Below are 144,179 nucleotides of genomic sequence, written 5' to 3' on the forward strand. Positions count from 1 at the left end.
AATGTTACATTAATAGGGCAGCTAGCTGGCACAGTGACTAAAGCACCAGCTCTGGATTCAGGAGGACCTGAGTTCAAATGTGGCCTCACACACTTGACATTTACTAGCTGTGTGACCCTGGGCAAGTCACTTAACCCTCATTGCCCTGCCCCACAAAAAAATGTTACATTATAATGGAGAAGATAACATATATGTATGTAATAATTTTTTTTTGGTTTGCTGTCATTTTTCAGTTGTGTCTGACTCTTTATGACCCCATTTGGTATTTTTTTTTTTTGGCAAAGATATTGGAATGGTTTACCATTTCTTTCTTCAGCTCGTTTTACAGATAAAGAAACTAAAGCAAACACGTTTAAATAACTTACTTAGGGTCACACAGCTAGCAAGTGTCTGAGGCCAGATTTGAACTCAGGAAGATGAGTCCTCCTGATTCCAGGTCTGGCACTCTACACCATGCCACTTACCTGCCCGTACTGATTCATTAATTGGAATGTAACTTTAGGCTGTAGTATCAGGAGTGGGTGGGAAATAGACCATGACCATCCTCCCAGAGATGGTGTTTGAACTGAATCTGGAGGGAAGTCAGTGATTCTAAAAAGCTGAGTTAAGGAGGGAGAGCACTCTGATCATATTGGAGACATAAAATATTGATAATTGTCCCTGTATTTGTTGCCATTCTCTTCTACTTTTATCATGATCTTCTCTATCTCTTACCTACTTCACTCCCCAAACAATAGATTGCTATTATTTCTATCTACAATACACATAAATATTCCTATATAATTATTAAAATATTATTTTCAATTCTATTGCATGTTAGTTCTGGAGATCTCTGACCACCCTAAGGAGCATCATTCTGTTGTCTCCAAAGATAATCCTACAATTGAATGATTCACGCTTAAGTTTCTGCTTTAAAGTTAAAAGATGGAGAGAGTGAGCTCTACCAGGAGGGTTGGAGTGGAATGGGGGAGCAAGTATATACATAGCCTAGCTGTGTACATACATACATGCACACTTACATACATGCACACACATATACACACATTCACATACACATGTGTATGCACACACACATACCTAAACATATCTGCATACACATATATGCATATGTGTACAAATATATTATAGGTACTGAATAATGTAAATGAAACATAACCTTTGAGGGAAAGATTCTAGACTGATGTGATGGAGGAGGGCATAATAGAAGACAAATGGTCTGCAAAAGGTGGTGTTTGAGCTGAATCTTGAGGGAAGCCAATGATTCCAAGAAGCTGAGGTGAGGAGGGAAGGTTCTCTATTCATGTTGGACATTTTAAATATTTCTAAAACTTAACTCTGATTATGTGCCAATTGCTTAAAAATCCCCTCCGGCTTAACATTATGTACTGAATAAAGGCCCAACTCCTTAGCCTGCCATTCATTCAAGGTCCTCCATAATTCTAACCCATCCTTCCTGTTTAACATCATCTATCTACACCTCAGCTTTTTGTATGCTCACCAGTGTGACAGTGCTTTAGTCATACTGAAGTATTTGACATTCCATGAACATGCCCTGTGGTTTCCTCACTTTGTGCCTTTGTTTATGGTGTCTCTGTCTGGTGTACCACCTGCTCATAGCCACGTATGTTTGATTCTTCCCCTTTCTAAGAACCATTTCAAATATCACCTTATCTTTGAAGTCTTCCTCCCTGTTCATCTCTTCTTCCCGATCCCTTTCTGAGTTGGAAACAATCTTCAGAACTCTCATAGTACTTTGTGCTTCCATTTTCATACTTTTACTACATACATTATGTTTTAGGGTTTTGTGTATATTTTATTTTTCCTACTGAGTGTGATGAAAGAAAAGGAGCTGCATAGTTATGTAAACTGCATAGTGTATGTAGAATTTATGATATGGAAGACCAAAGGTCAAATTTTAATACTTCCTGCTCATGTGACCATGAGTGTCACTTAATATCCTCAAACTTCTCTTTTCTCAGTGATAAAATGGAGATACCTGCAGTAGCTCCCTCACACAACACATCAGCTGGCTTAAAATAAACACTTGGTAGATGATTGTTGATTTCTTGGTTTGACAGGGTTGTTGGAAATCTCAGATGAAATAGTATCTGTATAGTGTCTTGTAAACCCTGAAGGAATGTAAATATAAATAATTTTATTTAAAGCAGATACTAAATGACCTTACCCCTTTTGTATTCTAATCCCTTACCATAGTGTCCTTTAGTCTCATATTTGCTGAATAAATGATTTTTTGAAACTCCCTATGTCATTCCCTGAATGAAACATTTACTACTGTGTCTGATACAGGGTCCTATGGGCACAGCACCCTGTCTAATATCGCCTCTTTCTTGCACCTTTAGGAGTGCTGAGATTGTTCAGTTGAAGAAACTGAGAAAGGAGTGAAAATAGGACAAATAAGAAGTACCCAAGATAGAGAAATAGCGTACATTAATAAAGTAGAATGATATAAAAGGATAGGTCATTCGTATGGAACAATATTTAATTTATAAAGTGGAAGGACCTTAGAGCTCATCTCATCTGACTTTCTGTAAAATACAGAAATCCTTTTATGGTATCCCAGACATGGGATTAATACAACCTTTCCTCAGATACCTCCAAAAGGGGCAGCTCATTATTTCTATAGCCCATCTAAAACCAACCTATGGCATATTCAAGACTGAGGTCATGTTCCTATGCTCTAGGCACATGCCCCTGATATTGAACTCAGACAGGGTCATAGAGTAAGGAAATGGAAGATTGATAAGATTTCTATCTCCATCATGACTATGTGCCTGAGCTTGAGTATTGCACTTCCCTGTTTCCATAGTTCATATCAAACCTTTTCCTACAGAGCCTTTCACAATAAGAGATGGTAACTTTCCCTCCAAACCCTTGTCTGGATTTTTATGTTAATCTCAACACTGAGAATACTGGCAGGTTACAAATGGAAGGTGAGACATTTAGCCTGGAAGATCTGAAAGCAGTTTAGGATCATCAGATATGAGAAATGGTTAGTTATAACCAAACCCCTGGAAGCCCCTTGTTTCGTTTAGGGCCAGCTGTCAAGAAACCAGTGTGTGGTTTAGAGGAACAAGGACTCCATGACAGTCAAGGACCTTAAAAGTTAGTCATTCACTCACTCAGTAAACAGTTATTAAGCATGCATTGTCCAATCAACATTGTGCTAAGCAATATAGTTTACAAAGAAATACTAAGACCCTCTTGGACTCAGGCATTATTATTATTATTAGTAGTAGCATTTATTTTTATCATTGTTTTTATTGTTGTTATTGTTATTATTATTCCTATAATAGCAAGAAACAAATCCTTACAAGGCCAGCCCAAAATGAAGAAGTGATTCAGGACATTTAGGCAAAGAGGCAGGGGTGGAGGGAAGTGTTAGGAAGAGGCATGTGGAAGAGGCAAATGAATATTAATATTTGATGGGAAGAACTTGAGAGATTCCAAGGCAGCTAGCTGTCCAGAAGGCTACATGAACTCTCTTTATTCTCTTCCTATAGAAAGAGTTCATCATCAGGGAAAGAATTTTATTTTTTCCCCAATAATTGGAATAAAATTAATGAGTCTCTTTATTTGCTAGGAGACTATGTTGATAGTTAGAAGACTGAGTGGTAGGTGAGCCTGCTATACTTAATCACATAACCACAATCCCCAGCATATATTTCTACTTCCTTAGCCTGCTTGACTTTTATTTGCAAAACACCTCTCTGACAGTGTGTTATATTGAATGTCTAATTGATGGAGCCTGTCAGGTTTTATGCTCTATAAATGCCAAGTACATTTTCCCAAAGTATGCTCTTCCCTGATCTATTCCTCCAACTTAAGCATTAGGCAGAACCTTAACCCCTTAGGAGATTCTAGAAACAACTATTGTTTCAAAGATTCAATCTCTTATTTGGAGGTGGAAGGAACGACCAAAGAGGCAAGTCTCAGTACTCATTATAACCCATTTATTCACCTGAATAAATAACTATGAGATTTCAGACAGAATCAATCTATCAATTAATTAATAGGTATTTATTAAGGACCCACTGTATGTCAGGTATGACATTAAACACTGGGAAAACATAGATCATTTAGTTCAACCACTTCTTTATATAGATAGGGAAACAGACCCAGAAGAATGAAGTGACTTTGCTAGAAGTGAGAGGTAAGTGAGAGGTAGAGTCAGGATTTGAACACACATCTTCTGAACTCTAAATCTCTTTTTATTGTACTCTTTTAATTTTACCATGCTATTCTTCCATTGCCTCAAAACTCCTCCCACACCAATGAGGAGAATCAATATCCTGATCTATGACAGCTGTCATTAATCACGTCTTTATTTCTTCTTTTCTCTTTGGGATTCCAGAGCTCTGCTTCTCAGACTTTAGTTTCAGTTGTGGTTCCATATCATTTCTTTTGTTTTAATATCTTGTTAGAGGGTGATGCTGAGTTGAGAAGATGTTATGGTCTGGAAAGGGGAATAGGAAGTAGAATATTTGGGTTATAGTCCTGCTTTTCCCACTCATCTTCTATATGAACAGGTTATTTTCCCCTCTCTAGGCCTTAGTTTCTTCATCTAGAAAATGAGGACCTAGATGATCTCTAAATTGTCTTCTAGTGCTTGAGTCCTTGACCTAATCCATTTACTGTAAAAGAAGTTAAATTAGAAGAGAATGATTTATTTAAAGGCAGACATTTTTAAATACACATCTTGAGAAAGAACCAAAGGCCTGAGCCAAACCCTTCAAATCCTTGAGAACAGGAATGGACTTAAAGCTGAACTTATTTCAAATCCATATTGTAGGAGACAGGGGCCCTAGCATTTGCCGTGGTAATTGGATAAAGTGGTAGTTCATCACATATTTTATTCTAGATTAAAGTGACAAGGGGAATATGTGGGAAGTAAACAGAGTTGGAGTGATGAGGTTATACCACAAGCAAGGTCATAGAAGAATGTGTTTGCAAGAAAGAGGGGGCGGGGAGGGAATGAACGAGAATGAGAACTGTTGGAACTTTAGAACAAGACTTTCTAAATTCTACTAATTTTGGAGACTTGGGTCCTAGTCCTATGTTCTACCCTTCTTACTGTGACATTGAGAAAATCATTTGTTCTCTCTGGATATCAATGACTTTATCTCTAAATTGGTCATCATAACCATAATAGCTAGCCTACTCTTTGCATCTAGGTAGCACAGTAGACAGAATACCAGATATAGGGTGAGGAAAACCTGGGGTTAAACATGGCCTGAGACATTTAACTAGCTGTGTGAACCTGGACAAATCATTTAACCTCTGTATGCCTCAGTTTTCTAATCTGTAAAATGGGAATAATACCTACTTCCCAGGGTTGTTATGAGGGTCAAATGAGATAATGATTGTAAAGCATTTATCTCACTTTCTGGTACATAGTGAGCACTATATAAATGCTAGTTAATACTAGTACTTTCCTTCTATCTCTCAGGTTTATGATTCTAATCATAGTCATCTCTAAATTATAAACTTGTTGGGTTCTTTTTCTGGTGGGGTAGTGGGGTCTGGATCCTTGACTTCCTTGGTATGTATAATTCTCTATGAGCAAACTCCCTCAACCAGTGGAGATTGGCACATGTTTTTGAGAGTTGCCTGAAGCACTGAAATGTGAGTTAACTTGTCCAGAATTACATAGTCACTGATGAATCAAAGTCCAGACTTGAACACATCAGTCAACATATATTAAACATAACATGTGTGTTTTTAAATAGCTTGTATTAAACACCTACCATGTGTCAGGCATTGTGATAAGAGTTGAGGATATAAAGAAGGCCCAAAAAATAACAGCCCTAGCTCTCAAGGAGTTCCATTTCTAATGGGGGAGAAAATTTGCAAACAACCACAAACAAACAAGATATACACAAGATAAATTAGAGTATAATCTCAGGGGGAAGGAACTAGAATTGAGAAGAAATGGGAAACAGTTTTCGAGGAAGATTTGAGTAACTGAGACTTAAAGGGAAGCCCAGGAAGCTACAAGGCAGAGATGAAAGAAGGCATCCCAGAAATTGGAGACAGGCAGAGAAAACATTCAGAGTTGGGGCATAGCATGTTTTGAATGAGGAACATCAAGGACTCAGTCATTGAATCCCAGAATACATACAGGGGATAAGGTGTATGTTAGAAACTTGACTGGAAATTTAAGAAGTGGCTGGATGTTGGAGGTCTCTGAGAACCAGTGGGTTTTATATTTGTTACTGCATGTAAAAGGAGGCCACTCCTAACTCCAGACAAACTCTCTGTCTACTAAAGCAAAATCCTTTCTGTTCATGGCAAAATTTTAATTCTAGGTCACCTTTTGCCAGATGTTTAGTAAACTTAATCAATGCAAACCAATTAAATATTATTTGTAGTCCTGGCTCTCCCTAGATAGCTATGCTACTTGGGGCAAGTCACTTAAGCTTTCCATGGTTCAGGTTTTTCATATAGAAATTAGGGATGATAATTCATGATGGATATAAAACTGGCCCTAGGGTCAGGAAAGTCTGCATTCAAGTTACCTCTTTGCTACAAATTCATCATGTGGCCCTAGGAAAGCCACTTACACTCTCAGTCCTTCAAGCAGCTTGCTATTGTTAAAAATTTCAGAGAAGATGTCAATCCCCATTGATAAAGGGAGGAAGTTCTTCACACAGAACTGCCTATGAAAATTAATTTACACATCTCATCTACAGACAGAAAATGGGAGGGGGAGAGACAGACAGACAGAGAGATGGAGACAGAAACACAGAAAAACAGACAATAATTGAGCAAGAGAAACAGATGGAGAGAATTTACCTACTTACCTCAGGGATTCTATGATGATCAAATGAAATGAAACATGTATAATATATTGACAATTCAGAGCACAGAACACAAAGTTGTTTACAGATTTAAGGGATTGATATTTAGGTTGGAAACTCAACATGAATAGAGTGCAAAACTGAAAGAACCCTGTTAGCACAGAATCTTAGAGTTGGAAGCTCCTTGGAGACCATCTAGTTCAATATCATACAGGAACCCCTTCTCTAGAAAAAGACAACATAAAATCACCTTATGAAATTCAAACTCACCTGGAAGGGGATGAAAGTGGGGACAAAACTCCATCAAGCACTTTCATTCAATAGATTTTTTTTGTTGGTATTTTTTGTTTTTTTCAGGGCAATGGGGGTTAAGTGACTTGCCCAGGGTCACACAGCTAGCAAGTGTCAAGTGTCTGAGTCCAGATTTGAACTCAGGTCCTCCTGAATCCACAGCCAGTACTTTACTGCACCACCTAGCTGCCCCTCCCCCCCATTCAATAGATATTTAAGAGTTGTGACTAGTGGGGCAGCTAGATGGCGCAGTGGTTAAGCACCGGCCCTGGATTCAGGAGTACCTGAGTTCAAATCCAGCCTCAGACACTTAACACTTACTAGCTGTGTGACCCTGGGCGAGTCACTTAACCCCCGTTGCCTGCCAAAAAAAAAAAAAAAAAGAATTGTGACTAGTAACTCTAATCTTTGGGATTTTTTCCTCTGTAGAAGATGTCTCAGCACCATGATGGGCAGCTTGGAGTTGGCATCTCAGATTGGAACAAATTGGTATGACAACTCCACAGTAATCAGATTTCAAGATACATACCTCAGAACTGAATTTAGCCTTGCAAATATCCTCAAATTATCCCTCAAACAACACAAAGACACCAACTTCTTTCTACTGGTACCTCCATTTCCGCCCCCCACCCATGGGAATATAAAAATCATCTGACCTCCCACTACATCACCTCACTCCTTTCTTTCAACTACCTTTCTTTCAAAGCTCCTCTTCTAATCTTAAAAGGGATATAGAATTAAGGGACTGTGATTTCAAATTATGCTTGTGTTAGGCCTTTTGAAATTGAGGGCATCAAACAAAGAAGCAGATGGTTACTATTAAAGTCTGTCGCTGTAAAATTGGTAAAAACCTTGAAAATTCATATTGTTATATTCCACTGGCAGTTAGAAATACTTTCAGTGTTTAAAGTGATTAATAAACTTCTTCTTGGTCTCATCGAAGTAGAAATGGAACATTTTCAGTGTGAGGCATTTAAGGGAAGAAAGTGCATTTGGATCTTTCAGGAGTGTAAATATCTTATGGTCTGCAAATAAGATGGTTAACACTTTAGTGATTTATGCCTTTACTCACATTTGTTGCTTCAAAATAAAGGTTTAGGAGCAAGTAGTTTATAATTACTAATGGAAAAAAAATAGTAGACCCATGGGTAGTTCTTTGATTTCAGTTTGTTCCCCAGAAGCTGGTATATCTCACCATCAAATGGATCATCGTTTCATAGCCAATCTGCTATTTTACAAAGATTATTCTCAAAGTATTGAGTTTACATAATTTAGCATGATTTTACAGTTACCTTTTATATCCTAACTTAGGGACCTCAATTGAATCTAATTATTTTTCAATTGAAAAGGAGATTTTTTTTTTTCAGACAGAAGTTATAGATCAGGACTCATTACAAAGGCATCTCATTATTTTTAATGAGCAACTTCATTATATCTGATTCTGCTGAGAACAGGGCATAATTCTGCCAAGGCAGAGATGCTTGTTAAACTTTGGTGGTCAGAAACATATGACTTACAGTCAGATTTTAGAATAACTGATTATTAAGAGTTAGGCAATGAACGTTTAGGATTCTGGGGTCTGCTCAAAGGTAAGCTGAAGGAGTCAAGGAAGAGTATTGTTCTGCCAGGAGGGTGATTGTGCTGTGATTACATTGTGATATTTGTGCATTCACACAAGAAAAATTCAGTTCTTCAAAACAAATGATGAGAGTATAACTTCCCACTAATGGAAATACAGTGAATTTGTTGGAAAACATCCAATATTAAGGAAGTACAGAGAAGTAATGAGATAGCTCAAAACCTCATGAGAAAGTATCACCAATATCACTCCTTGAGCTTCTGGATATGCTTGGAAAATATTTGAAGATAAACTATAAAAAAATAAAAAGACAGCATCTTCTATGCCATCCTGGAGTAAGGTTGTGTGTTCAGAATTTGATTCTTCATTACTTCTTTTTTTAATTTAAATTTTTTTGTGGGGGGCAATGAGGGTTGAGTGACTTGCCCAGGGTCACACAGCTAGTAAGTGTCAAGTGTCTGAGGTGGGATTTGAACTCAGGTCCTCCTGAATCCAGGGCCGGTGCTTTATCCACTGGTCCACCTAGCTGACCCCTTCATTACTTCTTAAACTCGCAGAAATTTGCCTTCTGAAGTTTTATACTTTTTCATTCTGCAATCTGAAAACCAAAGCAATAGATGGACATAGTAACTTTTTGACCCTGGGTAAGCCCCTTAACCTCACAGTGTACTAGGTAACTTTCCAAGATTCTAAGTTGCAGAGAAGGTGCCAGCCAGCATTGGTAAATTTTCACCCAGTTCTTCTTTAATGAAATTACACATGCAGTGACCAGCACTGGAATATACCTGGCTATGTGAATTTCATCAAGTCATTTAACCCCACAACACCCCCAGGCAACTTTCTAATGATGCTAGAAAAAATGCCAGTCTGTCTTGGTAGAAGTTCCTCAGTGAAATTACAGATCTGTTAACAATTTCACTAATTTAGCTTAGAATAGTATCTAGAACACACTAGGTACTTAATAAATGTTTACTATTATGATGATGATGATTCAATGAAGCACACTAAATATTCAGAATGAGAATATACAATAAGAATGTTGATGAGAAATAATATTATGAGGTCCATTGTTACTATTACCGTGGTTCAATTTCCCCATTCAAGAATATTCACTGTCTCACAGTTGCTTACTCTCCTGGTTATTGTTCAGTTCCACTCAATCCAATGAACATTTATTAAGCTCCTCTCATCCCCTCCTTTCACCTTCCCTCCCCTCTCCTCCTTTCTCTGTTTTGTTTTAATCAGCCAAAAATCACCTTCCCACTCCAACCCATTCCATTTGAGAACACAAGAAAAACAAAACACATTACAAACATGTATAGTCAAAGAAAATACATTTCCAGATTGACCATGTCCTAAAAAATACTTCTCATTCTGTATTCTGAGTCCTTCACCTTTCTATTAGGAGGTGGGCAGCATGTTTCATCATTAGTCCTTTGGAATCTTGGTGAATAGTTATGTTGATGAGTTTAGGACTTTTATACACCATGACTTGTACATCCATTCCCTAATTTATGGGCACCTCTCAGATTCATATTCATTTTCACTTTAAATATATTTGTATGTCCTTAGAATGTGTTTTCCTTAAGACTGTAACCTCCCTTAATCTACCCCCTCAAATCCCCCCTCCCCCCATTCTTTCCTACTTCATTGTTGATTGAAATGAGGTTTTTTAGTCAATGTTGGGTATATTTTGTATTTGTCAGAATCAGATCAGAATGAGTTTCAAGTATCAACCACTCCTCACTGCTCTTTGTTTTTATTTATGGCATTCAAATAGTCCAATGATTATTAACCCCACACTATTTGTGTATATGTCTACTTGTGCCCATTGATTATATGAAATAATTTCCCCCAGCCTTCTTTTCTTTTCCTTCCACCTTCCTTTAATGTATGTGTTTCCCCCTTTCTTTCCATTCTTTTCTTAAGGTCATCAAAACATAAGAGAAGCTCTCCCAGGCTTTGTCTGATTGAATTCCCTCTCATAATGATAGGGATCAGATGGATTGCATATATTACTTCCCCCCTGTTTGAATGTGAGAAGTTTATACTTGTTTAGTCCCTTTGTTCATCCATATATACCATTTTATTTCTCTTAAATCATGTGTTTTTACTTGAAACTTTCGCCACAGCTCTTTTTTTCCATTAGAAATGCTTGGAAGTCTACCATTTCATTAAAAATACATTTTTTTCTCTTGTAGTTCCAATTTTTCTAAGTAAGCTATTCTTGGCTAAAAGTCCTTTACCTTTTAGGATATAATATTTCAAATTCTCCATACCTTTAAAGTAGTGGCAACAAGATCATATGTGATTCTGACTGTGGCTCTTTGGTATTTGAACTATTTAATTCTGGTTGCTTGAAGTATTTTTCTTTGACCTGGAACCTCTGGATTTTGGCTAAGAGGTTCCTAGAAGTTTTCTTTTGGGGGATATCTTCCAGGATGTGATCATTGAGTTCTTTCTATTTTATCTTTGTTTTCTAGTTCTAGGACATCTAAATGGTTTTCTTTTAAGGTTTCTTAAAAAAGGATGTCTAGGCTTTTTCTTTTCTAGTCAAGGTGTTGAGATAGTCCAATGATTCTTATTTTTCTTTCCTTTCATTTGATTTCTAGGTCATTTGTTTCTGCTGTGAGATATCTTATATTTTCTTCTGGTTTTTGTTTTGTTTTGTTTTGTTTTTTGGTGAGACAATTGGGGTTAAATCACTTGTCCATGGTCACACAGCTAGTAAGTGTCAAGTGTCTGAGGTTGGATTTGAACTCAGGTCCTCCTGATTCCAGGGCCAGTGCTCTATCCACTGTGCCATCTAGCTGCCCCTTGTTTTTTTTTTAATCATCCCTTTGATTTAGCTTAATTTCTATCTCTTTGATTTAGTTTGTTGCCTCATGAAGTTATTGGTTTCTATTTGGTCAATTCTAATATTCAGGGAGTCTGTTGCTTGTTTTTGTGTCTTTTGTGCTAAGCTGATAAATTCCTTTCCAATTCTTCCATAGCTCTCATTTTTTTCCTGTTTTTTTTTCTTCAAATGCTTCCATTCCATTTATAAAAGTATTCTAACTCTTTTTTTGAAAGAAAATATTTCTTCTAGAAATTCTAAGTCCAAGCTATGTGGACTCTTGTTTTGAGAATTGCTGGTACCATAATAGCTCATTATACCTTTTTTTTTGTTTTTTTCCTTTCCTTTCCTTTCCTTTCCTTTCCTTTCCTTTCCTTTCCTTTCCTTTCCTTTCCTTTCCTTTCCTTTCCTTTCCTTTCCTTTCCTTTCCTTTCCTTTCCTTTCCTTTCCTTTCCTTTCCTTTCCTTTCCTTTCCTTTCCTTTCCTTTCCTTTCCTTTCCTTTCCTTTCCTTTCCTTTCCTTTCCTTTCCTTTCCTTTCCTTTCCTTTTCTTTTCTTTTCTTTTATTTGGGGCAGTGAGGATTAAGTGACTTGCCCAGGGTCACACAGCTAGTAAGTGTCAAGTGTCTGAGGCCACATTTGAACTCAGGTCCTCCTGAATCCAGGGCCAGTGCTTTATCCACTGTGCCACCTAGCTGCCCTCTGTTCATAATACATTTGAACAAGCAGTCTTTGGACTCATCAAAGTGTGTGTGTGTGTGTGTGTGTGTGTGTGTGTGTGTTGTCCATTCTTCACAGCCTATTTCCTGACATCAGACTGGGTTAGGGCTGCTGTCTTCCATCTTTTTTTGAGAGTAAGTCTGAGCTGGTCTTGTTAACTCTTTCTTTGGCTATTGTGTTGTGTTATTCCAGGCTATCAAGGGACAACTTGGGGACCTGCAAGTTTTCAATGTTCCCAAAGTGATCTGATTCAATGCAAATCTATTTGCTGGCTGCCCACCCTACCTCCACACCTCCTTGTGTGAGCTCTGCAAGTTCCTAACCTGTGTTTGGGTATGAGCAATACTAGAATGGTGCTGGACTCTACCTCTATCAGTCAGCTGGAAAGCTCTGTTGACTCAGAATGGCAGAATTATAGGCTCCTCTTTGGTTTGGTATTTCCACCCTGGTTATTCTTTTGCAGACTAGTTTAGAGTCTGGAAGTCAGACCCTGTTTAGCTATTGAGTTCTGAGCCATGCCACTGCTGCTGCTGCTAATGGCAGCATTTAAACTTCCTTCTTTCTGAGTACCCTACCTCCAACACCCAAAGTTTTTTTTTTTTAATAAAACAGTAATATTCTCAGACTTATGTGTTAGAAAAATTATCTTGACAACAGTTTGAAGGATGGATTGGAGAGGGAAAATCAGGGATGTCTTTTAGATGGCTATTAAAATAGTTCTCACTTAAAAGTATTTTAATAGCTTTCTTTTGGGGGGGTTGGAGGTAGGGAAATGGGGGTTAAGTGACTTGCCCAGGGTCACACAGCTAATAAGTGTCAAGTGTCTGAGACCAGATTTGAACTCAGGTCCTCCTGAGTCCAGGGCCAGTGTTTTATCCACTATACCACCTAGCTGCCTCCTTGATAGCCTTCTAAAGAGGAAATGTGTACCTAACCTTGTATCATGGAAGTGGAAACAGAAATAAAATAATAATTTTAAGAAACATTATGGAAGGATACTCAACAGACCTTACCAACTGGTTGGATATGAATAGTGAGTGGTAAGAGAAAAGAGTGACTCCAGGCTTTCAAACCTTGGGCTATTAAGAAAAAGAAGGTGCCTACAGGAGAAATAAATATTAGGAGAAATAACATATCTTTGGAGGGAAGGTGATGAGGTCAATTTTGGATGTGTCTAGTTGCAGGTGTTTTGGCATGATCAGGTGGAGATGTCCAGAAGATATTTAAAGACATAGGCTTTGTACTAAATTAGAGAAACTACACTTGGAAATACAAGTCTGCATAGAGATGGCAATTGAAGAAATTAGAGTAGATGAAATCTCTAAGAGAGAATATGTAGAGAAGAAAGATCATCATTATCCTCTTAGGTAAAACACAACCTCTTTAACTCTCAGTTTCCTAATCTATAAAATGGACAGTTCAGGTTAGATTACACCTTAATAGCAATAGTCAGAATTTATAAATGGCTTAAAATTTGCAAGGCATTTTGAATTTTATCTCACTCAATTTAAGCAAAACTCCTATATGCACTTGCTATAATTATCCCCATTTTCAAAATGAGAAAAACTGAGACTAAGAGAGATTGTTACAGCCTGGTTCACTGTGACTGAGGCAGTATATGATTTCACCTTTTCCAGACTTAAGTACTTTATTCAACCAAGCTATCGCTAAGTTCCCTTTCAGTTCTAAATCTATTATGCTACGAAATCTCCTAGTGAAGGGAGTTTTCGCATTGAGAGTTCCATGAAATCTTAAAAGCAAAGGTCGGGATCAACTAAATAAGATCTCTAGCTCCTTTTCTTTCTCACTTATACTAGTTCACATTAGAGTAGAGCTATCTGACTCCTTACGTGTTGTTTATTGCCCCTATTTTCCACATCAAAATTTCCTGGTTGGGGTTTTGTTTTTATAGAGGACCTCTACTATTATTTTTTCCATGCTATGTGTATAGCATCTTCTATTTTGTTTAACAACCATAGCTGGACAGTCTTCTACCTTTCTGTCCTTTATCAGTTTATTTCTTTTTTAATCAGAAGAGCTTATATTCAGGAAAGTACATTCTGCCTAGCCCTTGTTGAATACCCTCTGTTCTTGTCTAAAAACACCACTCATAGTATATACAGGTTAGATACAGGTTAACATCAGAGAAGACAGAACTAGCAGTGGCAGTCATAGCAAAGAGAGATTGGGAGGGGAGGGTGAAGCATTTTTTTCCCAGAAAGCATTATTTTAGCTAGATTCTAAGGGGTGAGGGTAAGGGGAGATAGTATTCCAGTCATGGTTGAAAGCCAGTACCATGGAGTTTATGAACAAAAGTGATGTAGTAGAAGACTGGAAAAAATAGAAATAATAAGGTTGTGAGGAACTTTAAATGCCAAAAAGGGGAATTTATATTTTATCTTAGAAGTGATAAGAAGCCCATGGAGTTTATTGAGTAAAGGGGTGACATGTTTTATCCCAAAGATATCCCCCAAAAGAGAAAAAGATCTATTTGGACAAAAATATTTATAGCAGCCCTTTTTGTGTTGCCTAAGAATTGGAAATCATAGGAATGTCCATCAATTGGGGAATGACTAAACAAGCAGTAGTATATGATGATGATAGAAATTTATTGTGCTATAAGAAATGACAAGCAGGATGATTTCAGAAAGGCCTGGGAAGACTTATATGAACTGATGTATAGTGAAATGAGCAGAATGAAGAGAACAGTGTGCATAATAATAGCAATATTGTCTGATGAAGAACTGTGACTATTAACTATTCTCAGGGATACAATGATCTAAGACAATCCCAAAACACTAATGAGGAAGTATACCATCCACCTCCAAATAAAGAACTGATATTGATTGAACACAGACTGAAGCATGCTATTTTTTCACTTTTTCATTTTTTCCTTTTATTCAAGTTTTCTCATACAAAATGACTAATGTGGTAATGTTTTACATGATTATGCATCTATAACCCATATCTGTTTAACTCATCAGGGAGGAATAAGAGGAGGGAGGGAAGGAAGGATAAAATTTGGAACTCAAAACTAAAAATAAAAAGGTTTATTGTTAAAAAATAAAGTGGAAAAGAAAGGGGTGACATGGTCAAACTTGTGCTTCAAGAAAATTCCTTGGGCAGCAGATTGCACAATATATTGGAATATTAAAATCTAATTAGGCTGATTAGGAGGCTATTGAAACAATTAAAGTGTTAATTGCTGAGGGCATAATGTAAGGCATTGCTTATATAAGTGGAGGGAAAGATATGTACATGTATAAGAGTTGTTGAGGAAACAGAAGTGGCAAGATTTAGCAACTAAATGGATATGTGAGTTGAGTGAGAAAGAGCAGTTGAGCTTGTGAAACTAGGTGACTTGAAGGTCTTTTCAACAATAACAGAGGAGTACAAAAAAGGGGTTTGTCTGGAGAGGTGGGGGGAGCCAATGAATGTAGTTTTGTAAATATTGAGTTTAAAATGTTTACAGAACAATGTTTAAATTTCAGTAGGAGGTTGATGATGGGTAACTTTAATTCAGGAGAGAGAATAGAGCTGGATATACAAGTCTAGAAGTCTTAGGTAGGGATTACATGAATCCATGGCAGCTGCTAACATCACCAAGTAAGGCTTTAGAGGGAAAAAGAGAGCTCAGGATAGAAGCATGGAGCATACCCATAGTTATGGGGTCTGACACAGATGAAAAATCTAGCAAATGAAGGTAAAAAAGGAGTCATTATACAGGAAAGAAGAGAACTAAGAGAGAAGTTTCACCAAAAAAGCCAGAGAGGAGAGAAGGTAATACACTGTCAACTTCTGGCAAGAGGACAAGAAGAATGAGTTGTTAAAAAAAAAAAAATATATATATATATATATATAGACCATTGGTAACTTTTTTGGGGGGAGAGGCAATCTGAGATAAGTGACTTCCCCAAGGTTACACAGGTAGTGTCAAGTGGCCGAGGCAGGATTTGAACTCAGTTCATCCTGACTCCAGGGCTGAGATCATTGGCAACTCTTGAGAGAATAGTTTCAGTTGAATAAGGTTATAATGTATATGGTAGAAAGTTCAGAAGAAAATGAGAGTAAAATGAAGGCACTGAGAGTAGATAACATATGGTTTTGTTTCCATTTTTGTTGTTTCTTTGTTTGATTTTATTTTTATCAGGATGGGGGTAATTTAGGCAGGCTTGTAGGCAACAAGAAAGGAACCAGTGGATTGGAAGAGTTCGAAGATTAGAGATAAAGAGGTGTATGTGTATGTGTGTGTGTGGGGGGGGAGTATGTGAAGTAGTATAACAGCCTACTTTCACTTTATCAAGGAATTATGGTGAAGAAGTGCTTTGTAAACTATAAAATGCAATAAAAAGTGAATGATTATTAATATCAAAGAAAAGGACAATGTCACAAAAGCAAAATTCATAGACTCATAGTCTAGAAGAAATAATGAAAGTTTATCTAGTTTTTAATTATGCAACAGACCAAAAGAACATTAATGTGTAGTTAGGATATCACAAAAAAATATAGGAAAAGAAATGTCCTTCTGTGTGTGTGTGTTTTCTTTAAATATAGAATCATTCAATCATAAAGTTTTGAGTCAGAAGGTATCTTGGAAATAATTTAATCCAGCCTTCATATTTTAAAGATAAGTAATCTGAGGCCCAGAGAGGTAATTTGCCAAAGTGATAATGTTCCATTGTGGCAAAAGGAGGATGTGAACCCATTGACTCTAGCTTTGAATTTAGGGTAGAAACTTAGTGTAAAAAACTGATCTTTAAATATGTAGCAAAGATAATGTTGCTTGTTATTTTATATGTAATTCTTTTTTTTTCCTCCAGCAAACATTAATAGCATTTACTAAAGATGGAAATTTATCCACTTTAAAACTCATGCTTAAAACACCAGAAAGCAGTTTTTTTCATTGCACATAAAATGACAGTCTTTTGGTGCCACCCTTAACTAATCCATACTTCAGCTGAGCAATTCAAAGTATTAACATATTAGTTATGGAAAATAGGGATGTTTTATTGGCCTTGTTTCAATTATATATACCATTTTCTAAGAATCCTATAACTATCTAGCTTGTCAAAGCTATATACTAATTATTTCAAATGTTTTTTTCTTGTCCTGTGTAATTATGTTTTGTAATAAACCAAGTAGACTATAACATTTTTAATAATAGGAAAAATACTTTTTTATATTTAGAGAAAAATCCATTATAAGTAGATAACATATAATTATTTCTCAGCTTACTCATTATGGTCAAATAACAGGTTTCAGAATGAAAATGAAATAGGCAAATCCTTTGTTACTTCTTCAGTACCATGTTTGCTAAGTACCCACTATTGAGTAATACCTGGATTAGAGGAATTAACATCATGTAACACCACCAACTGGGCCCCTGTTGTGAAATTTAAGTATACTACTTGTGAACTTCAAACCCTATTTCACTCATATAAGGACTGTATAATTGGGCAAAACCTCTTAACTAGCAAATAGTCAATTATCATTAGAGCTGAACTGTGAACAGAAGTTCAGTTCATGAAATTTGCTAATTGTTCTTCCTGCTGCAGCTATTAGCTGGAATTTGGGCCCTTGTACCCCATGTGCACTTAATGTACAATACTTAAAGAATACAGATTATGGGTTGCAGCTGTCTATCAGGGGTTAACATATCAACCATGCCCTAAAATGACCAATCAATTCAGGGAAATAATGGGCCAATTTTTATGGAGTGTTATAGAGAAATATCATAGTAAATTATTTCAATTCAATTAAACAAATTCGTTGAGCAATTCTTTTGCAGTGGGGTTATAGTGTCTTTAGGATGGCTAGTAACTCTTGTGATCAGCTACATAGGTCAGGTAGTTAGGCCCTGGATTCGATTTCATTAGTATTTAATATGTTGTAATTCAGTGAATATTTATTAAGCATCTTCTATGTGCAGAACACTATATTTGGCTCTGAGAAAGACACAAATTTCACTGTTTGCAAATCTTTTATGATTCATTCAATATTCAAAGCACTGTGTTAGAGAGTGGGCAAAAGATGAAGATAATCAAGCTAGAATTTCTCTCCTCTTGGAGTTTAGAGTCTTGTTTATAACAAAGCCAAGAAAAATAGTAGGCACTAGGGACAGCTAGGTGGCACAGTAAATAAAGCTCAGTCCCTGGAAGACCTGAGTTCAAATCTGACCTCAGACACTTGACAGTTACTAGCTGTATAACCCTGGGAAAGTCACTTAACCCTCTTTGCTCTGCAAAAAAAAAAAATAGTAGGCACAGGCTACATCCCACCATGTAAGTGGTGTGGGGTGAAAGATGTCATGAGAAAAATATATGAACTGAAAAAAAAATGAGCATAGTGAAAAGTAGGAATAACTAACTAGTGGACAACCTATATTATATAATAGTATGACATTAGTATATACCCAATAGGAAGAGAATGAGAAGAATACCCTCATCATTTTAAGTGTGCATCCTGGAAAAGTTTTATGGGAGGGCATGAAAAGAGGTAGACTGAATGGGCAGGCATGGAAGGGGTGAAAGATGCATTGTTTTAGGGAATATTCACATCACTGAAATCACAGATGCATTGGAAAATAGAAATTCTTTGAGGTCAGGGGCTATTTTTCTTTTTCTTTCCCCACATCCTCAGCACTTAGCACAGTGTTTGATAAATATGAAGCACTTTATAAATGTTTAACAAATAGGAGAATGACTAAATTATTGAAACACTGAAGAGAAAGATGAGGAGGCATTCTCTCTTTCACTGAATGCATGCCTTCAGAGGATAGTCTTTGTTCAGAACAAAAATGATTGTTCTTTGACCTAATGATCCAAGGATCAGGCTTAGCCCCATATTTTTAAAGGAACTTACCTTGTAGCACATTTAGAGCATGGCATTCATACTGAAATATTTCATTATATATGATAATATATAAGTGCTTGTACAATCATCTGAGCTATGTGACTAGACTATACATTTTTACTTTCCTGAGAGTATATTCTTTTTATTCAAATTAATTGGTTGTTGTTGAATTACAAAGTATATCTTATTTTTTTAATTTGTTGCAAATGAACTGCAACTATTTTTCACAGGGTATTTTGTTAAGAAAAAAGGCACAGGGAGCCATTTGAATTTCAAATCTCTGGCCCATCAAATGTGAAATGAATATTTAAACATGAACAATGAAATTAGACTACATATTTGAAAAAAATATTTCTGCTTGCAAAAGTCAGAATTATACAGCCACGACCTTTAAAATAAAATGCACAGTTTGAGATAACAGAATAGTTGCCGATTATGGCTTCTGGAGAACTCTGCCACAAAGTGATATATGCCCATTCATCTTTCCTTTCAAAGAACAAAAGGCATTCAAAGGACTAGACAGGTGTTCAGGAATGCTGAAAAATAGAAATGACTTCTACCTTTTCCATTTTAATGTGCTTCTCCTGAAGGTAGACATTAGTCCATACACAATCAGGTCTGAACTGCCACCTTCCATTAGGGTCAGGGTGGCTATCAAGGGAATATGAAGTCTAGAGAGATCCTTAGGCCTGTTTTGTGTTCTTTTTTAACTCCATACCCTGATCTGATTACTTAGTTGTAGAATAAAAAAAATAAATAAAACACAACAAGCTTGTACCAAAATTGATTTTGTCAAAGGTATCCTGATAAAACAGAAGTATCTTAAATTTTATATTTTTCCTTCATTATGTGGTATAATGTTGAATTTATAAAGGATATTTTGGTGCTTTATTTATTTCCCAGATTTGATTTTGTAGTGGATTTGTTCTCCATTGCAATAAGAGGCCCAATAAATTAACCTAGAAGTCTCAGAAAATAAATATTTTAATAGGATAAGGACACAGACCAATGAAGGGAAGAAATGGGAACAGACAGGGAGTACAGTGATTTGGGGTTACTGGATGAGACAGGCAAACAACTCCAACTTTACCCATTACATCAGTCCTTTTTTGTCTTACATGCCAAGATGACTTATATGGCAAAGATGGGAGTGATGAGGATTAAAAAAATATTTCTTCAACTCTGATCCTCTTAGTTTCTTTTATAGTTTTGCTAAATAGAGTTCTCATGATGAATTTAATGGCACCCAGGCTAGTAACTCAGGAGATATGATAGGATTGAGGTAAGGCACATTTTTTCCATCTAACTGTGCCTTCTGTCTTCTGCTGGGAAGAGGAAGAGGAAGAGGAAAGAAGGCCCAGTCCTGGGTATGACTTTTATCTACACATCTAAGTTGCAAAACTGGGCTTTTACTCATTTCTCTCAGTTCACTAATTGAACCAAGGGAGTTGGAATATTTCTTGGTCCCCATTGCCCACTTACAGATTCTCCCTCTATATCAATCACTATTTTCTTTTCTCCTGAAGAAATTTCTTTTTCTTTAATGTTCATAAAAGTCACATCTTTCATTCAATCAAAATCCTGATAGTTATTATCAACAGACCTCCAGGACATTTCTCTTCCTCCCTCATTGTGTTCAGTACCTGGATCACAATCTTTCTTTTTTTCCTCAAGCACTGCCCTCATACAAGGGAATTTCAACATACATATCAACACTCCCTTCAACACCCAAACCACTCAATTTTTCAATATGTTCATTTATTCCACCCATCTTAGCCACAAAGACAGACCCTTGATTGTGTTACCACCCACAAATGTACTGCTTCTGTGTTTAAGAACTCGGGAATCCCTTTATTTGGCCATGAGCTATTGGCTTTCAAACTCTTACTCTACCTTCCCATACCAAAGTCTACTCTTTGTCTACACTATGACCTCTAACCATTGGCCTTCTCAATTCTTTCCCAGATCATCACTCCTATAATAACCACTCTCTCCTTTTTTCTTAATCTTGACCCTCTGATAAATCACTTTATTGCTACACTGTCCTCTTCTTCTGAGTCCTTCATCCCTTTATCATTTCACCAATTGTGCTCTATCAAGCCTCACTCTTGCATCAGTTAAATCATTTACTGCCTTTGCTACAAATATGTGCTACTGAACTAAAGTGAAGAAAATCACACACACACACATACATTCTAATGGGTTCCACTGCAAATTTATATTACATAACCTGAACTAGGTCCTTACTGCAGCAAGGGAATTCTTCTCTAACTTCTTTGACAACTCACTATCCCACTCTCCACAATGGATCTTCCAAACCTTTTCTTGTCTCCTTAATACTCCCATGGCTCTCCCTCCTACCATCCTCTCAGCTGAGAACCTTGCATGACATTTTATAGAAAAGCATTGAGGCCATTTGCAAAGAGCACCCTTTTCCAAACTCTTTGTTATCTCACATGACTCAGATTATTTTGACCATTATCCTCTTCTTTACCCCTGGCTCACATGATAAGGTTGTCCTACTCCTTACCAAAGCAATCCCTTCTACCTACCCAAGGGATCTTATTACAACCTCTCTCCTTCAGCTGATTGTTCTCTGTTTTCCCTACTCTATTAGTTATCTTCTATTTTTCCCTATCTACTTACTCCTTCCAAACTGCCTCCCCTGTTCTGAAAAAAACAAAAAAGAAAACTCATTTGATCCTTCCATCCCCACTCTGTATTATACTTTATTTGTTCTGCCATTTGTGACTGATCTCCTTCAGAAGGCTACAACAGATACCTCCACTTTCCTCTGTAAAGAATTAATTGTTATTTGAGGTTTTTATGCCTTAGCGTGCACTGGTTTGGGGCTCTGCAAACTGCAGGTTGCTCTGCCCACTGATTGTAGCCCTTGCCTTGGCACTGGCACCTCACCTCATCACCACTCATCGAAGCCTACATGGGCCTGGCAAAATTGTAATGATTGGAGGCCTAGTGAGGGCAGTCAAGTGACTGTCAGAGCGGCCATCCCATTGACTGGGGCTGTGTGGGGTTTTCTAGGTTTGGGGGAGGAGAATTGGGCATTCTAACTGGATGCTGGAAAGACAGGAGGTCTGTGGTGTATGCTCAGCTGATTCCTGGGCGGTGGTATCTTTTGAGGTTGTATAATTTCCCTTTCCCCATTTTATTTCCTTTCCCTTGATCCTACTGATCCTGTTTGTGTGTGTGTGTGTGTGTGTTTTTGTTTGTTTTTGCTGGGCAATTGGGGTTAAGTTACTTGCCCAGGGTCACACAGCTAGTAAGTGTTAAGTGTCTGAGGTTGGATTTGAACTCAGGTACTCCTGAATCCAGGGCCGGTGCTCTATCCACTGTGCCACCTATCTGCCCCATGTGTGTTTTTTTTTTTTTAAGTTCATTCTTGTTAAAATAAATCCTGTTCTGTTTTGAGGGAGGCTGCCAGTCTCCTTCCTTGCCCCAATATTGTGACAAGCCGCTTAGCTAACACTCCCCAATTAAAAATTGGTCCCCACACCTCTTACTCTCTTCTTAACCTCCTATGGTCCTGCTTCCAATCTTATCATTCTATGGAAATTGCTCTCTCCAAAGGTTCCAGTGATTTTGTAATTGTAAAATCCAATGACCTTTTCTCAATTCTTATTCTTCCTGAAGTCAAGAACTGAATTCAGATCTTCCTGACTCCAGGTCCAATATTCTATCTACTCTTCCAGTATGTCCTGGGAGTTTGGAAAGGTAGAAGATTCAAGGATAAGGATAATGAGTTCAGGTTCAGACATGTTGAGTGTAAGATATATGAAAAGGCACTTGAGGAAGTGAGATGGGAGATCCACAAAGAGAGGCTGAGCAGATAGATTTGAGCAGATAGATTTGATAATCATCAGCATAGAGATGATAAAGCCAATTGACCTGATGAGATGACCAATTGGGGTAGCTTGAATGGGTTTATCATTGTTTATTTATTCATTCATTCTTTCTTTCTTTCTTTCATTTATTTATTTATTTATTCAGTCATTCATTTGTTTATTTATTTATTTTTAGTGAGGCAATTGGGGTTAAGTGACTTGCCCAGGGTCACACAGCAAGTAAGTGTTAAGTGTCTGAGTCCAGATTTGAACTCAGGTCTTTCTGAATCCAGGGCTGTATTTTATCCACTGTGCCACCTAGCTGCCCCCTTTGTCTCTCTCTTTCTTTTTATGTCCCCATTTCTCCTCTGATATTGCTACTACCCTGCTGCAGGCACATATCACCTCATTATAGCCTATTGGTTGGTCTCCGTGCCACAAGTCTCTACCCATTCCAGTCCACTTTCCCTTTAGTTGCCATAGTGAATTTCATAAAGTTCATGTCCAATCATATCATCTCCTTAATAAATAAAATCTAGTGTCTCCCTATCATCTCAGAAACAAATATAAAATCCTCTGGCATCCAATGCCCATCATGACCTAGCCCTGCTCTCCACCTTTTCAGTATTCTTATAATTTTTAATCCCCTATCCTATGTACTCTTCAAGCCAGTGGCGTTAGCCTCCTAGCTATTCCACAAACAAGATATTCTATTTCTTGGGTCTGAGCATTTTCTTTGGCTATCACCAGTGCTTGAAATCATCTTCCTCCTCATTTTGGTTTACTGGCTTTCCTAGCTTCCTTCAAGTCTCAAATGAAATCCCACCTTCTAGAGGAGGTTTTTTCCCAAATCCCTTTTAATTCCACTGCTTTCCCCCTGTTAATCATTTCCTATTTATGTTTTACATATTTTTCTGCATAATTATTTGTTAGCTTCCCTATTAGATTGTGAGATCACTGCTCACAGAGGGCAACAAATATTTTACTTTCCTTTTTTTTTTACTTTCCTTTTATCCTTAGCACAGTGTCTAGTGAATAGTAGACAATAGATAGTTTTTGATTGTTTATTGACTGAGAAAATAAACAGTTTTGGCAATTCAGATAAGAAATAAGAATGAAAGATGCTGAGTGTTAGCAGGGGAAAAGGATTTCTAAAAATAGATTTTAAATATCTAAGGACTTTGTCCAATTGTGTTAAGGGTCTAGATTCTGTTTAAAAATATCCTATTGGCATTATAAATTAATGATCTACAGACCCCTTCCAAAAGAACAAAATTGAATCATGGCTAATGGCCTGCAGATGGCGGAGGAGAACAGTAGCTCTGCTAAGAGCCCCAACAGAGTGATGGCAGCAGCAGAGTGTATTAGTGGTGGGTTCAGGTTAAAGTTTTGAGTTTTTCTGCATGTATGTACATATCCTTCCAGGCATGTTCTCTGGTCACATGTTTCCTATGTATGTATTTCATCTTCCTGTATTGATCTGTGGGAGAGTATGCCCCTGTTTATTGGGAATGTTCTCTTTCTTCTTTGCTATGCTGTTTGATTAAATGTATTTTGATTTTAATTTGATCCTCTAGTTAATATAGTGAAAATCAACACAGTGTTAGGACTTTGAGATAATATTGACCTATACACTGCCTTAAATCTGGGACAGCTTTCAAAGGGTCTATATATGAAAGAGTCTCAGAATGGAGGCCTGGCTATATCTAGGATTGCAATTTGCTGGAGGAAAATCCAGTGAAGAACTAATCCATTCCCAACCCAGTCAGTACTTTACTATTTTTTTAATCCCCTCAACCCATCTCCCAATCATCATCAGTGACAACTGAGCAAACTGATAGGAAGGATGAAGAGCATGGGCACATTGTTGGATGTTCTATAACAACAACAAAATGGCAATGTGGTCTAGTGGATAAAGTCTCTGCTTTAGACGAATCTTTATCTGTTTGTTTATTTATTTTTATTTTTTAGCAGGGCAATGAAGGTTAAGTGACTTGCCCAAGGTCACACAGCTAGTAAGTGTCAAGTGTTTGAGGTCAGATTTGAACTTAGGTCCTCCTGAATACAAGGCCAGTGCTTTATCCACTGCACCACCTAGCTGCCCCCTGAAGAAAAATTTTGCCTCTGAAGATTAACAGTTTTGTTACCTTAGACAGCTCACTTGGGTTTCAGATTCCTATCTATAAAATTACGGCATGGGATGAAACAATTGCTAAGGTTCTTTCTACTTATGGCCTACATATGATTTAAGCATTACATATCATTAAATAGTCTTAAAATAGAAGCAAATGGTGAACTATGTGTGCATTTCCTAAATAGGATGTTTCCTTGGTTGTGTACCATTTTTAAAAAAGTTTGATTTTATAGAGTCCATATTTAAGCCGAACACATGAATGCAGTATCGGAGTGCTGTTATTTACATGTGTTTATTTTGCATTTTAAAAAAATAAATGGCATATATGTGAAGATTTTTACATCACCTTATATGCATGTATCTCTATGATATGTGTTTGTACATACATATATATATATACCTACAATTATATATACATATGTGTATACACACATGTGTGATAAATGATTGACTTTTCCCTTTCCACTATTTGTATTCTGGAATTATCATCATCATGTGTGTGTGTGTGTGTGTTTGTGTTTGTTGTGTTTTAAAAGATAGCAACGTATGAGAAAACTGGGACACTAGAGCTGTGGATTGATCTAAACATTCTAGAGAGCAATTTGATACTATGTCCAAAGGGCCATAAAACTGTGCATACCAATTGATCCAGCAATATCACTGGTAGGTATGTATCTCAGAGACATCCAAAAAAAGGGAAAAGATCATATTTATACAAGCATTTATGGCAGCTCTTTTGTGGTGCCTAAGAATTGGAAACTGAAAAGATGCCTATTAATTGGGCAATGGCTAAACAAGCTGGGGCATATTATTGTAATGGAATATCATTGTGGTATAAGAAAGGACAAGCAGGATGATTTCAGAAAAACCTGGAGTTACATGAACTGATGAATACTGGAGTGAACAGAACCCAGAGAATGTTGTACACAGTAACAGCACAATGAGGTTCAATAACAGAAATGTGAATTACATAGCTATTCTCTGAAATAAAATGATGCAAGACAATCCCAAAGGACTAGTAATGAAGCATACTCTCCCACTCCTTAAAAAAATAAAAATGATATTGTTTGAATCCAGACTGAAGCATGTTATTTTTTACTTTTTTTTTTCATTTGAGTTTTGTACAAAGTGACTAATATGGAAATGTTTTACATTATTGCACTTGTATAATTTATATCTGATTGCTTACCATCTAAGTAAGGTAGGTGGCAGGGGAGAGATAGAATTTGGAATACAAAATTTTAAAATAATGTTAAAAATCATTTTCACATGTAATTGATGGAAAATAACATATATTTTAAAAGATAGCAGGGGGCGGCTAGGTGGCGCAGTGGATAAAGCACTGGCCCTGGATTCAGGAGTTCCTGAGTTCAAATCCGGCCTCAGACACTTGACACTTACTAGCTGTGTGACCTTGGGCAAGTCACTTAACCCCCACTGCCCCGCAAAAAAAAAAAAAAAGATAGCAAGAATAGCAGTACTGATCTTTAGGTATACAAAATATTCTATACAGATGATTTATGGTCCTAGATTCTGGTTATATTTTTTTAAACTGGCCCAAGGTCATATGTACTATGTAACAGGTATTGTACTAAGTATTTTACAAATATAATTATATTCTATTTAAATGCCTAGAATGCTTTAAGGGCACTGTGATAGGCACAAGGAAGACAAAGGTGAAATCCTGTGTTCCCTGATCTCAATGATCTTCCATTCTAATAGGTATGAAACAACAGATATAGGAATAAGAATAATAGAAGGTAGAATGTGATATAGGGCAAATAGGGAGATCTACACAACCTGTTCAAGTATCATTTGAATACTACTTACCATCAAAACCAATAGATCAGCAATTTGAGCAGTCATATAGAATGATTTAATAACATCAATAACCTGAGCAGTCTCTTGATATTAGGCCATTTCCATAACCCAAATTCCCACGTAGCTCAATGGCCTTTTACACTGACATGCAGCCTTTCATTAACTACACAGAGTGATGTGTAGCAAAGAGGAAATATGCTTAAATAATTTCCTTCTGTTGAAAATATGTTTAGCCATTTCTAATTAGATCTAGCTGTTAACCTCCCACCTAAAATTCCTTAGAAAATTAACAAGTATCCTTATCTGTGCTATCCATTGAAGCAATCAGTAACAAAATAAACAAGATTTGTTTTACATTCCTAGGGAAAACCATACTTACCCCATTACTTGTCATCTGAACACTTGACTGAATTGTTGTTTTAAATCATTCATCATTTGAGAATTGAACAATTTTCATTATGTTGCTGGAAAATAAATCAATACCAAGAAGAATGATGGTATGATTATAGTAATTATCACATTTGATATAGATAGTTGCTATTATTTAATTTGTTTCTAATTCATTATAGAACAAGTCAAAATCCCATTAGTGAGTATGTGAAATGAAGCTGTGGTAAGAATTTCTCATTCATGGAAGGAAGAGGGAATGAACATTTGGCCTGGAAATGATTAATCGGAAATTGATTCCCCAAATTAGTAAGGAGATAGTAAGGGATCACTTAGTTGCCTTTGATGAATTTGCCACTTACTTCATGTAAACTATATCCTTGAGTACTGAAAAAAATAGAGGATATAGTTGATGTGTCATCGTCAGTCATATATGAAAGATCATAGAAAATGCGTGAAGCAATATAGATCTAGAGAAGAGCAACTTTATTTTCAATGATAGATATAGAACATAATCTTAGGGAAAATCATAGGTTAGTAGATGTAACTTTGATTTCTGGGAAAATTCAAGAAAGAACAGATATATAAAGAAAGGATTAGTGAAGATCTAGAAAAGGAAGAAAGTGGTTACAAAGATTCAGAATGACTTCAACAGCAGGTCATGCAGGCTAACCCCCTATTCCTTTGCTTAGGGTCACTAAAGTAGTAGATAAAGTCAGTGCTGTAGAGATATTTTGTCTAGATTTAAGCAAAGTCTTTGATAAAGGTTTTTCACATTATTTTGCAAAAAAGATGGAAAAATGATGACAAAACAACAATTAAGGAGATTTGGAACTGGTTGAATGACCTGATTCAGAGAGTAATCTATAACAATTTAACTTCAATTTGTCATTAGGCTTCCAATGTAGCTCTGTGCTTTTTAAAAACATTTTAAACAATGATTTGGATAGAATCATAGGTGGTGTGCTCATCCAATCTGAAGATGACATAAGGACTGTAAACTATTAAACTGTTACTGTATAATAAAATTGTCGTATGATAAGTTGTTGACAGGCTCTGAGCCAAATCTGAGAAGATTAAGTTGAATAGGGGTAATGTCACATATATTTGAATATGAAAAATAAAACTTCAGAAATGCAGGATGGGGAACCCAGGGTTAGACATCAGAGTTTGGAAAAGATCTAGGTGGCTTACTGAACTAGAAGCTACATGCTTTGGTAGAAGCACATCTGCTGTATTGAGTTCCATTGTGTGTGCTACAATTAAAATATAGCTGGTTAAAAAAAGAAAAAAATGTAGTGGTTAATGTCTATTGTAGCAGATAGTGCATCTTACCTGCAATTTGTATTTCCTGTAGTGATCTGCACAGTGTTTTAACCATACAATACTCTCAACAAATTTGTTAAATTAAATTGAAGAATAAACCATGCTTGCTGCTGATAAACCACTGTGACATTCCATTCAGCTTGTCCCAAGAAAATATGCTTCATGATAAGTGTGGCAAAATCAAGCAATTGAAATAAAACTTACAATTTCTTTGGTATGATAGGGATAGCCCAGAAGTATAGTAGAAATGACACTGTTATGATTCCAGAGCTATGAGCTCTAGTTGTAGTTTTGCTGCTAATTTGTTTTATATCCTTCAATAAATTGATTGACATGTCTGTACTCTGCTTCTTCACATGTTAAATGATAGTGCTAAACAAGATATCTTCTAAGTTCTCCTTTAGTGATAGAGATTCTATGATTATAAGATATGCTCTTAAGAGTGCATTTAGATACACTATACTCTTCTTGCATGATGACATGGTGGAACTTTAAAAAATGGGTGTTCAGTGAAGTTCTCATTCCCACAAGAATAAAATAACAGACTTTTATGAACACTGTCATAGGTATCAAGCTTAAAGAATTTACAACATGTGAACCATTTTATGTTTGGAATATTATGATCTATCCTGATTCCCTCTGTAGCTATGCGACCCTGGGCAAGTCACTTAACCCTGTTTGCCTCAGTTCCTCATCTGTAAAATTAGTTGGAGAAAAAAATGGCACACCACTCCAGTATCCCTGTCAAGAAAACTCCAAATAGGGTTATGAACAGTGAGACATAACTGAAACGACTAAATATATACTCCACTCATTTTCTCCCCTTTTTATGGTTATCATTACCCTAAAGTTCTCTCACCCCTACTTCTAATGAGTGTTTCCCTTCTATCTCCTGTTCCTATGCTTTTTTATCTGTATTAACTACATTCAGATTATGATCAGAAATCTGACTTCCAAAGGATCCCTCAGATTCATTGTGTTTTCAGCTATCCTCTATTACTTGTTAGTCACATTAAATAATACCCACTGTCTGCTCTCAGTGTGCTCTAATTCCAACTCTACTGTGGGCAAATTTAACTTTGTTGGTATTTTTATTTTTACTCATCCCTTTATCATTTTGTCCTAAATGAAAATTACCTTGCCCCCCCAAAACTCATGAATCCTGGTTCACTTTGTGTGTGTGTGTGTGTATGTGTGTGTGTGTGTGTCTGTCTGTCTGTCTGTCTGTCTGGTGGCAGAGAGAGAGAGAAACAAAGACAGAGACAGACAGAGACAGAGAGAGACAGAGACAGAGAGATAGAGTGAGAAACAGACAGAGACAGAGACACAGAGACAGAGAGGGCAAGTAGGAGTGGGGGCAAGGGTAGTTTCAGGCTTCTTGGTCTTTGCTGATGTTTATAAACCATTTTTATTTCCTTATCATTAAAAGAAATAAAGTACGCGTCCTATGACCATGTCATCTTCTTCAAATCATTGATGCATTGGCTTATGACATTATATAATCAATTATCATTTGCCTAGTAGACTTCTACTTCCAAAAGATATTCTTCTCAAACATGTCAACCAATTCTCCATCCACATCAATGACTCCTCTCTTTGGCCATCTTATGAAACTGACCAGATATTATAAGCTCATCTGAAATTCTGGTAATAATTTTAATATGATCTTAAATTGAAAGTAATTAAGTAAAAAGAAGCACCTTTTCCAATCTTTATTTCTTCTAGTTTCATATTGTTTTGCCTATGACAAGCATTTTTTCTTCATATTGGTATTTAGTAGTTAAAAAAAGAAACACAACTTTTTTCCCACCTTTGGATGACTGTAATCAGTAACAACCCCTCCAGCTTCCAAATGCTTCTAAGGGTCTTTGCTTGTTTTGTGGAATATTAATTAGGCTCTTTTGTAGCAATAATTAATATTTTCTTGGCATTTGGTGATTCTGTTTCTGTTTTGACTGTACGTTTCTTTGTGCTTCCTTGTGACTGATGTTTCATCATGGGCTTAAACTGATCTTTGATATGCCTGATTTTCCCACACCAATAGCTGCTGCCACATCTCTAACAGTCATTGAAGTGTACTCTTTAAGAACTACAGTTTTTGTGGTTTTTTCTTTCCATATTGTCCATTCTAAAATTAAAACAAAATAAGGCACTTATATATGGATATAGCATGAAATCTAGCAATCAACTAAGAGAAAACTAAGTAAAGGTTAATTCATCTTGAATCATTATGATATGGTCTTATTTTCTGTATCAGCAGTCAGTAGAAACAATCATACACAATCATTAAAGTCTCCAAATGAATTCATAATAAAAATAGTGCTTGTCCCAGGTAATTTGTAACCCAAGGTATTTGAAGGGCAGTGATGTGGGAAAATAGTTATATTTGTTATAGTTTTTCCAGACATCAGATCTAGGAGGAATTTAGTGGAAAGTGAAGAGAGAGAGATTTAAACTCAATTTAAGGAAGAATTCTCATTGGTTAGAGCTATCCTAAAGTGGGAAATGATAATTCCGGAAATCATTATCTAACAACAGAAGTCTTTAAATGAAGGCAAGAAGAGTAAGTGTTAGAAATTTATAAGGGGGGGGGCAGTTATGTGGCACAGTGGATAGAGCCCTGAATTCAGGAGGACCTGAGTTCAAATCCGGCCTCAGACACTTGACACTTACTAGCTGTGTGACCCTGGGCAAGTCACTTAACACCAATTGCCTCACAAAAAAAAAAAAAAAAAGAAAGAAATTTATACAGGAGATAACTAGGACTGGTTGGACTTCTGAGTTCCTTTTGAACTCTGAGATGTTATCATGTCACCTACTATCTTATTTCACCAATAAAATCTGTTCTCTGCCTTCATGGGGGCTTTCTGTCACTCAATTATTCCTCCTTCCTCCTGTCTATTATTTCCCCCATCTGCAATGAAGTTGGGCATCTAGGTGGTACAATGAATAGAGTTCCAGACCTGGAATCAGGAACACTTATCTTCTTGACTTTAAATCTGGTCTCAGACATTTACTAGTTGGTTGTGTGAATGGGCAATTCATGTTGTTTGTCTCAGTTTTCTTATCTGAAAAATGAGCTGGAGAAGGAAATACCAAACCACTCCAGTATCTTTGCCAAAACAAAAACAAAGGGGGTCACAATGAGTTGGACAACTGAAATAACTCAGTGACAGTACAATAATAACATTGTATTTCATATCCTTTGCATTGCAAAAAGGTAAACTTCAAAACTCTGTATTCACTTTTCTTCCAAACATTTTGCAAAAATCTACTGTCCTGGGGGAGCTAGATGGCACAGTGGTAAAGCACCGGCCCTGGATTCAGGAGTACCTGAGTTCAAATCCGGCCTCAGACACTTAACACTTACTGACTGTGTGACCCTGGGCAAGTCACTTAACCCCAATTGCCTCACTAAAAAACAAAAACAAAAACTACTGTCCCATTGAATTATCCATACTTTTCATATTATGTTCTTCTACTTCCGGGTCATTAAGCATTTCTGGAATAAGATTTATAACTGATTCAATACATAATCTGTTGTCCAACTTTAACCTAGGCCTTAGCTAATACTAATCATTTTGCTTATCACTAATTTTCTCTTTAATAGTCAACTAAGGTGGTAATTTCACACATTTTTATCCTGCCCCAATTCTGTAGTTTCTTTCTCTACAGCAATTTACGAAGATGATCAATATAATCCATTATGAAAGAGGTCATTTTTTGCCAGGTTTACTTCAAAATATAAATATCCCTATATATAGTTTCCAGTCTATCTTTCAAGTTCTTCCTATTTCTGCCTATCATTTTTTCACCTTATAATTTATATACATTAAGAATTTCTTTGTCATTCTGTAGGAAAGCCTTGAAAAATTTTTCTAGCATATTGGAAAACATTAATATTATACTGATGTATAGCAATTAAGATCAATATTTTCTGTTTTTTATTCTTTGAATGCAGAATCATAACTAGGATCTTAGTGCTAAGGCTATGCCTCAGGGTACTAAAATTTAGAAGGTAATACTAACAGGACTTGTTCTCTTATTGAAGCACATAAGCAACTGAGATTAGCAACTAGTTATCAAGAATAATTAGTAAAATGATGAGCTACCAGATGGCAGTGTTTTGATTGCAGGCCAAGTGAGGTCTTTCTCTTCTTCCTCTCCTTCACTTTATGGTATCCTAAGGTCTGTGTTTCCTGAGTTCCTCCCAATGCCCTGTTATCACCACTAATTACACCTGGGTGCCAAAATGACCAGTTATATCTCTACTTAGAAGGAAACCAAATGTCTAATGTTGGTATTTTATTGTAGCATTCAGTTCCATTTACCATCCATATTCCTTCTTATCTAAGAAAAAACAAAATCAAATCTTTTACTGTAGAAGATTGTGTAGTAAACCAAAAATACATAAAACTAAACTTTAATGCTTTGAGGAAATGAAGAAACATTAATCACTGTCATCCTTATAGTAAACCTTTATATGTTTAAAGGGAGTTCTAATGTTTTCTCTCAAGCTTTTAATTTTTAGACTAAGGCCATTTCCTCTCTCTGGTCTTCCCCACCCCTAGCATACTTTATTGACTGTATCTCAGGACCTTGCCTAGGCAGGAATTATTCACAACTTCCTTTTCAATTTGCCATTCATCTGTTAGGAGGAGGAGGAAAGATAGCTGAGTCACATTTCCAGAATTGTTAAGTATCTTAAATAGTTCATAAAATGATAGAATTTGAGAAGCAATGACCATTAGAAATTATTTTAGAAATGAAGAACATGAGTAACATCAGGTTAAGGGACTTCCCCAAAGTCACACATGTAGTAAGCAAGAGAACCAAGATTTCAACATAGGCTCTTTGGCTCTAAATATAGTCCTCTCTGCATTATAGCACAATTACTAGAATCCTCACTGCCACAAAAGCCATCCTTTGAACATATATCTAAAGATGTAAAGAGAGTATAGCATGGTTAATAGTGTTGGGGTTGGATTCAGGCAAATATGAATTCAAATCCCAACTCATACATCCATTAGCTATGATTCTGATAAATTTAATTCCTGTGTTTCTTGTACAACTTTCTGGAACTTATCTGCTAAATGATGGATTATGAAATGCTTTGGTGAGAGTTCCTGCACTGTACCAGGAAATGCTTATACTGATGAAATCTAATTTCCTCCATGTCATCACATATTCCAATTAGCATAGTGCTTGACACATGGTACGTACTCAATAAATGCTTGTTGACCTGATGCTATGAAAAACACTACATTCTCAGACGAATCAGTATTATTGATAATATAGTATTTTATTATTTTCCAGTTATATGTAGAGATAGTTTTCAACATTTGTTTCTATAGGATTTCTAGTTTCAAATTTTTCTCCCTCCCTCCCTTCCCTCCCCAAGACAGCAAGGAATCTGATATAGGTTATATATGTACAATCACATTAAACATATTTCTGCAATAGTCATGCTGTGAAAGAAGAATCAGAGCAAAAGGTAAAAACCTCATAAAAGGAAAACCAAAAAAAAGTAGAAATAGTATGGGGCAATCTGTATCTGGAGTCCACAGTTCTTTTTTCTGGGTTTGGAGAGCATTTCCCGTCATGAGTCCTTTGAAACTATCTTGGATCATTGTGTTGCTGAGAATAGTCAGGCCTATCACAGTTGATCAACACACAATGTTGTTAATACTGTGCACAATGTTCTCCTGGTTCTGCTCATCTCACTCAGAATCAATTCATGTAAGTCTTTCCAGGTTTCTCTGAAATCCACCTACTCATCATTTCTTCACATTGATTTTTTTTAAACTTTGTGTTCTAATTTTCTTCCTCCCTCCCTCCTCAACCTTCCCTATGGAATCAAGAAATTCAATATAAGTCATACATGTACAATTATGCCAAGGATCTTCACATTACTAAAGTTGTGAAAGAAAATAGACAGAATTACTTTAGCAAGAGTAGCTAACAAATAAAATTATACTTCAGTCTGTTTTCAAATACCATCAGTTCTTCCTCTATTGATGGTCTGCATTTTTCATACATCCTTCTAATAGCATCCTGCTCATCATTTCTTTCACAGTTACTATTGCTAACTCTATTTCTCTTCATTTGATTCCCTCCCCTTGAAATCTACTCTATTTTCTATCTTTTCACCCTATCTCTCCTCAAAAGTGTTTTGCTTTTTACTGCCCCCTCTCCCAATCTCCCCTCCCTTCCTTCACCTCTCCCCCACTTTTCCCCTTCCCCTGCCATTTTCCCTCAGGGCAAAATATATTACTATCACCACTTGAGTGTTTATGTTATTCTCCATTTGAGTCAAATCTGATGAAAGTAAGGCTCACTCACTCCCCTGCTCCTTCCCCATTTTCCCCTCCACTCCATAAGCTTTTTTCTTTTATTTTATTTGAGTAACTTTACACCCCTTCCACCTCTCCCTTTCCCTTTCTTCCAGTGCATTCATCTTACCCCTTTACTTTCTTTTGAATATGTCATCATGGATCAGCCAGGTGACACAATGGGCAAAGCACCAGCTCTGGACCCAGGAGGCTCCAAGCCCAAATCCAGCCACAGACATAAACCACCCCACTCTGCCTACCCTACAAAAAACAAGGATAAATCCTTTACAGATATCATCTCTTCATATTCAATTCACACCTGTGTCCTCTAAGTATATTCCTTTCAGTTGCCGTAATATTATTTTTGGAGGTATGTGGACAGGTTTTCTGGAGCTGGGAGAGTCATAGCCTTTCTTCCACCATTTTCAAGACTCAGTATTATTAGTCAAACCAAAGGCAGTTGAAAGATAAATGGCTGGCTGATATATATTATTCATGGTAACTTGTTTGTGATGTTAAGATAAATAGCATTAGAGATATAGTTAAAGACATACGGCACTGGACAAAACAAAACAATAAGCCAATAGTACATCAGAAGTTAAAGAAAGCATATGGCAAGCCTCAGTCTCACATTTGTATCCAAAAATTCACAAGCACTGGAGGAAAAACTCTAGGACATTGGGTAAAATGTGGAGGACTTAGAGAAAGATATGAATAAGAATGGCATAGGATGGGACAGAATGGGTACATTTTACTTCCTGCGTAGAGAGAGAAAGAATATACCTCAATGAAATCACAAATCCTTTGAATTTTTAGACCATGTATAATAATTTAATATTCATCATCTATAGAAAATACTTGTTTTTATTAATAGCCAAAATAGTAATAAAATGAACACATTAAAAAGTATTTATTATGAACTTAGGCAAAAAGGGTAAAATGACTTGCCTAGAGTCACAGTGCTAGTATGTGTCTGAGCCCAGATTTGAACTCATGAAGAAGAGTTTTCCTGACTCCAGACCTGGCACTCTAGACACTGTATTATCTAGCTACCCTAAAAAGTAATTACTAAGTACCTTCTATATTATTCCAGGCAATGTATTAAGGACACAAAAACAACAAAAATGAGAACAGTACCTGGCTTCAAGAAGCTTATATTCTAATAAAGTAGACTGCATATACTTATATAAGTGTATATAAGATATTTAGAAAGTAAATGCAAGGCAGTTGGGGGGAATTTCCAGCACCTTGAGGCGTTGGGCTAAGTCTTGGGTAAAAGGCAGTAAACCTTTGAGATAAGATTTGAAAGAAGCTCTGGATTCTTAAACAGCAGAGGTTAGGAGGAAGTATATCCTAGGGATGGAAGATATGAGTTGATAAATGTTTGTACTACTATAAGAATGGTAGGAATGAAAAGAAAGAAATGGATTTGAAAGTCATCATAAAGGAAGATGTTACAAATGCAATTCAGCTCCAAAGTGTTACTATCTATGAGTGAGCTATAGAGCTATTCAATACAGCATTGTACATCACTATAAAGACAGATGAGGGAGAAAATTCATTCTGGTACAGAAATCCCTCTGTGTTTGTGTTTGTGGTTGTGTATGTGTGTGTGTGTGTGTGTGTGTGTGTGTGTGACTGCAAAGAATGGTTTTGTCAAATGAATAGAGAGTATGCATTTTGCATACTGAGAGCAACATTTGCAGCAAGCAGTTGTTTAGTAATTGCATGTTTGTATTTCTGCCTAAACTTTCTGATTGTGTTACAATTGAAAAGTTTGGAATCATAAGCAAATGCCAGTTCTGGAAGATACATGTGCCAGATTAGCTGTGTGGAGGCTGAGAGAGAAGGAGGACTGCTCATTCATTCCATCCTAGGAAGCTAAACTTGTATATTGACAGAAATCAATGTATTTTCCTGTTGATCTCTTTTGACACCCTTACTATAATGAATCTTTTCCAAGATGGAAGGTGTTCTTGATCTTTAGGAGAGTGCCTTTATAACAGGCAGATATTATTACCTTGAAAATTTTATGGTGATTTTTCACAAAACATGTTTTCAGAGCCTGTTGATTAGCGTGCACAATGACCACCTGTCTCTAATCTCAATAGATCCTCAGGGCACTTCCTCATATCCTGACATATTCATAGTTAAAATTAGTGTTGGCAGTAATATATTTTCACCAGTGATGACAAAGAATACAGTTTTCCCCTGTGGGCTACCCTACTTCCCCTGGGTTTGTTGGTTCTCACAGCCTAATAGCATCTCTCTGTTGGATGCCCTGCTGATCAGTGAGCTTTTTGCCATATGTTGCCTATTTCTCATGGCAATGGGAATGTGGCTTGGGGGGGAGGGGTTGTTTGTCTTCTGCTCCATGCTGTGCCACTTAATTTAGCTGACATATTATAGCTTGTCACCTGCTCTTATAGCTCTCAGTCAACATCTCCAACATCCCCAATTGAACTTATACATTAGTTTGGGAAGTGTCCTTGATTTAAATAATCACTCCCTCTTCAGAGTTTCCTAGAACATTTTGTCTGAAATACTCTGTTGTTCTTATCACTCTCCACATTGTACCTGGTACATATCATAACCCTCTGTGACATTGCCATATGTTATAGTAGTTGTTGAACGGTTGTTTTTGTTGTTTATGTTGTTGTTGTTGAACTGAATTCATCTAGTATTTGGTAGACCCACATTTGACGGGGCTGGGGTGGAGAGAGGAGGGATATACTTTACTAGTTTCATTTATGTTATTCTGATGGAGTTCCAGTGTTTTGGGCTGGGCTGTATCTGAGGAGCTATTTGTATTTTCACCTTTCATCTTATGTTCTGCTGTTGAATTCTTATCTCAGAATCTATCTCTAATGGTTTAAAGTTGCAATATGAGATCTCAGGACATGAGAAGTAGAATGCCTGCATACTGAATAAATCAGGAAGATTCTGTGAAGATTGAGCTGGAATAGGCTGACATGAACTATAGTGGAAGAAAGATGCAAGGTAGGGAAAATGATTAGTAAGTCAATTCTTGTTCATTTATAGTAATACAACTGGACTAAATAGAAAGATTAGTCTCACAATACGTTTCAGAAAGGTCAGCTAGGTGGCACAATGGATAGAGCACTGGCCCTGAACTTGGGAGGACTTGAGTGTAAATCTCACCTCAGACAATAACTTAGCTGTGTGACCCTGGACAAGCCACTTAACCACAATTGCCTTAAACATCCAGGGCAATCCCCAGTCATCCTGATGTATGTCCTGCCACTGGACCCAGATTGCTCTGGAGGAAAGAATGAGTTTTTTGAGAACAAAGGACAAACAACAACAACAACAACAACATTTCAGAAAAAAATGCTAACTTTTTTCAGGCTACTTTAAATCAAGATACTGAGTAGTTACATTGGATTACTTGCATTTTAGCCTCTTCTCCTCATCTTAGATAACTATATTTTTCCCAATAACATACTATACTACACACACACACACACACACACACACACACACACACACACACACTACTTCTCATACACATCCCGGCACATTCCTTAGGAATATCTATTTTAATGAGAAAAGTAACAAATCATTGAAAACAAAGTAGATGTCTATTAACTGGGGAATGGCTAAACAAATTGTAGCACAGGAATGTGATAAAATATTACTGTATCATGAGAAATCATTAATACAATAATTACAGAGAAGCAAAGAAAAGATCTACATGAAGTTATGTAGAGTGAAATAAATAGGACCAAAAACGATATATACAATGTAAATGAAAAACAGAACAAAAAAAACCAACCACATTCAAACAATCAAAAGTGAATGAAGGGGCAGCTAGGTGGCACAGTGGATAGAGCACCGGCCCTGGAGTCAGGAGTGCCTGAGTTCAAATCTGGCCTCAGACACATAACACTTACTAGCTGTGTGACCCTGGGCAAGTCACTTAACCCCAATTGCCTCACTAAAAATAAATAAATGAACAAACAAACAAACAAACAAATAAATAAGTAAATAAATTAATAAATAAAAAGTGAATGGAGATGGGGCAGCTAGGAGGAGCAGTGGAGCAGCTAGGAGCACTGGCCCTGGAATCAGGAGGATTTGAGTTCCAATCTGGCCTCAGACCCTTGACACATACTAACTGTATGACCTTGGGAGGTCAGTTAATCTTGAAAAAAAAAGTGAATGGAGCAAAATTATAAATAACTTTTTTGACAGCAAAGAAGGGAAAGAAGACTCTCAACCCACCCCTTCATGGAGGTAGGAGATATACAGATTTTTCACATTATACATGGTTCTGGACTTGTTTAATGTATTTATTGGTCAGTTGTCCTGATTTTTTGTCTTTTTTTTCCATTTGTTTTATGGGATGTTTATGTGATGGCTCAATTGGAGAAGGTAGAGGAGAGATATCAGAGAAAACTATGATGATGTAAAAATAAAAACACATCAATAAAACTATTTTTAAAAAAGAATTAAGTAAAAATAGATAGGCATTAACTATGGCTGACAGCATATGCCTGTATGTCTCCAGAATAGAAAGCTTAATTCATTAGTCCTCTGCAATCAATGTGATTACACTAATATGAATTCCAATCTGGACCAATAAAATCTAGCTCAATCCAATCCAATTCAATTCCTATCTCATACATTTTATTCCATGCTCAGGTTTCTTCTTGAAAACAGAGGTTTATGTATATTTATCTAGTATGTCATCATTTTTTTTAATTTTCTTTTTTTTGTTTTTTTTTAGAATAGAATTTTATTTTCCAAAATATATGTAAAAACAAATTTTAACATCAATTTAAAAAAAAAATTGTTCCAACTTCTCTTCCTCCTCTATTCCCAACCCCACCCACTAGAACTCAAGCATTTCAAAATAAATTATACATGAGTAGTCATGGAAAACATTCCCACATTAGCTAGGTTGTGAGGAAAAAACAGTCAAAAAACTCCCAGAACTTCAGACTGAGGAATTGTCAAAGAGAAAAAACATTTTTTTAAAAAATGTGTTTCCAGGGGCAGCTAGGTGGTGCAGTGGATAGAGCACTGACCCTGGAGTCAGAAGTACCTGAGTATGTCATCATTTTAATAATTCTTTTGCAATACTGAACCTAGAGGAAAGTAGAAAAAGAGAGAGGTCATAAGAAGGGAAAAATTAGAATTTGAGAACTAATTAAGGGAGAAACAAGTACTAATGATGACAATATCCTAGCAGTATTGTCTTTTAAAAGGCACTGAAAGTAATTGGAGACATGAGACCAGAATGTCACATGCATTGCCATGAAGAGAATAGAAGAAGAAGAAGAGAGAACAACAGAACTGAATCAGGTTGTAGTTTCAGAGAGTGTGCTTGTTTGTACATTGGCTGCTTGAGCACCAAGCACCAACTCAGATAGTCATCTCTACCCTCAGCTAGCACAGGTCCTAGTCAGAATGCTGACATAGGTAATTCCACTGTGGTTATGGGTCTGTCCTCCTACTGAGCTTCCTTATTATTCCTATTTCCACTCTCAACACCCTGCTTATCTTAGGTCATCTTGAAACCTTGAAACATCCCAGACTAAAATATGGACCATTGCTTTTGCTGCCTATACATAGACCTAACTCTATATGTCAATACACAGGGAATATATACGTATATACATATATACGAATATGCATACATATACACAGATGTAAATATACAAAAATACCACATATTTTGATCTTAAACAATTGTCTAGCATAAGTTTTATCAACAACATTTATTAAGCAGTGTACTAGGCACTGTGCTAAGAACAGGGAATACCAATAAAATGGAAAATTATTTATAAAAAGCAATCTTGGCTCTCAAGAGCTCAGAGTCTAATGGGAGAGACAACATATAATTCCATACAAACAAGACATCAGTAAATTGGAGTGAATCATGGAAAAGGGGCATTCTAATTATGATGACCTGGGAAAGGCTTCTTGTAGAAGATGGCACTTTTAGGGCAATTAGGTGGTACAGTGGATAGAGAGCCAGGCCTAGAGTTAGGAAGACTCCTTTTCATGAATTCAAATCCAACCTCAGATGCTTACTAGCAGTGTGACCCTAGCCAAGTCACTTAACCCTGTTTGCCTCAGTTCCTCATCTATAAAATGAGCTGAAGAAGGAAATGGCAAATCACTCCATTATTTTTGCCAAGAAAACCTTTAAATAAGGTCACAAAGAGTTAGACATGACTGAAACAAAAACAATTCAATAACAAGAAAAGATGGGACTTTAGCTGAGACTCAAAAGAAGCCAGCACAGCTAATATGAAACCATGTTGTTCAGTTGTTGTTGTTTTTTCACTCATGCCATATTCTTATTAAGTGACTTGCCTAGCATCACACAACTAGTACATTCTGAGGCTGGATTTGAACTTAGGAAGATGAGTGTTCCTAACTCCAGGCCTATTATTCTATCCATATCACCACCCAGCTGTCCCCATGTATATGTGAGAAGGGAGAGAATTCCAGGCATGGAAGTTAGCCAGTGAAAAAGTCCAGAGAAAGGAGATTAGGTGTCATGTGCAAGGGACAGCAAAGAGACTACACACAAAGTGTGTAGGATCAAGTAAGGTGTAAGAAGATTGGAATGGCAGGAAAGGGTAGGGCTATGGAGTGATTTATAAATAAAAGGTAATTCTATATTTGATCCTGGAAGGAATATGGAGCCATTGGAATTGATTGAATAGGAGCAGGGGTGATATGTATCAGAAAATATATTTTATATTGAAGTGGAGGATATATTAGACTGGAGAGAAACTTGTCAGACATATTAACCAACAGGCTATTACAACAGTCCAAACATGAGGTGATGAGGGTCTCCATTAGAGTGGTGAAAGTGTAAAAGAAGAAAAGGGGCAGATTCAATTGAAGGTATAAAAGTAGAAACAGTGGTATTTGGCAACTTATTGGATATTCAAGGTGAGAGATGACCCTTAGTTTTTGAGCCTGAGTGCCAGGAAGTATGGTGATACCCTCAACAGTATAATGGAGGTTTGGAAGAGTGAAGAGTTTTTTAGGGGAACAAAAGAGTTCAGTTTTGGACATGCTTAGTTAAATATGTCTGAGACACCAAGTTCAAGATATTCAATAGGCTTTTGGTGATATAAGACTGGAGGTCAGGAGAGAGGTTATAGCTAGACCAATAGATTTGGGAATCATCAGTAAATAGATGATAGTTGAATCCATGAAAACCAATGAGATCAACAAGTAAAATAAACTGATTGAAGGGAAGGCCTTTGGAACCTTGGAAGATACCTATAGTTAATGGATATAACCTAGTTGATAAACCAAAAAATTTAAAAAAGAGAAGAAATCTTCAGACAGGCAGGAGGAGAACCAGGAGAGACCAGTGTTTCAAAAGCCTAGATAGAGAGATGATCAAGGAGAAGAGGATGCTTAACAGTGTTAAGCTTTGCAGGGAGTTCAGGAAAGATGAGGATTGAGAAAAGGCTATTAGATTTGTTAATTAAGAGATAACTTTGGAGAAAGACATTTCAGTTGAATATTGAGGGTAAGTGACATTTCCAGGGTTACCCAGCCAGTATGTGTCAGAGGTGAAACCTGAATTCCATTCTTTTTGACTCTGACTCCAAGGCCAGCTCCATGTTCACTATGCAGTGCCTACATTTACTTCCATTTATATGTACCTAATATAATATGTATGTATGTATGTATGTATGTATTGCAGCACATGCATATATAACAGCATCTCTAATTCTACCTTACACATACATACATGTATTACATAAAATGTACTGCACATAGACATATGTGCTTATTTAATGTACATAACCTATAACCATGTGCATATGTGTACATGCTGTAGTCCAGTAGGGAATTCCCTACAAGGAAATTACCTTGACCAGTAAAGATAAAGGTTAGTGTTTTTGTGTATGTGTAATACAAAGTATCCCAAAAGTATAAGTCTCTATCCCCCCATACACACACATATGTAAATGTCTATGTGTATATATGTACATACACACAGGCAAGATCACAAATGTATAAGTGAAAGGTTTCTCAGTGACCAAGGAGTCATTGATAGGAGTCAGTTGATCTGGAACCAAGGTCCAAAGTTAAAAATCTTGCCCAAAGTTACACAGGTGGCTGTGCTCAAGGTAGGATTTGAGTCCAAAACCATTGATTATGAATCTAGCTATCTTTTTACTGCATAGTACTACCTATGTGTATTAATGCAATGTATGTGTGTATGATAGATATAAATTAAATCATAATCTCTGATCCAGCACAACCTTGCAACACTGTTGCCAAGAGTAAATGACAAAGTGCAAATAAACATTGACCAATGTTTTCTTTGATTTAAAAAATAGTGTTAAGGCAGATACTATAATCCCCATTGCACTGATGAGGAAACTGAGAAAGACAGGTAGTGATTTGCTAAAAGGTCATGCTGCTAATTAATGTCTAAGTCAGATCTTCCGAATGCTACTTTAGCATCTATTCCATTGTACTGTCCTTTCTCCTCAATGGAGAATTACCTCATTGCTCAGTGGAGCAATACCTCTAAGAGCAAATAATGTTTATTTCCCTAACAGGTCAGTGAAAAAGACTCAGTAATGGGATACGTGCATTGGTAATGCTTCGTGACAGCAAATATGTTTATATTTTGAGAAATGTAAAAGTGTTTTATTCAGATCATTGTAATAATGCTAGCCATGAAGAGATGATGAACATGGATATTTACATGAGAAAAAGTAATATTTTCATACAATTTAGTAAGCCACGATTTTTTCTTTTTTGTGACATCTATCCCCCCAAAAAGAATACAGCCTGTCTTATTTCTTGTACCCTTCATTTGTAATATAAAACAACATGCTAAATTAATTAAGTTGCATTGATTAGACTTCTACTGCAGCCAGTAATTATTTTGCTTTCCAATCTACTCTTCCCTAAGAGTGAGAATTAAAGACATGGTATAATTAAAATGAAAGGAAACATCTTTTCTTTTAACTTTACCTAGTAAGAATTAAGATAAAAGGCAAAAAAAATGTTACAGCATGATGGCTTGCTGTGATTCAATGACTATATTATAAACCAAAGAGGTAGTGTTGCAAATAATGGATATAGAGCCAGCCTCAAAGTCACAAATACAGGGGTAGAAGTCAGACCTATGCTACTTGCTGGGTGACCCTTGGGCAAATCACTTAAACTCTTAATGCTATCAGCTACTCTCTAAGATGCTTAATTTCGAGTAGGTGCAGACTTACATTGATATGGGAAATATTCTCATATAGAAGTTGCCTATACCAAGTAAAATCATATGTTCAGACCCTATCCTCATTATAATCATGTAGATCTCTGTTTGGTAATGTTTCTTTTTAAGATAATGAATATGTTCGGAATTCTTAGAGAGACAATGACATAGATTTCATGATTGCATTTATTTTCCACTCTTAACATAAATTAATCTAGCTCTGTCCTCTCTGGTGAAAACCAATACATTTGGTTCCATTCGTACTAATAGGCTTGCAAGTCTTGCTGATTTTCACTCCATTCCCCTCTGCAAATGTGAGTTCTAGCTACAGCCTGGGAATTTGAGAATGGAACTTTGCTTCCCCTGGTTTATTTAAGTGTAAAAAGTCAGTTGGATCTTCTCAATGCCCCCTCTAGTTTGGACCAAAGAACAGGGAGTCTATTTGTCTCCATTACTATGCCCCACCACAATGTCCTCGATGAGCTCATTAGTCTTTCCCATTTATAAATTTTATAATTTTCGTAGAAATGAGAAATGTTCCCTTAAATATATTCACTCAACCAACAAATATTTATTAAGCCCCTACTATGTTGCAGGCATTGTGCTAAATGGTAAGGATACAAAAAGAAGTAAAAGAAAGTCCTGACTTCAGGGAGCATTCAATACAAAAAGAAGACAACAAAACAAATATACAGAGCAAGTTATACCCAGGATAAATAGGAAATAAATAAAAGGGGAAATACTAGAAGTAAGAGGGTTTGAGGAATCCTTCCAGTAAAAGAATGAATTTTAATTGGAACTAAAAGGAAGCTATGAAGTTCAATGGGCAGAAATGAGAAAGGAGAACATTGTCCAGGCATAGGCGACAGCCGCAGAAAATTTCCAGACCTGAGAGATGGAGTGTCTAATTTGTGGATCAGCCAGAAGGCCAGTATCAATAGATTAAAGAGTACGTGTCAGGTATGAAGTAGTAAGAAGACTTGAAACATAGTAGAAGGCTAAATTATGAGGAACTTTGAATGCTAAATAGAGCATTTTGTATTTGATTCAAAAGGCAATAGTGAGTCGCTGAAGTTTGTTAAGTCATTTCAAAGGCTGTACTAAAAATTTTTGAAAGGTTGATATACATGAATGCTTCTTTAGGAAGCCTCTGTCCCTTGGCAGAAAGGGATTTGGGGCTTTAGCAGAAGTTCAGTGTAACTTAACATACAGTTTGTGCCCTGAAACAGTCTTGCACCTTTATTTTGCCATAGAATGGCAAGGTATGTAAGTAGCATTGACTATGACAATGTTACATGTGAGTAAGAAAAGGGTTTCAACTACATATTATTAGACCCCAGTGGTTCATGGAAATCCAAGACATGGCACTTGTTTTCAGGCATTTCATTTTGGAAACACAGAGGAAATATCTTATTTGGGGGCCACCGACTTTGTCTTTTGCCTGGCAAGCTATCTCTGAAAAGAATGACTGTGCCAGAAAGTGTGGATGACTCAGTGAAACTCTTCTTCAACTTAGAAAAAACAATGTCACTATAAATGCTGTACTGACAATGGCCTTGCTATACACATGCATACACTTATACATATACACATATATACATACAGGTATGTGTCCATATGCACACATATGTATATATTATATAATACTACTTATTTAATAATAATAATAATTCTAAATAATAATGTTATTATTAGGTAAAAGACCTTGAATTCCTTGCACTACATAGCATTCAGAGATTACTATGGTTTGTTAGATATTATAGATAAATCAAGGGGAAGACATAATAAGTAACCCATAGAATGAGAGCTAATAAAGCCTTAAGAAATTATTTATTTCCTCAGATGATAAAGACAAGGTATAAAGAATTTAAGTGATTTGTCTGAGGACATGCAAAGAATGAAAAAAATGAGCAAAAACTCATTATTTAACCAAAAACTCCTGGGAAAACTGGAAAACAGTATGGCAGAAACTAGGTATAGAGCAACATTTTATACCATATATTAAAATAAGGTCAAAATGCATGCAGGATTTACATACAAAGGGTGATATCCTAAGAAAATTAAGAGAGCATGGAATAGTTTTTATGTCAGATTTATGGACAGAGGAAGAATTTGGGACCAAAGAGGAGATATAAAGCATTACAAAATGTAAAATAGATAATTTTTATTATATAAAATAAAAAAACTTTTGTACAAACAAAACTAATGTATGCAAGATTAGATGGAAAGCAGAAACATGGGAAAGAATTTTGAAATAAATATCTCTGATAAAGGCCTCATTTCTCAAATATGTAGAGAATTTAATCAAATTTATAACAATACAAGTCATTCTCCAAATAATAAATTTTTAAAGGATATGAACAGGTAGTTTTATTATCTATAGTCATAGGAAAAAATGCTCTATGTCACTACTGTTCAGAGAAATTCAAATTAAAACAACTCTGAGTTATCACCTCATACCTATCAGAGTGGCAAATATAACCAAAAAAAAAGGAAAATGTTGGATGTTGGAGGGGATGTGGGAAAACTGGGATGCTAATCCACTGTTGGTAAAGTTGTGAACAGATCCAACCATTCTGGAGAACACTTTGGAACTATGCCAAAGGGCTATAAAACTGTGCATACCAACTGATCCAGTAATACCACTGCTAGGTTTATATCCCAAAGACATACCCCAAAAAAGAAAAAGACTTATTTGTACAAAAATATTTATAGCAGCTCTTTTTTTGTGGTGGCTAAGAACTGGGAATTAAAGAAATGCCCATGAAATATGATATTCCAGAGCACAAAGGAATTGAGATTACAACCCCAAATCACCTACCCAATAAAAATGCATATAATCTTTCAGGGGGGAAATGGGACTTCAATGAAAAAGAGGACTTTCAAGTATTTGTTATGAAAAGACATGAACTGAAAAGGAAATTTTACTTTCAAATACAATACCCTGGAGAAACATAAAAAGGTAAACATGGAAAAGAAATTAAGAGGGATGTTTTGTTTTGGATTGGTTTGGTGTGGTTTGGTTTGGTTGGGCAATGAGGGTTAAGTGACTTGCCCAAAGTCGAGTGTCTGAGCCCATATTTGAACTCAGGTTCTCCTTACTCCAGGGCCAGTCTTCTATCCATTGTGCCACCTAGCTGCCACTAAGAGGGATATTAAAAGGTTAAACTGCTTACATTCCTACATGGGAAGATGATACCTCTAACTCTTAAGAAATATATCAGTATTAGGGCAGATGATAGAAATAAATTTAGACAGAGGGCAAAGGTGAGAATTGACTATGAAGGGATGATATCTGTAAAGCATTTATTTTTTGTTTATCTTTTTATTTTTGTGGGGTGGTTGGAGTTGGGCAGCACACCCGAGTCTAGCAGTGGGTGAGTATTTTGTGACTGGGGCCAAATTTGTGCTTGCATCTTCCTGGGTCCAGGGTGGGTGCTTTGTCCACTGTGTCACCTAGCTGCCCCATGATGACATGTTTAAGGTAAAAATGAGGGGTGAGAGGATTGGGGAAGGGGCAAGGGAAGAGGTAGAATGGGGTGAAATCCCACATGAAAGAAAGGGCTTATGAAGTGGGGGGAGAGATAGGGGAGGAGTGGGCAATGAATGAGCCTTACACTCATCAGAATTGGCTCAAAGACCTTAATCTCATTAGAGTTGGTTCAAGGAGAAATTATATACACACTCCATTGGCTGGAGTAATCTTTCTAACCCTGCAGGAAAGTAGGAGGGGAAGGGGATAAAGAGGGAGGGGTAAAAGAAGGGAGGGGAGATTGGTAGAGGGGGCAGTCAGAAGCAAATCCCTTTTGAGGAGGCATAGGGTGAAACAAGATAGATAATAGAGTAAATATCATGGGGAACGGAATAGGATGGAAGGAAACAGTTAACAATAGTAATTGTGAAAAAGAGAAATGGGAAAAATGTATAAAAATATTTATAGCAACTCTTTGTGGTGGCTAAGAATTGGAAATCAAAGGAATGCCCATCAAATGAGGAATGACTAAACAAGCTGTGTGGTATATGATTGTAATGGAATATTATTGTACTATAAGAAATGACAAACAGGATAATTTCAGAAAAACCCAGAAAGACTCATATGAACTGATGTATAGTTAAGTGAGCAGAACCAGAAGAACATTGTGCACAGTGACATCATTATTGTTCTATGAGCAATTGTGAATGACTTAACTACTCTAAGCAATACAATGATCCAAGACAATCCCAAAGGAGTAATGATGAAACATACTATCCACCTCCAGAGAAAGAACTGATGTTGATTGAACACAGACTGAAGCATGCTATTTTAAAATTTCAGTTTATTTCATTTTTTTCTTTTATTCAAGTTTTCCTATACAAAATGACTAATATGGTAGTATAACCTACATATGATTGCTTATCACCTCAGGGAGGGAGCAGGAAGGGAGTGAAGAAGGAATAAAATTTGGAACTCAAAACTTTAAATAAAAATGTTTACTATTATTAAAATATGTAATTGATAGGGATTTATTAAAATGACTTAAACATTGAGAGCTCGTTATGGAAAAAATGGCAGGACAGATATTAGAATGTAGTTGTCCTGACTTACAGATATTTAAGACCTTTTCTGTTTACTCTCATGCAGTATGGAGGTATGAAAGGAAAATATGTGGATGGGAGTGAGCAAGCAATATCAGAAGCCACTGAAGATTGTGAAGGCACAACTTAAGGGATTTTGGTTACCTATTTAAAACAACAGTATACTCTGTGTGACTCTGGAGAAGTCACTTAACTTCTTTGTCTCTCAAGGACTCTTCTCTGCTATATGCACTGCATTGCAATTTCTTCACCAATCAAAGAAGCAATTATTCAGTATTTCTTAAGTATCTACTATTACCAAGCACTGTGGTAAAGGATGAAGAAACAGACAATATAGAAGCAGTCCCTGTCTCCAAGAAGCTTACCTTTTTGAAGGAGAAAACACCTACATATATAAATATATTCACAGAGCATTTACATACATTAATATATATGCAAATTTATCACAACACTACAAAAAATTACAACATATTTTATTTTTTGGTAGGTGAATATTAGATACATCATCATTTGGGGTGATGAGAAAACACTTCCTATAGATGGCTGTAGTTGAGCTGAGCTTTGAGGGAAACTAGGGAATAGAGGCAGCTAGGTTGCTCAGCAGATAGAGCACTGGGCCTAAATTCAGGAAGACCTGCCTGAGTTCAAATCTGGCCTCAGACACTCACTAGCTATGTGACCCTTGGCAAATCACTTAACTTCTATTTGCCTTATTTCTCTGGAGAAGGAAATAGAAAACCACTCCAGTATCTTTGTCAAGAAAAAAATCCATAATGGGGAGTAGAGGTAGAATCTGAGAATTTACCAGGACTTCTCTATGCTACTGAAATGATAGGTCCATGGAGACCAAAAAAGAAATTATCTTATTTTGTTATTTTGAGCTGGTCATATGTGTGTGTGTGTGTGTGTGTGTGTGTGTGTGTGTGTGTGTGTGTGTGTGAGAGAGAGAGAGAGAGAGAGAGAGAGAGAGAGAGAGAGAGAGAGAGAGAGAGAGAGAGTGAGCTTTATCTTTTCTTGTCCTGGCTAGAGGAGTGATGTGGATATTCATTGTTCTCCAAGAGGAATGCTACTGAAGAACTCTGCTCAGTTCTCTTTCTATGAGGTCAAGTCTCTGAACTCTCAATTCTGGGATCAAGCACATGTCTCTCTGCCATTTGCTTCTGTCTATAGGTTTCTGTGCAAAAGAGTCTATGTACATGTAAATGCTTTCCAATCAGCTGAAGAGATATCTACTCTGATACTCTCTGGTCTGTTTTCTGAATAGGGAAGGGGCAAAATTGATTTTTTTTTTAAAATAGCAGACATACTGAAAGTAATCTGTCACTATCTCTTTATAGGCTGGCATAAAGTGATTGCTCCTCTGAAATTTCAGTACTCCTGAGAATCAGACAATCGATAATCCTTGTGGCAACCTCAGTCAGTAGTAGCCAATCAGAATTCATGCCCTGTCCTCTCAGCAAGATTCCAAAGGGTATGACCACATGTTCCATGAGGATATACCCAGCAGCCTAAGGTTAACTATAATGTAAGATTCCCAAGTTGAATAAGAGACTTCATTCAAATGATCAGGACATTCCTCTGATCAACCTCCTTTAGAAAATAAAACTTGCCAAAGGGTTAAAAAAATGCTCCTATGGAATATTTTAGATATTGTTGTGGTTATACAAATTCAATTTACAACTTATTCCCAAGGCATATATCAAGCAAAGCTCACCTCTAGTTCAGAGTTGGTATGAAATCCCTCCTTAAGATGCTATTCCCACTGTGGTTACTTTTGGAAAATGCACGAAACATTTTGTAATGTTATAGAGCTCTCAGTGACTATTCCAGTCTTTCTTCCTCTCACGCCCCATGTAAAGGGAATCCCTGAGACAACACTCTGTAGAGAGACAGAGACCTCTTCAGTAATTTGGGTCAAGGGTTAACCCAAGGCTGCTGGTGTGTAGGCTGCCACCAGGAAAGAGGACAGAGTTTGACTGGCTAAGGAGAATCATCTTAGTGTAGCAGTTAGAAGAAGTTAAATTAGCTGACAGGTTATTATTTTAACTGACTGTTGTTGCTAACTAGTTGTTTTAATAAGTAGTTTCTGGATGCTGAGGAAGTCTTAGTGATTAAGGCCAAAATCCTAATATCCTTATCCTAGTCATTGTTCTTTTTATGTCTTTTCTCTTCAGTTAGATAATAAATTGCACAAGAGCAGGAAATATATCTCAGTCTTCTCTGAGAACATAGTAGGTACTCAAGGAATACATTTTGATTCTCAGGGAGTCTATGAGTGAATGTACTCTCACCTTCATCCTAATATCCTTAGGATCATGTAATGATTGAGTCATAGAATGTTAGCGTCGGGAGGAACCTTAGAAGTCATGTAATCTAAGCCTTCCTCTTTTAAATTCTTCACTGCATTTTTGTCATCATTATTGCTATTATGCTACACCAATATATTTACTTACCATTTTATGCTTAGATGTCTACATGTGTATCCTTTTCTTGCACAGCCTCAGGCTGAAGGTACACAATGGGATGCTAATTAAAATGTGTAACAGAACTAATAGCATTAATAAGGCATTAGATTCTAACAAGAGAAATACAGCCTCCTTCTAAACTACCCCTCCCATGGAGGGCCTGACTGAACGGTGATAAATTTAGTAGCTCTTGGACAAAGAGAGATGTAGAATTTCAAAGAGTGTGTTTCTTTGTAGAAAGAGGTAAACTACAAACTTCTATAGAGACAATTCTGATTTGGCCACTACTAACCCCAAAGCTCATCACATTCTTACATCCATCATGTATATAATGTTACCACTTAAATACATCTATTCAGCTACTTAGTCAGTAAGTCATTCATTTAACACAAATCACAGCATGGTAAAATCACAGATTTTTAATCTAGTTTAAATCCTAATTATAACAAAACATTCCATCCATAAACCCAGAATCCCCTGTCCCACCAAGCACACAGTGTTGGTTGAGAACTTGAGTATGAACTCATACACAGGGAGTGCATATCCCCAGGACAACTCAAAACACTGGGACTACAGGTCTTGATATCCATTCTCTTCTTAATGTACAGTCTGTACAAAAATTCCTGGATGTGTATGGTGTCATTGTTAGACAAATACCTCCTTGGCTAGGTCAGGCCATGTAACTTCTCAGACACTCCCATTCATCTCATCCACTGTGTAGGTCCATTTTCCTGTTTTTCCTCCTTTTCTGGCAGGTCCTGGTCACTCTTAGCAGAGATTCTTAGGCTGGGTCTTTCAGAACTTTTCTAATTCTTCATGCCTGGCTGATCTGAAGGATTTCTACCTCTGAGGATTTAGAAGTAAAGCATCTCTTGTACCAACAAGCTCTTCTGGACTTCATGTGGTAATATAGAGAAAGGATAGTGAATCCTTTTTTCCACCAATAAGCTCTGAGATCTTTTCACAGACCCACATAGTGGTCTGAAGCAGGTTCCATAGATAATATGAGGTCTAACTTCTAGCTGATGATGATTTTTTAAAAATCCTCTTTGTTCCATAATGAAGAAAGGTACATTCGTCTAATAGTTATAAAATTGTTATTCAATACCAGGTGGCACAGTGGATAGAGCACTGGGCTTGAAATCAAGAAGACTCATTTTCATGAATTCAAATCTGGCCTTAGACTCTTACTAGCAGTGTGAACCTGGGCAAGTCACTTAACCCTGTTTGCCTAGTTACTCTTCTTTTTTTCTTTCTTTATTTCTTTCTTTGTTTTGGTGAGGCAATTGGAGTTAAGTGACTTTCCCAGAGTCACACAGCTAGTAAGTGTTAAGTGTCTGAGGCCAGATTTGAACTCAGGTCTTCCTGAGTCCAGGGCTGGTGCTTTATCCACTGTGCCACCTAGCTTCTCCATTCCTCTTCTTTAAAATAAGCTGGAGGGGCAGCTAGGTGGCGCAGTGGATAGAGCACTGGCCCTGGAGTCAGGAGTACCTGAGTTCAAATCCGGCCTCAGACACTTAACACTTACTAGCTGTGTGACCCTGGGCAAGTCACTTAACCCCAAATGCCTCACTAAAAAAAAAAATAATAATAATAAGCTGGAGAAGGAAATGGAAAACCATTCCATTATCTTTGCCAAGAAAACCCCAAATGGGGTCACAAAGAGTCAGGTACAACTAAACTTTGGTCAGACAGTGACTAAAAAGTCAGACACAAACAACAATAACCAGGTTCAGATAGTTCTATGGACAATAAGGAACTACTGACATAATTTGAAATGAGAAATGATGTAGTCAGGCCCTACTAGAAAGGTTATTTTGGCAGATGTGGAGAAAATAGATTAGACAGGGGATAATAAAGAAAGAATAAAATTAAGAACTTGTTTTTATGTCACAACATTCTAAGTGAAAGATGATGGGATCTATTACAATATTGTAGAGGGAGGTAATGGAATTCCAAACTATACTCCTGTCCAAGTGAGTAGAGAAAAGGAGATGGATATGAAGCATGACACAAAGATAGAATACTGGGATTTTGTACTTTGTTGGACATGGAGAATGAGGATGAGGGGATAGATCAAGAATGACTGTGAGCTTACAAGACTGCATGTGGACAGCTCTCTTGAAAGTATTTGATTACTTCTCTTGACTTACTTCATAGACATGACTGCATAATTTAAGTTCTTTGAGTCTACATTTAGTTTAACATGCTTAAAACAAGAATAGCAATTTTCATCTCTTTTTATCGGAGTCCTGTTTAGTCAGAAAACATTATAAAGAGTTTTTAAGTCAGTTTACTTATTATAATGTTCCCAATAAGATCTAGTCTAGGTTTATGTATTGGTACCTCTGGCTCTAGGCATTACCAAAAATTCCTTTGGAATTTTCCATGTTGAGAGTCTAACGTAGTCAATTCCTGGTTTGCCACAGTTGTCCTTGCCTGATTTTCAGAAATAAAATATCTAAATAGCCTGATGTTTATGCAGTAAATAGTTATCTCATAGTGGGCTGAAGATAGTGCAGCTTTACAGTTTTAAAATTGTTTTGGGAAGAGGTCAGCTTGATTTTATTTCTTTGTAATCTGATATTGTTATCATGAGAAGCAATTAATTTGCTATATTTTATGCTCTTGTTGTAATCTTTGTCATAAGACTTAATTGTAGCATTATGCAGTTATGATTTGAGGAGATAAATAGCATTACAGTGCTTAGGAAAAATGAGGTTGTTTCCAAACATAGGCAGACTGGAAAATTTACTAAAAGACTGGAATGGGTCTGCTAATGAGGTTAGCTAAAGCAGTACTGATGAATTGTTGCCACTCCTAGTATTTTCCCTGCACCTATAATACTAACAATAGCTCTGTGCTTTTGAAATCTATATTATTCTCTGATCTCCCTGTCATACTAGGTGACACAGTTATTGTTAGTAATCAATTCAGTGGACTGTCAGATAGACTCTAAAAATTGATCATGTCACCCCTTGGCAATTTTCTCTTTACTCATCCAAATCCCAGTCCTACCTTTTGTTTATAGGGCCTATTTCCTATACATATTCTTCTATCCTCTCTAACTAGTAATGAAGGATATCTAGGGTGTTAAGGGAGGACTAGCAACTCTGTTCTGAGGGCTCATGCAGCCCTTTCCAGGGCTGCTTATCCACCTTTGGTGTCCTATTGCCACCCAACTTTCAACTGTAGCTCCCAGAAGTTGTAGCATGTGCAGTGGCTACGTCCCTGGTAAAACCATATTGGCAGAAGGGCTAAACTAGATTTAAGTTAGCCTGTAGTCCTCAAACCTGTCAGGGAGTTAGGGTGATATCAAAACCAGATACATGAAGACTTTCCCCCATGCAGAATAGATGGATGTGAACATTTTGTTCTAGTGGCCATGAAGGTTGCTGCAGCAGGTACTATGGAGAGCAACAGAGCTTGGTCAGACATTAAAGATGCCAAAGTCATCCACTGTATCTCAGACCATTGCCAGTCATTCTGACTTTTGTTTTGCTTTTTTGAAGTTTGACTTCAATGACTCTGGAAGAGAGAGGGAGGCCGATGACTTTGTACAACTTGGCCTCACTTAAATCCAATTCATGTCCAATTCAAGACATCACCCCATGATGTTTGTACCTCTGTAATATAGTTATTTGATGCTATAGTTATCTGTGTATTCTCCAACTAGATTTTTATGTGCATGAAAGTTGGGATTCTGTCTCATATAAGCTTTGTTTTTTGTTTTTGTTTGTTTGGTTTTTTTGGTGAGGCAATTGGGGTTAAGTGACCCCAGGGTCACACAACTAGTAAGTGTTAAGTGTCTGAGGCCAGATTTGAACTCAGGTCCTCCTGAATCCAGGGCCTGTGCTCTATCCACTGTGCCACCTAGCTGCCCCTCGTATAAGCTTTATATCTATCTCAGTGCTGTAATTCATAAATATTTGTTGAATTGAATTGGACTATAGACATGGGTATTCCATAGATATGTATAAATTTCTTTTTAATTTAAAGTCATTGAATTTTTTTTTCTTCTTTTTCCTTTTTTTTTTTTTTTAGTGAGGCAATTGGGGTTGAGTGACTTGCCCAGGGTCACACAGCTAGTAAGTGTTAAGTGTCTGAGGCCAGATTTGAACTCAGGTACTCCTGACTCCAGGGCCGGTGCTCTATCCACTGTGCCACCTAGCTTCCCCCTTCTTTTTCCTTCTTAAGAACTTCCATACTTCTTAAGAGCATGGAAATTAATTGAAAAATAGAAGTCTTTTTTTCCATTCCATGGGTAAATGAAAAGAGGCAGCGTATAGGACACAGTGTCTTGACTGCTAGATCAATTCCTTCTTGTGCTCAGTCTAGTAGATTGCTCTTCAGGGATGCAATTTGGCTCAAAGGTACTACCATCTACAATTGCTATGGATATCGTTGGTGGCTCCTCTGACCTTTAAAGCTCACAGGATTGTAACTTGATCCATTCTACTTCTGATATTCATTACTGTGACCTCAGGAAAACATAATACCAGGAATGCATCAAACACAATGAAGACAGGAAAACAAAACAAAAAACACAAGTGCCATGCATTCATAGACATGTAGCAAGAGAAACCCCAAGGTCCCCTTCTCCACCTAACGTTTTTAGCATTGCTTGCCACTAAGGAAGGGAGCATTAATCTACTCAAACCTTTTGTATGCATGCTCAGTTCTTCCTTATTAGTCAATTAAAATAGTTTTGTCAACTCACAGTAAGTTGAAAAGAAATACTCAGGGGATACCTATGTGTCCTTTGAAGCAGGGAGAGAAAGGGTTCCTTTATCACACATTTTCAGACATGAAGTCATTTTACTTCTAGATGAATCAGCAACAAATAGAGTACATTGAATATACTTTAAGGCAAGGTTTTTTTTTAAACCTTTTGCACATATACATTTATATGTATGTATATATACATATATGTATATATACATATATGTATATTTGTGTATGAATAATAATTATATTGAATATAGTTATATATGCATATATATTGAATAGAGTTCCCTATGTTATTTTATGTGTTTTATTTTATAAATTTAAATGATTATTCTGAACTGAGGTTCATAGGCTTTACCATGGGGCACAGGGGTCCATGACACATACACATAAATTAAGAACCTCAGGTTGAAGGAGTTGTATCTCTCTGTCCAAACACCCTTTCAATTTCACTCTCCCCCTCCCCACCAATGGAGTTCTCAGGATGACTCCCAGTGATGCTCCTCAGATGTTTAAAAGGAAAACTGGATCATGTATTTCAAAGAAACCTAGTCAGGTAGGCATGGAAAAAAACAAAATGAAAAGGAGAAAGATGGAGTCATATTTAGCATATGAAAGCATTTCATATGCATTCATCTTGCAAATTTCTTAATCTTAACTCCACAGGGTGACTACTTTTAGGTAGTGATGTTGTAAAAAGGACTCAAAATGGATATGAGAACTCAAAGCACCATGGGACATCAAACACTGTGATAATCCTTTGAGAAGTTAAGTGATTTGCTTATGATCTTACCTCTCTCTCAGATGTCTGATGTAGGATTTGAACCCAGGTTTCCTGGCTCCAAGTATAGCAGTCTTTATACAATACTTCACAATCTCTCAATTAAGAAATGTAAGGGAAATATATGTTAGCTTAAACATTTTTGAAGAGAATAAAATATGTAAGGTAAAAAATAGAACACACTATAAGACAATGTACTATATAACCACATACTAAACAGCATAATTGTTTAATTGCATAAGTGCCAAAATTCATTTTATGGATATTGAAGTAAGAGGATATCGATTTTGACTTCTGAAAACATTTCACATGGCAGTTAAGACTTAAACTGAGCTTTGACCAGTAAGTAATGATAATGAGAGTTGATTAGATAGAAAGGAGGAACAAGACTATAATCTCCTTCGGGTCAGGTACTTTTTTAAACATTTGAATACCTAGCACTTATAACAATGCCTAGCACATAGTAAATGCTTGTTGACTGATTTACTAAAAACACTTTTTGAGAAAAGAGTTATAGGCTCAATAGAAGGAAAAAGTTAGGAATGATCATGGTGTGTCCAGGGGAATGTAAGCATATTAACTTGGTTAGAGTTAAAGTACATTTCTTACTAAGTAGTAGATTATATTGGATAATTAAGATGGACATAGATTATAGGGGACCTGAAATGTCAGGAAGAGGTAATTAGAGAGGCAATGGGGAAATAGACAAAGACTCATCCATGCCATTGAATATAAATTCTCCAATCATATGATGAATGTAAAGTTGATTTTATGCAAATGTGTAGAGCGATTTGGAAGGGAAAGAGAAAGTAAGTTGATCATTTGACAAGCTGCAGCCTTATTCTAGACTTTGGTTGATAAGGATTACTTACCAAACACACTGGGATGGTACGGATAATTATATTCTAATCTTCATGAAGCCTTCTAGAAAAACAGGATAGTATAATAGATAGGGCACTGGACTTGGAGTCAGAAAAACTTGGGTTCAAATCTTTCCTCTGGCACTTATTAGCTATATGATTCTGAACAAGTCAGTTAATGTCTCTTAGTTTCCTCATCTGTTAAAAAAAATGAGGGTGATTATACTGAGAGAATAGACTACAATTTTTTTACAACTTAACATCTGTTATCCTGTGATCCCATGACTAAAATTGTCATTTCAAAGACCCAGAGAGGCCTCAGTCCCTCCTCAACCGTATGACTCTTCCTACTGGTAATGCATGGCATGCTGATACAAGAGGTTGGATACTGTGATACTTGAATAGTTAATTTTCTATGCAGTACTTTTCACTTCTCTATCAATAGTCTAGCATTTTATTTATTTTTTTTGTCAGTGACCTGCAAAGCTAACACCAACATAGAGGAATGGGGATTTGCTCCAGGGTACCAGTGTGTGTGTGTGTGTGTGTGTGTGTGTGTGTGTGTGTGTGTGTGTGTGAATATACATTTACCCTTTGCCTTGTAGTCTTTTGATAGACTGTGTCAACACTCACTTAATTATTATCCTTAGAGTCTTTTTGCTATGACACTCCACTAAAAACCCTGCCTCCATCTTTCCCCATTGTCTAGGGACATAAACCGAGCTTCCCCTTCTTCTTATAGTTGCTATAATTATAGCTGGACTATCCTCTACTTCTCCCATTCCTACCTCTTCCCTGTACTGCTCCATGAATTGTTTTTGCCCCAGAAGAAATAATGTCTAAGTTTTGCTATGATGCTATAAACTCTGTATGAAGTATTTAATCCTCAACGAAGTGGTGATGAAAGATGGCATTTGATTAATCTACTTTATATTAGGTCGCCATAAATTGCCCAATGATCCATTCCTATAAAGAGACAAATTCATAGTTCTCTTTTCCCAGCACTTCATGGTCTTAAATTCTCACAAGAAGCATTGTATAATGCTCAATGCTATTTTAATTGAATATATTAAGATTAAAGTATAAACATATGCCATCCAGAAGTTTCCAAAGGTTGTTATGGAAAGGGGAGAATAGGGGAATAAGTATAATCAGGGATCTTATCTTATTCTACTCTATTCCTCTTACCACCTAGCACAATGTCAGCCATATAGATAAACAGATGTGCCAATTGATTATAAAAGGGTAGAAATTGGCACTATGAAAATGCTGCGCTACCACTCTATCCCTTTCCTTTTTTCTCCATCAGGCATCTACATGATGAGACTGTTGTAGTGTACAAAGTGGTATGGTGAAATGGAAAGAAAATTGAGTGATTTTGAATCCAGCCTATTACTTGGTGTCATATCCCATGGGAGCAGAGCCAAGCCCTTTCATGAGGTATAGGGGGAAACCAGGAATCAAGAAACATGCACCTAAATGCCTATTCAAATTGTTTTCAGGGATTTGCTGATGAACTAAAATAAAAGGGCCAGAGACAAATGGAAAAAAAAAACTGGTGGTAGGAGCAGAGATTCATATAAGGTCAATAAGCCTCAGTGGTTGATGGTTACTGTTATATTTCCTGTTCATGCTCTATGCTGGTGTGTTGGGAACATAACATCCCCTGCAATTCAATTCAACAGTAATTTGTCAGGTTCTTATATTTAAAACCTACGTGACCTTGTGAAAGTCACCTAATATCTCTGAGCTTTGGTTCCTTCATCTATAATGGCAGGACATCTCCATGTTTTTTAAAGTTCAAAATTTTAAGTTTCTATGGCTATATAGTTCATTAAAAAGTAATCTGGTATTGGGGTTATGAGATGGGCCAATTAGGCTGGAATAGCATCAATGATTTTATCATTTAGCCACTATATATGCTAAGAACATAGGATGCTGGGGCTATATTTTTGTCACCTTCAACAAGTATAGCTTGAATTAGACACAATAATACCAGGTGTTTGGGAGTAGGTCTAGGTTAAAATTCTACAAACATGAGCTGAGGAGTATATACACAGTGCAAAATGTCTCTTGAAAAGGGGAAATAATAGTATTACTTAATTTCCCTTGCAATGGAAATAAAATAAAGTCATTAAATAAAACTTTGGGTTATTCATGAATAAGGTCAGATTTCTCAGCAGTATCTATAACTCCTACTCATCATTCTAGATTCAATTTAAGTGCCACTTCCCTATGTGGCTTTCTTTGATGAATATAGCTCATAGTGATCTCTGCCTTTCTGAATTTTCATTGTACTCAAAGTCAGAACCACCCTGGAGATGCGGCATGGCAACTACTCCTACAAGTGCTATAGTTTTATCTATTGAAGACACCAAAAGAGAAAGTTCTTGCAAAGTCCTGAACATTGCCAAACTGTTCAACATCAGAACCTGATACGATTTTATCAGTGAAAATTACAATCAAGAAGGGCACTGCATTCTGCTTTGTTGCTGGGACAATGGGATCTTTCCTTCCTACCCATAACTGACACCTTATATGTGGTCTCTATTAGAATGTGAGCTTCCTAAGAGCAGATACTACCTAACTTTTCTATTTGTGCAGTAGAAAAGTGTTTTGCACACAGTAAGCACTGAATAAATGTTTTGTCCATACATACATGAAAATCAAAGTCAGAAACAAAGTCCCCATTGATACCAATTACTCATAGTAGTATTTTGTTGTGTGGAAGTGAAAAAATGTTAGGAGCAAAGCATGTGTCCTTTGATAATGGAATATTATTTTGCCGTTAAAATATAGGTGAGAAATGTGGGAAGAATTACATGAAGTCATGTAGAATTAAGTAAACAGAATCAGGAAAATGATATACACTATCACTACAATAATTTCAATGAAATAAGCAATAAAAGTCTTCTGAACTCAGATTATTAAAATGCTAATCTCCTACCTGGAGAACAATGGGCAGCTATATGACACAGTGGGTAGAGCATTGGCCCTGGAGTCAAGAGGAATGAGTTCACATCTTACTCCAGACACTTACTAGCTGTGTGACCCTGGGCAGGTCACTTTGCCCCAAATGCCTTAAACATTCAGGGCCTTCTCCAGTCATTCTGATCTATATCTTACCACTGGACCCAGATGACTGAAGGAGAGAGTAAGATTGGTGCCTTACATAGTCCTCCCTCACTTAAATACAATTCATTGAAAGTCATGACAGCACCCCAATGTCATGGTCCTCTTTGAGAAGGTACAAACAACAAAAACTTGGAGAACAAATTATGAAACACACATCCTTCCTTAAGGTAAATAGGCCTGTGGGGAGTAGCTAGGGTTAGATAATATTCTATAAACTAGCAGATGTTCTTATTTTATAAATTGATGTAACTTGGCTCTCTTTTTTTTATAAAAGGGAAGATTCAATAGGGTATAGGTTATATGAGGAAATAACTATGATGGGAAAAGAAAATTATTGGTTATCTAGGTGTCAATAAATTTGGATGTACTCCAATTTTCAGACAACATAACTTAAAGGACTTAATGCAGAATATTTAGAAAGGGAAATGGTATTCTTTGTCCAAAGACCCAAGCACTTTGGAAATGTTCACACTTTTTGGTGGGCTCTTCCAATTCTGACTTTTCTCATTGTCCTCTCACATCTCAACTTTGTGCTGTAGAATATAACATGACAACCTGCAACAGCAATATAAAAGGGGTCTTTGAAGCTGTTCCTTTTTATTTTGCTCTAATCTTAACAGGGTTTCCCTGGTCTAATTCTTTTATAGTTCTAGGGAGAATTACACTTCAAGTTCCATAATTGCACAGGGGAATTGCAGTCTTGTAAAAATTTAGAGTACTCTGTTCAAAGGCAATTTTTATTATCAGCTGAACCTATGCACTGATGCAGCCAAAGAAATTGTTTAGAGCATCATTAAAAGTGCCACTTAATATGACTGCTTATGCTTAGAAAAATGCACATGCTTATTTAATATTAGGTATATTACTGCAATATGCTGTTTGGGGTAATTTCTATTAGGTGGTATTTAAAGTATTCAACTAGCACAAAATATACATGAACTTTGTCAGTTTTCATTTTCTCTTTACAAGTGGAAAACAATATTAAATGACATTTCATGACATTTGATAGGTATTTAAAATTTGTTATTGCCGATGCTGTATATACCATTTAATGCAAGTTTAAGGGAATTCTGGGTATTACATTATGAGAAATAAAGAGAGGTGGGAACTTAAATCAACAGTGCAGGACATGTTCTTTTTTCTCTAATTATGCCTATATTTTTATAAAGTGCATTGACTGACTTCTCTATGACTCAGTTTTTCTGCCTGAACTATGAAGTTAAAAAGGGAAAAAAGATACTGTTTGCCTCTAAGTGGTGGGATTATACCCTGCTGGACTCCCTGTCTTTGAGTACTTCAGTGATCTATGTGTAAGTGTGACTGAAAACACCAGTGCTATAGTCTCTTTCACACCTATCACCCATAAAACCTGTCCTTTTGTTTGTATCCTTGACTATTATCTCCCCATAGCCTACAGCAGTGTGCTATTATTAACAATGAACAAAGTTTAAACAAGAAGGTCAAGGGAAAGAAGAAAATGTCCTAAGGGTTATTATTCCATTTCCCATCTCTCTCGACATTTAGATATATAACTAACTGGATGAAATGTGAAAAAAAAATAGTCAAGTGGGTTGTATGGCATGCCAAGAGCAAAGAATGAACCTATCAGATGAACTGACTCTACAATTTTAATAACTGATTTTAGCCCCAAACTTTTGGGTGTATAGACAAGCTTAAGTGGACAGAAAAAGACTAAGCGACATAATGAAAACTATCAAAGTAAATAGGTAACTGATAGGTTAAAGATAGACACTATAACATTGCAGAATATTGGAATTCAGGTCCTCTTTTCAGGGAGAATCAGTTAAATTTGGGAAAAGTGGAAAAATCTAATTTAAACAGTAGGTAGGCAGCCCCTTATGGATGTTGTTCTTAGGGTTGGCTTTGAGGCTAACCTGAGATGGAGAATCACCTGAAAATAATCACTAATTTATACAATAAAGGCATTTCCACTAAAACATCCCTGTGAGGAATATAGTGTGTTGATTGTTATCCCCATTTTATACATAAGGAAACTGAGACTTGGCAATTTTAGGTGATTTACCCACCATAGTAGATAAAGAACTAGATCAGGAGAATTCAGATCTCTTCATTCCCAGTTCAACTTTCATCTGCACAGGTGTCATTCTATCACTGGATTCAATTGAACATTTTTTTTCATGAATCCCCCACTACATACTAGGCAAGGGGGATTAAGAACCCCAAACACACAAACCAACCAACACTCCTTGATGTCAAGGAGCAACATTCTGTGGAGTCAGAAAAAAAACAAACAAAAAACCAGCATGTATACTGTGATGTTTAAAATCTAATGTAGGGGGCAGTTAGGTGGTACAATGGATAGAACACCAGCCCTGGATTCAGGAGGACACGAGTTCAAATCCAGACTCAAACACTTACTAGCTGTGTGACCCTGGGAAAGTCACTTAACCCTCATTGCCCCGCAAAAAAAAAATAATATAATAATAATCTAATGTAGGTCTTAACCTGCCCCCCCCCCAGTTTTGCGGAGGAAACTGGCTAAGATTACTGATAAAATCAGCAAGAGTTTAGGCTTTAAGGATTTAATAAGTATATTAGAAGTTAGTGAAGAGAGAGAAATTGAGAAAGACACCTTTATTTAGCTATCCTCATTTCTATAGAGAACACGTGGAGTAGATCCTTCTACTCTGTTCTGCCCTTGCTGCCACCATGCCAAAATCCTGGATGAAAAAAGGAAGATCCAGCAAGACAGTCTCAGCTTCCTACTTCCTGTCTCCCTTCCCAAAAGGGGTGGTCCTTCAAGCTGATTGGTTGAGAGTGGTCTCCTGTTGATAGTGTAGTCCACGGCCTCTGAGAATAACACCCCACTCAGGGCCAGCCAGGTGTGGTCTCGATTTAATCACCATTAAGTAGGTTCTTAGTTTCTCAGTCTCACCCAATTCAATCAATTCCAAATCAATCTTCAGATGGGGCCCCTAGGTGTCTGCCAAATCCCATTATTTAACACAATACTCATGGTGAAGATTAAAAAAAATATTCCCCTGAAATGGTCATTTGTATTTGAATTCACTCTATTTGAAATTATAATTATATAAAATATATTCACTGGATCCAGCCCAATGGAAAAATGCAGCGAGAATCCTAACATTGTGACCTCTTTAAAGGACTTATTTATACCAATAAGAACCTAGCTATTCACATATAATACATATATATATATATATATATATATATATATATATATAGGTAACTGATAGATGATAGATGATAGATAGATAGATAGATAGATATAGATATAGATATAGATAGGGAGATAGATCTATTTATATATAGCTAGTTAACTATATAATATTTCAGTTTTCCACTAAATCTGATATCACATTGATTCTGCTTTTCCAGGCAATAATGGAAATCATCCCTGAAATAGCCATGAAGCGAAGAAAATCTACAAAAGAATACCAAACCTTTTCCATAAGGAGGGAGTATAGACAATTGGGAATATTAGGAAAGAATTTATATGAGAAATGGCACCTGAGCTACATCTGAAAGGGAGCTAGAAATTACAAGAGGCCATTAGGGAATGCATTCCAGAAAGTGCAGACAAACTTTGCAAAGACATAATGCCAGGTGGTGTAATGTTATAAATAGGGAACAAGTAGGGGGCAGCTAGGTGGCACAGTAGATAAAGCATCAGCCCTGAATTCAGGAGGACCTGAGTTCAAATCTGGCTCAGACACTTGACATTTAATAGCTGTGTGACCTTGGGCAAGTCACTTAACCCTCATTGCCTCACAAAAATAAATAAACTAACTAACAAGTAAATAAATAAATAAGGAACAAGTAGTTGAGTTTAACTAAAATGTTAAATGAATGAATGGCAGTAGGAAAGTAAAGATTGTCAGATCATAGAGAGTTTGAAACATCATGGTTAAAGATTCATTGTGACCAAATGGTAATAGGGAACCACTGAAAGTTTTTGAGGGATAGTGGTGGCATAGATTAACCTGTGCTTTAAGAATATCAGTTTGATAGATATTCTGTATACAGAGAATGATTAGAAAGGGAGATTGAAGATAGAGACATCAATTAGGAGCTTCTTGCAATAATTTAGGCAAGAGGTGAAGATGGTGTGAGCTCCTGGTTTGTGGCCAAGTATATTGAGAAAAGAGAAGAGAGTCAAGAAATACTAAGGAAATGGAATCAACAAGACATAAGAATTGATTCAATATAGAGAAGGAGGATAGAAAAAATATTAATTAAGGATGGTTCTAGATCATTGGAATGACTAGAAGGTGTGCTGTTTTCAACAGAAGTGAGGAAGTTTTGGGAAAAAAAGGTAATGCCTTCCATTTTGAATACAATAACTTGTGATACTCAAGAGATATATAGATGTAGATGTCCAAAAGCTACATGCTGATTGATGAAATGATAAAATTTAGGATAAAGACACACTAAATTTTTAGGATCAAGAGTTGTATGTATAGAGTTGAAATTGAACCCATGAGAAATGATGAGATCTCTGAAGAGGCAAATGTAGTGAGAGGAGAAGAGATGTGGGCAGAGACTTGTGAGAGAGCCAGCCTTAGCAATATAATCCTGTAAGTGTTAAAATTAGCTTCAGGTTCCCTGAATGGAACCGTGCCTCCCCCTCCATTTCAGCTGCAGGGGCCTCTGAGCCAGGCTAAGCTGCACTGACTAAAACCCTGGGCCCCAGGCATGGTGCAGTATGACCAGCAGGGAGGCCTTGGGAGCCCAAGCCCTGCTCAGTGGGGATACACATGTAAGCCTCATGCAAACACCAGCTTCCTCTGCCCAGCCCTGTCTGCAGGCGCACACTGCAGGAAGGCTTAGTGCCCCTGCTGGCCTTTGACACCCGCCCTGGGAGCAGCCAGCCAATTAGCTTGGCGTTTGCCTAGGTGCATAGTGGCCAAGGGTCTGGTGAGAAAGAAGGGTTTATATTCAGGAATGGAGGTAGAAAGTGGGGGCTGACAGTGAAAGGAGAGCAAGTAGAGAAGATGTAGTGAGAGAAGAGACGCTGAGAAAGGAGAGGAAGTACTGAGGATGCTACAAAGGGGAGCTGACAGTGAAAGTGGAGAAGATGTAGTGAGAGATGCTAAAGATACTGGGGGGTTACAATGGTATGGAAAGAAAGGGGGGTCACTACAGAGAGAGAAGTTAAAGAGTGGAAGGGAGAGGACTGAGAAAGTTGGAGAGGACTGAAGGCCAACCAGTCTGAGTGAGGCATGGCTGCGGGCTGCAGAGGTAGCGGCCAGCATACCCTTAGGCGAGAGGCAGGAAAGAAAGTTTAAAACACAGTCAGGTTGTATTTTACTTTTCTTGCCTTTATCCCTAAATTTATTCATCTAAATAAACCCTTTGCTATTAAATTGGAAGAGGCTGTTTGCTTATCAATTTGGGAAAAGCAGTGTGGGAAATTTTAAATGGCCCATATTAAATTAAAAGCAGTCAGATAGCCAGCCAGGCATCCACAGATTAAGACCCAGTTAAGTTAAAATATTTTTTACAATCCAAATAACAAATAAATCTGAACTGGATGATAAGGGCTGCTGCTATACTAACTTTTGAGGGAAGAACAAGTTAAGAGTGATTCAAGCACAATGTAATTTGAGATGTTTAATGGAATTATCAAAAGAACATTGTGTTGAGAGGTAGAGAACCTCTGTTCTAGTTCTTAGTCCCACTGATTAGCTGTATGAAACTGAACAAATCATTTATTCATTGGAGTCTTTGTTCCTCCATCTATAAAATGAGGGAGTTGGGCTTGACAATATGTAATAAGGCACAATTCTACACTATGAAATGATTTCTGAACACTAGTATATAGTATACAATTGATAATATTAACAATAAATGAAATTTCACTGTTTGTGGTAGCTAATTGGGAGTCAATGATATGGCATAATCATAGTTATTATAGTTTTGTATGCCAACAAATGAGAGACAACATGTTGTAGTAGCAAGTACACTCATTGGCTTTGAGCCAAGTAATCTGAGTTCTAATTCCATTTTATGCTTCATTTGAATCTATGATTTGGAAGTTACTTCATTGAGCCTCAATTTACCTAACATGTGCCTTGCCAAAGATCCCTATATGTAAAGATAAACAAATATAAACTATATAAAAAATAGTTTCTATGAGAGCACTAACCATGGAAGTGGAATGAGCTTCAGCAAAAATCTCTTAAGGGAGGTGGCATTTCACTTGCCTTTTGAAAGAAACTAGGAATTATAATATGAGAAAGGACAGCTAAGTGGCACAGTGGATAGAGTGCTGGCCCTAAAGTCAGGAAGACTTGAATTCAAATCCATTCTCAGATACTAGCTATGTAACCTTGTTTATCTTAGTTTCTTCATCTATAAAATGAACTGGAGAAGGAAACAGCAGTTCATTTCAATACCTTTGCCAAGAAAACTCCAAAAAGGGCCACAAAGAATCAGAGCAACCAAAAGGACTGAAAGGCATGTATGTGCAAAGGCATGGAGGTAGGAAATGGAATGTCAGGTATAGGAACGACCTGGTAGACTAGTTTGGCTAGAAAGTATAAATGACAGGATCATATATTTAGAATTGGATAGGACCATGAAGGCAATGAACCCAATCACTTTCATTTTACAAATGGGAAAGTTGTGGCACAGTAAGGTTAAGTGAATTGCATAAGGTCACACAGGCAGCAAAGCAAAAAAAAAAAAAATTTTTTAATTCAAGTTGATTATTCTTGACTCCAAGTTCAGCACTCTACCTTTTAAATCTGCCCACTGCCTTAAATGCAGTAAAATGGGGGAGTAATAAACTATTGGATATAGAGGTTGAGGGAAAATGAAGAGTTAATGGTAACCTTGAGGCTGTCAACCTAACAGTAATACAGGAGTAGAGCTCAGGGGAGATAATGAGGAGTCAAGAGAAATTGAGGATGAGAAGACAACTTAGTAGGAGGAAAACCACGATAAAGCAACAATATGGAAACCAAGGGAGAAGACAGCATACAGGAGGAAGAAGAAAAAAGTTAACATTGACAAAAATTGCAGAAGAATAATACTGAGAACAAATGCCATTAGGTTTAGCAGTTAAGAAATTATACAATTCCACTTGAGTAATAGGCTGTGGAGATAGATTTCAAAAGAGTGAGAATTAAGGGCTATGAGAAAGTAGAGGAGGGGCAGCTAGGTGGCGCAGTGGATAGAGCACCGGCCCTGGATTCAGGAGTACCTGAGTTCAAATCCGGCCTCAGACACTTAACACTTACTAGCTGTGTGACCCTGGGCAAGTCACTTAACCCCAATTGTCTTACCGGAAAAAAAGAAAAGAAAAGAAAAAACGAAAGTAGAGGAAGAGTGTAGAAAATTTTTATCAAGGACTTTGAGAGGAAAAGGCAGGGGAATTATCTGACAATTGCTCTATGAGAGAATGATATCTAGTGAAAGGTTTTGTTTGTTTTTAAGGATGAGTGAGATCTGGGCATATTGCAATCAGCAAGGAAGTAGTCATTGGATTAAGAAGGCTAGAAAGAAAGAGAAGGATCCCCTGGTAGAGATAGGAGTGTTTGGGATCAAGGGGTTGTTTTTGAAAAGAAGATTTACCTCCTCTTCTATCACAGCCTCATTATACATTCAATAAGAAAGAAGAAATCTGTTTTCAGAGCCATCAAACACTCACATGGCCTTAACTTGGGTGTCATAATGCATCTTAATAAAAGCTGCAAATTACCTTCATTTTGCACAGACTTAGGGGATATTTTTTTCAAACTTATCCAGCTGAATTGCTATATTTGTTTGAATACAGTTTAATTTCCTTTCCTATTAGAATAAGTAATAAGGTCAGGTTTATTGAGAAAATTATTCATTATTCTTGGAAAAAATTAGTGAGGGATTTTAATCAATTTTTGTTTCTGTTGAAACCCACAGAATGTTTATTTGGATGTTCATGGGAGAAAGGAATAGTGACTAATTTTAGTTAGAAACCAAACATATTTGAATAGAAAATGTTCCATAGAACATTGCTAATAAAGCACAGTTTTGATTTTATAAAGTAGAACAGCTTAAATTAGATGAGCTAGTAGCATAGATATTGGGATAGGCCAACATAATAGGAATATTTTTCAGTTCTCATTTTTCTTTATTTTCTTTTACAGGAGAAAAACTTAACTTGAATTCACATTCTGAATCATTGATTCAGACTGGAGGCACTTTTTGTTGAACATCCACTATGTACATAGCCTTGACATAGCTAGATGAAAAGATATTGTACAAAATATGATGGCCTCTGACCCTTATAAGCTTAATTGTATGTTAATAGCACTGTAGAAGATGGAGTTCCCATTCTAATTCACAATGAACAGCCACACACCAGTTCTAAGGTATTCTGCGGTTCTACAGATTCTAAAATTATAGTTTATGAGTCTCCACCAATGTGTTTGCCCTTAATAGTTATCCAGGGGACAACATTAGTTTAAAGCAAAGATTTTTAATGAAATGACATAGTAAAAGAAGGGACATAACATTTCCCTCAGAAACCTGGGGTATGCCATTTAATAAATATATTACCAGTGGGAAGAATGGAAATATGTAAGGACCTACATGAACATCCACGTCCACACATCCACACACACAGATACATGTATAAATAACACACAAAATCAGGGCAACATAGTTGTAGGGGGAATCTACATTGAGGGTCTGTGACTTAGGGACATTTCTGGAGGAAGCATATGCTGAAGGGGAGTTGTAATATTGCAGGGTTGCTCATGTTTTCTACTCATTGGTCTAACTAGACCTAAGAGGTAGCAAGATAGATCAGTGGATATAGCACTGGGCCTGGAGTCAGGCCTTTCCTGAGCTCACAAATATGGCAGCTGGCAACTTTTGACTATAGATATGTGGCCAAAGAAGTTTCAGGTGTTAGAATAACTCCTTTATAACATTAAACAGATATATTCCTCTTTGAGGTTAAAGCAATAGCCCAGGGAGTATAGTGGCAGTAGGCCCTCCAATGTGCCAATAAGCAGGCAAGACACAATTAAAAAACACTAAAGGCCCAGGCTGAGAAAACTCCACAAGTTGAAATTAATACAAAATTGTATTTGTGCCAGAAAGCCTGGGAGGGCCTCTGCCTGTACAGTGAATCAGTCTGGGGACTATACTTCTGGTGAGTGGGAGAACTAAGTCCATCTGCTCTACATGAATGAAATACTTCATTTAGGCTTCAAAGATTCCCCAGAGTATAAATAGTTTTTGTGAATTTTGGGCTGTTTTGCTGGAGTGTAGTATTCACTTTATTCTGATATAAAATAATCTTATTAAGGACAGGAACTATTTAATTTTTGTATTTGTATCCTGAGTGACTAACATAATACTTGCCACAAAGTAGACATTTAATAAATTTTTGGTGATTGATCTAGCATATAGTTCCAAAGCCTACAACTGAGTATCCCAGAACATGCTGCATCATTATCAGGGGGAGGAAGGAAGGTTGTATATAGGTCCTGTACCTTATTGGAAGTCAGAATATGAGGTTCAACTATCTTCATTTGACATTCCTAAGAACATACCTGACTTGGAGGGAAGCAGTATAATTTAAATCAAGTTGCCCTTTCTCTTTCTTTGATCCTTTTTTTTTTAAATTATAAAAGTATTTTATTATTTTCCAGTTACATGTAGAGATAGTTTTCAACATTTGTTGTATAAGATTTCTAGTTTCAAATTTTTCTCCCTCCCTCCTCTCCCTCCCCCCTCCCCAAGACAGCAAGTAATCTAAGTTATATATGTACAATAACATTAAACATATTTCTGCATTAGTCATGTTATAAGAGAAGAATCAGAGCAAAAAGGAAAAACCTCAAAAAAGAAAAAAACAGCACCAAAAGAAAAGAAAAAGTATGGTTCAGTCTGTATCCATATTTCACAGTTTGTTTGTTGTTTTTTTTCTGGATTTGGAAATCCCCTTCCATCATGAGTCCCCTGGAACTATATTGGACCACTGTATTGCTGAGAAGAATCAAGTCTATCAAAGTTGATCAACACACAACATTGTTGACACTGTGTACAATGTTCTCCTGGTTCTGTTTGTCTCACTCATCATCAGTTCATGAAGGTCCTTCCAGGTTTCTCTGAAATCCACCTACTCACCGTTCATAGCACAATAGAATTCCATGACATTCATATACCACAACTTGTTCAACCATTTCCCAAATGATGTCTTTGATCTTTTTTTTTTTTTTTAGTGAAGCAATTGGGGTTAAGTGACTTGCCCAGGGTCACACAGCTAGTAAGTGTCAAGTGTCTGAGGTCGGATTTGAACTCAGATCATCCTGAATCCAGGGCCGGTGCTCTATCCACTGCGCCACCTAGCTGCCTCCTGATCTTTTAAAGGTATAAATTTAGTACTGTTATTGTGGGGTCAAAAGTATGCATAATTATGACTTTAGGGAACACAGTTCCAAAATGTTTTCAAGATTGCCTGGACAATTTCACAGTTCTGCCAATAGTATATTAGTGTTTTTGTTCCCGCTTAGCCTTTCCACTTGTCATTTATCTTTTTTATTATCTTTGCGAATATGATTTGTATGTGATAGATGATTAGATTTGCTTTAATTTTATTTTTTCCTAATTAATGATTTGGAGATTTTTAATATGCTTTTTTAAAAAAATAAAAGTATTTTATTATTTTCCACTTACATGTAGAAATAGTTTTCAACATTTGTTTATATAAGATTGCCAATTTCAATTTTTTTTCCCTCCCTCCCCACCTCCCCAAGACAGCAGGCAATTTGCTATAGGTTATGTGTAATTTAAGATTCTAAATGTGGATTCTAATCTGTTCCCCCAGTTTTGGGGAAAACTGACTTAAATCACTGATAAAACGAGTTTAGGTTTTTAAGGATTTATTGGAAAATAGAAAGAAAAAGATTGAGAACAGAATTCCAGCAACCTGGCATTCCTATCTTTCCTCAAATTTCCTGTGAAGTCCTCTGCCGTCAACACCACCAAGTCAGGAACCCAAAAGCCCCCAGAGCTCTCCGCTCACACTCCCTTTCCTCCTTCCTGTCTCCTCCCAGAAAATAGGAGGCTCCTCAAGTTGATTGGCTGGTAGCCTTAATAGACAGCACCCATGAGCAAACGTCATTTCCTGACACCAAGGAAAAGCCACAATGCCTCTGAGGCATTTTCCTCATGGTGGAGCTTTCCCACAGCAAGTCTCCAGTAGGTGGCATCATTCCAATCATTATAGTTATATATACATAATAACATTAAACATATTTCTGCATTAGTCATGTTATACGAGAAGAATCAGAGCAAAAAGGAAAAACGTCAAATCAGAAAACCAACAGCACCAAGACAAAAGAAATAGTATGGTCCAATCAGCATTCATATTCCACAGTTCCTTTTTTTCTGGATTTGAAGAGCCTTTTCTATCATGAATCCTTTGGAACTTTCTTGTTCCATTGGTTTGGTGAGTAGAATCTAGTCTATCACAGTTGATCAACACATAATGTTGATGATACTATATATAATGTACTTCTGGTTCTGCTCATCTCACTCATCATCAGTTCATGCAAGTCCTTCCAGGTTTCTATGAACTCCACCCGCTCATCTGTTCTTACAGCACAATAGAATTCCATTACATTCATATACCACAACTTGTTCAGCCATTCCCCAAATGATGGACATTCCCTAAATTTCTAACTCCTTGCCACGACAAAAAGAGCAGCTATAAATATTTTTGTACATGTGGGTCCTTTTTCCCTTTTTTAAGATCTCTTTGGGAAATAGAACCAAAAGTGGTAGTGCTGGGTCAAAGGGTATGCACAGTTTTACAGCCCTTTGGGCATAATTCCAAATTGCTCTCCAGAATGGTTGGATCAGTTCACAGCTCCACCAACAATGCCTTAGTGTTCCAATTTTTCCACAGCTTCTCCAACATTTATTATTTTCCGTTTTTGTCATATTAGCCAATCTGATAGGTATCAGGTGGTACCTCAGAGTTGTTTTAATTTGCATCTCTCTAATCAATACTGATTTAGAGTATTTTTTCATATGGCAATAGATAGCTTTGATTTCTTCATCAGAAAACTGCCTGTTCATATCCTTTGACCATTTCTCAATTGGGGAATGACTTGAATTCCTATAAATTTGATTTAGTTCCCTATATCTTTTAGAAATGAGGCCTTTATCAGAAGTACTGGCCATAAAAATTGTTTCCCAGCTTTCTGCCTCCCTTCTAATTTTGGATGCATTGCTTCTGTTTATACAAAAACATTTTAATTTAATGTAATCAAAATCATGCATTTTGCATTTCATAATATTCTCTATCCCTTGTTTGGTCATAAACTGCACTCCTTTCCAAAGATCTGAAAAGTAGACTATTCCTTCTCCGAATTTACCTATGATATCACCTCTTATGTCTAAATCATGTACCCGTTTTGGCCTTATTTTAGTATAATGTGTCAGATGTTGGTCTATGCCTAATTTCTGCCATACTATCTTCTAGTTTTCCCAGCAGTTTTTGTCAAATACTGAATTCCTATCCCAGAAGCTGGGGTCTTTGGGTTTATCAAACAGTACATTACTAACGTCATTTACTACTGTGTTTCCTGTGCCTAGCCTATTCCATTGGTCCTCCACTCTATTTCTTAGTCAGTAGCAGATAGTTTTGATGACTGCCACTTTATAGCAGAGCTCCAGATTTGATACAGTTAACCCACATTCCTGTGCATTTTTTTCATTATTTCCCTTGATATTCTTGACTTTTTATTTCTCCAGATGAATTTTTTTATTATTTTTTCTAGCTCTATGAAATAATTTTTAGGTAGTCTGAATGGTATGTCTCTGAATTAATTAATTTAGGTAGAATTGTCATTATTATTATATTAGCTCACCCCATACATCAGCAATTGATATCTTTCCAATTTTTTTAGATCTGATTTGATTTGTGTGAAAAGTGTCTTGTAGTTGTGTTCATAGAGTTCCTGGGTTTGTCTTGGCAAGCAGACTCCCAAGTATTTTATATTATCTACCGTTACTTTAAATGGAATTTCTCTTTCTATCTCTGCCTGCTGGACTTTGTTGGTCATGTATAGAAATGCTGATGATTTATGTGGATTTATTTTATATCCTGCTACTTTGCTAAAGTTGTTCATTGTTTCAAGTAATTTTTGAGTTGATCCTCTAGGATTCTCTAAGTATACCATCATATCATCTGCAAAGAGTGATAGTTTTGTTTCCTCCTTGCCTATTCTAATTCCTTTAATTCCTTTTTCTTCTCTGATTACTAAAGCTAACATTTCTAGTACAATATTAAGTAACAGAGGTGATAATGGAATCCCTGTTTCATGCCTCATCTTATTGGGAAAGCTTCTAACTTATGTCCATTACATATAATGCTTGTTGATGGTTTTAGGTAGATACTGCTTAGTATTTTAAGGAAAGCTCCACCTATTCCTAAGCTCTCTAGTGTTTTTATTAGGAATGGGTGTTGTATTTTGTCAAAATCTTTCTCTGCATCTATTGAGATAATCATATGATTTTGGTTAGTTTTCTTATTGATGCGGTTGGTTATATTAATAGTTTTCCTAATGTTGAACCAGCCCTGCATTCCTGGTATAAATCCCACCTTGTCATAGTGTATTATCCTGGTGATCACTTGCTGTAATCTCCTTGCTAATATCTTATTTAAGATTTTAGCATCAATATTCATTAGGGAAATTGGTCCATAATTTTCTTTCTCTGTTTTTGCTTGGCCTGGTTTTGGTATCACTACCATATTTGTGTCATAAAACGAATTTGGTAGAACTCCTTCTTCACCTATTTTTCCAAATAATTTGTATAATATTGGAATTAATTGTTCTTTGAATGTTTGGTAGAATTCACCTGTAAACCCATCTGACCCTGGGGATTTTTTCTTAGGGAGTGAATTAATGGCTTGTTCAATTTCGTTTGCTACTATAGGCTTATTTAAGGATTTTATTTCCTCTTCAGTTAACCTGAGGAGTTTGTATTTTTGTAAATATTTATCCATTTCATTTAGTTTGTTAAATTATTGGCATACAGTTGGGCAAAATAGTTCCTAATCATTGCTTTAATTTCCACTTCATTGGTGGTAAGATTACCCTTTTCATTTTTGTTACTGGTAATTTGGTTTTCTTCTTTCTTTTTTTTTCTTTATGCAGGGCAATGGGGGTTAAGTGACTTGCCCAGGGTCACACAGCTAGTGTCAAGTGTCTTAGGCTGCATTTGAACTCAGGTCCTCCTGAATCCAGGGCTGGTGCATTGTCCACTGTGCCACCTAGCTGCCCCCTTCTTTCTTTTGTTAAATCAAATTCACCAGTGGTTTATCTATTTTATTGTTTTTTTCATAAAACCAGCTCTTAGTTTCATTGATTAATTCTATAGTTTTTTGCTTTCAATTTTATTAATTTTGCCTTTAATTTTCAGGATTTGTAATTTAGTATTTAATTGGGGATTTCTAACTTGTTCTTTTTCTAGCTTTTTAAGTTGCATGCCCAATTCATTGATCTCTCTCTCTCTCTCTCTCTCTCTCTCTCTCTCTCTCTCTCTCTCTCTCTCTTTTTGGTGAGGCAATTGGGGTTAAGTGACTTGCCCAGGTTCACACAGCTATTAAGTATCAAGCGTCTGAAGCCAGATTCTAACTCAGGTCCCCCTGACTTCAGGACTGGTGCTCTATCCACTGCGCCACCTATCTGCCTGTCTCTTTTGTATTCACATAAGCAGATAGAGCTATAAAATTTCCCCTAAGCACTGCTTTGGCTGTATCCCATAGATTTTGGTATATTGTCTCATTATTGTCATTGTAACAATTGGAATAACGCCACCTGCTGGAGACTTACTGTAGAAGAGTTCCACCTATGAAGCGAAGGTCTTTGAGGGCAAGACCAGGAGTCTTTTCTTTGGCGTCAGGAAGTGACGCGGGCTAGTGGGAGGAGGAAGGAAGAGACTGGCGCTTGGTCTCACACTCTTTCCTTTGGACTCTGGTGGAGAGCAGAGCTAGAAATGTGCTCTCCCTTTAATAGATAGGAATCTAGGCCTTTCTCTCTCTCTTTACCAAATTCTTATTCTCCTTAATAAATGCTTAAAGTCTAACTCTTGCTAAAGCTTATAATTTATTGGTGACCACTCATTAGATATTTTAGACAGACTAGCTAGAATTTTATCCCTTAACATCATTCTCTTGGATAAAGTTATTAATTGTTTCTATGATTTGTTGTTTGACCCACTCATTTTTTTTGAATGAAGTTATTTAGTTTCCAATTGATTTTCAGTTTACTTTTCCCTGGCTCTTTATTACATGTAATTGTTATTGTATCATGATCTGAGAAGGATGCATTTACTATTTCTGCCTTTCTACATTTGACTATGATGGTTTTGTGCCCTGATACATGGTCAGTTTTTGAAAATGTGCCATGTACTGCTGAGAAAAAGGTATATTCCTTTCTATCCCCATTCAATTTTCTCCAGACATCTATCATGTCTAACTTTTCTAGTAGTCTATTCACCTCTTTCACTTCTTTATTATTATTATTATTTTTTTGCGTGGCTAGATTTATCTACTTCTGAGAGGTGAAGATTCAGATCCCCCACTAGTATAGTAATACTGTCTATCCTCTTGTAACTCATTTAATTTCACATTTAAGAATTTGGATGCTATACCACTTCATGCATACATGTTTAATATTGATATTACTTCATTATCTATAGTACCTTTTAGCAAGATGTAGTTTCCTTCCTTATCTCTTTTAATTAGATCTATTTTTGCCTTTGCTTTGTCTGAGATAAGGATTGCTACCCTGCTTTTTTTACTTTAACTGAAGCATAATATATTCTGCCCCAGCCTTTTACCTTTACTCTGTGTGTATCTCTCTGCTTCAAATGTGTTTCTTGTAAACAGCATATTGTAGGATTCTGGTTTTTAATCCACTCTGCAATTTGCTTCCATTTTATGGGAGAGTTCATCCCATTCACATTCACAGTTAAAATTATTAACTGTTAAAAAAAATAAGGGGGGGGGTGTGGTGCAGCTAGGTTGCGCCAGTGGATAAAGCACTGGCCCTGGATTCAGGAGTACCTGGGTTCAAATTCGGCCTCAGACCCTTGACACTTATTAGCTGTGTGACCCTAGGCAAGTCACTTAACCCCCATGGCCCCAGAAAAAAAAATATTAACTGTTTATTTCCCTCCATCTTCTTTTCCCCTTCTTTCAATCTATTCCACTTGACCAGTGTTTTGCTTCTGACCCCTGCCTCCCTCAATCTGCCCTCCCTTTTATCAGCTGCCTTTATTTTGCATGCCCCTTTTCCCCCTACTTGTGCCCTCCCATCAATACCACACTTTTCCCCCTTCCCCTTTCGTTTCCTTACAGAGTAAGCTAAGTTTCTTTATACAAATGGGAGTGTATTTTATTTCCTCCCCGAACAAAAGTCTGATGAGAGTAAGGTTGCAACAATGCCCACCCCTCTCTTCTTTCCCTCTTTTGTAATGGGTTCTTTTTGTGCCTCTTCCTATGATAAAATTAACTCCATTACCCCTCTCTCTTCCTCTCCTCTTAGTCTTCTTTTATTCTGCCCCTTAAATTTCTTTATTTCATTATGTCAAAGTTGATTTAATAACAGTACCTTTACAGAGATACAGATCTCAAGAGTTAAAAGTATTATCCTCCCTCATATGGAATCAAGCAGTTTAACATCATTGAACAACCCTCTTCTCCCCCTTGTTTACTTCTTTATATTTCTCTACAGTCGTGTATTTGGAGATCAAATTTTCTGTTCATTTCTAGTCTTTTTCTCAGGAAGCCTTGGAAGTCCCCTAGTTTATTGAATGTCCATCTTTTCATCTGAACGAGAATGATCAGTTTTGCTGTGTAGTTGATCCTGGGTTGTAATCCAAGCTCCTTTGCCTTCCTGTGTATCATATTCCAAGCCCTGTGATCCTTTAATGTTGAAGCTACGAGGTCCTGTGCAATCCTAACTATGGCTACATGGTATTTAAATGGTTTCTTTCTGGCTGCTTGGAGTGTTTTCTCCTTCACCTGATAATTCTGGAGTTTGGCTACAATATTCCTTGAAGTGTTCCTTTTGGGGTTTCTTTCAGGAGGTGTTCGGTGGATTCCTTCAATGATGATTTTATCTTCTTATTCTATAATTTCAGGGCAATTCTCCTTAACAATTTCCTGGAATATGGTGTCTAGACTCTTTTCTTGATGATGGCTTTCAGGTAGTCCAATAATTCTCAGATTATCTCTCCTGGACCTATTTTCCAATTCAGTTGTTTTTCCAATGAGGTATTTCACATTTTCTTCTATTTTATCAGTCTTTTGATTCTGCTCATCAGATTCTTGTTGTCTCATGGAGTTATCTGCTTCCATCTGCTCAATTTTAATTTTTAAGGCCTTATTTTCCATAGGAAGGTTTGACACTTCTTTTTTCTATTTGGCTAATTTTTTCTTTCATTTGTCCTATTGTATTTTTTAAGGAATTGTTTTCCTCAGTCATTTTTTGTGCTTCTTTTTGCAGTATAACTCTCATTTTTCTTACTTCTTTTTCCAATTTTTTCTTCTACCTCTCTTATTTGGTTTTTAAAGGCCTTTTTGAGCTCTTCAACGAAGAGCTTGAGTCTTCACTTGTGGGCCTTTTGACCAACTCATCTGCGTTAGAATTTTGGTCTTCCCTTTCACCATAGAAGTTGTCAATGGTAAGGGTCCTTTTTGTTTCTTGTGCGTGTTCTAGGCTATTTTTTTTTAGTGAGGCAATTGGGGTTAAGTGACTTGACCAGGCTCACACAGCTAGTAAGTATTAAGTTTCTGAGGCCAGATTTGAACTCAGGTACTCCTGACTCCAGGGCCAGTGCTTTCTATCCACTGTGCCACCTAGCTGCCCCTGTAAGATATTTTTAAACTTATCAAGTTGAAGTCTGCTCCTGGGGCAAAGGATTCACAGTTGCAAGCTTCTTACTGCTCTCAGCTGCTCCTCTCTCAGCTGTGTCAAGTTGCAACAGGGTTGAGCTGCCCACTGAGCTGACCTATGCTGAGAGAGCTGCCCCCTTAGCCGAGCTTTTCTGACTTGAGCTGCCAGCTAGGATGAGTAGTGCTGAGCCACCCTCCCCTTTCACCCAGGTGAGACAGACCTTTTCTGAAGTCTTCTAAATTATCTCATGTATCAGGATTTTGTCTCTCTTTTTGTAGGTTCTGTAGATCTAGAATCTGTTTAGAGGCTTGATTTAATGTTGTTTTTGAGGGAAATACAGAAAACCTCAGGAAAGTTCCTAGCTTCTCTCAGCCATCTTGGCTCTACCCCCAGAAGTCTTAATATGCTTTTTTAAAGTTTGACTTTCTTCCTTTGAAAGTGGAATGTTTATATCTTTGTCCATTTAGCTATTGGAAGATTGCATTCCAGTTCTTACAGATTTGAAACAGTTTATTATGTATCTTGGATATGAGAGCTTTATCAGAGACACTTGCTAAAGTTCTCTGTGCTCCCACCCACCCATGACTGTTTATCTTCTGATTTCAACTTCATATTTCTGATTTGCAGAAACTTTTAAAATGTTATAGTTAAAATTGCCCTTTTTACCTTTTTGGATCTACCTTGTCTCTTGTTTATCATTAACTTTTCCCTTACCTGCAGATAAGAAGTTTAGTTTTTTCCATGTACCTTTAATTGTTTTTATGATATATGTTTTTATATCAAAGTTAGGTTTCAACTTTTTATTTATTTTACTGTTTGGTGTGATAAAATTGCTTATATATAACTTTTGTCAGACTCCTTTCCCATTTTCCCAGAAGATTAGTGAGTTGTTATCCCATTGCTTGGATTCATTGGATTTATCAACCAATATGTCACTATTTCCTTCTAGAGTTGGGTACCTATTTTACTGATTGACTTTTCTACAACCTCTCCACTTTATATATGATGAAACTCAGTACCACAATGGTTAAGTTACTTGTCCAGGGTCACTTAATCGATAAGCAGAATATCCAAGATTCAAACCGGGGTAATCTCATTTCCAAGTCAGTATACTTTTCACGCTATATACTTTGGCAGTCCAAATTTCCCTGATATGAGGAAACATCTAGGAATAGCTGATCCTCCTCTTATGATACTGTACTAGCACAATAATTTCCTTTCAACTATACTTGAGCATCTTTTTGACTAACCTCTGACCAATAACTAGAATTGTTATCCTTGTCATTTGGTCATTTCAGTTATGTCCAACTCTTTGTGATCCCCTTTGCCATTTTCTTGGTAAAAACACTGGGCTGGTTTTCTATTTCCTTCTCCCAAACATTTTACAGATGAGAAACTGAGGCAAACAGGGTTAAGTGACTTGCCCAGACTCACACAGCTAGTAAATATCTAAGGCTGGATTTTGATGTCATGAAGATGTCTTCCTGACTCCAGGACTCCACTCTACTGTGTCACCTAGCTGCCACAGTGACTAGGATAGGGTGATTAAAACTTGCCCTAAGGCTAATTTAGTAGTCATTTTGCCCCATTGTACCAAATTTAGTAGACAATTATACTATTTCCAGCCCCTAACCTCATAGAAACAACAGATCTTAGCTCCTAAAAAGCAAAAATAGTCAAAATAAGACTTTGCTAGATGATTGGCTAACATAAATTCTTCTTTACTCTCATTCAAATGCAGGTTTCCCAAGGTATCAGCATTATATTCTATTTACTTGAGATTACACTTTGATCTGATTGCTCTGGGGAAAAAACATCCTAGTTATAGCTTTGCTGCACAAATTTATTGTTAGCTTTTCTAATGAGTTTTGGTAGACCATTTTTTTCCCTTCTTCTGAATGCCTATAGGCAAGGCTTCAAATATCGTGGGAGAATTTGTGGGGACAGATTAAAAAAAAACTGGTCAATTGGTATTAGATTCAAATCAAAATATTCATTAAACAACTATTTTTCAAGAACTGTTAGAGGTACTAGGTCCTCTAGAAGCTACTTTTTAACTGGATACTGGTTTAAAAAAGCAGGAGTTAAAGACTATCCAATATTTCCTCACCCCAATCTCAGGGAATTTAAGTAGCATAGTAGATAGAGTGCCAGGCCTAGAGTCAGGATGACTCATCTTCCTGAATTTAAATCTGACCTCACGCACTTACAAGCCACGTGACTTTGGGCAAGTCACTTAACCCTGTTTGCTTCAGTTCCCTCATCTGTAAAATGAGCCAGAGAAGTAAATGGCAGACCACTCCGATATTTTCCCCAAGAAAACCCCAAAGAGGGGCAAAAAGAGTTGTTAATGACAGAAAACATCTGAACAACAACCCCCCTTCATCTCAGAATAGTCTAATGGATGAGCTGTGCTTTTGTCAGCATAAAAATGTCAATTTGTATTATGGTTTTCAGCCTACTCCTTCTGAACTTAGTCTTCTGAGTGGAGAAATAAGAACACATAGTAACTGCTTCCAATGTAGAAGAAACAGAAAGGAGGAGGGGTAGGAGGGAGGGAGGAGAAGGAAGAAAGAATAAAGGAGAGAGGGAAGGATGGGAGAAAATAGGAAGAAAGGGAGGGAGGAAAGAAGGAACGAAGTAAGGAAAGTAGGTAGTCTTATTCCTCATTTGTTGTGCTTTTTTTCTTAGCTGTTAATTCTTCTATAGATTAACTGTAATGAATGAGTATTGCTTCCCTCCTATCCTATGCTTAGGAGATTTACCTGTACCTTTCTTTCTGGCCCAGCTCTGTTATTGCCTACTCCTTTCACCTTGCTGGTGAAAAATCTAAAATGGGAAGTGAAAAAACTTAAGATATCATTAGTTTTCAAGGAGGTTTTTACAATACAACCATTCTGAGTTATTGATTAAGATACAATGAATGAGTGGGTGATTATTAAAGGATAAGCTATTTGGCATGAGACTTCCCATCCCCTGTCCCTACTATCATCTTGCCTCCTCTTTACCTTAACATTGTTTTATCTTGACATTTGTTTAATTATCATCCTTTTTTCATTGCTGTTAAACTTCAACTGCATCTATTCCTTAGGTATACTTCAGTACTTAGCAGTGAAATCATTTTTCATTTGTCTGTTATTTCCCATCCAAAATGTTATCCATCCCCTTTTCCCTTTGCTTTATGAAACTGCTAAGAATTAATTTCACTTTCGTCACCCTGATGGGATATCATAAGAAGAGAGGTGGAGTAGATTGATAAAGCAAGACCTAAAGAAATAATTGGTGAGATGTGGATAAATCTATAAGATGAAGATAGGCTCTAATAAGATTTTTTCTCATTTCCTTTTTGCAGACTGATCTCTGTAAACCCATTATCTTTAATAGGAAATCTTTATTTATGATCATTAAAAGGTTTGCAATAATAGGATCTTTAAGGAGAAATTGAGCAGAGGCTATAACTGAGGAGTCTTGAAAAGATACAGTTTTCCAGGCAGGCACATTAATGAGCAAGAATATGTAAAATCAACAAAATTGTGCTGTGTTTTAATATAAAAAAATGGCAATCCTGACCACGTACTTTGAATTTTTTCCAGTAGAAAATTTGGGGTGGCCTATCCATACTTTCTGCCCTGATATTCCTCTTACCTAATGATGCACCCCAAAGCGAAAGCTGATAAAAGTGAGATAATGACTGTAGAAATTGCAGAGAATGAAGTTAATAATCCAAATATCACTGCTTAATAAATGATTTTTCTTCCTTTCTTCATTCCTTATCCTCTATTTCAATATACCAATGAAATCACAGGTCTGATTCTAATCCCCAAATTAGGGCTTTTGTTTATATCTTTTACATATTTATGTTTCTACATATTATATTCCCTGATAGAGCAGAAGCTCCTTGAGATCAGGGACTGTTTTATTTTTGCCTTTTTATCTCCAGTACCTAGAACAGTACCTAGCATATAATAGGTGCTTGGTAAATATTTGCTGATTGAATAATTTATTACAAAGATAATTCTATGAACTGAGTCCCACATTTGGAGAGTTTATAGTCTAGGATAAACATACTGACATGAATAATCACTCATGCATAGGACAAAGAGTCAAGTAAAAAGCATTAAACTTATTCTGAAGGCACACAAAGTCCCCTCCCCACCCTATTTAATTCAAGTGCAAACATATTTTTATATAGAAAGTAAGTATAGGGGCAGCTAGGTGATACAGTGGATGAAGCACCAGCCCTGGATTCAGGAGGACCTGAGTTCAAATCTGCCCTCAGCCACTTGACACTTACTAGCTGTGTGACCCTGGGCAAATCACTTAACACTCATGGTCCCACAAAAACAAAACAAAGCAAACAAACAAACAAAGAAACACAACAAAAAAGAAAGTAAGTATACAAATATAAATGATTATTCTGAAATCTGTTTATGCTTATGAAATGGGGCGGTTGAGGGGATACTGAAATTTGAAGAAAGGAGGAAGGAAGCAAATATGTATTACTATTACTATTGTCTAGGCAATATTCTAAGCAGGAGAGATAAGCAGAGAATCAGAAAGAAAGATTTTCCATTAGAATGTATACTCTCTAGGATGTTACATTCTAATTTTAAAAGATAGCACATCAAAGAAAGCTAAAAAGAAAAGACAACATAAAACTCTCAAGGGGTGGAGAGAGATAAAGGCACAAAGCATGGGGGCATTGTTTTGAAATTTTTAAAGTTAGGGAGAGGACCAGGAAAGGAATGAAAATTGGGCATTCTGACTCCCTCCACAAAATGGAAGCCTCAGCAGGTACTCACCAATGGGAGAAGGGGACATGCCTTGGGAAGAACTATTCCAAGGTGATAAGGCTGAGGGGGTCTCAGGCAATGGGGGAAGTTTCAGGCACTAAGGGAAGTTTCAGGATGACACAACAGCTGGGGCTTGGTTTTAAAGTCTGAAAAGTCAGGAAAGGGGCTTTAAGGGAAGGATTTGATATAATCACATACTCTTTGTCAATTCTACCATTGTGAAACTTCACCAAATCTGTGAAATAATCACTATGTATCTTTATAGTATTATCATGGACCATAGATGTGCACCACCTCCAACTATTAGGAGGAAGGAACAAAAGCAAGTAAAAAGCATTAGCCTGAGAATGAAGAGCAGTTTGTCATTAATCTCATTTGGTTATGATAATAGTCTCCTTAGGAAGATAAAAGTTATTTGTAAGAATCATTCCCAATTCAAAAATTATGACCTTATTAATGTTATTGCATTTCTTCCAGCCACTACATCTCTGAGCTCCTGAGAACCATGTAGAAATTTGATAGCTAAGATAGCTGCAGGATTATAAATCTTTCTATTCTTTGTGAAGAGAAAATGGGCATCATGAAAGAGATTGCATGCAGCACTGAGCCCATTTGAAATTATGACCATCTATTGGTTGAGTAATTAACCACCAAAAATAAAGGTAATGGTTGAGAAGAAAGGGTTCTCCAGTGAGCAATTTGCAATAATTCAATTTGTAGAGATATAAATAGTATTTCCTTAAGCTTTTTTTTTTCTGAATGAAGTATTAATGATTAAGGAAGAATATATCATTGGGATGAAAGCTGACATTTTTTACTAATTAAGGAGATTCAACTAAAAAAAAGATGTTCTTATCAAAAGGAAAAAAAAAGAAAAATCAAAACCAAGATGAATACAAAGACAGTCTTTCATTAATTTGGTGGAAATAATTCTCATTTGGCATGATTCTTGTCCAAGATTTCCTACGATCCTTTCTTATACACTAATCAATCAGTATATTGGAAGATTTTTATTATGGGTCCTTCACATCTATTTTCTCTCTTACTATATGACCAGTCAGTCCACTCCCTTGTCTGGTCATGCATGTTCCTAGATACCGTCTCCTGGACTGACTTTTGGCTCTCTCCTAGAAATAAACATTTTGGGTAATAAAGCTAATATGGAAACACAATGTCATAGTGGATAACAATCTGCCCTTGGTGTCAGGAAAACTTGGTTTCAAATATCACCTCTAACATATTCTGGCTGTATGCCCCTGAGCCAGTAGCTATTAACCTTCCAGTGGCTCAGGCAACCCTCTATATAAGTTGTAGAGATAGAGAAAGTCCTTCCTTGTGTGGAAATTTATTTTGATTTGGGGACCCTACCTTTAGGCTGAGATTAGAAAGCCTTAGGCCCTCAGGGTCTCTCCCCCTCCTCCTCAGCTTCAGCTGGGGAGAAAAAGTCCCGTGGGCTATACAAGACGCCAGGTCAGACAGCTGGGGGGGGGGGGGAAAGCCCCCAGCTCCCTCCGACCTGAAAGATAGCCTGTGCTGAGGCATGAGGCTCAAGAGCACACCCCTCCCCCCCACCAGCTGCAGCTCTGGCAGGCGGATTAGCTTGATCTGTGGGGGCGAAGGAAGCCCCGAGATTTGAGTGGAGAGAAGAAAAGGTATATATAGACATGGGAGTGAGACAGGAGGGGGGGAGATGGACTAGATAAAGGAGGAATGAGGATGGACTAGATAAAGGAGGAATGAGGACGGACTAGATAGGGAGACAAGATTGGAGAGGGGTGACTAGAGGGGAGCACGGACAAGGACAGAGGAGAGTTCGGTTTGGAACAGGAGAGACAGGGCTGACAAGGTTACAGGCCTTAATACAAACCAGGGAAAGTGTAACTTGCCCTGAGGCCGGAGGCGGCTAAGGCCCTTATTGTATTCAAGAAGTTCCATAGAGCAGCAGGTGGGAAAGAGACTCAGTGGAAAGAGACCTCAGGAAAGCAGTCAGGTTGTACTTTATTTCCCTGTATTCCTAATTTTAAACAGTATCTCATAAATAAACTCTGCTTTGATTATTTAGTTAAGAGGCTTCTTAATATTTTGCTTATTAACTTGGGAATGGAGCAGTATGGTGGAACTTTATAAACAGCCCACATTAAATTAACGAAGTCAGATAGCTAAATAGTCAACAATCCCAGAATTAGTACCCCAGTCAGATTAGTCCCCCCAAATTAGGCCCAGTAAATGCAAAAATATTTAACATTTTAATGGTGACCCAGATGGGACTTATGGCCTAATTATAATTTTTCTAAATTTATCATTTTTCATATAATCATAATTTTTCATAAATCCAATTATATATAATTTTTCCAGGTTAGATATAGTTATGAATAATTATTTTTTTATACTTGGGAGCCCTGTACATCTCTGAAAATATAGGTCCTGTAACAAGAAACAAATAAAAACAAAAACTGATTGTCCTTTCTGTAATTTTTGTTTCCCACATCTCTTGTTTGGCATGTATTTGCTTCTTTGTGTTGGTATTTGTAGCATGTACATGTCTTATCTCCCCAATCAGATTTATTGATGTAATTGCTATTCCTGACACTTTCCTCAAGTAAGAACCTAAGCTAGGAGCCAGATTCCTGTCTGCATATCCTGAACAGATATTTGCAACCCCCATCCCATCACCCATTCTGGTTCAACTCCAGTCCATATCCGCAAACACTTTTTATTCAGCCCTGCCCCTTCATGGAGGGCTCATGCTACTTATGAGAAAACTGAAGCTGCTAAAAGTGAAAAAAAAATTAGGTTTCATTGAATTAACTCACACAGAGTCTGTTGCAGAACTGAGAACAATGTGTATAGAGCCTTTCCTGAGTTTAATATAAGAACAACTGTGGCTATGAGAGTGGTTAGATCTCAATAAAATTAGAGGACAGCTGCCCACCCTTTACATTTTCTTTACTTTTCCTTCTCTTTCTCCTCAGTCTTTTTTTTTTTTTTAGTGAGGCAATTGGGGTTAGTGACTTGCCCAGGGTCACACAGCTAATAAGTGTTAAGTGTCTGAGGCCGGATTTGAACTCAGGTACTCCTGACTCCAGGGCCGGTGCTCTATCCACTGTGCCACCTAGCTGCCCCGGACCTAGCATTTCTAAAAATATATTTTATTTCATTAAATATTTCCCAATATATAAAAAATGAACAATCATTTTTTTAAAATTTGGGTTCCAGATTTCTTCCTCCCTCCAGAAATTTTTGTCAAATAATGAATCTTTATCCCCAAAGCTAAAATATTTGAATTTATCAAATAGTAGATTACTATGGTTATTTACTACTGTGTTTTGTGTACACAACAGTGTATTCCACTGATCCATTCCTCTTATTTTTCAGCCAAAATAAGATTGTTTTGATTATTACTGCTTTGTAATTTAGTTCAAAATCTGGAATTCCTAAGCTACCTCCCCTTTCATTTTTTTATTGATTCCCCAGATATTTTTGACCTTTTCTTTTTCCACATGAATTTTACATTCTAGGTCTATAAAATAGTTCTTGGGTAATATGATGCATATGATACTGAATAAGTAAATTAAATTAGGTAGAATTGTCCTTTTTATTATATTGACTTTGCCTACTCATGAGCAATTAATATTTCTCCAATTGTGTAGATCTATCTTTGTCTGAAAAGTGTTTCATAATTGAGTTCATATAATCAATGGATTTGTCTTGGCAGGTAGACTCTAAAGTATTTCATATGGTCTGCAATTATTTTAAATGGAATTTCAATTTCTTTCTCTTGCTGCTTGGTTTTGTTAATAGTATACAGAAATGCTGATGATTTATGTGCATTTATTTTATATACTGCAACTTTGCTAAAACCGTTATTTATTTAGATTATTTTTTTTTAGTTTCTAGAGTTCTGTAAGTATACCATTTTTTACTCATTGCCTATTTGTATTCCTTCAATTTTGTGTTCTTGTCTTATTGCTATAGCTACCGTTTATAAAATAATATTGGATATAGTGGTAATAACGGACATATTTGCTTCACCCCTGATCTTATTGGTAAGGTTTCAAATTTATCCCTATTACACATAATGCTTACTTGATATAATTTTTCTATATTATGGTCTGAACAGAGTACATTTATTATTTCTGCTTATCTGCATTTGATTGTGATGTTTTTATTCCCTAATACATAAACAATTTTTATTATGGTGCCATGTACAGCTGAGAAGAAAGGTATAGTTCTTTCTATTCCCATTCAGTTTTCTCTAGAGGTCAAACATTTAAATTTTCTAATATTCTCTTCACCTCATTATTTTCTTATTTATTTTATGGTGATATTTATTTAGATTTGAGATGGAAATGTTGAAATCCCCAAGTAGTATAATTTTACTTTTTATTTCCTCCCATTATTCATTTAACTTTTCCTTTAAGAATTTCAATGCTTTGCAGCAATACCATGCAAGACAGAAACTTGAGGCAGGAATACCTAAGAAGATAGAAATGTGGTTGATATGGTAGTCAGTGTAAATCCAAAAACATACTGCCTACTTAACAATCTTGTATAAGACTCACACTTGGAGCTCTGTCACCCTGTATAAATGACAGCGAAAAGTCAGTTCAACCCTAATGCCCTCTCTAAAAGTGTGAGGCTTCTTTAGGTAACCATGACCTAAAAAGTGAGAAGGATAAACAATGCATTTTCTCAGAAGCAGTGGGGTCAGAAAGTTTATGTTCAATTTCTACTACTTACGCCTTTTGTTACACTTGGGAAATAATCTCCCTCCCTATGGGACTCAGTTTTTTTCATTTATAAAATTAGTGGCTTCAACCAAAAAGGGCAGCTAAATGACACAGTGGAGGGCAGCTAAGGCCAGGCCTGGAGTCAGGAAGACTCATTTTCCTGAGTTCAAATCTGGTTTCCAACGCTTATTAGCTGTGTGACCCTGGACAAATCATTTAACCCTGTTTACCTCACTTCCTTATCTTTAAAATGAACTGGAGAAGGAAATGACAAACCACTCTAATATCATTGCCAAGAAAACCCCAAATGGGATCATGAGAAGTCAGACAGGACTGAAAAAAACTAAAAAAACAACAAATTCAACCAAATAATTTCCGAGATTTTAGGAAGTATACCCTTAAAATAGAATATTTTTTTGTAAGAAAACACAATGGCTCAGTAACTAAGCAAATCCCTTCTAAGAATGTGTCTGGGGAAAATGCAGGAGAGTCTGGTTGGATGGAATGACTCCATTTGGCCAAAAGCAGAGATGAACAAATATATGATCTCCAACCAAAGTCCCAGGTTCCTTGGCTCTACTGCTAGAAAGGCTTATATTGCATTGCATATCCATGCCTTCTTCAGTTTTTTTTAGTGAGGGCTGTCAAACCTACAAACCAAATGGCTAAAATTATTTCCCTTTCCTAGCACTAGCCGTCAATCCTTCCTCTCAGAAAAATCCTTAGCCACAGCAGTTTTGCCTTCATTTCCTAATAGTGCAAGCTGGTTCTTGGCAGATGTGCTGCTTGATGCAGGAAGAGCCAGCTAGTGGTATGAGGCTTCACTTCAGGAGGCTGACAGAGGCAGACCTGGGGGAGCATGAGGATAACTAAGAGAATTAGCCATCTCTCGATTTTCCTTAAAGGAAGTAGGAAGAGGATTTGAAGCATGAAAGAAATGGCAGTTGGGAACTTAGCTTGGCTCTAGTGCCAAGGTCTTAGTGGCATCTTTCTTCAGGCAGGGTTTGCAGCTGGGAACATCAATCTCCCTCATGAACAGCCACTCATTAACATTCAAGGTATTACTTTCAATTAAATTTCCTGAATACTCATTTAATTTCTGGTTAATAAGGCTGTATTGAGTGTCATGTACGATCCAACTGGCTGTTTTTAAAGGGGTAAAAAATCACCCTGAGATAAGATGAATGGAAGAATCAGTGATGGTGTCTTGGTGATACCAGAGCAATCAGTCAGTTCTGGTTATGAACATATACTTACATTCTCTCTCTCTCTCTCTCTCTCTCTCTCACACACACACACACACACACACACACACACACACACAGATGCATATACACACACACCAAGATTTTTCATTTTGTTTTGTTTTGCTTTTTTAATGGATGAATTCAGTTAGCCAACCAAGTCTTTGGAAATTAATTAATTCATAAGTGGCTATTAAATGGTTGACTGAATTCAACTATGCTTCTTCAAGGTGGTTTTTAGTAGCAGACTTTGTGGAAATAAAAAAGCAACAGTTTTGGTATGAAAATCAGTCATAATTGCTATTTTTCATAGCATAGAACACACCATAGTTTATTCATTTTTACTTTCCTAATAAGTTGATTTTTATTATGTAGAGATGATTCCATTGTGTTTTAGGTTAAAAAAATAAACAATTCCTTTTCACCTCAGGAATTAAATCTACACTAAATGTGAATGAGAATATCTTCATGCAGGTAACATTGGTGCCTTGTTAAATTAGGTTTACTCCTTAACATAGTGACTTTGAGGAGATCTTAAATTGTCTTTACTGAGCTCTCAATGTGAGTTTGGCAGGGGTGGTCAGTAACCCATGAAAATAGAATGAACTTCCTTCCCCTCATTTACTTAATTCTGCTTATCAATAATCTTTGAGGGGTCAGAGCTCATAGAATTCAGATTAGGACATCAAGTACAGAATTCTCAATAAAATAGGTGCCACTGACTGATTACATAAGAAATGCGCTTTTTCCTTGGCTATAAGGGTAATGGATCTGGTAAAGGAAAAACACTACACTCCCTGACCAACAATCACTTGTGTATAGCAAATAGAATAAGAGACATTCAGCATAATGTAGTGGAACAAGAGTTGGAACTGAAGTCAGAAGTCCAGGGTTCAAATCCAGGCTTTGTCATTTATTATCTATATGACCTTGGACAAATTACTTATCTTGGCCTCAGTTTCCTTATCTTTAAAATAAGGTGATGATTTCTTTTTTAAAAAAAATATTTTTTTTTGTGGGGCAATGAGGGTTAAGTGACTTGCCCAGGGTCACATAACTAGTGTCAAGTATCTGAGGCTGGATTTGAACTCAGGTCCTCCGGAATCCAAGTCCAGTGCTTTATCCACTGCGCCATCTCACTGCCCCATAAGGTGATGATTTCTAATGTCTCCTCTGGTTCTATATTTATTATCCTATAATCCAATGACCTGGTTTGGGATTTTGTCTTTGCTGCTTACTACCTGTGTGACCACGGACAAGTAATTTAATCTCTTTTGTTGCTCACTTTTCTCATTTTTAAAAAGAATGAGTTGGACTAGATGACTCTCAAGGTCTCTTCTACCTCTAAATATATAATTCTTTGTTCTATGAATGGGAAAGGAATTGGAGGGGAAAGTGCTACATTATGATGCTAGAAGGATTAAAAGAAACAGAAGAAGGCATCCAATATATTGGGTAGTTGGAAGATTAGAGAAAGTCATTAGATAGAAACAGCTACAGGATGAAAAAAAAAAGTAAGGAATTGTAATCTGCAAGATCTTAAAGAATGCCCTCACTTGTTCAAATTACACATCAAGTAAGATTATAGAATTTAGAACTGGAAGAGTCCCCTCTCATTTTCTAGATGAGGAAGCTAAGGACCCTAGAGGTTAATTGACTTAGTCAAGGTCACCCAAATAGTATGTGGCAGAAAAAAAGTTTCCTTGGAAGTTCCATATTTCATTGAATATGCATCTTTTTCCCTGGAAGACAATGCTCAATTTTGCTGGACAGTTGATTCTTGGTGGTAATCCTAGCTCCTTTGACTAACAAAATATCATATTCCAAGCCTTGTGATCCTTTAATGTTGAAGCTCTCAGGTCCTGTGCAATCCTGACTGTGGTTCCATAATATTTAAATTATTTCTTTCTGGTTGCTTGCAGTATTTTCTCCTTCACCTGATAATTCTGGAATTTGGCTACAATATTCCTTGGACTTTTCCTTCTTTCAATGATGATTTTATTCTCTGATTCTACAATTTCCAGAAAGTTCTCCTTGATAATTTCCTGGAATATGGTGTTTAGACTCTTTTCTTGATCGTGCCTTTCAGGTAGTCCAATAATTCTTAGATTGTCTCTCCTGAATCTATTTTCCAGGTCACTTGTCTTTCCCATGATCTATTTCATATTTTCTTCTATTTTTTTCCGTCTTTTGTTTCTGCTTGACAGAATCTTGGTGTCTCATAGAGTCATTAGCTTCCATCTGCCCAATTTTTATTTTTAAGGCATTATTTTCCTCAGTAAACTTTTGCACCTCCTTTTCCATTTGGCCATTTTTTCTCCCATTTGGCCAATTGTATTTTTTAAGGAATTTTTTTCTTCAGTCAATTTTTGTGCTTCTTTTTCCAGAATAACTCTCATTTCTCTCATTTTTTTTCCCATTTTTTCTTCTACCTCTCTCATTTGATTTTTACAAGCTATTATGAACTCTTCCAAGGAGGCTTTTTGGTCTTGAATTAAGATACTTGAGACTTCACTTGTAGGCATTTTGACAAACTCATCTGAGTTTGTGTTTTGGTCTTCCCTTTTATCATAGAAGCTGTCAAGGGTAAGGGTCCTTTTTTGTTTGTTACTCATATCGTAGCCTATTTTTAAACTTATTAAGTTGAGGTCTGCTTCTGGGGCACAGGGGTCACTATTGCATGCTTCTTGTGCTGTGGGATAGGGGCCAGGTCACTGGCTTTCTATTCTGAAGCTTCTGTGGATTTTGTATTCCTCACAACTCTGGGCTTGCTCCCTGTGTTGGGATGACTTGGCTAAGCACTTTGGGTGATTTTCTAGATAGCAGTTTGCCCTCCCATTCACGGATGATGGGTCTTACAAATGACCTGTTGTGCCACCAGCCTTCTCAGCAAGGACCAAGTGGCCTCTGTGACTTATTTATGCTGTGTTCAGGAGTCTCCTGCTGACCTGGCCAGACCCCCTCCATGCCATGCCACTCTCAGCTGGGCTAAGCTGCGCTGTGCTAAGCTGTGCTGTGCCAAGCCACACTCCCCTTTTACCCAAGTGAGACAGACTTTTTCCTAAAGTCTTCTAAATTATCTCAAGTAAGATGATTGTGTCTCTCTGTCTTCTTGTAGGTTCTGTAGTTCCAGAATCCATTCAGAGGCTTGATTTAATGTTATTTTTGAGGGAAACTCAGGACAGCTCAGGCAACTTCCTGCCTTCTCTCTGCCACCCTGGCTCTTCCCCTTACTCAGAGACAAGTTTCAAAGGTAGTTTTTTTCTGTCTTTAAACCCAGTGCTCTTTCCAACAAACCACAAAGTTTCAAAGGATAGTGTACCTGTTCTTCAATGAAAGTTTCTCAATAGTATGATCAAATGGGATAAGATATTTAAAGCACTTTAAAGCCTTAAAATGCTATATAAATGTTAGCAACAATGAAGATTATGATATCAATATCCATAGTGGTGATGATGACAACAATCATGATTATATGGACACAGCTGGCCCCATGGTTTCCAGATTTCTTAAGTAACTGAGACCACTACATCAGCATAAAACAGCTGTGCAAATTTGAATAAGCAATACTCTATCATAGCCTCTTAAATACCATCAAGAGCCTGTATTGTGTCTTCCTTCCCCCATTTTGACTCTGATTTGATTCCTAGCTCATGATTCCTAGAGGACATCTAGAAACTTTTTTTAAGCTTTAAATACTATGATCCCACAAGTTTATGATTCCTCATTGTCAACTCTTTTTAGGCCTCCTTTGCTTTCTTTAATAACATTCCCTGATAGGAACCCTAGTGTGGACCTAGACCATTATACCTAGTTTTCCATATGTTGTCTATCCATGGATAGTGCCAATCCAACTGTGGAAATTTTTCCTCTGAAGAAACTTGAGTTTGTTCATCTCTGAAAATAGTAAATCAGGGATATGAATCCATGCCCCACCCTGCTAAAGAAACCAAATATCAGGAGGATTAATTCATGGAGGCAGCCTAAGTAGAAAAGAGAGGTCATTTTTAACATTTGGTGCCAAGAAAATATCTTAAACTTAAATACATTCAAATGACCACGAAAAGCCTCCAATCAAGGCAAAGTCCCTCCCTTATCCAAACAGACTCTTCACAATACATGATAGATAACCTTTTGCATTTTGCAATTTTTATTTCCTTTGATGATTTTTTTAAATTTTCAAAATTTTAAATAAATGTATACAACAATAGGAGAAGGAAATAGAACTGAGGAAGGGAGACGACAGGCAGATGAAAAGAAAGTGTAACATACTTGCACCTAGGGCTGGCTGTTGACTTCATACCTACTCAGAGGACAGCTGATAAATTAATAGAAAGGAAAAACAAAAGCTATTCCATCACTTCAAATTAAATATTGTTTTGGAAACATATTTGGGAGGATCTAATAAGGCAAGTATCATCTTGTGAAAACCATGGGAAACTACCAAAACCACAAAGAACTTTAAAACTGATTTTTTACAAAAGGGGCTGAAACTTTTTTTTGAAGAATAACTTACACAATGAAGGAAATATTGTTTTCCTACCTTTTTCTATTGACACAAAAGAAATAGAAAATAGAGCTCTGCAAATCATAAGCAGAAGGTGGAATTATCAGGACAGAGTTTGTAGCTAGTTGAGAGGCTGTGTTTAGCAATCCATGAATTCAGCTTAGAAATTTGATGGAGCTGGGGATAATAAATAACATTTGAGCAAAGGGCATCATGAGGAAAAAAAAAAAGGAGTCCTGAAAAAGAAAATAGAAGTGGTGGTGATGATGGTGGTGGTGGTGGTAGTAGTGACAATGAAGATTTCAACAAGAACAACAGAAATAACACAGGGTGTATGCAATGTTTTGGGCATTATTTAGTTGGAAATGATTCATTATTAGCCACCAGCTTTTTAGATATTCAATTGAAGATCAGAAGGTGGCAGTAGTGTTTATTGGATTGGCTGCTTGTGGAAACCTAGAAGCTGGAACTAGATATTTAATAAGTCCTTCACAAAAAGTTGTACAATTCAAAACAAAACAGTTATCATAATGACCTGCAACTCTAAAGGATCTTTGATTCTTTGGTGCTGGAAGTGAATGCTAGCTATCAGTTTGCAGTGTGTCTAAAAATAAATAGCAACAAAGCTTACTTTAATAACAGCAGAACTCAGAATCATTCTTTACTTAACCTTTCTTCTCTCCCTTCCTCCCTTCCTTCTCTTCCTCTCTTCCCTCCCTTCCTCCCTCTCTACCCTCCTCCCTCTCTCTTCCCACCTCTCCCTCCCTCCTTCCCTCTCTCCCTTCCTTCCTTCCTTCCTTCCTTCCTTCCTTCCTTCCTTCCTTCCTTCCTTCCTTCCTTCCTTCCTTCCTTCCTTCCTTCCTTCCTTCCTTCCTTCCTTCTTTCCTTTCCTCTCTTTCTCTGATTGTCAATCTCTGTCTCTATCTTTGTCTTTATGTCAGTTTCTGTCTGTTTCTTTCTCTGTCTCTTTCCACGATGACTTATTCTTGTTTTTGATTAAATTTGTACCCATCATTAGTTGAAAGTGACAACTTCAGAAGACCTCTTGAGTTTTCTTGGTGGGGAGGAATATGCACTCATTCACACTTTAAATTGCAAAAGGTAATACTTCTGAGTATATAGCCCAATGAGGTCAAAGGCAGACTGAAAGAAAAATCCATATATATCCCACAATGTTCAAAGCAGCACTTTGGTTTTGGTAGCAAATAACAACAAAAACAACTGTCCCTTTCCTTCTCTTGCTGCTTGAGGAGCCAGCTGCCACCACGGTGAGTCTTCCTGGGGTCTAGATGCCATCCGTCTCACATCTGCGCTACCCTTTGGCTTGGCTCTCAACTCTCCTCTCAGCCTGTCTCCTGGAGGTCTCTTATCCACTCTGATGTTGAAACTAGCTGGGAACCATGCTCCAAGAGCTAATGACACTGTAACCATCAGAACGAGGAAGTTCATGACAAACAGACTTCTTCAGCATAAACAGATGGTTATAGATGTCCTTCATCCTGGAAAGTCCACAGTGCCCAAGACTGAAATTCAAGAAAAACTGGCCAAGATGTATGAGACAGCTCCAGATGTGATTTTTGTCTTTGGATTCAGAACCCATTTTGGTGGAGGTAAAACAACAGGCTTTGGCATGATTTATGATTCCCTTGACTGTGCAAAGAAAAATGAGCCAAAGCACAGACTTACAAGGCATGGCCTGTATGAGAAGAAAAAGATGTCAAGAAAGCAGCGAAAGGAACACAAGAACAGAATGAAGAAAGCCAGGGGTACTTCAAAGGCAAATGTCAGTGCTGGCAAAAAGAAGGAATAAAAGTCACTATGGAGGATGTCTATCCATGAAGATATGGATTTTTCATCAGAGCATAAATAAACTGTGTAAAAAACAACAACAGCAACAACTGAAAACAGATGTGTTATCAATTGGTGAATGGTGTATTAGGGAAAGAAATGGATCAGGAATAAGAAAAGCTAAGTTCCTATCCTAGTTCTGCTTCTTGATACTATCTGGTTTCACTTTAATTCCCTAGGTCTTGGTTTCCTTATCTGTAAAATGAGAGAGGGTTTTGTACTGGATGACCTCTGAGGTCCCATCTACCTCTAAGTCTATTCTATCATGAATGACTGGAAAAGGGGTGGTATGGTATTGTAATGAAAGATATCTGATCTCTGGCATAAAAGAAAATGTCTTTGAGAAAAACATGGGAAGACTAGTTTGAACTTATGCAGAATGAAGTAATACTAGGAAAACACAGTTACTACAAAGATATAAATGAAAATAATAGTAAAAGGCAATGGAAATCATGATGAAATATACTTTTCTGCTCTTTGTGTAGAAGTGAAGGTCATATGTTGTGAAATTTTGCATAGGCAGACTTACCTTAAACATTTTTGCCTAACATATCCTTTGTTATGAGGGATTGGTGGGGTTAGAAAAGGAGAGGGAACAGAGGAGAGAGATTGGCTAAGAGGAAGAGTGTATCGGGAATTATCTGTAAGTTTAAAAGCAAAAGGCATTAGGTAAACATAAAAAAGTAATGAATTAGATAATCCCTCCCACTAACACATGAGTTCTCATAATGAATTCTCCTATCATCTTTGTAAATGCAGTTAATAATATGTGGAATTTTGTGAATATGGGCTTTCAGGCAAACATAGGCAAAAGGAGATTCTGCCCCAAAGAGTCATGAAGATGGAGCAGAATCAGAGAGTCAAATGTTCCTAAACTTAAAGCTGGAAGGAACCTTGTATATGCCAACCCCTTAATTTTATAGATGCAGAAACTAAAGATGGTCACAGATGAAGGGATTAAGGATAATGAATATTCATAGGAAATTCCAGCAGAATCAAATATTAGCATCTTTCCACACACATAGGAGAAGAAATTTAAAGAAAATCTTCTGCTATATCAAACACACTTTTTCCTTCAACTCTTTTCTTAAAGTAATGAGTGTTGGAGCTTTGAAACAATGATTTTCAAAGGCTCTTGAAATGAATAAAGGCATAAATTGAGCGTAACTCAAACTAGGCAAGTCTTCCATACAAGAGAAGAATGTTTCTTTGGGAGGTTCAAGACCAATTATATTATAAATGCTTTGAAGGGACTGAGAAAACTACTTTAAAAATCATATTGAAGGAAGTCAAGTCCAGCAAAAGTTCATAGCTGTCTTATTAATGAACTGTGTAATTGTATAATGAATGCTAGTATTTCATGGAGCTATAATGTCCATTAAGACAAATAAAATCACAAACAACAGTCTAAGTGGCTGTGACTGGCTCAAACTATATGGGGTTCTAACTAGCCTCCTCATATTCTTTCTTTGATGATTCAAGACACACTCTCTCTTTTGTCCAGAGACTTGAGACAAAGGTTGTGCCTTAGTTAATTATATCATTGTTTTGCAATATATTACTGAACATCTGGATATTTGGTTCCATGAACTCAGTTTATGCCTAAGTAGCAAAGCACAAAGGGGATAAGAGATGGATAAGAATATGGATGGAGGCATCCAGCATGGATAATTCAGGTCCATTCTCTCATCCCTTTCATTTTCCTAAAGAATAAACCTGGGGCTCTGAATGATTTTAGATTATAAGTATGCTCTCTGTGTTGATTTGCCTATGGATACATTGGCAGCATCTACATGTCAGACATCCAGATGAAAAGTGAAAAATGAAGTTCAGCCTCTGGATGTGTTCAAACTCTGGGTGTTTTGTGTGATATTAAAACAGCTATGGCCTCCAGGGCCTATCCGAGACCTTAAAGGTTACCTTTTAGCTATGATTCCAACCTTATTGTCTTTAAAGGGAGGGGAAGTGAAAAGAGCTCTGGATTTGCTTTTGGTGAATCTGAGTTTAAATCCTGCCCCTGATACTTACTATTTGCATGACTTTGGACAAATTATTTAAACTTTCTGAGCCTCAGTTTCTATAGCTATAAATAGAAGGCATCAGACAAACTAACTGCTAAGGTTCCTTTTCACTCTAAATTTATAATATAGTAAGTAGAATCAGGATAATAAGAACAATAGCATTTATATAGCGTTTTACATTTTCCAAAGTGATTTAAAAATATTATTTAATTTTATTTTCCACAAAACTCATGGTAGGGTCTATTATTATAGCCACTTTTACAAATGAGGAACCTGAGACAAAGGATGTGTCTTACTCATAATTACTTAGCTAGCAAGTGTCTGAGGCCACATTTGAACTAAAGTTTGCTTGACTCTAGGTCTAGCATGCTATTCACTGGGGTCCTTTGTCTCTTTTGAGCATGTACTATGCACTGTGTGCTGATACAAAGAATAGGTCCCTGATTCTAGCACAACACCATCTAGTCAGGAAAGTGAGTCATATAATATGTAATATTACATATAATATGTAATAGTGGAATAAAATAAAAGACAGATACATTTGTATAGCACACAGAATAAAAGCTATATGGCTTCTGAGGAGGGAGAGATTATGGTAGTCTGGAATGTTAAGGGGATGCTTCCAAGAAGAAGTAGAACTTGGAATGATCAGGCTTTTGGGAAGAAGTGCATTATTGGACTAAATGGGCACGTCATGCAACATGGCCTCTGTGTGTGCTTGCTTAAAGAATTTTCACAATGGCTTCTTCCCAGGGGCAGGTCTAACAGATGTGCCTACAATATGTGTTTGGAGAAGAAATGTACTGAATCAGAGATAGTATTAATAATGCAGGAGCAGAGAGGAATCTGCCTAATATGGGGAAAAGGAAAATATCTTCTCTTAAAACTTATTTTTCAAAGGAAAAAGATGAAGGATAACATCTAACAACAAGGATCAGGGCAAAATAAGAGAATCAAGAAGAAGACTATTTTATTCTTTCTCCTCTCTGCCCCTTCCTCCAATCTAGGGGAAATTTTTCAGAAATCTACACATTCATAATATCACAAACTTGTCACCAGAACTATCTTAGAAATAATTTATTTCAATTCCCTTCTTTTAGATAGGAGGGAATTCTCATGTGGGTTAATTTTTACTTAACAGCAAAGTTATATTTGCCTAAGTAAGATATGACATATGGCAATGGAAAAGAAGAAGGGACTAGGCACTGGAGAAATAGATTTTTTGGGGGGGAGGTGGGGGGGAATGAGGGTTAAGTGATTTGCCCAGGGTCACACAGATAGTAAGTGTCAAGTATCTGAAGCCAGATTTGTATTCAGGTCCTCCTGAATTCAGGGCCAGTGCTTTATCTACTGTACCACCTAGCCACCCCTGAGACATGGATTCTTATTAATCAATCAACAAGCTTTACTTAAGCACCTTCTAGGTACCTAGCATAATCCTGGGTGCTAGAGATAGCATAAAATTGAAACAGTTCCTCCCCTTGAGGAGGTGACATTCTAGCAGGGGAAATAATAATTTGTGTATGTATTTGTACAAAACTTATGTATCTACACACATATGAGTACATTAAGTATATGCATGTATATATATGTATATATACATGTACACATCCATATGTGTCTTAATGTTGTTGTTCAGGCATTGAGTCTTTGTGAACCCATAAGGGATTTTCTTGGCAAAGAAACTGGAGTCATTGAGCATTATCTTCTTCAGTGGATGATGACAAACAGGAGTTAAGTGAATGACCCAGGCCAAACAGATAGTAAGTATTGAGGCCAGATTTGAACTCAGGTCTTCCTGACTCCAGGCCCAATGCTTTATCCCCTGATTCATCTAATTGTCCCAAATATTTTGGTACATATATAGATATAATATGAAAAACAGGTAATTGAGAGAGGGGGTGAAGCACTAGAAACTGTGAGTATCAGGAATGACCTTATAAAGGGACTGGAACTGAACTTTGAAGGAAACTAGGTATTATAAGAGGCAGAGATGAAAAGGTAGACTATTTCAAGAATGGGGGACAGCAAGTTGTAAGGTCAAAAATTCTAGCTGTGATGTTTAAAATCTAATATGTGGTCACCTGATCTGACCCCAGTGTGTGTGAGGGGGGGAGGGTGTAAACTAGCTAAGATTTACTGATCAATTCAGCAAGAGGTTAGGCCTTTAAGTATCTATTAAAATGTATTAGAAGTTAGTGAAGAGAGTGAGAGAGGAAAACCCTAGTTTGGATCTATTCAGTATAGCCAGAGAGAAAAACTTGCCTTTCCCTAACAGCCCATGTGAAGTTTTCTGCTACCACCTTAAAGTGCAGACCCTAAAGATCTTGCTTCTCCCAGAAGCCCCCTGTGAAACAGGAAACAGAAGTGTCCACACACACAGTTCCAAGCTAATTGGCCAGTAACTTTGATAGACAAGACCCACAAGCATTAGACATAACTTCCGGATGCTAATCTGACCTTCAAAACCCCAGAAAGGTCACTTCCAGACACCACAGTTACATGCTTTCTCCTCATGGCAGAGCCTCCCTGAAATATCATTCTCAGAAGGTTGGTATGGCACTGATTCTCACAAAGTTCAAATATATAAGCCATAAGACATATAGTGTCCATATGGAATAGCAAGGATGCCAATTTGGCTAGACCATAAAGTCCAGTCAAATGGGTATAACACATAATAAAGCTGGAGAGATATGGCATATCTGGCTTGTAAAGGGTTTTAAACATCCAAAAATGGGCGTTTTTATTTAGTCTTGGAAGTAAATAGGGAAACCCTGGGGTTTATTGATCAGGAGAATGGCATGGTTAGCCCTGCACTTTAGAAAAATCATTTTGGTACTATGTGTAGATGGAATTGAAGAGAAAGGAGATAAATTAGAAGCTGTCCTACTAACTCATTGTATAACCTTGGGCAAATTCCTTCACCTCTCTAGGCCTCATTTCCCTCTTCAGTAAAGTGAAAGGGCTGAATTAGATTTCTAAGGTCCCTGACAACTATGAAATTTCTGACTTGTGACCCATTAATAACTATTTATACAAATTTATAGTAGGTACTGTGGAGAGAGGTCAAAAGCATGGTTTGTTGTTTGTGTGTGTGTGTGTGTTTGTGTGTGTGTGTGTGTTTTTCCACATTCAAAATGAGAGAATTTTACTAGGTTATCTCTGAAGTACCTTTTAGCTATAGTTTTTTGATGCCAAGGAGATATGACCTGATTCCCTTTGACAAGGAGCTTTGGATAGAATATAGAAGGTGAGGAAAACACAGAAATATATAAGGATGCATACAACCAAAACATAAGTTTTAAACTTAAAGTAGATATAGGAGGATAAAGAGATAGAGATATCTATCACTATCTCTATATGTGTATATAACATATACAGTAGATAACAGATAGATATAACCCATATAAGCTCTGAGAATTCTAACCCTAACTCCCATTTTTATTGATGAATCTTGGAACTCAGAGTAAGACTGTATATCCTCCCTCAGAGTCCGAAGGATACGCCTAAGGAGTTGGAGATGATTCTCTAAGGCAACTGGTATGAGTCCTCACCAATGTCATTCCCCAAAATTATCAACTGAGATTCATTTAGTTGGCCAGCCATAGCTGTTTTTAGGAAGGGATATTTGTAAATGTGGCACAAAAAGAATAGTTTTTCCAAACATTCCCTAAAAAGTCTCTGTCATATTCCTTCCAGAGAAAAGTGGTCTCAGACATGTATCAGATGGGTAATTTATAGCTTCTAGTTGCAGTTTTTTTTTTAATTCTCCCAATTCTTTCTCGTAAAACACATACATATATGCATGTATGTGTACACATACATGCATGTAATACAAGTATATACACATGTGTACATATTTATATACCTCTACATGAATATAGAAATATTTTTGCTTTAAATGTATATATTTTAAAATATATATATATATAGAGAGAGAGAGAGAATATTTTAATGATTTCATTTATTAGAAGTGATGATGCAGGGGGGCAGCTAAGTGGCATAGTAGATAAAGCACTGGCTCTGGATTCAGGAGGACTTGAGTTCAAATCCGACCTCAGACACTTGACACTTACTAGCTGTGTAATACTGGGCAAGTCACTTAACCCTCATTGCCCCACCAAAAAAAAAAAAAAAAGAAAGAGAAAAAAAAGAAGTGATTCAGGTAACCAAAACAGGGAACCAAACAGGTCATACATTTAAAAACACAAAAAAAGAATCATAACCTAAGTTATGTTAGTATCAGGAGAATAGCTTCTTCTATTGAAAAAGAAATTAGGACTTTGAAAAATAAAGTGTCCAATTTTCTGCAGTTGGTAAGTGACAAAGCTGAGACTAGGACTCAGATCTCCATTGTTTTCTACTTTGACAATATATGGAATAAGCAGCCCCATTTTGTAGTATGAATTTACAGTTGAATTCTGAAATTCCTTTTCTGATGAATAAAGCCTTTTGTTTGAAATTTAACATAAGGACTAAATTACAGATAACCCTTCAAGAAGGGAGTAATGCTAAGAATAAAAGGCAGACTTTTCTGACTGAGGAAAAAGAGGAGGAAGACCTAAAGGAAGTAGATAACTTTATTTCATAATTTTGCCTGAACTGGCTTTTCCATGGAGGGAGGCTTCCTGGAAAAGGTAGATTCGTAAAAGTTTTATACTCTCTCCATTTAAATGAAAAAAGAACAAAATCCCTATAAAAAATACACACACACATACTCACACACACACACACACATATATATATATATGTATATATATATATATATATATATATCATAAATATAAAATCAAGAAAAACAAATTCCTACCTTTGTTACATCAAAAATGTATTTCTCCTTCCTAATAAGATAGAAAATATTAAACTGGGAGAATATTATGAGTAGAGACAGAAGGAAAGGTTTGAAAATGAAATTTGCTTGATCTGAACAAAGTGAGCCAAGGATGAAACTGGAGATGAGATTCTCTCCAATATAGAACTCATTATCTTTCATCCCCAAACTTCCCTACTTCCAAACTTACATTTTTTTCCTGTCATTGACACAACCGTTTTTTCAGCCTCCCAGCTTTGTAATCTTTCTTTGATTCTATACACCTCCCTCCTCACTCCCTAAGTAGCCAGATCTTGATGGGAGGAGGGAGAACATTTTTAATATTTCTACCTCACCAAAATATTTTGCATCTGACTTTTCAATGTTCTCACATTGCACAGGGTCTTCTGTCTGATTATCTGTTGGATTGTTTTCCTCCATTTTGCAGTATGTATTCATAGATGCCTGAAATTGTTTACTAAATCTAGAGGCCATATTTCCCCGTGTTATTGTTCCTTCTAATTATTTATATGTTTATGTTCAAAGTCTTTGAGATTTTTTTTCTTCTGAAATCTTTGGTACTTACTTTCAGCATCTCCCTCCTCCCAATCTTATTTTTCTTATCACTCACTTCCTGAGCCCCTCTATTCTGGTGATAGTTTCTTTCGGGGATGACTTTCAAACCATCTCAGCTTCCTCCTACACTGTGAAATTCATAGTTCACTAGCTTAGGTTTCTGACCTAACTGACTTTTGATGGTCAGAAATGGTCCCAAATGGATAGATACTATGATTTTTCCTTCAGGCTTGGTGGAGTGTTGCATAACTCTCCACATGTGTTGTGTCCTATCTTGGTGACCTCTGTTCTCGGTGCTGTGGCCTGGCACCAGTAATTCAGAGCCTGCATTATTTGGCACTGGCAAGTTCAGAATTATGGGTTGCTAGTGTTTCCAGGTTACAGTCCCTGGCTAGCTTTTATCCTGAAGGACCATGGTCAAGGTGACTGTTGAGAGCCAAGAAAATTTCTATAGCTTGGAACTGCGATATGTGGCAAAATAATGGAATTTGGCAGATGCCCAGGGGTCTGACTTGATTGATTGAGTAGTGTTTGAATTTGGTGTGAATGAGAAACTACTAAGTACCCACTTAAAGATAATTAGATTTTAGCCACACCTAGCCAGTCCTGTTAACCCTAGTCTAAATTTGGCCAACCCTGAGAAGTAGTGTCCTCAGAGGCTGTGGACTGCATCATCAACAGGGAACCAGTCTCAGTCACATAACTTGAAGGACCTCCCCTTTGGGGGAGGGAGAAAAAGGTAGAAAAAGAGACCCCAATAGGAAGTAGCTAGCTCTCTGGCCTTGGAGGAGCTGTCATTGTGGACTGAAGACTGGCTGCAAATAGAAATTATGGTGGTGAGTTAATAAAATCCAGCTCTTTGAATTAGCTGAGCTGAAAGTGAGTTTGGGTTTGAGACAGCCTTTGCTAGAGCCAGGGAGATTACCCATTTTCCTCTTTTTCTATTCCCTTGTCCTTAACTTTTAATAAAACCTGATTTATTTGTGGAAAAGAGGCTGTTAGGCTCCTTTCTTATTGGCCTGCGAGAAATAACTAAAAAAGGCAGTTCAGAGGGGAGGAAGCTTTGGACCCTGCTTTGTTTCTTCGAGGAACAGGGAGTGTTTCCTTGATGAAACAGATATCAATAGCATTGGAAAGTGTGTGTGCGGGGGAGTGAGATGTAGGAAATGCATTTTGATGTAAGTCTCTGTCCTTTGGTGTTCTAGTATAGCCTCTATGCCAGTAGCATGGGAGGTGGGGAAAAGGTACTTAGTAAGCTCAGGGATCAGTAGCATAAATTCCTGAATTTTGTTGTTTTTTAACTTCTTTTGGATTTTGATTGTCCTGGGTCATGAAAACAGCTGAAGTTGTTTTATCTTTGATTTATTTTTTGTTTTGTTTTGGGACAGGGCAATGACAGTTAAGTGACTTGCCCAGGGTCATATAGCTAGTGTTAAGTGTCTGAGGCTGGATTTGAACTCAGGTCCTCCTGAATCCAGGGCCAGTGCTTTATCCACTGTGCCACCATTTGATGTATTTTTGAGAGGTTTAAGAGGTCATCGCGATTAGAGAAAATGTCTAGTCTCTCATTCTGTTGTTCACATAAATCCAGTTGGGTAAAAATTTAAAAAATATATATATTTTTAAAAGAAAAAGAAGAGACAAAACTTTAAGTAAAATCAATAAATATATTGAAATAACCCTGTCTTTATATGCATTGTTCTCTACCTATAGATCCCTCAACTCTGCAAAGAATTGGGGAAGGAAGGTTTTCTCATAGATCTTTTGGGGAACATTAATTTTAAATGATTGAATGATTGTCATTTCAAGTCACACTTTTGTGGTCATTGTGTAGACTGTTTTACTGATTTTGCTTACTTCATCATGAATCATTTCATGCAAATCTTTTAATGCTTCTCAGTATTCATCATGCCTGTCATTTCTTATATATAATAATTATATCTGTATACCTCACATTCTTTAGCCATTTCCTCTTTGATGGGAATGTGCTTTGTTTCCAGTTCCTTTATACCATTAAAAGTGCTGCAAAAAATATTTTGGTGTATTTGGAGCATTTTTTTTTATCAGTGGTGTCCTCTGGGTACATTTATAGTGATGGAATCTCTAGTTCAAATGGTAGGGACCTTTTAGTCATTTCAATTGCATTATTTCAAACTAGTTTTGAGAATGATTTTACTAATTCACAGCTTTACCAACAATGCATTATTATGTTGATCTTTTCATAACTCCTCTAAAATGGACTGTTCTCATCTTTTGTTATCTTTGCCAACTTCCTGATTATGCTATGAAACCTTGGGGCTGTTTTGATTTTCACTGCTCTTATCATTAGTTATTTGGAGCATTCTTTCATATGGTTGTTGATCGATGGAAAGCCTTTTTTGAGAATCATGTATATTCTTTGACTACTTTTCTATTGAGGAATGATTTTGAGCCTTATATATTCCTCGTGTGTGTGTGTGTGTGTGTGTGTGTGTGTGTGTGTGTGTGTGTGTGTGTGTGTGTTGTATACCAAGCTATCAAATTCTTATCAGATCTCTATTTAATTTTTAAATCCCTTTCAGAACCTGGTCTCATTATACTATACTCAATTTTCTGTACCTTGCAATTTTCTGACTCTCCATAGCTACTCCATATGCCTCTTTCTTTCTTTCTTTCTTTCTTTCTTTCTTTCTTTCTTTCTTTCTTTCTTTCTTTCTTTCTTTCTTCCTTCCTTCCTTCCTTCCTTCCTTCCTTCCTTCCTTCCTTCCTTCCTTCCTTCCTTCCTTCCTTCCTTCCTTCCTTCCTTCCTTCCTTCCTTCCTCCTTCCCTCCCTCCCTCCCTCCCTCCCTCCCTCCCTCCCTCCCTTCCTTCCTTCCTTCCTTTCTTTCTTTCTTTCTTTCTTTCTTTCTTTCTTTTTTTTTGCAGGGCAATGAGGGTTAAGTGACTTACCCAGGGTCACATAATTAGTAAATGTCTGAAGCTGAATTTGAACTCAGCTCCTCCTGAATCTAGGGTTGGTGCTTTATCTACTGTGCCACCTAGCTGCCCCTCCATATGCCTTTACATGGGCCACCTCCCATGAGAAGAAAGCATTCCTTTCTCAACTCTCACTATTTTTTCAAGATGCGGCTCAAGCACCACCTTCCACATGAAGCTTTTCCTGATTACCCCATATGCTAGTGCCTTCTTTCTCTAATTACTTTGTATTTATTTCTATTTGTCTTTTTATATAATATACATGTGTGTGTACATATATACTTACATATCTATGCATGCCTGCATATACGTATACATATATTTATATACACATACATAAATATACATATCTATGTATGTATTTATTGCTTTGTCCATTAGAATGTAAGCTTCTTGACACTGGGTAATTTTTTCTTCCTTTATATTTTTTATCCTCAATAAGTAGCATAGTACTTAGCATATGAGAGGTACTTCCTAAATGCTTTGATTGACTGATTGATTCAGGTGGGGACAACTGCTGAACAGTAAGAAAGCCTATGGGGGCAGCTAGGTGGTGCAGTGGATAAAGCACTGGCCCTGGATTCAGGAGGATCTGGGTTCAAATCTGACTTCAGACCCTTGACACTTACTAGCTGTGTGACCCTGGGCAAGTCACTTAACCCCTATTGCCCCCCCCCAAAAGTCTATGATCAATTATTGAGGTTTTAGATGAAAGGTTGGCTCTCAAAACCACTGCAAAGTTAGTGACATTGGTCTTTAGTGGCCTTCCCACTACGAATCCTTCTGCTGCCTCATTTTACTCCCTACAACTCTACACACAAGTGCTAATTGCCCTACTTCTTTCCATAGGCTGTCCAAGTTCTTCCTCTGCAGCACCCCAGTTTTGATGCAATGCTCCAAGGATGTTGGAATGAAATCTTACTTCCCTTCTTCCTAATTAAAACTCCCATTCTCCCATTATGATGTTCTCATCTTTAAGGAGGAAAACATTCAATTAACCTTAACTTACTCTAAGAGGTGAATGATTGATGATAGTTTAACTCAAGAATCTCTATTACTATAGAGTTGTTTTTTAACCTGGGAAACGTCTTAAAGTAGACGTGTGCTTAACATCGCGTGTGTGTATAACTTTGTGTGTGTGTGTTTGTGTGTGTGTGTATCTTTTTAAAGTTCTGATATACCCCATTAGTGGTCTGGTGAAGGCCTTCTTACAACAATGTTTTTAAACCCACAAAATAAAATGCATAGATTACAAAGATTATATTTTCAATATCATATGATTGTATCAAAATAGTTATCAAAATATTTAAAAGCACCACAAGTTTACAATCTAAGGTTAAAAATCTTAGAGCCTTAGAGATAACCCAGTATCACAGGATTATGAGATTGATATTTAGAGCTGGAAAAGACTTATAAAAATTCACAGATAAGCAAATTGTATCAGAGAAAAGAGTAATGATTTGCCCAAGGTCACATGGTGAGTTAGCAGTGTTAGCTGACACTTCTTAGGCATCCTACCCCACCCTCTGCCAAGATCACATAGTAAAATAGCATGAGGTGACACTTCCTACCTGAGCATACCTTCTACTCATCTTCTTTCCATATTTCTTTTCTTTTGTCCCCTAGGAATTTTCTTGGCTCTAAGAGATGAACAAAGTTAACTTACCTACACTGCAGATTTATTTTATTCTAGATTACTGTCAAGGTCTCTATACCAGCAGAATGGCATGTTACATGTTGGTGAGTTAATGCAGCTATAAGAACTCAGAGATTTATGATTAGTAGTGTGGCCAAAGCTGGCCCTGTGTTTATAGAGTACTTCATGGCTATTTATTAGCTTTCCCCTACTCCATTCTGCCAAGAGAGTCCCTATTATCATCCTGACATTACAGGTGAAAAGGATAGGACCTCAATAAATTGTTTTTCTGTATGTTTGTTTTTTCACTTTCTTCTGTATACAAGCTTTGAAACTGGAGTAGGGAGAGAAGAAAATAGAATCATTTTTAAAGAAGATGAGAAATAGCATCGAATAAGGACAACAAGACAGGTAGAAAGAGCCTTTCAAATTCCTTCAATAAACATTTACTAAATTAAAATATGAGAAAAATATAGAGAATTCTGAAAGTCTTTGCTTTTTGTCACAATATTTTCCTGGAAACTGGGTTAAGGTAAATCATTATAAAGTGAATTACTTTTTTCTATAGAACAATATTATTAATTAGAAGTAACATTCTTGGCCAGGGTACCTACATCAAATAAATCATTGAAATGACCAAAGATATATCAGAAAATCAAAGATAAAGCTATAATTATCCACTACATTTACTTAAAATAGGAAAATTTTGTATCAAATTATATTCATTCCATAAAATAGGCTTGTGTGTAAACTATATATTTGTTTATTAATAGACTGAAATTTACTATAAATTTATAGAGCACAACTATTAGAAATTTACTGGATTTTTACAACTTAGACTTAGATCTAATATGACACATTGAAACAATATTTACTAGGCACAATTTCTAAACTTATTAAATTTTATAATGTTAAAGGAAGGTTTGGGTGGCATAGTTTTTCAAACACACAAACACATACACATATATATACACACACATATATAATACACACATATGTTATATATGTGTGTATGTATATATGTATGTATGTGACTTTTTATCTTTATAAATTTTCCATTGGGGCAGCTAGATGGTGCAGTCAGTGGAGGGAGCACTGGCCCTGAAGTTGGGATGACCTGAGTTAAAATCTTATTTCAGACACTTACTAATTGTATAACCCTGGACAAGTCATTTAACCCAGTTGCCTTAAAAATCCAAGGCCACTTCCAGTCATCTTGATATATATCTTGCCACTGAACCCAGATGGCTCTGGAGGAGAGAGTGAGGTCAATGACCTTAGACAGTCTTCCCTCACTTAAATCTAATTCACTTCAAGTCATGACATCATCTTGATGTCATGGTCCTCTTCAATATTGAAGGATAATACAACAAAAATTTCTCCCGAATAAGCATGAGCAAACAATATGATTATATTGACCTTAGAGATGTTTTGGCAGTTTGGTATCCCTTTCCAAAAGCAACTTGCATTCCTGGACTTCCAACACCAGATAGAAGGGTGCTACTTTGGAAAAGTAAATGTCAAGTGACTGAGGCTGGATTTGAACTCAGGTCCTCCCGAGTCCAGGGCCTGTGCTCTACCACTGTGCTATCTAGCTTGCCCCTGTATTGTACATATGTAACCTATATCAGATTGGTTGCTATCTTGTGGAAAGGGGAGGAAAAGGAAGGAGGGAGAAAAATTTGGAACTCTAAATCTTATGAAAATGAATGTTGAAAACTACCTTTACATGTAACTGGAAAAAATAAAATAAATGTTTGTTGCGACCCCCCCCGCAAAAAAAGTAATTTGACTTCTCTTGGCCTTGCTTTCCTTATCTGTAAGTTGACAAAGTTAGACTGGATCTTTAAGGTTCTTTGGAATAGTTTTCTATGGACCACATAATCATGAAGAGTTAGACATAATTGAAACCAATGAACAACTAGTTCTAACTTTAATGATTCTAAGTTGTTGTCAACCTCTACCCTCTTGCTATTTCAATTTATTATTTTTAATTTCTTTTCTATCTTTTATATTACCAAATCCCTTTCCATATTCCTTGCCCCATCCTCTCACCCTCATTTTTTCCTGGGCAGAAAAAAGAAGGTCATGAGTAATGTAGACTAGAGAGTTATTTCAATGGCTACCTTGGGGAAGAAGTATACATTTTCTCTTTCCCTTTTCCCCTGTCTATTTCCCCACACCCTGACTATTTTTCCATTCCCTGCTCCTTTACCAAATTCCTAGCCCTAGTCCTTTACCTGAGGACTAAATACCTATAGCAAAGCTTTTAAATATTAATAACATCAACCAATGAAATTACCATAACCATGCATTTCCTTATCACTATAATAGTGGCTCAAGAAGGATGACATTTATTGGTTCAATAAGCCAAGCACTTCCTCTGCTCATCCAAGTAGATTTATTTAGTTCAGTTGTTCATTCATAATGACCCCATTATGATAACCCCCATTTTTTGTCTGTCCATTTTTGCAAAATAATCATGGATCATCCCATTTAAAGCAAGAGATTAACTCATTCATGGAGCCATAGCATTTTAGAATGGGAACATTTTCCATTATGTTACTGAAGGGATATTTCCACTCTGTTATATCAGCCTACTCATTTTATGGCCACATAAGTTAGCTAAGGAAAAAATTTCCATGGGACTAAAATGTAGAAAGAGTTAACATCAATAATCTAAGAAACTTGAGAAGAAGATACATTATTTCTTTATTATAGAATTACTCATTTATTCTGTTTTTCCTCTTTTTTACTGGGTTACAGAAATATAACTAAGGCAAGGCAACTGTCACTTTTTCCCAGGGCACTGAAATATAGATGGTGCAAAAAGTTAAAGTAATGATTTTAAAAGATTTTTTAATCGTAGTTTTCCCTCCTCTCTTGGCTGGCCATGTAATAGAAAAACTTCTATTCAACTTAGGCATGCTTTTACCCTCCTCAGGTGTTCCCTAGCAACAACATTACACTACTGTCACTCCAGTTAAGGATTAGTTCTCTGGAGTCTCTGATTGCCCAGGGGAATTATCTGGGAAACTCCCTCCCCTAAAGTAGTATCCAGGAGTCTTCTTCATGGACCTTATGTTGAAGCCTCTCCTCAAAGTTAGTTTGAGGGCAAATTAGTGTGATTTGCCCTAGATATCCTTTTGTGCTGCTCACCCTATGTGCCAAAATTGCTAGTTACAACTTTGCTAGGTTATTTTGTCCCTTCCCACTGCACTTTAACCTCCAATCTTTGTTAACATTTGAAATCAACTTAACCATTTCTTTTTTGCAGATCATAGATAATCTCCACTCTCCTAAGAGATGGCATAGACTGCAGTGGTGTCAAATAGAAATCTATCCATACAGGTTAAAAATTGACTTAATACTGCACACACACGTACATACACACACAAATCAACATCTATGTTGTATTTCATTTTTACTTATTTTATTAAATTTTTCCTAATTATGTTTTAATCTCATTGTGTAAGAGAGAGTTTTGAGGGGACCTGCAGGAGTTCAGTTTAGTGTTTGATGACTCTTGAAGGTGCCGGTGTGGCTTGAATCCATGCTATGCTATATGCGAAGCATTAATATATTGGGAGGTGGACTCAGAACAAGGAAGACCTGGGTTCAAGATTTACCTCCAATATATACTAGCTGTATGACCATGAGTAAGTCGTGAGTAGAATCCCTTGGTGTGTTAGTCAACTCTCTAAGTTTATGTAAGTTGTTGTTTATGTACTAACCAATATTGAGAGTGGGAATTTTTTCATCTAGGGGTTTTTCAGATCATTGAAATCACAGGCTGTGATTCATTCCTATCTCTAATAATAATGCCTAGAGGGCAGCTAGGTGGAATAGTAGATAAAGCACTGGCCCTGGATTCAGGAGTACCTGAATTAAAATCTGGCCTCAAACACCTGACACTTACTAGGTGTGTGACCCTGGGCAAGCCACTTGACCCTCATTGCCATCACCATCATCATGAATAATAATGTTTATAGTCTTGGTGAGAATCAAACAGATATATATGGGTATCTTTAAAAACTTTAAAATTCTACATAAATTTTAACTATTATAATAACAGAACTTGGAAACATAAGGAAGCTTAGAAAATATATATTCCAACCTTCTCATTTTCACAACAAAAATGGGGCCCAAACAGGGAAGCTTACTTGTGCAAGATGACACTGGTCATAAAAAGCAGTGCTAGGAAATCTTATTAAATTAGAGAATTCAAACATTTTTACACTTTGTTTTGTAACCTGTAAGTGGTGAAAACCTTTGTGCCTGCCAGGCCTTAAGGACTTCTAGTCACATTTCTTTAATCATCAAACTCCTATTGAAAAGTTAAGCATTTTTGTACACAGCATATGAAAGGAAGACTTAAACCTTTGAATGGCATGCAACAAAAGTCTCCACCCCCCACTCCCATAGCCCCAACACTCTTTGACAAGGTAACTTTGTGAAAGTCAGAAGACATATTGTTTCCCAAACCTTAAGAATCAAGGAAATCAAAGCAATATTTTGAAGAGTTTGGATGGATAATTGAAGAGAAACGTGAATAAGTAATGAGTGAATCACAAATAAATGATAAGGCATAATTATTGTAAAACATGGTCTATGTATCCACATTCTTTTCTTCCTGCCCCCTCTAGCAGTGCCTGATAGTATTTTTTTTTACCAAAAAATTATTTATTTTTTTTAGAATAAACATTTTTATTTAAAGTTTTGAGGTCCATGTTCTATCCATCCTTCCCACCCTCCCATTCCTCTTCCCTGAGGCAGTAAGCAATCAGATATAGGTTATAAATGTTCAATTATATAAAACATGACTATATTAGTCATTTTATATAACTCAAATAAAAGAAAGAAAAATGAAAGAAAGTGAAAAGAGCATGCTTCAGTCTGTGTTCAGTCAATATCAGTTCTTTCTTTGGAGGTGGATAGTATGCTTCATCATTAATCCTTTAGCAGTGTCTTCAATCAATGCATTGTTGAGAATAGTTAAGTCATTCACAGTTCATTAAAAAATGTTGCTGTTGGGGCATCTAGGTGGCGCAGTGGATAGAGCACTGGCCCTGGATTCAGGAGGACCTAAGTTCAAATCTGGCCTCAGACACTTCACACTTACTAGCTGTGTGATCCTGGGCAAATCACTTAACCCCAATTGACTCACCAAAAAAAAAAAAATGCTGCTGTCACTGTGCACAACGTTCTCCTGCTTCTGCTTACTTAGCTATACATCAGTTCATATAAGTCTTTCTAGGCCTTTCTGAAATTATCCTGTTTGTCATTTATTATAGAAAAATTATATTCCATGACAATCATATACCACAGCTTGTTCACCTATTCCCCAATTGATGGGCATTCCTCTGATTTCCAATTCTTAGCCACCAAAAAAAGAGCTGCCATAAATATTTTTGTACAAATAGGTCTTTTTTCTCTTTTGGGGGATGTCTTTGGGGTCTAAACCTAGTAGTGGCCCAATACTATTTTTAAGCTTAGTATGGAAATTACTATCTTTAAGGGGGCTAAGGGGTAAGAGAATAATAATTTATATAATGCTTAATATATAACAGGCACTATATTAAATGCCTTTTCCAAGTATTATCTTACCTGATTCTCACAACAACCATGCAAGGTGGGCTACTGGTTATATGTACAGAGACAGATAAATACAATATAATTTGAAAAGATAGTAATAACAAGTGAGGACATCAAGAAAAAATCATAGAGAAAGTAGCATCTGATTTGAGCCTTGAAAGAAGATAAGAAAGCTGAAAAGTAAAGTTGAGGAGAAAATGTATTCAAGACGTGGAAAATAAGTTTCTTTAAACATAGGTGAGCAATTCTTATGTCAATATACAGGAACCATCTGGTAGCCCTCTTTGGATAGAAAATAGAGCTTATGAATGATAACAATATGAGATTTTGTTAGAAAAATATATTGATTAAGATGGCAAAATACTATTTGAACTAATTTCTTTTTCTGAGTGACTATAGGGAGTCAACATATATGGTTTTGAATATGTGAATGATAGGAAAACACCTGGGTTTTAGGAAGATTAGATTGGCAGCTTTATGTTGGTTAGAGAGTGAAAAGTCGGAAGAGGATCACATATTCTAACTTTGTGTGTTTTCATGAGTTTGTGTATATATGTCCCTGGCCAAGTCACTCAAAATTCTCAGTGTCCTAGGCAGCTCTCAAAGGACATAAGTTGTAAGGTAGGTGTCAACCTATGATACTAGATGTTGTTTAGTTGTTTCTGTTCCTGGAAGTCCCATTTTCCAATGAATTTATTCTGTATTCTGATCTCACACACACACACACACACAAATGTGTCTGTCTGTATTCATATATGTGTGTGTAGATGGAGCCAAGATGTTGGAGATAATCTAGGAAATTGCCTGAGCTCTCCCCAGTTTCCCTCAGAAACAACCTTGTGTGTGTGTATGTGTATGTGTATGTGCATGCATATGTATTTATATAAACACACATATCAGTAAATCTATATATACACATATATTCTGGTACACACATATATTAGACACACATGCAGAGAGATTGTTCAATAGTCATTAAAGCTGACCTTAGGAATCATGAACATCTGTTTAAGTCACGTCTCTGATAAATACTGGCTGGCTGTTTGATTCTGAGCTAATAACTTACTCCTTCAGTGCCCTTAGGCCACTCTCTAAAACTGTAAGTTGTATAAATAGTTCTGATCTGCATTATTAGAGGGTATTTTATAGTCTAGTCACATACATACAAACATACATACATATACACACACATTATGTGTCTATGTAAGGATATATCACTATGTGCAGAGAAGAGTCTTACACTGTTGCTGTTCGTCTCTGTCTCTCTTTAACATACATTCATGATTGCACACATGCGCACATACATATCCACATGCATATGTACATACACACATGTGTGTATATACATATATATACATATATGTGTGTGTGTATATATATATATCAGTGGTGGAAAAGACTAAAGATTATCTGGTTAAATCAAGAATTGAGTGAGAATTCATTCTTCAAGGTTATATTATCTCCTAGTAAGTGGCATCTAACCTTTACTTAAATATTTTAACAAGAAGAAACTGACAAAGGCAGCCCATTCTACTTTTGGACAGTTCAAATTGTTTTATTTTTTTTCCTTTACATCAAACATAAACTAGCCCTTTGCATTCTACACCTCTAGCTTCTACTTTTAGCCTCTAAGGTAAAAGCAAATTTAATCTAATTCCTCTCCTTTCTGAAAGCCCTTCAAATATTTTCATACGGTTATTAAGTCCACCCAAAGGCTAAGGTTGTAAATTCCAGTTCAATGGGAATTCATATTACATCATATTGAAGCTCATCATCATCCTGGTTGCCATTGTCTGGACAAGTGAATGAATGAATGAATGAATGAATGAATGAATGAATGAATGAATGAATGGTAAAACTACTTATTAGGTGCTTTTTCTATGACAAGCACTATGCTAAATTCTGGGAATACATACACAAACAATATGGTCAATGCCCTCAAGAAAAATCAATTCTTTTAGGGAAAGAATATATATATATGTACGTATAAATATATACATATACATATATAGATATAGTTATAGATACACAGACACTAGTTGGAAAATAGGGTGAAGGTGAGGATACACCTATCAAGATGGCTCAGAGATGCCTACAACGTACATATTGGTCCTGGGCACCAGGCAATGTGATGTCTAAACTCTCCAGTCAAACTAAGGATCCCAGAGTAAAAGTTTAACTTCTACTGTGAAAAAGAAGACCCATAACTTGGCAATGCCTTTCCTAACATATGACTTTCATAGGGACCATAGTATGCCAGATTTTAACTCACCAGGGAAGAGAATAATACAATCATTCTATGCCTAATTTTCTGGCATAGACACTCCTTTTCTCTTTTATCTTAGCATATGTATATGCATAAACACATAGGAAGTATTGGTGGTTTTATGTATATTTAGGTAGATAGGGGAAATTATTTAATAATCAAATGGCTAATTAATTTATGTAATTATTAAATGAGAGCAGGTTTGCCTTCTTTATGTACTTACTGGGAAAGGCCATGATGAAAGCAGGGAGTAATATTCTGTTTTATTGTTATTGTTCAGTCATGTCTGACTCTTTATGACCCCATTCGGGTTTTTCTTGGCAAAGATAATGGAGATACAGGTGAGGAAACTGCGACAAATAGGGTTAAGTGACTTGGCCAAGGTCATACAGCTGGTAAATTTCAAGTGTCTGAGGCTGGATTTGAACTCAGGTCTTCCTAAAGAAAAATGGGAGCAGCTAAGTGGTGCAGTGGATAAAGCACTGGCCCTGGATTCAGGAGGGCCTGAGTTCAAATCTGGTTTTAGACATTTGAAACTTACTAGCTATGTGATCCTGGGTGAGTCAGTTAACTCTCATTGCCCTGCAAAAATAACAACAAAAACAAAAAGAAAAACAAAAGGAAGGAAAGAAAGAAGGAAAGAAGGAAGGAAGGAAGGAAGGAAAGAAAGAAAAGGTGGAAACCAGATTGTAAAAGGTCTGGGATGAACTCAGGTCTTCTTGACTCCAGGCCTGGAGCTCTATCCACTGTATTACCTAGATGCCCCAATGAGTAATTCTTTAGTCACACTTCAATAAGGCACAGAGCATTCAGAGGCAAATTGTATGGGATGGTTGTAGAGGCAGAAGGTGTGGGGATAGAAATGGCATGGTGGAGGAAAGCAGGCAGCATGGGGAAGAGAATGGGGTGGGGGAAAGTAATTTACATAACCATGGAATAGAGGTGGAAGAATTCAGTCAGAAGCATGTATTCAGCTGGAGATGGAAAATTTCAGGGGGTTGGATGGAGTTGGGAGTGGGAGTGGAAAGCAGGGGTTTAATGCTTCATTTTTCATATGAAAAATGGTTTGGTGAAAGACTATGATGCTTATCTATGCCATCTTGGATTTAGTTCATTAACATATCCACATCCTCTCATAGGTTACTGCAACCCTTGATGGTCTTATAATGTGGTTATCTGGACCCTATCTGAAGCATAGATCATTGCATTTAGCAGGACCAAAAAACCTTATGGTAAGGCCTACATGGCTTCCCCTGATTTATCTCATAATCTCAGTGATGTGGGATAGAATTTGGGGTCAGATTGATCATGGGTTATCCCAAAAGAATTACAAGACTCAGTGACTCAGTTTCCCCAGTTTTATTGCAATACTGTGATTGATCACAGGGAGAGAACCAGAATAGTGGAAAGGTATCTCTCAAATAAGGAAAGGAAAGACAGTTATATTTATGGTATGGCTAAATTGATTATCAGTCTCATTATAATAATCTCCACCTTTGGGAGGTACAAGGGAGGGCTTATCCTAATTTGGAGTTCCTGGGGTCCTAAGCCAACCCCAGAGGCAGGTACCTTTTTCAATGGAGGTGTGTTTCTTGGGGATTTACACATCATAAAGTTAATCTGGGGACAAATTCGGCCTTTTCTGCTCATGTCTCTTTCTTGTTCCCATGACTAGTTTCAAAATATAATCATTTTTCTTTTATTTCTGGTCTGAATTTCTATGGACTATCAATTCCTTTTTTGTCTTCAGGTCTCCATGGCCTAAATCCCTCTGTTTCCATTATAGCTATGGATTTATGTGGGCACGAGAACCCAGCATAAGTTATCCATTAACTGGGGCCCAACTCCCTTTTGGAGCTAATATCTGAATTAGAGCTTGGATCTTAGGTTTTTCTGTTAACCCTTTTTTCACCTCCTACATCATCAGGATATGATTTTTACTTAATTTATGATCCATTTTTCAAGTAACTGTTGTGCTCCTTTGATCTATGAGACAGTTTGTTAAGTGATGTTTAGGTTCCTATTTGCACTCTTACTTCCTGCTTATTGTTACTTTATACTGGCTATTTATAAATTTATTTGCTATACTAATTAGAAGGGAGTGGTAGTGAAGGTTGTCAGGGGGACCAGAACAAGATAGAGCATTGAATTAGCTATCTTGTGATACCAGAGTTGTAGTTAAATTGAAAGAATTTTCTTTTTATTATTGAAAGAAAACTAAAGAATTGAAATTTTTAAAAATATCGACAGGAGGGATTTGAATGATAAAACATGCCTGTCTTGTCATTGAAATATAAGCCAAATATGTGGCATTATTCCTTCAGAATATATCTTACTTGACAACTTTACCTTTAAGAATAATAAAACATATCCTCAGGAGGAAAAGATACTTTAATCTAGTTCTGGTTTATCAGTTTTCTTTTTCTTCTTTCATACATGGTTTTGAGAGAAGGTTTATGTAAGAAATATAAAAGGTTCTTTCTAGACAAGTTATTTATGAGTAAGATTATAATAAAATCTCCTGGTCTGTGTATTAGCATTTGTCACTCCATCCATTGGAGAGAATGCATGCTCAGTTCACTTTTATATTTGCTTTGGACAATCCAACTTGGGTTTCCCATGTAATCAAAGGAGTTAATATATATTAAGTACCACAGAAGCCTTAGAGAATCATTTCAATGTGAGTTGTTTTCATGATCATGATCACAATCATAGTGGCTATCATTTCATTCTCTTCCTTTATGATATAGTACAGGATTATTTAAGTTAAGAAGTAGAACAAGGATTATTCAATTTACAGATAGCCAGGTGGATAGCTGATTGGACATGAGAGCTGAGAGTAGGAAGATCAAGGATGAGTTCAGAGCCATAAACATGAGTGCTTGGAAGGAACTTCCATTGAAATTTGAAGTAGAAATAGGTTTTGAGGAAAATATATTCCACCTTCTATAGGTTCATTTTGAGATACCTAAGTGACATTCATGTGGAGATACATAACAGACAGTTGATAATATAGGCCCATGAAGTATAGGGAGATATACAATTTGTTCCCCAAAAATGTAGTTTTAAGTTATTAAGTTCAAAAGTGTTAGTTAATTTAAAAAATTTTAATGTTCAAAATTGTGGTAAGACATATGGAACATTCTTTGTGTGTGTATGCAAATACACATAAATACATGCATATATATACATAATTGTATACATATATAGTATATTTAGTATAAAAAGATAGCTATGAATATATATACAAATGTATTTGTACATAAAAATAGATATCTAAATATGCATTATAAAAATAAAACTTTTGGGGGGAATTATCTGCTAGAATATAATGTGGAAAAAGAAGGTATATGTATGACAAGGTTTTGAAGAACACTGTCCTTACATTTAATGAAAGGAGAAGATAAGATCAAGCAGAAATAGAAGGATGATGATCAAGGGACAGGATAAAGAGCACAATAGAAAGATTTGACCTTGACAAGAAGACCTACATGTTTGTGAAAGACTAGAACAAAGGAGGAGAGAATGTGGATAAGTTTTCAGGTGTGAAATAGGGAAGAAGAGAGGCCTTATAGTGGATGACCTCTATTTTTTCCAATAAAGTACTGAGGTGTCCTCAGCTATGATGAAAGAAGGATAAGTGCAGGATATTTGAGTGTGAGAAGGTTTAAAATAAGTAATGTGAGAATGTGATAGAGAGTTAATCACAAAAGAACAAAAGAATTGTTTTGGAGTAATGAGAACCCATGTGAGATTAGATAATAAAATTTTGTAAAGAATGGTTATGGTTATATTACTATAGTCAGCAGTTTCAGTCAAATTTGACTAAGAGTATAGATGAGGGATGGTGGAGGTCATTCAAGGTTGAGTTTAGTACGATATGACTAGGAAGCAAAAGAGTTGAAAGTGTGACGTTGAATCAGTCAACCATAAGATCAAGTCTGCAAAGGATGGAAGTGAGGCTAGTGATGGCCTGAGATTTGGAAAAATCAAAAGGTTACAGGTGGGAGTGATGGAGATAAACAGTATGTTTATGAGGAGTGAGGCAGAGGAAGATACTGAAGTATAAGAGGTTGTCATCAGAGAGGAATTTCTGAGTTTTAGGTCATGGAGATAGAATAGTTATGTGAAAGTGGACAGATCAAGAGTCTGACCATGTGTGTTTGAGGTAAAATGAAAATGAAGATCATAGGAATTGAAGAGTTTGATGAACTTCGGAGCCAAGTTGTTTAAGGGGACACCAATATGTATATCTGAATTCCCTAGTAGAAGGGAATGGATTGATGTGGAGATGAAGACTTAGTTAAGTACTAAAATTTCACGAGAAATCAAAGATATTAACCTGAAGAATTCTAGATAACTGTTAAAGGATTTGGACCAGGTACTAAAGATAAATCAAGTTGACCTCTAAGGAGAAGAAGTTGCCAAGTGATGATAATCATGTAAGAGTCTGAAATTGGGAGTGAAGTTAAGGAAGGTGTCTAGTCCTCTTCCTAGGACTTTGGGAGGTAGGAGAGGAGTATCTAGGACTTTAAAGGTAACCAGAGGTACTACTAGGAAGGATGGCTAGGACTAGCAAGCAATTAGGTACAGACATTTCAAATGACAAGTTTAAAATATAACTGTGGGATTTAGAGATGCAAGGAACACTAAAATTAATCAAGTTCAATTTACTAATTTTATAGATAAAATGAGACAAGTATTTGAAGAGACTTGTGCAAGTTCACATAGCGAGCAGAACTGAAATTTAAACCCAGAACACCTAATTCCAAATACAGTGCTTTCCCTGTTATTCTACACTACCTTATACTAGAAAGAGTTAATGTAACTCCCTGAGGGAACACTTGTGGCATTAGACTCAAGATTATTTGTTCAATCTCTGGCTTTGGTGACATGGGTTGAAATAATCTAACCATTCAGCATATTAAAAGCTAATTCCTTAACAAGATAAAGCTATGATCTGGGAGCTAAATAGAATGATTTCTTGGTGGTATGCTGAGCTTAGTCTGAGTCAGCCCTCTTGAAAATGTTAATTAGCACCAAATAAAGAACAATGGAAAATGTCTGCCTTCCTCCTCAGAGACCCAGATTTGGGACAAGTCATTTTGCACGTGAGTTGAATGTGAAGCTGGCCAAGAGATTTAAATATCTGATTTTAATAGGTTTCATCCCCCTGGGAGCAACACTTTTGATTATCTATGACCTATACCAATTATCATGATTCTCCCCATTGGCCGACCATAATTTTAATAACTAATCAAACTAAGCCTGGAGGTTTCTGTAAAATGCCAAATATGTACACATGCTTTTGCTAGTTACAGAAATGGTACTTGCTTCCTGACCTTTTTACAATTTCTTAGCCTTCTTATTCATACCCTAGCCACATATTCGACTTCTCTGTGTTGAATTGGCCCTTATTGATCCCAAGCTAGTAACTGTTTGGGCTGCTGAATGACCTTCTATGGACATTTGGGGAGCCCTGGGTGGCATGAGGAGAATTCAAGATTAGCCTGCCTTCAAAATTTAATGGTGTGAAAGCCAAGTGATAAAGACTCTTTCTGAAGATTTACATAGCAGATAGTTGATGATATTCTTTATGTTGGGGAATGTCAGGGATAAAGTAGGAGAAAAGGCTTCCTGGGCAAGCAAGATTAACCTTAAGAAGAAGCATCAATGTTCCTAGAAACTCACCCCACAGACTCTAGTTTACCCTTGTACCCACTCTTGTGATCTCAGCCCTCTATCTCACTGCCAGATTAAGCTTTCTGTGTTTTTGACTCCAGCCACGTAACTTAATTTTGATTCTTAATTGTTCCTTCTGCTTGATCTTGCCTTCTGTCTTTTTGACGCTGGACTGTGCCTTTGCCCCAATTAACCCTAAAGAAAGACCTGGGCCCCTTTGCTTGATAGTGAGCTTAGTTTTAGGGAAAGGGAAATATGGACTCTTAAGTAGCTGACCTCTGAAAGGTGAAAAGGCAGCCAGTCTTTCTCTTTGAAGCTTAGATACAGAGTGGCTACATCACGTTGGGGGGGCGGGGGGGGGGAGGGAATAGGAGAAAAAGGGAGGGAAGAGGGAAAAAAAAGAAAGGAGAGGAAACCTAATTAATGTGTTTAATTCCCCCTCACTCAGATCTATATTTTCAATGACTTACTAACTTTTCTGCTCCTGTGAAGAGGCCTTTCCTTGAACATAAAATGTTGATGGGGGTCCTGGGTGGTCAAGGGAAACTTCAGGGAGTAGGTGAGACTCAGCCAGAGATAGATAGAATTTGAATAGCTAGGGAGGAGGGGAGGCTCAAATTGTCAAAGCAAAGAGCTTTAGAAAAAATCCCTAAAGCAAGAATGAGCCACCAGCATTGTAAGGGTATGGGGTATCATCCTGACTGGAGCAGAAGAGTCCATGTTTATTCCCCTCAGAAATCATCATCCCTAGCAAATCACTGGAGCTAAAAGATTCTCAGTCTCAGTCCTTTCTGTAAATTTTCTATGTAGATTGCCAAGGCAAATGGCACTTAGCAATAGTCTCTTTGCCTTTTAAATATAATGACACGACTGATTTGAATGTCAGGGTAACTATCCAAGTCCAAAGAGCAAGCAGTTAAGAAAATGAGATGGAATAAACTCCTAGATATGTACATTCCTTACACGATTACAGTGATTTTTTCCCCCTTTAGATAAACATGATATCCCTGTTCCCACTGATACGTTTTCTGATACTTTTCCCCCCTTGATTCCTCTGTGACTCATTTAACTGATATGGAAAATGAATAAGTAAGACTAGGTGGAATGAAAAATAACATCCATTCCCAACCTTTCATGATTCTATAATTACAGATCAATTAATACAGGTTACTTGGACTGTATGAAAATGCTTTGAAAAGTTCATTTATTATGGGAAAATATAACCTCACCCCCACCTATAAGAGTTTTGTGAAGCTAAAGGAAATGATAGATATGAAAAGGCTTTGAAAATTTCCCAGAGGTAAGGAAATAGTCATTCTCAACATTCACCAGAAACTGGTTTTGACAAATGAAATGATTACCTTCAAAGGACCAGATAACCAAATTGTCTGACTGAATATCGGCCTGGAATAGTGCATAAAGCACTGAAATTAGAGTCAGGAATACTTGCATTTGAATGTGCAGATATGTACAAGATCTTGAGCCAATCACTTCAGCCTCATTTTTTTTCTCATCTATAAATGGGAGATATTAATAGCACCTAACTCATAGGGCTATTGAAAGTTTTGTTGTTGTTGTTGTTGCTGTTGTTGTTTAATAGTTTCAGTCATGTGTGACTGTGACCCAATTTGGGGTTTTCTCAGCAAACATACTAGAGTGGTTTGTCATTTCTTCTCCAGCTGTATTTATAGATGAAGAACCTGAGAGAAACAGGGTTAAGTGACTTGGCCATGACTGACTAAATGGCTAGGAAGTATCTGAGGATAAAATTGGACTCAGGAAGATGAGTATTCCTGACTTGATCCACACCACTCTGTCTACCTAGTTATCCTTGTTATGAGGATCAGAGACAATTTATGTAAAATGCTTTATACATACCTTAAAGTGACAGAAATGTTAGACTTTATTTGTTTGAAACATTTTTGAATGTGTAGAAACAATATAAGAGAGCTTTTAAGTGGCTTTTTGTTTACATTAATCATTGAAAATTAAATAGATTGAAGAGACAAAATCCCATTAATGATGAATTTCAGTGAACCTCTACATTGTTTTATTTTAATGACATATTTCTAAGAAATAAATATTTCACTGGAATTTTATTTCTGGTCCACAGGACCAAGAAATGAAATCGAGATCTTGCACAATTCATCTAGTGAATGAACAAGTCAAAATAATATGCTGAATCCCATTAGAAAAAGAGGTGGGCCCAAACATAAACCTACACCTTCACCCCTATTCTTCTCCAAGATTCTGTATCTTTTCTGTAACATTTTATTTAATTATTTTTAGAAGTTTATGTGGGAGGAATAATTATACCTTAGTAGACTTTAAAGCTTGTAAGAATACAATCATTTAAATGTTAGTTTTGTATTTCCCTCGGGGACTTAGAACAGTGTTCTGCATATATGAAGGGCTTAATAAATGTTTATTGAATGAATGAATAACAAAATGAAAACAATCATCTCAGATTTTCACCTTTGCTACTCACCTAATTCCCCTCTGAAATAAAATTAAGTTAAATATTTTTTTAGGGAGTCAATGCCACAGGAGCAAGGGCCAGAAAAGAAAACATATATATGTATTATAACTTGCTGAAGAGAAGAAATAATAACCAGATAAATAAAGCACTGGTCATTTGAACATTTTTCATTCTCATCTTTTGTTTTTGTATCCCCTTCATTTCCTATTATAACCATATCTTTCTCTACCCAGAGACATTCCTTGTAATAAAGAATAATGATAAAACAAACAAACAGGAAGATCAACACTTCAGCCAAACTGGTAAACACTATCAACCAAATATGACAGTATATATAGTGACCTATACCCAAAACTCCCTACGTCTGCAAAGAGGGGAGATTCATTTTCTCATCTCTTCCCCAAGACCAAGACTTATTATAATTATTCAACATTCAGTTTCTTTTTGTTGTTCCATTTGATATTTTTCTAGTCACTGCATAGATGGTTTTCCTGGTTCTCATGATTTTTAAAATTCTTTACATTCATTTTTTCTTATGGAGCTGTAATATTCCATTACATTAATGTACCATAGTTTATTTAGTAATTTCCTGACTGATGGGCTTCTTTAATTCCATTTCTTTGCTACCACAAGTGCTGCTATGAATATTTTGTGAAATATGGACTCTTTCTGTCATTGACTTCCTTGGGGTCTATCCTTAGCAACAGGATTTCTGAATCAGATGGGAATGGACATTTTAATCCAACAAAATTCTCATTGCTTTTTAAAAATAGTTGGACCAAATAGTTGGTCCACCAACAGTCTGATAGTGTGTACATCTATTCTCATCCCCTTCATCTTTGACTATTGCCGTATTTGGCCATTAATGCAATTGAAGTTCAGGATTCCAAAATGTATACGTACACACACATATACACGCATAAAATACAAAAATATACATATGCACAAAGTATATACACACATATAAGTATACATATATACATGTATGCATATATATACACATATATATACATGTATGCATATATATACACACACATATATATACATGTATGCATATATATATTTGCATGTGTGTGTGTGTGACAAGACAAAACACAGAGTCATCAAAGAGAAATTAAAGTAACCAAGCTTTATTGATAGGAAACAGAATAAGAAAGTTCAGTCAGAGAAGTAGATACAGGTTAAATCTACTGAAGACTCAGGTATGGCTGGTGCCTCAATTTGACTCAACTTTGTATCTGCTGCCCTACTGGCTTTCTACCCCTCAGAACAAGATGCCCCTCCTGGGATAAACTCTACACCTCTAATCTCATTGCCATCTCATTCAGTCTTCTTTCCCCTGGGTTTAGAGTGCTGGAGGGCTGAATACCAAATTCCTCCCAAAGCCTTCCTTTATAAACAACTGGATGTGAAATCACTCAAATTTGCCTCTGCCTCCCTTCCTAATTTCAACTATGGAGAACAAGACACCCCCAACACTGGGAACCCGTTAGTATCCTGTTTCCTCCTCCCTTTTCTTGTTTCTTGTTGTATGTTGTCTCCTCCTTTAGAGACTTTCTTTTTATTAATTGTAGGCTCAACACTTAGCACAGTGCCAGGCACAAAGTGGGTGCTTAATCAGTATTCATTTCATTGGATTGGATTGGATTTGTAAAGCATGGTTTGTTTTTATGGGATTTTTATCTGTATCAACCAGGGCCAGGCACTGGGAAGAGGAAATAGGAAACCCAAACTTGGTATGCATATCAAGTTTGGGGAATGTGTTTATATTCAAAATTCCCCAGTCTCTTCCTTAAGGCCTTGCTTTGACAGAGTAACTCAAGGAATTTGACCTGCCCTGTGGCTTTTTCATTTAGTGAACTTGGGAGGTTACTGAGGTCCTTATCAATTATCTGTCAATTTGTTAAGGGCAAAGCAAAACTTGGAGTTGTTTTGATTTTTTTGTTTCCTATATTGTTAGAAACTTGGAGCAATTTCTCATATAATCACTAAGAGTTTTCAATTCTTCTAAGAACTGCTTGTTCTGATTCTTGGATCACCCACTCCTTGGGGAATGGTATTGGTATTTATATTTGAATTAGTTCCTTTTATATTATGATAGACGTTTGATACATTTTTGAACTATCTGGGTTTGGACTCATTCATCAAAGATCCCACTGCTAACAGTGTCAATATATGGCCATCATTGATCTCTTAATTCTTTATATGTAGGTAAAGATTGTTCTTTTGTTTGCAGTGGTGGCTACTCTTTGCCATGTCTCTAGCTGTTTAGATTTCTGTCTTTCCTCCTGACTGGCATATCAGTTCAGCTGGAGGGAACCCATTTCTCAATGCTGTTGTTTCTAAGCAATCAGGTCCCCAGGGTACTTCTGCATTTGAAGTCATATTCCTGCAATATGTATCACTGGGCCACTGTTTCTGTCTGCCTAGCTTATAATTCCCTCATTTCAATTCTGGAGATAGCAGCTCTCTGTGTGTTTGTGAGAGAATAAACATTTTTATGGGTATTTTCTCTTATTCTTATAGTATACATGCATTTTGCTATTGTAAAATTATATATACTCTATTGGGATGGGGGCAATTCCCAGGAGGAGAAAAGGAGAGAAAACTGAGGTATGAATCATCAAAGAGAAACTGGTGAAAGGGGTAGAACTGGACACCTGAGCCAAGAAGGACTTGAATATTCATTGGCTTCAAATAAATCAGTCATCTTTGATCTGCAAATGAGCTGTGAGATGGAAAGTACCTTATCAGGCAGAAAACAGGAAATTTAGTTGAAGCAACAAGGGGCTTAAGCTTTAAAGAATAAATGGAAGGAACAGATTGGTTATTGGAGGAAACTGATATGATGCAGAGGAGCTACAAAGAAAATGGCACCTACCTCTGTGATCAAGACCCAGTTATTAATATAGAACCGCAGGAAGATTAAGCTGAGTTTTACCCAAATGTGGGATCAGCTCTGATAATCACTGGGGAAAATATATCTCAAGAAAACTGATTTTATGGTAACAATAAGACCTCCAAACATTGAAGTCTTATAAATACCCATAAAGAGTACTAGAAACATCTGCAAGATCAGTGCAGAGCAAACTGAAGCCTAGGAAATAAAACTTTGAGGCCAAATAGAGAAGTGTCTTCATCATCCAGGGGCCTAGAGAATAGGGTTCAAGGGGCCACAGGGTCCAGTGCTAATACAAAGTAGAAGTGAAGCAATAATCCAAAGAGATTTCCTGGGATTTTGTTCCTTGGGATGAAGCTAGAAAATACATTTAAAAGGGGCAGCCAGATATCAAAAGTGATAGTGTACTAGGCCTAGAATTAAGAAGACCTGAATTAAAGTATGGTCTTAGTCCTTGGCAAATCACTTTACCTCTGTTTGACTCAGTTTTCTCAACCGTAAAATACTTATTTTGCAGTAACTATTTGATAGGGTTATTGTGAGTATCAAATGAGGTAAAAATTATAAAGTGCTTAGCACAGTTCCTAGAACATAGTAAGCCCTATATAGTTGCTATTGTTGTTATCTTACTAGACCCAGCAGTGATATCAACTCAAAGAGACCTCAGGCCTTAGCATCAGGGGCATGCTAGTAAATGTTTAACAACTGACTCTTGAAAGAAAGAAAGAAAGAAAGAAAGAAAGAAAGAAAGAAAGAAAGAAAGAAAGAAAGAAAGAAAGAAAGAAAGAAAGAAAGAAAGAAAGAAAGAAAGAGAGAGAGAAAGAAAGAAAGAAAGAGAAAGAAAGAGAGAGAAAGAAAGAAAGAAAGAGAAAGAAAGAGAGAGAAAGAAAAAAAGAAAGAGAAAGAAAGAGAGAGAAAGAAAGAAAGAAAGAAAGAAAAAGAAAGAGAGAAAGAAAGAGAGAAGGAAGGAAGGAAAGAAGGAAGGAAAGAAAAAAGAAGGAAGGAAAGAAGGAAGGAAAGAAAAAAGAAGGAAGGAAAGAAGGAAAGAAAGAAAGAAAAATTCTAAGTTTAATCTACATTATTAACATTTTCCCATTACTTTTTTAAACCTAGAAATCAATAAAAAAATCAAGCCTGATTTTTAGTGTTTATCCATTTCTAAGGTGTAAATGCCCACACTGAAAATGTTACTTTTAGCTCCCCAACAAGCCTTTTGAGCTGGCTTCAGCACACTTTTGTCTAATATCCAGCCCAGGTAGCTTTAAGGTATATAACAGGAATGAGGACATGGCTTCCCTCTAAGCTGTCATAGCCTGTGTCCTCTAACATGGATAGATCCCAGAAAATTGAGAATGACTCAGAAAGTATTCTCAAATGCACAGTTGTCACTTACCTTATGATAGATTCATCACCACTATATCCCTGAGACCACTAAGGTTTTTAGCCTGAGGTAGATTTCAATTAATACCACTGCTGGGTCTGGGGAGATAATATTAGTAACAACAACAACAACTATATCTATATAGCATTTACTAGGTGCCAGGTACTATGCTAAGCACTTTATAATTTTTACTTCATTTGATCCTCATAATAAGCTCAGCTTAGTCTAGCTATGGCTCTGTATTAGTACCATGTCAATTTGGTATTTTCTGTTCCTTCAACCTCAAATGGCATGACCTGTTGCACAAACCCTTCTTGGGGGAATATTCATGGGTCAGAAAAAAGCAGAGACATAAGGGAAGAGGTACCCACAAACTCATCATCACTGCTATTCTGCTGCAGAAGAGTCCTACCCCCTGCCTCCTGTCTCCCTCCTCTAACAGTATAAAATTATTCTCTGAACACTATGATGTGGGCCAGTTTCCAAGACACCAGCAATGTTTTGTTCTCTCTGCTTTGATATACTGGCTGCTAATAGCACCAGCATGGCTGAAAGGCTAGTCTGCTCCTTAGGGCTACTGATAGCAACCTCAGTCTTTCAACCCCTTACAGTTTTATATACTGTGCTCAAAATCGAAGCTATTCAAGCCAATCTATCTAGAAGGTTTTAGTTATCTTAGCAAGACAATGGGGTTCCAGAAGAAAGTCAGAAAGAAGGCCAGATCAGCAGTATAGCTTTGAAAGGTATGGGTTGAGCTGACTAAATATCTCAGAAGAAAATGAAGTTGTACATAATAGAAAACTGAAGTTTTATGTAAAATCTTTTTCTACTATGTATATGCCAATGTCCATTTTATTGGGGATTTGTTAAGTTAAAAATAAAAATTGATTTAAAAATGACTTCTGTGAAGTAATCCATTTCAGTGTCAAGTCAAAAGCATTTGTTTAGTGCCTGCTGTATGCCAAATACTCTGCTAAATGCTTAGAACATAAATAGAAGCAGAAAGTCAGCCCTGCCCTCAAGTAGCTTACATGCTAATTGGAAGAAAACAATATTTAAAAGGAAACTGGAAATATGGGGTATCAGGAAGAGGAGATGATGGTTCTTGGTGTCAGGGAGGGTGTATAGAGAGGAGAGTGTGGAGTTTAGCCTAGAGAGGAATGAAAAGATGGGTGATCTGGGCATCTTCTTTAATCCACCCTCAGAAGAAGATAACAAAGTCAAATCTCTTACATCCAATGCTTCCAAGAAAAATATGAATTGGTCTCGGGTAATAAAAGGGCTCAAAAAGGACTTTGAAAATAAATTGAGAGGTAGAGGAAAAAATGGAAAGAGAAATGAGAATAATGCAAGAAAATGACGAAAACAAAGTCAACAGTTTGGTAAAGGAGACACATACACACACATAAATCCTGAAGAAAATAACACCTTAAAAAAACAAACAAACAAGCAAACAGACTGGACCAAATGGTAAAAGAGGTACAAAAAGCCAATGAGGAAAAAGCATGCTTTGAATAGTTGAATTGGCCAAATGGAAAATAAAGTACAAAAGCTCTCTGAAGAAAATAACTCCTTAAAAATTAGAATTGAGGGGCAGCCAGATGTTGCAGTGGATAGAGCTCCGATCCTGGAGTCAGGAGTACCTGAGTTCAAATCTGGCCTCAGACACTTAACACTTACTAGCTGTGTGACCCTGGGTAAGTCACTTAACCCCAATTGCCTCACTAAAAAAAAAAAGAATAAAAAAGAAAAAAATTAGAATTGAGCAAACAGAAGCTAATGACTTTATGAGATATCAAGACACAATAAAGCAAAACCAAAAGAATGAAAAAAAAAATAGAAGGCAATGTACAATATCTCATTGAAAAAACAACTGACTTGGAAAATAGATCCAGGAGAGATAATTTGAAAATTATTGGATTATCTGAAAGACATGATCAAAAAAAGAGCTTAGACATCAGCTTGTAAGAAATTGTCTGGGAAAATTGCCCTGATATTCTAGAATCAAAAAGTAAAATAGAAATTGAAAGAATTCCCTGATCGCTTCTTGAAAGAGATCCTAAAATGAAAACTCCCAGGAATATTAAAGCCAAATTCCAAAGCTCCCAGGTAAAAGAGAAAATATTGCAAGCATACAGAAAGAAACAATTCAAGCATTGTGGAGCCACAGTCAGGGTGACAAGACTTAGGATCTTCTATGTTAAAGGATTGGAGGGCTTGGAATATGATATTCTGGAGGGGAAAGGAACTGGAATTACAACCAAGAATCCAACTACCCAGCAAAATTGAGTATAATCTTTCAGGGGAAAATGGGAATTCAAGGAAAGAGAGGACTTTCATGCATTCTTGATGAAAAGACCTGAGCCGAATAGAAAATTTGACTTTCTAATACAAGACTCTAGAGAAGCATAAGAAGGTAAACAGAAAAAAGAAATTATAAGGGATATTAAAAGCTTAAACTGTTTATATTCCTACATGAAATGATACTTGTAACTCATAAGAACTTTCTCATTATAAGGGCAGGTGGATGGAGTATATTTAGACAGAGGGTACAGGTGTGAGTTGAATATGAAGGGCTGATATCTTTCAAAAATAAAATTAGGGGTAAGAGAGGAATTCACTGGGAGAAAGGGAAAGGGAGAGGTGGAATATGGTAAAGTTCATTAAGTGCAGGGGAAGATGGGGGAGGTGCTGGAGGAGTGAGTGAACCTTACTCTCATCAGAATTGGCTCAAAGAAGGAATAACATACACATTCAATTGGGTATAGTAATCTATCTTACCCTGTAGGAAGGTAGGAGGGGAAGGGGATAAAGCAAGGGGAGGTGATAGAAGTGAGGGCAGATTGGGGGAAGAAGTCATCAGAAGCAAAACACCTTTGAGGATGGAAGGGTGAAATGAGATAGAGAATAGAGTAAATGACATGGGGAAGAGAGTAGGATGGATGGAATTCAGTTAGCAATAGTAACTATGAAATGATGAGCAGGATGCTCTCAGAAAAACCTTGAAAGACTTACATGAGTTGATGCAAAGTGAGATGTACTCTATACAAAATAACACCAATATTGTAAGATGATCAGCTGTGAATGACTTGCCTATTCTCAGCAATGCAATGATCCAAGACAACTCTGAAACATTTATAAAAAATGTGATCCATCTCCAGAGAAAGAACTAATGGTGTCTGAATGCAGAATGAAGCATATTTTGGGGGGGGTCTTTTTCTTAGGTTTTTATTTTCTGTTTTCTTTTATAACTTGACTAATGTGGAAATGTTTTGCTTGACTACATATGCATAACTTCTATTGAATTGCTTACATTCTTAAGTGGGAGGTTAGGGAGGGAAGAAGAGAATTTGGAACACAAAGTATTAAAAATGGACATTAAAATTGTTTTTACATGTAATTGGGGAAAAATAAAATTCTAAATAAATGGGGGGAAAAAGAGGCGCTGAGAGGAATAAGCCAATCAGAGTAAGGGCACCCTGAGGTAGAGGTTACTAGCAATTTATGAAATATTGGACCCTGAGTGAGCTTCCAGGGTGGAGAGGTTTCTGGGACATTGTTAGAAAAGTCTGGGAGGAGAGTCCATGAATACAACTTGGAGAGGAATACATTTATTTTCCCTTTTTAGTTTCCTAGTAAAATTTCCTTTTGAAAATATATAGCTATTCAATGTCAGTTGAAACTATGAGAAAAAAGGAAATTGTTCACACTAGAACAATAAAGAGAGGGGGGTAAAAGTACCTCTGGACAGAAACCAGTAAAGACAAAATCAGTTGTTTTATATACCTGAATGAAGCTGGTAGAGCTAGGTAGAAAACAAGAATTTAAAAATCAGGATATAGTCTTGCTGATCACTTCTAACCAGGGACTTTTTAATATCATCCTCTTCTCTAGCCTCTATACCTTTCTGTATTAAAAGGTTAGCAGGTTAATTTTGACTGTATCTTAGGGAAACACAACATACAGCATTATCTCAAGAAAAATATAAACAGAAATTGAGGCAGGATTCATCAAGAAAACCTCATAAAATGGTAGGAGCTAGACACCTCAGCCAGAAAGAGCTTGACTATTCTTTGTTTTCAAATATCAAAGGAACTGAGATTCCAAACAAGAAATGTATCAATGGAACCACCAAGGGGCATGGATTGTGAAGAAGAAATGGAACCCTGAAACTGACTTTTGGAGAGAAAGGATATAATTTATATAGGCAACAGCAGCAGCAGTATTTTAGAAGTAATTTTTCTTCTGAGGGCAGCTTTTTCATAGCTTCCTAACTTTTTTTTGTTGTTGTTGTTCATAGTATATTCACAATTGATCTGTTGGAAATGATATTGCTGAAAAGGCTAGGGAAGCTAGATGTGACCTAGGGCAAGTTCAAATGTCCCAAGCCTAAGAAAAGCTAAATTATTCTTGATTCTCTGAAGGGTTTCAGCTTCTCCTAATGCTTGTTGCTACCTTGCTACCAATGACTTCAAGAACACAATCTTTTTCTTAATTCTCAGTCTACTTTATTACCATCCCTCCTTTTTATCAGTGGAAAGTGTGCTTCCCAGGTAGAATCAAGGCTATTGCTGATAGTTTTGAACTCTCAGTAAGAATGTCTAGCCATATTTTAGGTTCCAAACTACAGCATTAATGATGGACTAAACTAGCCATGAATTTTGGCATTTTGGAATATGTATGTATGTACGTACATATATACATGGACATATGCACATATATGCACATATGAATACATACATTACATACTCATTAAACAGATATACATACATGTATGTATAGACACTGTATATATGTGTGTGTGTGGATAGAGTCTATATATAGTGACCATAAGAAGCATAAAAAAGAGTTCATGTACCACCCCTTTCTTGCTCACTAAAGGTTAGACTGTTTTTTGTCGGTGTTTCTGTAATATTCCTGAACTCTGTGAGATGCCTGACCCTGATGTTCTCTGACCCAAAGATAATGGCCAGCTCCAAGCTTCTCCCTGAGGTTCCTAGGAGAAGCCTCACTGAACAGACCACCCACTAGAAGAGAATAGATACCATAAGTTCATGTCCAAGATTGCTCTGTGTAGAACAAGTAGAGTAATCATGAACTTGGCCACCTGGTTCTTTGCCAGTCATTGTTCCCAAAGGCCATGAGCTATTCATAAGTTTGGTTTCCTTTGTAATCCTATGATACTTTATTATATACATTAAAAGTAGAGAACCATAAACTTCACTGAACTGGAGAAGGGGACCATGGCACAAAAATAGGTTAAAAATTTGTGGAGTGATAACCTGGTTTTACAGTGGCTAAAAGAAAAACAATTTTTTTCAGGATCCAGACTTTGTGTGTTTGTATGTCTGAATTTTGCCAAACTACTTTTTATGAAGTAAAAGCCTAAGAAGCAGCTAAGAATGTAAGGGATGTAACTATGTCTGACAAGGAAGACTTTAAATGTGTCCTAGAGCTTGTTCCTACAGTCTATTATAACCCCTAAAAAGGACACTCTTTAAAGAGCACACATATTTTCTTGTTTCTTACCATTTTTTTTCTTGAATTGCTCTGAATTCTTTGGCAAAATATAGGCTGTATAATACCAAAATGTATAATTGTAAGTCATGCTTTTAACCAATTGGATCTTTGGCCCTAAAACCCAATCAAATCTAGGAAAGGCTCATTAAAAAATCAAAATTCATGGCTTTGTTAATTTAGTATGTCTCAACATTATATATTTCTCAAGCAAGTGATATAGTGGTGATAAATGATAAATCATTAGGTGGTACTATATTATTTATTAAATTTTAATAGCATTGATGTTTTATAAATTTTAATTTTGTTTGTTCTATATTCTTTAATGCTAAAAAGATGTAGTTGTTTCTTTTGCTTCTCCTATATTTCAACTAAATCTAGAGGACTGGGTTTTCCCTAACCATGTGAAATATTATATTGTACATAGAGATAAATGTCTCTGTCCTTGGAAAACGAATCATATTATTAAAAGCACCCTCAATCAACTAGAACATAATTTCAGCAGAACTCTCAATTGACTACATTTTTCCCTCTCTACTATTCTTTTTGGATAAAAGAAAATGCCAAGATATAGACTCAAAGCAGAAGTAGTTTTTTTTTTTAATGAAAGAAAAGGCATAATGAATATATAAAGAAAAAGCAAGCAAGGAAGGAAGGAGAGAGAGAGAGAGAGAGAGAGAGAGAGAGAGAGAGAGAGAGAGAGAGAGAGAGAGAGAAAGAATAAGGCCTAAGAAAGATCCTGTGGTGAATAAAGATACTGACCATCCTTTTTAATCTTTTCTAAGTTTCCTCTATCCCTGAGAAATGTGACTTGATATTTAGAATAATGCCCTTAATTCCCTGCATGGTCTTGGAACATCAAAGAGATTCCATTATATTTACTAGAACAACAGTTCATTTTAGAAACTTTTTAAATGTACTTTTAATTTTATTTTTAAAATTTTTTCCAGTTACATATGAAGATTTTTTTTGAGTTCCATATTTTTCTCCCACTATCCCTCCTCCCTCCCAAAGCCAGCAAGCCATCTGATACAGGTTTTACATTATAATGTGTTAAACATATTTCCACATTAGTCATGTTGTAAGAGAAAATTCAGAAGAAAAATAAAGAAAGAACACAAGAAAAAATAAACAACAACAAAAAAGCAACAACAAAAGTGAAAATTTTTTGCTTCAATCTGCTTTCAGACTTCATAGTTCTTTTTCTGAATGTGGGGAGCATTTTCCATCACAAATTTTTTGGCATTGCCTTGGATCATTGTATTACTAAAAAGAGTTGTCTATTACAGTTGAGCATCATACAATGTTGTTCAAACTGTATACAATGTTCTCTTGGTTCTGCTCATTTCACTCAGTATCAGTCCACTTAAGTCTTTCTATGTTTTTCTAAATTCATCTGCTTATCATTTCTTATAGCACAATAGTATTCCATTACATTTGTGTAACACAACTTGTTTAGCCATTCCCCAAATGGGCATCTCCTCAATTTCCAATTCTTTACCACCATAAAAGACACACACACACACACACACACACACACACACATATATATATATATATATACACATATACATGTATATACACATACACACACACACACACACACACACACACACACATATATATATATATATATATATATATATATATATTTGTACTTGTGGGGTCTTTTCCCTTTTTTATGATCTCTTTGGGACATAGACCTAGTAATGGTTCTTCTGGGTCAAAGGGTATGCACAATTTTATATCCTTTTGGGCATGGTTCAAAATTCTTCTCCAGAACTGTTGGATCAGTTCACAGCTCTACCAGCAGTGCATTGGTTTTCCAATTTTCCCACATCTTCTCCAACATATTTCATTTTCCTTTTTTGTCATATTAGCCAATTGGATAGGGGTGAGGTGGTACCTGAGGGTAGTTTCAATTTGCATTTCTCTAATCAGTAGTTATTAAGAAGGTGGTTTCTTTTTTTTTTTTTCATATAGCTGTACAGAGCTTTAACTTCTTCATCTGAAAAGTGCCTGTTCATATCCTTTGACCATTTCTCAATGGGGAAATGACTTGCATTCTTACATTTTAGATATGAAGCCTTTATCAGAAACACTGGCAATAAAATTGTTTCCCAGCCTTCTGCTTTCCTTCTAATCTTGTTTGTATTGGTTTTGTTTGTGCAAAAACTTTTTAAATCTATTTTAGTCAAAATGATCCATTTTGCATTCATACTTTTTCTAGCTCATCTTTTATCATAAATTCTTCCCCTCAAGGGCAGCTAGATGGCACAGTGGATAAAGCATTGACATTGGATTCAGGAGGCCCTGAGTTCAAATCTGGCCTCAGATACTTGACACTTACTAGCTGTGTGATCCTGGGAAAGTCACTTAACCCCATTGCCCCACAAAATAATAATAATAATAATAATAATAATAATAATAATAATAATAATAATATTCTTCCCCTCTACATAAATCTGACAAGTAAACTATTCCTTCATTTTCTAATTTGCCTATGGTATCACCCTTTATATCTAGATCATGTACTCATTTTGACTTTACTTTTGTTTATGGTGTAAGATGTTGGTCTATGCCATACTATGTTCCAGTTTTCCCAGCAGTTTTTCAAATATTGAGTTCTTATCCTGGAGCCCAAAGTCATGGGGTTTATCAATTAAAAACATTTTGAAGGCGGGGAGGAGCCAAGATGGCGGGGAGGAAACAGCAAGCTGCCTGAACTCTCCTTCTGTTCCCTCAAAAAGAACATTAAATCAAGCCTCTGGACAGATTCTGAAACTACAGAACCTGAAAAGAGACAGATAGACACAGTTTTCCAACCAGAGATAATTTAGAAGACTTCAGGAAAAGGTTGGTCTGACTCGGGCAAAAGGGAGGCCTAGCACAGGGCAGCAGCCCAGCGCTGAGGGGGTCGGGGCAAGTCAGCAGGAGCTGTGGGCCACAGCTGAACAAGTGAGACCCCTGGAACCTGGCTCAAAAACTCTGGTGACCAAGAAAGACAGTGGAAAACCTACCTGCACCAGCCAAGAGGGCAAGTCGCGAGCAGTAGGGCCAGGAACAGTATAGGCGCGACCAGGCACACAGATGCAGCACGCTTAGACAGGAAGTGCAGGGGGGTAAACTACACACACTACAAAGGCCTCAGAGTAAAAAGCCGGTCACACAGCACCTATACCCCTGCACAAGAAGCCCAAAACAGGGACCCTGGTGCCCCCAGAGCAGACCTCAACTTAAAAAATAAATAAATAAGCTGCAATAATGAGTAAGAAGCAAAAAAGTGCCCTCTCCATTGAGAGCTTCTGTATCAATAGGGAAGAAGCCCACACAAACTCGGATGAGGACAATACCCTCAAATTGCCTACATGTGAACCCTCCCGAGGGAAGGTGAATTGGTCTCAAGAACAAACAGCCTTCCTGGAAGAGCTCAAAAAAGATTTCAAAAATCAATTGAGAGAAGTAGAAGAAAAAATGGGGAGAGAAATGAAAGAAAAACAAGAAAACAATGAAAAAAAGAATCAGCAGCTTGGAAAAGGAAGCACAAAGATTGACTGCAGAAAATGATTCCTTAAAAAATTCATTTGGCCAAATGGAAAAAATGGTGCATAATCTCATTGAAGAAAACAATGCCTTAAAAAAAATCAATTGGCCAAATGGAAAAAAAAGGTGCATAATCTTACTGAAGAAAACAATGCCTTAAAAATTAAAATTGGACAGTTGGAAGATAAGGAATCCATGAGACACCAGGAATCAGTCAAGCAGAATCAAAAGAATGAAAAAATAGAAGAAAATGTGAAATACCTCATTGGAAAAACAACTGATCTGGAAAACAGATCCAGGAGAGACAATTTGAGAATCATTGGTCTGCCTGAAATCCATGACCAGAAAAAGAATCTAGACACCATATTCCAGGAAATTATTAAGGAGAACTGCCCTGATATCATAGAATCAGAGGATAAAATCATCATTGAAAGAATCCACTGATCACCTCCTGAAAGAGACCCCAAAAGGAAAACTCCAAGGACTATTGTAGCCAAATTCCAGAATTATCAGGTGAAGGAGAAAATACGCCAAGCAGCCAGAAAGAAGCAATTTAAATATCATGGAGCCACAGTCAGGATTGCTCAGGACCTGGCAGCTTCAACATTAAAGTACCGCAAGGCTTGGAATATGATATTCCGGAAGACAAAGCAGCTTGGATTGCAGCCAAGAATCTATTACCCATCAAAACTGATCATTCTCTTTCAGGGGAAAAGATGGACATTTAATGACATTGGGGACTTTCAATCTTTCCTGACGAAAAGACCAGAACTGAATAGAAAATTTGATCTTAACATACAAGAATCAAGAGAAGTTTAAAAAGGTAAACAGAGGGGAAAAAAGGTTACTAAAATAGGTTAAACTGTTTATATCCCTAAAGGTGAAGATAATACTCATAACTTAAGAAAAAAGATCACCAGGATAATACACTATGACCAGGTGGGATTTATACCAGGAACGCAGGGCTGGTTCAACATTAGGAAAACTATTAACATACTTAACCACATTAATAAGAAAACCAACCCAAATCATATGATTATCTCAATAGATGTAGAGAAAGCTTTTGACAAAATACAACACTCATTCCTAATAAAAAACACTAGAGAGTTTAGGTATAGGTGGAGCTTTCCTTAAAATAATAAACAGTATCTACCTAAAACCTTCAGCAAGTATCATATGCAATGGAGAAAAATTAGAGGCTTTCCCAATAAGATCAGGGGTGAAACAGGGATGTCCATTATCACCCCTGTTATTTAATATTGTCCTAGAAATATTAGCTTTAGCAATCAGAGAAGAGAAAGGAATTGAAGGAATTAGAATAGGCAAGGAGGAAACAAAACTATCACTCTTTGTAGATGATATGATGGTATACTTAAAAAATCCTAGAGAATCAACTCAAAAATTACTTGAAACAATGAACAATTTTAGCAAAGTAGCAGGATATAAAATAAATCCACATAAATCATCAGCATTTCTATACATGACCAACAAAGTCCAGCAGCAAGAGATAGAAAGAGAAATTCCACTTAAAGTAATGGTAGATAATATAAAATACTTGGGAGTCTACTTGCCAAGACAAACTCAGGAACTCTATGATCACAACTACCAAACTCTCTTCACACAAATCAAATCAGACCTAAATAATTGGAAAAATATCAATTGCTCATGGATAGGCAGAGCTAATATAGTAAAAATGACAATACTGCCTAAATTAACTTACTTATTCAGTGCCATACCAATCAGACTGCCTAAAAATTATTTTATAGAGCTAGAAAAAATAATAACAAAATTCATCTAGAAAAACAAAAAAGTCAAGAATATCCAGGGAAATAATGAAAAAAAAAATACACAGGAAGGTGGGTTAGCGATACCAAACCTGGAGCTTTACTATAAAGTGGCAGTCATCAAAACTATCTGGTACTGGCTAAAAAATAGAGTGGTAGATCAATAGAATAGGCTAGGCTCAGGAAATCCAGTAGTAAATGACACTAGTAATGTAGTGTTTGATAGACCCAAAGACTCCAGCTTCTGGGATAGGAACTCAGTATTTGACAAAAACTGCTGGGAAAACTGGAAGACAGTATGGCAGAAATTAGGCATAGACCAACATCTGACACCTTATACTAAAATAAGGTCAAAATGGATACACGATTTAGACATAAGAGGTGATACCATAGATAAATTAGGAGAGAAAGGAATAGTCTACCTATCAGATCTTTGGAAAGGAAAACAGTTTATGACCAAACAAGAGATAGAGTATATTATAAAATGCAAAATGGATAATTTTGATTACATTAAATTTAAAAAAATTTTGTACAAACAGAAGCAATGCATCCAAAATTAGAAAGGAGGCAGAAAGCTGGGAAACAATTTTTGTGGCCAGTACTTCTGATAACGCCTTCATCTCTAAAATATATAGGGAACTAAATCAAATTTATCAGAATCCAAGTCATTCCCCAATTGAGAAATGGTCAAAGGATATGAACAGGCAGTTTTCTGATGAAGAAACCAAAGCTATCTATTCCCATATCAAAAAATGCTCTAAATCTCTAATGATTAGAGAGATACAAATGAAAACAACTCTGAGGTACCACCATCAGATTGGCTAAAATGACAAAAAAGGAAAATAATAAATGTTGTAGGAGCTGTGGGAAAATTGGAACACTAATGCATTGTTGGTGGAGCTGTGAACTGATCCAACCATTCTGGAGAGCAATTTGGAATTATGCCCAAAGGGTGATAAAGCTGTCCATACCCTTTGACCCAGCAATACCACTTTTGGTTCTTTTTCCCAAAGAAATCATGGAAAGGGGAAAGGGACCCACATGTACAAAAATATTTATAGCTGCTCTTTACGTGGTGGCAAGGAATTGGAAGTTGAAGGGGTGCCCATCAACTGGGGAATGGCTGGACAAGTTGTGGTATATGAATACAATGGAATACTATTGTGCTGTAAGAAATGATGAGCAGGAGGAGTTCAGAGAAACCTAGAGGGTCTTGTGTGGGCTGATGATGAGTGAGATGAGCCAAACCAGAAGAATATTGTACACAGTATCATCAACATTGAGTGTTGATCTCCTGTGATCACTATATTCTTCTCACCAATGCAGAATGTACAGAAAAGTTCCAGGGATCTCATGATAGAAGAGGATCTCCAAATCTGAAAAAAAAAAACAAAAAACCCTGTGGAGTATAGATGCTGAATGAACCATACTATTTCTTTTGTTTTTGGTGCTGTTGTTTTTTTCTATTTTGAGGTTTTTCATCATTGCTCTGATTTTTTTTCTTATAACATGACTAATGCAGAAATAGGATTAATGTTATTATGTGTATATATATATATATAACCTATATCAGAATACCTGCTGTCTATGGGAGGGGGGAGAGAGGGGAGGGAGGGAGAAAAATCTGAAATTGTAAAGCTTATATAAACAAAAGTTGAGAACTATCTTTACATGTAATGGGAAAAAATAAAATACTTTATTAATTTATAAAAAACAAAAAAAACATTTTGAAGAAAATTTGAAGCAGAAATGATTTTAAATTAATTTTTGGATAACCAGACTACCATGTTTTTCAAGAATCCTGATACGTCAAGATGTTATATGGCACAGAAGACAGCATACTGAATTTGGAGTCAGAACTTGCTGGGTTCAAATTCTGCCTCAGACATTAACTAGCAGTATGACTTTGAGCAAGTCTTTGTTGTTCAGTCATTTATGTTGTGTCTGACTCTTTGTGACTCCATTTGGGATTTTCTGGGTAAAGATACTGGAGTGGTTTGCTATTTTCTTTCCAGCTAATTTTACAGATTTTACTGAGGCAAACAGGGTTAAGCAACTTGTCAAAGGTCACATAGCTATTAAGTGTCTGAGGTTGGATTTGAACTCAGGTCTTCCTGATTCCAGGACATTTGCTCTATCCATTGTGCCACGTAACTGTCCTAGTCATAGTTAGCTTTTAAAGAGAGCTTTAAGGTTTTCAAGATGTCCTACGAATGTTATCCATGAACTGAGGCAGACAGAGGCTGAGTGACTTGTCTAAGGTCACACAAGTAGTAAGGCAATATTTGGACTCAGGCCTTCCTGACTTCAGGTTGAAGCCTCTGTCTACTGTGCAACTTGAGCTGCCTAATATTGCTTTTTCTTAAGTATAGTTATATATAAACAATATACAATATTATTGTACAAATATAATAAGTACAAGAATTAATACTATGATAACATTCTTAGCAGAGATAATGGGGGTAAAGTGTCCTTTCTCTACTGTCTTCATAGACATAACAGCACAGTTTTGAAGCAAAGTTATCTGTTGATTTTCTCCAATTTATCCTATATATAGATTTTAAAAATTTGTCACATAATTGTATTTTGTTTTCTCCATTAGACTGGGAACTCCTTGGGAGTAGGGACCATCTTTTGTCTTTCTTTATATCCCTAGCAATTAGTGAAATGTCTGGCATAGAGTCAGTGCTTAATAAATGTTTATTAAAGTGAGACCAGCTGCAGTAGTAACCAAGGCTACTGAGACAAAGAGAACATACAGAAAGGGCAAAAGCAACTGCAATCCATTATTCTCAGAGGATGGCAGCACCATAGTCAATCAATGAAGTACTACTTAGGAAGTAGGAGGTTCTATGCTAAGAGCTGGGAACATATGTACAAAAGGCAAAACTGGTCACTGCCCCCAAAGGAACTTACATTCTAAGGGTGTGCATTGGGGAAACAGACGTGTCCAAAAAAATCAGGAGGCGATGCACCCTAGTACTGGAGATTTTAGCCTCATCTAACTCCTTGCCTTAGTATCATTGCTAGTGTAAGTGATTGCAACAGGGAATTTGTGTAAATTTCTTGACAGAGGCTTAGACCAAGCCAGTGACTCCAGACAATATCCATACCCAATAGTTTGGGAAACCTCTATTTTATTACAATATTCATCAATTATTGTACCTTCCATGGGCTCTCATCCCAAGCAGTTTCAGAAAGGCATTGATTATCTGTCTATCCCAGGAAGGATGGAGAAAGGACATTGTTTTAACAATGTATTAGTTTCTTTTGGCTATAAACAGTGGGAAAGAACTGGGAATCCAGTCTGAGTTGGCCAAATTGCTTAATGGGTCACACAGGGTTGAACTGTGTCATTGATTAGGCTATTTAAGTTTGAATCAAGGAAAGCTTGTTTGAGGTTTTCCCATATCCTTTTCTAATACTTATAATTAGGGAAGAAAGAGGTACCTTCATAATTGCTGGGGGATTCATAGATTCATAGGATCAGTCAACTAATCAGTCAATCAATATCACGTGCCTACTATGTTGCAGGCACTGTACTAAGTGCTGGGGATACAAAAAGAGGCAAAATCCAGCCCATGCCCTCAAGGAGCTTACAGTCTAATGGGGGAGACAACATTTTGCACAAACATATACAGAAGCAAGCTATATAAAAAATAAGTAGGAAATAATTGAGAGGGAAAGCACTAGAATGAAAAGGGGTTGGGAAAAGCTTATTGTAAAATGTGGAATTTTAGTTGAGACTTGAAGTCAAGGAGGTCAGTAGACAGAAGTGATGAGGAAGAGCATTCGAGGTATAAGGGATAGCCAAAAACAAATGCCTATTAATGTGTCAGTCACTATGCTAAGGGTTAGATACAAATACAATAAATCCAGCAATAATTCCCTACTCTTAAGAAGTTTACATTCTGGGATGAAAAGGAGGAGGCTAGGTAGGAGCGTAAAGTCCATGTAAAGCAGGTAGTTTCCATGACAGCAGAAAAAGCTAAAATAGCATTGTGGGTTCAGGTATATTGTATAGCAGATGTACTAAAATGTACACTAACATTCTGTTCTCCCTTTCTTGTTCAAGAAAAAAGAAATAGAAATCATAAGAATTGATTATCTCATATAAAAATGACAGTTCTGAATGATTGCTAAATTACTTGCATACATAGCCTCCCAACAGAAAGTAATGTGCATTTGTGTATATACAATTTTGCAAGATTAAATATGCATATATTTATGCACATGGATAATAGACATTTATGGTTTAATTGGGCCTTTTCATTTACCTCTTAGACCCTGGACAAGTCAATTACCCTCTATCTACCTCAGTTTCTTCAAATGTAAAATGGGGATAATTATAGCACCTACCTCCCAAGGTAGTGTAAGCATAAATTTCAATAACATCTCGAAAAAACTTTGCAGACCTTAAAGTGCTATATAAATGCTAGGTAGCTATTTATGCACAAATGATTGACTCTTTAAATAGGAATTTGCACATATGAACTTAAATAGTTGTTGAACCATTCTTTTCAATAAAAAAAAATGACTCAAATCTGGAGGAAAAAAATAATAAATAAATAATGAAACCCAATAGCAATACATTTAGTAATAATATTGGAGCTTGCCAATTGATTCAGGTCCCTCCCACCCCACCACCCAAATGTAGAATAACAGAAAATTAACAATAAATAAATAAATGAGTGAATGAATGAATGAATGAATGAATGAATGAATGAATGAACAAAAGAGATCATATTCAATATGGCAGTATTACATTGCTTTCAAAAGTATAAAGTAAATAAACATTTAATGCAAATTAAAGATAGCTAGAAAGTAAATTATAGCTAGAAAGTAAATTATACTATGACAATGCAGGCAGATGAATTATTGCTTAAATACATATATAATAAATGTATTACATATGTGTACATATATGTATGTATATATTAAATTAAACACCAACTGGGGCTAGAAGGAACCAATTTTTGCAGATGGGGAATTTGAAGTCTAGAAGGGTCAATTGATCTCAATATCACACAGCAATTAAATGGCCCATCTGAAATTTGAACTCAGGTCTTTTGAATTAAAATCTTGTGCTCTTTCTACTTTATTCCATAAAAATCAAAATTTCTAGATAAGTCTTTAAATGTGGGTTTTTAAAATAATTTTGGACAGAAATCTTTCTGAATTATATCCTATATTTCCCTGCCTTCTTGAACATTATTGAACATGATTTAAACTTGTCCCAATGACTCAGGTTTATGTTCTGGACATCAATTAGAGTACTCTGTTTTAACACA

General features: G+C 36.7%; 1 pseudogene; it reads left to right on the forward strand.

Annotated features, from left to right (window-relative positions):
* Positions 1-24,219: 24,219 nt before the first annotated feature.
* Positions 24,220-95,706, forward strand: LOC122747648 (annotated as a pseudogene).
* Positions 95,707-144,179: the final 48,473 nt, after the last annotated feature.

Source organism: Dromiciops gliroides, chromosome 3, assembly GCF_019393635.1.
Source record: "Dromiciops gliroides isolate mDroGli1 chromosome 3, mDroGli1.pri, whole genome shotgun sequence".
Taxonomy (NCBI): domain Eukaryota; kingdom Metazoa; phylum Chordata; class Mammalia; order Microbiotheria; family Microbiotheriidae; genus Dromiciops; species Dromiciops gliroides.